The 121,896-nt window shown below is 34.4% G+C and overlaps 4 protein-coding genes across 10 annotated transcripts; all 4 read right to left on the bottom strand.

Moving 5' to 3' along the window:
- Positions 1-24,802: 24,802 nt before the first annotated feature.
- On the bottom strand, positions 24,803-42,695 carry LOC140743386 (uncharacterized). The gene is made up of 3 exons (XM_073074596.1): positions 42,501-42,695; positions 27,176-27,296; positions 24,803-25,503 (listed from the first exon to the last, which is right to left on the bottom strand). The coding sequence occupies exons 1-3, from the start codon at positions 42,592-42,594 to the stop codon at positions 25,386-25,388; spliced, it is 333 nt and encodes a 110-aa protein (XP_072930697.1). The 5' UTR covers positions 42,595-42,695; the 3' UTR covers positions 24,803-25,385.
- Positions 42,696-55,878: 13,183 nt separating this feature from the next.
- Positions 55,879-69,691, bottom strand: LOC140743323 (uncharacterized). Its single transcript, XM_073074494.1, has 8 exons — positions 69,372-69,691; positions 68,237-68,447; positions 66,056-66,409; positions 63,685-63,870; positions 62,033-62,157; positions 59,286-59,447; positions 56,831-57,001; positions 55,879-56,193 (listed from the first exon to the last, which is right to left on the bottom strand). The coding sequence occupies exons 1-8, from the start codon at positions 69,561-69,563 to the stop codon at positions 55,903-55,905; spliced, it is 1,692 nt and encodes a 563-aa protein (XP_072930595.1). The 5' UTR covers positions 69,564-69,691; the 3' UTR covers positions 55,879-55,902.
- Positions 69,692-73,508: 3,817 nt separating this feature from the next.
- On the bottom strand, positions 73,509-91,614 carry LOC140743248 (uncharacterized). 7 transcript variants are annotated; one of them, XM_073074381.1, is made up of 9 exons: positions 91,461-91,614; positions 82,079-82,320; positions 81,097-81,307; positions 79,384-79,746; positions 77,985-78,170; positions 77,511-77,632; positions 76,062-76,223; positions 75,378-75,548; positions 73,509-74,328 (listed from the first exon to the last, which is right to left on the bottom strand). In XM_073074381.1, the coding sequence occupies exons 2-9, from the start codon at positions 82,295-82,297 to the stop codon at positions 74,038-74,040; spliced, it is 1,725 nt and encodes a 574-aa protein (XP_072930482.1). In that variant the 5' UTR covers positions 82,298-82,320; positions 91,461-91,614; the 3' UTR covers positions 73,509-74,037. The 7 variants fall into 7 exon arrangements, with proteins under 7 accessions (XP_072930482.1, XP_072930521.1, XP_072930489.1 ...); XM_073074420.1 differs by having other exon boundaries at positions 82,079-82,310; positions 91,461-91,608; XM_073074388.1 differs by having other exon boundaries at positions 91,451-91,608.
- A 1,795-nt stretch (positions 91,615-93,409) lies between these two features.
- On the bottom strand, positions 93,410-121,245 carry LOC140743373 (uncharacterized). Its single transcript, XM_073074569.1, has 8 exons — positions 120,976-121,245; positions 101,674-101,884; positions 99,281-99,643; positions 97,977-98,162; positions 96,713-96,834; positions 95,814-95,984; positions 94,412-94,582; positions 93,410-94,173 (listed from the first exon to the last, which is right to left on the bottom strand). Exons 1-8 carry the CDS (start codon positions 121,165-121,167, stop codon positions 93,883-93,885), a joined length of 1,707 nt encoding a protein of 568 aa, XP_072930670.1. The 5' UTR covers positions 121,168-121,245; the 3' UTR covers positions 93,410-93,882.
- Positions 121,246-121,896: the final 651 nt, after the last annotated feature.

The following is a 121,896-nucleotide window of genomic DNA, read 5'->3' on the forward strand; positions in this document are numbered from 1 at the left end:
TGCAACCTCATTCATACCTAATGTTTACATCAATTGTGTGAGAATTTCAGTGAGAAGCAAACAAGAATTATCCATTGTTCAATAGAATTTGAAAATAACAAAAACTATTGAATTCCCTTAATCATAGCATTTGTTTTTTCTTCGAACAATCAAACTTTATGTCGGATATGATTATAAAGGGCATTTTTAAACTTCTCTCAGCATTTCTAAACAGTGATAGCTAGGGAAAGCCGCATAATGATTTGCAAAATTATATTTTTACATTTCGTTTTTTCGTTACTACTTAAAATTAACGGCAAAGAAATAAAGATTTCAGTTAATAGTATACAAAATGTCTCGGCTAAAAAAGAAATTCAAAAAAATCATCATACAAAAACAAATACAAGCAAGATAATGAACAGTAAGAGTATTCGGGACCCTCGTACATTTTGTCAGTCATTCCAGTCGTGCTTCGAATGTGTGAATAATGTTATGTATCCTTGTAACTGGTGCCATGATTACGGTTGTACTGATAAAGCTGAAAAGGTATGCCCGGAAGCATTAACCAAAATTAATAAGAACAACGTGAATTCAGAATCCTCATGTCCGTACATAAAACACGACGGTGCTATTTTGGTACCAGCCGGGATGAGAATAAATCTCAAAGTGACGCTACATGCTCCAGATCCAGTCATTTATGACAAGGAGATAGTTTGCCAAATACATTTCAAACAAAGCTTGACGCATCTTAAAGGGCTCATGATGAACGACATTATTTATTGCTATCCAGTGATACTACAAACCGACAATCACGGTGAAACTAACACGGGATATTTAAAAATCATATGGGGAGGCCTTGAACCAGTCTCAAATGGAATTCCTGTAGAAGTATACGACTGTGAAAATCTCGCAGATAATTGCAATGATTGTAAACTAATACCAGTTGAATACGCGTGTGGTTGGTGTGATAAAATAAAAAAATGTGTTATTGCGGACAAGTGTGGTAATAGCCTAATAAAATGGAGTCTTAACCGAATGGAGTGCGAAGCTTACGATCGGCAACTATTATTCGTTTAAATAAAATACAGCCAAAGAAAATGGACAAAATAAATATGAAGGAAAAAGGTAAGAAAAACGTAATGTTATTTTTAGTTGCCGTGAAATATCTAAGATTTAATTTGAAGATACGAAATATTATTGATAAAACAGGGCCCATTCAAAATCGTAATAATAGACCAAATATCAACAGTCTCGCTTCATTGTTCTGTTATACAAACAGGTGTTGATTCAATATGATATTTGCAAACAGAGATACAATCAAAAGTGATATAATTGCTTGCTGACTGTAATACATCTCAGTTTGATCTAGCGTGTGGTTATACTTGATACCAAGGTAATATTTGCATTTGGATAAGTGTCGAAACGATGAGAGTAAATCCCGTGTTATTGACAATGTGTTTCATAACCTTTCTGCAAATGAAACCTACAAAGCAACAGTTTCGATCTCTCATGCTTGAAAGACAAACGCTGCAGAGCTACTGTAGTTCTTTCAAGAGCTGCAACGATTGCAAAAACGGCGCTTTCCAGTGTGAATGGTGCCACGACGTTGGGTGCACCAACTTCCCTCGTTTACATTGCCCGAAGAAACTTTATCTAGACAATATCCTGAAAAAGAATTCCTTTGAAAGGTTTTGCACTGAAATAGTGACAAGCAGCCCTATCTTTGTTCCCGCCGATGTGAAACGGATTATCAAACTAAATTTAAAGGTAGATGACATGACTCTTTACGAGCGTAATATTGTATGTGAAGTACTAATTGAACAGAGCATATTACAAGTTAAAGGAACTCTGGAGAAAAATGTGGTTACTTGCGATGCTGTGAACCTGAACATTTCACAGAGCGTTGATTTGGGCTACTTGAGGCTGATCTGGGGAGGTGTGGAGCCCCACTCGAATATGGTGCTCATGATCGTGTACAAATGTCAGAACTTGGCGAAGAGTTGCTTGGGCTGCCAAGCTGTGAACAAGGAGTTTCAGTGCGGGTGGTGTAAGGAAACGTCCACTTGCAATTTGATGGAGGAGTGTCCAAGAGAATCTGGACCGTGGATTGACAGACATTTTAGTTGTGAAAGGTACGATAGTATGGCGTTTACTAAATTCCAAAGTCAACGAAGCCTTTGGCATTAAAAATGCTAACTGTTACATGCTAAACATTTCACATGTAGCATTTTGACAGAAACAACGCGCTATTGCGGTTGTGTCTATTCATTTATTTAAAAAATAAAATACCTAGTTAAACTAATAACGTATTTTATTTCCAACAATCATTTATTGTAAATAAACAGAGAAATCCTATCGCAGAATGTACGCAACTCATCAAGTAAAATAAACAATTGTGAAAGTAAGAAAGTAAGCAGTGCCTTGTATAGAGAAGAACAATCAAAACTTTCTTAGAACTTGCGCAGTGCATTTTAAACAACGAAGAAATGCAGCGCGGAATGCAATAAGGATGGTTTTGACTAACAAAAACTTAGAAAGAGGTGTCGTCATATGATAAAATAAATTAAACTCTACCAGTTGTTCACATTATAGCAACATCGGTAGGATATTATTTATTTACTAGCTGACCCGGCAAATGGTGTTGCCATATAAATAAAAAAAATTAAGGGTGAACAACCCTTATCACTTAGGGGTATAAAAAATAGATAGTAGCCGATTCAGACTTACTGAATATGCATATAAAATTTTATGAAAATCGGTAAAGCCGTTTCGGAAGAGTACGGTAACTAACATTGTGCAACGAGTATTTTATATATAAGATGAATCAGAAGTAGCAAACAAGTGGTCATTGCTGCCCTTAGATTTTGTAATCAACCCAGCATAGGAAGCCCTAACTAAAGTTGGCCTTCTGAGAAGCTGCTGATAAAACGTACGTTTCATGTATCCGGTTAAAAGCTCTCTGACTGCCTTCAAACTATCTCACTGCAGCAACACTACTATAATAAAATACAACACATAATCTTAGTGATACTTCGAGTTTCATCCTAATATCTACATATAAGTTCTGTCGGTGCTAGATTTCAGGTAGGACTTACAAAACCAGAGTAACACTTCTTGGGATTACAGATGTCCATATGAAGCACTATCCGTATATTGTCAAGTAGGTATCAGGATTTTTTTAGCTTTTGTTACATGAAAATCTATATTTAACAACTAAAACAATACAGCAATAGTAGATGCCTACTTAATTCACCAATTTTAAACGAAATTTCCATTCAAATAACCCAGTCTAGATATAAAAAATTCAATTTCTTTCAATGAAACCCATTTATTAAATTCTATTACCATTTAGAAACTTTCATTTAAGACAGACTATTAGATTCCCACAAATATATTTAATTTGTAACAGCTTTTCCATGTTCTGAATCTGAGAAAAATTATTCCGCCAGATGGAGCCATAAACCTGTTTTACTTTCAAATTTTCTAATGGTAATATAGCCGCTGAATAATTAATTTTTAAATCTTCTATTGCTAAACAATTGATTTAAATTGCAAATAGTATAAAATAAATGTGAGACTTTATAAGTATTTACAATTCGTAATTTTAAGTTTTGAGCAAGATGATTTATTGTTATAAAATTTTCAAACTTGGAAAAAATAATAAGTCAATAATGTTACCGTAAAGTAAAATAGCAATGACATTTTTTTATACTTGTAAGTGACAACTGACGTGCATTCACTTTTGGACAGTATTACCCCACATGGTTTTATTGGAAGAGTATGGTTGTCGGCTGAGTAGAATAATTTTGAGAACCCCCGTTCTATACGGAACTGGTAACAGATGACCATGAGCGGTCGTGATCATGTACTATCAGGACTGAGTCTTCATTTAGTGATCAAACCTCATTAAAAACATTCTTTAATTTTACAAAAAAAATGTATTTTTTATTTCCATTCTAAAAAGTTGTCAATAGAAAATGTACCTTTAAATTAAAATCTGTTCTGGCAACATTGCCATGTACCGGCTTTAGGAGTCTATTCCTTACGAACATAACTCTCGCTTCATGCACCTTTTAATCGACGGAACAGCAATAAAGGCGATTTAGAACTGCACTACAAATCGACATAGACTCTCCGAAGCAATAAATCGATTTGCTTCGATAAAACGATTGTAAATCGATTGAACCGGCTTAGCTGTACAGACGAGTGACGATGGTCATAGAAGTATCTGTCGAGCTATGCACATAAATCTAACAGAATCTGGTTCTGATGTCTTGGCATGTAAGAAGCATGTAGTTCACCTGATGGTAAGGGGTCTCGTCTATCTCGTCGGGGGGAAGTCGGCCACAGATGCCTTGTTATACTTGAGAAACAAGTTGAAATGTACCTTTATTTCACGAGTGAAACTTATACATTAATACGTGCATTGTATAAAAACATGGAAACTTACCTTGAAAGTTTCTTGTTTCAATTTTAAATTACTACTAGTTAAATAACTACTAGTGCAAACGCGAAAGCTTGTGAGTATATATCGATGTTTGTTACTCTTTCAAACGGTAGAATTTCGATGAAAAACAGAAATAATTTTTGACCTGGCTCAACATACGAGTATTACATAATGCTCTTTAACCTGATCCTCGCAGTTGGAGCTTCGAGCAAAATGTAGACAGTTATAATTTTTCTAAATACTTTTAATCGAATTTGTTTCTACTCTTTCAATCTATTCTACTTGTACAATACATTCCTTAATCATATAAAAATACCAGCAAATCCTCTAATTATACACTAATTACAAAGGAAAACTCAGTTAAACGCTAAACCAAAGTCAAGCGACCTAAATCATTCAACCCTTAAAATGTAATCCGGGATATCTTGGCGCGGTCTTCGGCCACACCGGTATTCGGCAATATTTTAAAATTTCAGACAAAGCTCCCCAGATTTACGATCGGATTGTGTAAATTGGAAAGTTTGGGAAGACATATTGCATCCAACGGCGAATTAATGCGGTCTCTGTTGGGATTTTTTCGTACAAACTTTTCCCGTCAGTGTAGCTTATGAATTGGTTTGATTAAATTACGGATGTTGTCAAAACAAGATTCGCTAATCTGACTTAAATCCTCGAATACTCTCCTATATTTGCTGTTGAGGAGAGCGGGACCAGTGCTCTAGTTATAGAACAGTAGAACAGACTTCTACATCCATGCAGGAGTATCTATTATGTTCGCATAAAATCCAGTTTAATCCAAAGTTTCGGACAAAATTACGGATGTGAGTTTGAGGAATGTACGCTTTGTTAACGATATTATGACTTCAAGCTCATCCAAAACGTTAAATTTGACATCATTCTAATCTCAATAGCAAAAAAGTCTTAACTCTGTGATTGAAACAATGCAAATAATTTAGATCGATCCAAACTTTTATGACAAGCTTCAAATACGCAATAGATAGATAGAAAACGAAATACAAACCTCTGCATTTAAGAGTAATAGCATCATGTTTAAAAAAATATTTCTCGCTCTCATATCTCTCTTCTGTAGTAGAACAAGAGCCTTACTAGCATCCAAAGCATTAAATAAACTAGTTACGTGCTTACCGAGAATCCCCGTACAATTTGTGTAATGTTTGAGAATTATGCAAAGTAGCGCATAACTATAGTTCCTAAACAACTAAGTACCTACTACTTAATATCACCTAGCTGGTTTAGTTTACGGCTAACTAGAATGACCAAAGTTTGATAATGGTAGTGTCACGTATATCCAGATGATGGTAAGTGGACACTGCTACTCATTTTACCTGGAAGCTAGTCTAAATTTGTTTGGTCCCAATACAAATCACTTACAGTTCCCAGTTCATTTAAAAGTGGTAGAACCCTTTGTGGTTCGACATTCCAGTTTATCCCTCAGGGATAGCATCTGTGACTGACCTCAGGTAGGAATATCTAATCCTGTATGGTGTTGATTGAATGTCCATGGGCGGCAGTAGCCACTTACCATCAAGTGGACTGCATACATTTGCTACCCCTATGTTATAAAAAAATCAATCACCAGTCAACGTTAGCGCTGAAGACTAAATTAGAATGCTTTGACAACATACTATAATCATTGTTTAACACTCAAAGCATTTAACACTGCTGTTATAAGTTACAAAATAGAATATTTTAATATCCCGTCAGATAAATAAAATTAAATGAATAATTATTAAAATTAATGAATTATTGTACTTAAATTAAACATGCAATAATTGAAAAAGTAGAAGCACATAATCATATATAATAATATAAAAGTAGATTTCACAAATCAAATTTGAATTAGAGATCATGTACATATACAATACAATAAATCAAGTCATCGTTAAAGTTAAAAAAAGTTATTTGATAAAATATGCACGTGTAGATTACAAGCTTGTTTTCTATATACAATACTAACTCTAAAACAAGATGTAACCCACAATCATCCCAAATTAGGGGCATTGACCCCGTAACGAACCGGATAAGGGGAAATTGAGATACTGCTGATCCAACCACCTTTATCCTGTTAGTGTTTCGGGAACAAGGAAATGGTCCCGTAGTTATTAAATTATACGGTAAATGTACCACTTAGAGTACACTGTTTGAACATGAGACAATTTTCCTTACAAAGAATATGCTCAACTTTAGTGTCGCTAAAACTAGTTATTTTGACGAAGCTTCGTATATTTCAATACAAATAATTTCAATTATTACTTAACAAAGTAATTTGGACTTTTATTTTACTGCACCATTTTATTTTGTGTCAATAAATCGATTTATTCTTATTGAATTCTTTTCAGTATTATTGTAATTTACTAAAACTACTACCATGATACATTTTTATATCTTAATGTATTAAATGCTTTGATATGATACACGAATAAAGAAGTTATATAATTAAGTGAAAAGTAAGAGTGATATAACAAGCAATACTTAGTGTTTTTTTTAATGTAGCGAAAAGACTTATCCGGCTACCCTTCTACAGATATTTACAAAACCACCGAACTTGCCATTGCATCGCCGGCTTTGAAGAACCTCAGATAATACCTCAGGAAGAAGTACACGCCACATAGTGCACATTTATAAGTATAAAATTTCATACAAAACCTTTATAATTCCAACGAAAGTATCTAGCCTCGCTAAATATTTGGAACTTGATTTCCGCAAATGGTTTCAAGTGGATTGGGTTATAAAACCCTTACACTAAGTGGATGAGCATGGAGTAACCAAAAAGTAATATTCGATCCAACCTTTGTTGGGCCCGGAAGTAAATCGGGCCTTTCGTTTCTACAAGTCGCTTATTTAAACGCTCAATAGAGATAGCCAAAATGGTTTCAATGCCCTTCATAGGGAAGGCGTTCAAAACATTTTAGGTTTCCGCACTTCCATGTAAAATACTGATCCATTGTAAGATAATTAATTCTATAATCTAGTGTTTGGTGGTCTGGATGCTATGCACAATGACGTATACACTAACACCGATGTCCTAAGCCAAGTAAGAAATCATTTTAAAAGGTATATCATCAATACATTACTGTCGCACTGCTGGGCACGGGTCTCTTCTCAGAATGAGAAGGATTAGGCTATTATAGTCCACCGCGGTGGCCAAGTGCGAATTGGTAGACTTCACATAATTGGAAAACTTTTTTTTTTAATTTCTCAAGCATGCAGGTTTCCTGCCTCGTTTAAGCAAGTGGTAATAAATTTCTAATACGCACATAACTTTGTAAAATCAGTGCGTGCTTGAAATTTGAACCACGGACCCCTCGATCAAGTTTCTTATCCACTAGGCTATCACTGCTTTTTAAACAGTATGCCCAGGATGAATTAGTGCTTGTCAAACTAACAATTAACTGTAGACAAAAATATATGTCTAAATAAAAAAATATATCTATGCTCAAATTTTATGTTTTGTAGAATTACGTATAGCCATATAGGCTATAACTCATTCAGCGATCCTCAATCGACCCGCGCGTATGCTTCAATTTCAAAACTCACAAGGAGCTTAAAATAAATAACGTTAAAGCAAAATAAGGCTGCTTTTCTGGGTTACGACTATACACTCGAAGTAGATACTGTAAGAGCTGCTAAAGTTATGAAGGATGGTATTTGCTAAGTTCCCAAACGGGATACCATCCTTCATCCTGTTTGAAAGTTAGGATACTTTGCAGACCTAAGGTATTCTTATACTGATACTAAGATCGAAGGCCTAACTTTGAATAAAGCGTTGATATTAGACCTTAACCTGTGTGACTCCTCTTTTTATGTACCATTACCGTACCAGTACCGTTACCAAATCACGAATCGCTCTCTACAATTCTTAGACGCTTAAAGCATATTCCACCACCCTGCTCCAATTCGTATGGGTAGAGTAAAGAAGACCGGTAGGTAACCCATATCAAAGGTTCTAAACCACCCACAAAACCACCGAGAGAATTGAATGGCCAGACAACAAAAAAATCGAAGGTCATCCTCGCTAAAACATGAAAACATCCAATCAACTTGGCCACTAACGGTCACCAATCCTTACCCCAACCACGCAGTATTAGCAACCTTTGTAGTTCAGTTACGATCCACACAAGCGAGCTACACGCTCAATGTACCACTAAATATAAATTCCGCAAATCCTGTAAGTACATCTGAACGAAACGCAAAGCAAGAACCATCCTTCCAAAAAAGATTAACATTTGAAACATTATTTGCTTGAAATACCACTTTGAAAATGCGATGTCATATTTTATCCTTACAAGATATACGACAAAAATTTAAGCCCCGAATCTTGAGCACCTTTGTCCTACTACAGTCGAGAAGCGAAAGATTGGGAAAGAGATATAAAATGAGAACATTTCTATATGCCAGAACTAATAGACATTTGTACCCTTAGTATGAGTTTTTACCTTTTGACAAAAATGACTGATTTGGTTTTTGTTCACGTATTTCCTATATACGAGTATTTCCAATCAGTTCTGATGCAATCCGCTAAGGGCGCTGATTGGAATACCTAAAAATGTAAGGGGAAATACCTAAAAAAATACAAAAAAAGTCATTGTTGTAAAAACATAAAAACTCATAGTAAGGGTACAGAACTAATAGAACTCTGTCCTCTTAGATAATTATAATCAATGACCATGAATCTATAATTAATAGATGTCATAGGACGTGATAGCGCTAAAAAAATCGTTGTTTCATTTAAAACACACACATCAATAAATACGAGCATCAAATGTAACTCGATCCAAATAGAAAAAGATGGTAGAACATTTAGTGATTTGACTCCGAAGGTTCCACTTCCACACACAAAGACACATTTGCACTCATAATAGCACGGTTAAGCGCTATTATATTTTGTTTTGAAATGTGTGGTAAGAACTTAGTCCTCCGGGGTCCATCCGCATCTTCTACTACAGGTAGGACTCCAATCCTAACTGGGGTTGATTACTACAGGCAACAATGGCCACTTACCTGTGAACTTTTTTTTTTATATTATATAGGAATAGCAGACGAGCATGCAGTCCACCTGATGGTAAGTGGCTACTGCCACCCATGAACACCTGTAATCAACCCCAGATATAATTAGATATTCCTACCTAAGTCCGGCACAGATGCGCCCCTACCCCTGAGGATTAAGCTGGAACGCCTCGGAAAAGTATGTCTCCCTTACCACACCCTTCAAACCAGAACACAGCAGCGCCTAACACTGCTGGTATTAGGCAGAAATAGGTGTGGCGGTGGAGCCGCCGAAGTCGAACCACATAGGGTTCTACCACCTTCGAAAAGTACTATATGAATGTTCACTACTTCAATACTATTAAAAACTTCTTATCACCAGTGTCGAATCACAATCAAAAACAGAAAAAATACTGGGAAGATTTGTATGGATCTGGAAATGATTGTTGATCCTCGCCTATCAGGATCCCCATTTGCCTAAAGGCGACTCGTTCATCTCGTCATGGTAGGACAATTCGGCAGGTGTACAAAGTAATCCTGATGGGTTAAGGAGACAGGGCGCTTCCATAATCCAGTATTCCGGATACCCGGGTACGTTACGAACGAATCTTTTACGGTATGGATAATAATCCGTAAGATTAACAGATAAAAACGGAAATGTTTACGGGATTTAAAAAAATGTTTTGATGACAAAATAATTTTATTGCTTGCTTGGTTTCGCTTAAATATGATTTCGATTGCTGTATATTATTTTGGTTAACGTAAAATACTAAGATGTAATGAAAATATATTTAAAGAGGGTTCTTTATAAAATGATTTTCTGTCAATGAATAAGAAAAAACAAAAAACACAAAGTAACACCATAAAACTTATTAATAAACTCTTTAAATCGCACTAAGTTTTTAATTAGTGTGATCGACTATTTTAAAAATGCTAAGTATCTTGAGCTACGAAAAACATATTAACAACGGACTTAAAAAATAAAAGATCCAATGACAAAGCAGTCTACATCGATAAAAATATTATAGTTATTTCTCGGCACACAAAGATAAAATAATTCTTGTTAACTAGGTTGAAAAGCTGATCTAGGAAAAGGAAGATAAAATAATTTTGTGGTCGATTTAGAAACGTTGATAGCGATTAACAAGATCCCCTAAATCAGTAAACTGCTGAAACCTTCATAAATAAAATTGTTTATTGCCCTTCTGTACGAGAGTGGGCGGGAAAATGGCGTACGATAGGCGATTAGCGTTACGTTAATGATAGGGATTTGTAGTAAAATAGATTCACATTTTGACAAGTAATGAAGATGTATGACCTCATGCCAACCTGTTAAGACGAGGGTTCAAGGTTCATGCTGTAACAGAACAAATATTAAATTAAATATTATGCCTACATCAAGAATCAAAGGCATAGGTATAAAGTGCTTCTTAAACTTAAGATGACATTGTTCCAGACACTAATGCGGCTCTGGATATTCGAATATGTATTTATTTGGTATCACATCTCATGAAAATTCGGTAGCAGTCTTTCTTACGTACCTACCTTGCGAATTGATCGACAATTTACAAGTTATTTACATATTAATTTGTTCTTACTGTTTCATTATTTCATTCAATCGTTTTCTAATAATTTCATCACTCGATCCCGATACAGCAAGCTTCAAATCCCGCCAAGTAAATCCAATCTTTAACAACCGTCGCGTTTTAGATAAGCGTATCAGGTTATGGGGTACCAATTTCTAAAATGAGTGATGCCTACCAAATCGCTAGTAATCTCTCGAGCAATAAAATTTTTGTTACGCCCGACCGGCACTCGGCTGCACCTGTCGCCTTCATTGCCAGTGAATCGGCAGGGCTTGCCAATCTGAGGCCCCGCTCATATTTTGTTATTCCCACCATTAAAATTTTACCGTACGGTCGGTATTAAAAATGTGGAACATATCATGCAGATTTTCTCATTTCGACGGGTCTACGTTATTTGTAAGCATTTTGGCTTTCTTTGATGGTTTATGTAATCATGTTGTTGTCAGAATTTGGTGAATGTTGTACCTACTTTACGATAAAATGATTTTTAACATTTAATTTTATTAAGAAGCAACAAATTGCATTTTTTTAATACGTGACCTTTTTCACATATCTATGGATAGTCATTATCAACTCTCCGATATCCAACATTTAGAAAGCAGTTGTTAAAATAATTACAAATTACCTTTTAACAGCAATAACAAACATATTATTGTATTAACTCAACAATTAACTACATTAAAGTTACCAAAACCTCCATCTAACACACCAATAATAAAAAAATGATGAAATGAAATTCTAAAATAAACACACCATAGATTTTCATAATTTTACATCGAGCAATATCAAAAATGAACGGTAAGTAAGAAGAGAGGGATAAAATGTTAATATGTAAGTACTCGAGCCCTGTTTACGATCCCTCGAACATCGCTACAAAAACGAAGAGGTTACAAAATGAAACCCTCAGTTTAATGAGTACCCATGTCAACAAAATTAAATCTTCAAGAGACAAATATTAGAAACTTCACACAAGTATCCGCAGGCATTTGTATACTTGGGTATCCGAAAAGTATGTCGATATGAATTTTAAAATACGGTAAAATTGGAATAATAAAGTATTTTCATTAAATAAACCCTGTAGAAATTGATTTCATTAGTACCGCGGTGATCAAATCATAAAAATATGTAAAATGTAAGATATGATTTATTTCTTATTATAAAATAATTAAAAAAATAGAGGGCCACATCTCTTAATAAAAAACTATATCCCCAGAGTGAAACTGCAAGTGGTTACTCGCGGTCGTGGACATCTGTAATCAACCCCGGATAAGACAATAAGAATAGATTCCTGCTACCCCTGAGGAGTAAGCTGGAAAGCCTCTAAAAGTATGCCTCCCTTACCTCACTCTTCAAACCAGAACACGGCAGTGCTTAACACTGCTATTCATTATCATCATCATCATCATCAACAACATATTATTGTCCCACTACTGGGCACGGGTCTCCTTTCAGACTGAGAATGATAAGGCCAAAGTCAAGTGCGTATTGGTAGACTTCACACATCTTTGAGGTATTTTTTTATAAGTCTCTGTGATATGCAGGTTTGTCTCACAATGTTTTCCTTCGACGTTTTGCAAATGATAATTAATTTCACTAGGTTATCACTGCAACTTCACATCAACAACACTGCTATTATCAGGCATGAATAGATGTGACAGTGGTGCCACTGGAGTTGAAACACAAAGCGTCGTACAGGCTTCAAATCAATATTTGTTAAATGTAGGTATATTTTTCTCGGCCTCAATTTCATACGGTAACTTTCGTAAAGCAGTTTTGCAATAAGCGAGCAATTATTTCATTATTGAATTTGCTAAAGTGTCATCACTTAACCGAGTGTTTTCAAACCGCCCTGTTTGAGGGCAGCCTCAAGTGTTCAACGGCGTTCGGTTACCAAAATGTGTTTATCTTTTTACTAAGCTCCTCTTGTGACTTTGCCTCCCTTATAGCTTTGCTTTAATTTAATAACGTAAAATTGCTTCTATGTTCAACAACTTTATACTATAATACAATTTATGTTAAGGGTGTCATTGATACACAGACACTGATAAATATCCAGATTGTCCAGACAAAAAAAATAAATTGACTTCCTTGAACTCAGACTCTAAGATTAGCTAGAGTTGACTCTAGAGTAGTAGAGTAACTCTACTAGTTGTACTATAGGCCGTCATAATGACTTATACACCACAAAATTTTACCAAAAAACTGAATAAGTCGTAAAGGTCGATATATAGAAATATAGGACGTCACCTAGTGACAAAAAATAGCGACCTAAAACCATAGATATCGCACCGCCTTGTAATTGAAGGAAGCCATTAAATAGCTTAAACGGCTGATAATCCTGACAGCCATTTAATGGCTGTCCTGATGTAATTTACACGGAACAATGCCGACATACGCAGTTAAGTGGTGCAAAAACACGAAATCGAAGAAAAAATGCGGAGAAATATCGTATAATTCGTGAATGGTCTAAAAACTACACTTGTTTAATATTTTTCAAACACGAAAATAGATGACAGTGGCAATTTCAATTGTCAAAACTACTTGCATTTTCTTGTTAGAAGTGAGTAATCTTTACTAATCTATGCCTAAAACACGTAGATGGCGCCACTAGTTAGACTATTTAAAATTTATTTAATAGTTAGTAGTAGTGGTAGTATAATATTTTTACGGGAGTGTAATTACACTACCAAATTGTATTAACTTTGGTACTTGCAAATAAATAGTAAAATAGTATGAAAGTTTATTTTCAAAAGTATTTTTGCAACATCGTTATTGAATTAACTAAATATAACTTGACTGAAAGTTTTGAAACCACTCTTTTTGAGAGCAATCTCGAGTTTTAACGGCGTTCGAAAATGTGTTTATCTCGTTTGCTTAGCTTCCCCTCGTAACTTTTTTTATGAATATTTGTTAGTAAAATGTCGATTTTGTAATTTTTACTGATGGCCAATGACACCTCGTGAACGTTTCCTGTCAAAGATATTTGTAGTATTACTTAGTTTTACGAATTATTCTGTGCATTTATCACAGAAAAAAAATAATATTTATTTTATATACCTCGAAAATATCGCCGTGACCACGATCCATGAAACTGGGTCGAAATATCAGCAATAAAGAAATTAAAAACCGCATATCGTGAGTACAATTAAAACAGACATAGTAAAATGTCTCAATTCCACGATAACTTTAGTCTAAAATCATATACCTCGAAAATAATTTTATTTTTTCTGTATAAAAACATACACTTCATAAAACGTTTTAAATAATCACCTAAATGTTATTATGCGTAACTAAATTGAGTTACAGATAATATTTAACTAAGTATACTTAATATAATCTATGTCGATTTAGTTGTGCCATTAATTTATTTAATTTAATTTAAGAACCACATAACAGTAGGAATGATGAAATTCCCTTGTTTGTACAAATGTCTCGACAAACACACATCGTGGAAGCTGTTTCATTAAGACAATGGGCTTAAATTGCACCAGCAGACAGACGGACGGAAATACGGCGCATGTCACGAACGTTACGCTACGATACACGTTAAATATATTTACCGAACTTGACTGGTACACTGCCGTGGTCCTAAATTGTTCTTTTTTTATTTAAAGAAATGTATAATAATTACACTGAAAAATAGGTAAAGAAAGAATTTTTGTGGTTCGGCCGTAGGGACACTTTTTTTTTGTTTTCGAAGGGGAAACCTTAGAAAGGTACCCGGTGCCGGGATCGACACAGAGTTATGTGGGATTCTTACCGCACTAAAGCTCTTCTTAGTGCGTTGCCCCGTCGGGCTCCGCTCAGGTGAGCATGCCGCTCGCCACACCGTCCGTTGTACATGACGATATGCGACCACACATACCGCCGTCCTTCCCGGGATCGCTGGCCGGGTGGTTTGTGCTCCTACTGTTGCCGTCCGCAACCCAGGAAGCTCCTTTTAGCCGCCATTTTTATTTCAACTTTATATCCGCAGTGTTTGTTCCGTTCTACTTTAATTATAGTTATAAAATACGTTATAAAATACAATAAAAAAAAAACCTTATGAGGCGTTATAAAATACTATAATGCTAATTAAATATTAGCATTATAGTATTTATTGTGGGTCCCACCAATAAATAAAGTTATTCAATTAGATATATTCTTAGTCGAGGAACAAGCCGCAGTGTAATTACTATCAAATCTTTTACTACCCATTTTTCATTCATTCTATGAATAACTAAAAACTTTGCAAAAGGTAAAAACAATTTACATGGACTTCCGAAAAATATAAAATACCGTTAAAATTTTCACCGTTACCGCTTATGACTTGTTCTACCGCAAGATACAGAGCGAAATAGGGGTATAGTTAATTCCTGACCGCGGAAATAATGCGCATTAGTCAACAGTAACAGAAGCTAGTTTAATGAAACCTCATATCTGTAACTCTAATTGGCTGTACAACTATTTGGTTGGACAACAAGTTTGGACTGGAAATTTATGGCTAAGTAAGTTATATGAGCGTGAACTCTGTAGTTTTAGTAGACCGCAACCGACAAAGTTTTGTTATTTTTTTTTTTATAAAGTAAAAGTAGGAATGGATTATAAGCGCACTCCACCAGAAGGTAAGTGGCTACTGCCGCCTATGAACATCTGTAATGTACCCCAAGATAAAATAAGAGGTACGAACCTGAGGTCGGCATGTGATGTTACTGAGGACTAAGTTCGAACGTCTCGGGTAAGTACCTATATCTCCTTTACGGTTTTACCACACCGTTCAAGCCGGAAAGAAGCAACAGCAGAGAACAGAAGAATTTCAGACATTGTTTTTCTAAAATGATGCCTAAAAATTGCGTACAGAAAAAACGAATACGGCTGCTTTAAGGCAATAAATATTCCTTCTACAACAATCCGGCCATCAGGCCATATTCCCACTCGTAATAAAAACAATCCACAATTTATTAATTTCTTTTAATATTTTCAAAAGATAAAAATTAAATGTAAACGGCGTACGCTTACGATTGCAAAGATTTTTGGCAGTTATAATTACTCTCTTCTGACTTCAGAGTACATTCAGAATGTAGGTCAAGCCTGAAACTCTCGAATGTATATCGAATAAGATAAAATAATTAACAAAGTCATTAATATGACATCATACAGTTATAACGAAGGAAACGAAATGACATTAAAGTCAGTCGTAATTATTATTATAACCGTGGCACCTCCGCGGTAAAACTATGTAAAAATTTACACATCTTTGTAAGCAGTATGCCGATTTCCTTGCGCTATTCTCGTATATTATTCGCGTAAGTAATACTAATTTCTGCTAATACTTACAGAAGCTCGCTTTCCTTTAAGCGCGTACGTGCAATATGTGAAATGAACCTCCTCCTGTAGTATTCCCGCAACGCTATTAGATGGGGTTCTTCAAAATAGGTGCAGAAAAACGTTTCAATAAAAACATAACATAACATAACTCTTTATTGCATAAATATGGTATTACATAGGATGTTGTACAATTTATAAAGTTCAATCATATTGCAAACGGTAAGGTATGCAATTTGAAGTTCTAGGTTAGATACTAATTTTGAATTTTAAATACAATTTTGAATAGCAAACCATTATTATAAAACTAATAAATATACAAATAATTCATGTTAGAAAATGGAATACAGTATAGCAGTTATGTCAATTATAAATATTTATGTCAAGATTACATATCATGTCAAATTATATACTCAATTAATTGTTATTCGAGATTATAATGATTATTATTAACGCTTCCTCCAAGTCAAAAATTCAGTTAAGGAGTAGAAATAATCTGTTAGTATATAACTCTCAAAGCCGTAATATATATTATAACACCTAGGTAATATTATCTATTACCTAGGTGTTATAATTATATGAACAGCGACGGTACCTTTTGTCGGTCAAGTCACTCGTACTTATCACTTATACTTTCTCACATGTCAATTGAAACCAAAAAAATGTGTAGGTTACGAAATTGAACCCCAGATTCATACTTCTATGTGTGTCTTCGATAATAATGCTACATTTACAAATATTATGTTGAAAATAAACAAACACAAAAACCTTACTTAAGATCGAATCTTCATAGACGAAGCGCTTACAAAGTTCCGTACATGTATATTCTCGATAACGTAATGATCGCTTCAAGATAACAGCTCAGTTCACTGGACCTATGAACTTAGTTTGCCAATATTGAAAGGCATTGAAATGATGAAAGCAATTGATGGAAATGGTGTTTTTTTTTATGCCTCCGGTGGAACTGGGAAGACTTTCCTCATGTCTATAATTTTAGCCACTGGTCGCGCGCGATCCAGTAGCAACGCAGTTGTAGGCACTGTAATAAATCGACATATCATAATAAAAGAAAGCAGCTCGATTCAAACTTACACTATTATTAGTCGAATGTCGCGCTTCACGGGTCAATTGTTTTTCCTTCTCGGAACCCCTCCACTGACATTTAAACTTTATGTTATGGTATTAAAGTTCAAATTGACTTTTAAGTTTTTGTCTTCTGTAATTTAATTAAAAATGAACTAAATAATTTGTTTTAATTTAAAAATCTTACATCTGCACATTCATTGTTAGGTGGACCGAAGTTCGACGGGTAAGCAAGTTTAGAATAAAGCAATGACACATAAAGCCAAAGTATAGACGTAGGGGCGCTTGCAAAATTCCCTACATATTTTCTCGATAACGTAACGATCGCTTCTAGATAATAGCTCAGCTCACTCTTACTATAATTACTGTGCAACCGCTGTGCTACTGCTGTGCGATAAAGCACTGGCCTTTGCAATATTATAGTGCTGCGGTCGGATTGTTAATGACCGCCGCTGTCTGTTTTTGGATGTCTAGTTCGCAGTAAATGATGTAAAATTTAAACTAGAAATTGAAAATGAAAATTTTAGGTTTCAGCGTATTCAGCATTTTGTCATTTATTATAATTTGTCTCAGGCAATTTTACTAGCAAATAGCAAATGTTATAAATTTAATTTTGATAATACTTAGGTTTTCGTGCTATTTGGTACATTTTATCTAGGTTATTTATTGTATATTATCCTTTGATCTGGTTTTGAAAGCTAATAATAAAAGAAGGTCCACTTTTCATCAACAATAATATGATTTATTAAAATCAGTAAATCTTTAACTGTAACTAGGTATATTTGTGTTCAACCGTTGGAAAACGAAGCCTTGGTCGTGCTTCCCTAGCAATAATATATTTTAATTAATAATTCCATCAAGCATTGATATCATATTAGGTACATACTTAGAACGGGAATCAAATACTCAAAAAACTCATAAAATATCACCCTTCATTTACCTAACACCTTGTATAATACAAAAATATTTTCAGACGAAATGTAGATAACTCCGCTACATAAACATTACTTGGCCATTCTGTAAATGGGTGTCTCGTGCGAAATCTTCACAATTTCTTAAATTAAAATAGCTGGGCTTTTATTACGAGCATAATAAAAATGAAGACCCAACTGGGAGGGGAGAATACGAAATAAAGAATAGTTTTTCATCCCGACGAAAACTGTATCAGGATAACAATGATTTAATGAACGCGGCAAGTTGGGACATTTTGAAAAACTGTAACAGCGCTTCCTATGGGACTAAATGAGGCTACTTTCTGTGACTTTTAAGCCTTGAAGTTCTCTCACTGCATTTTCAGCGTTCACTTTGTGTTAATGAGTTTGAATATTTGTAACGACGTGGATTATAATGACGTGTGTTTTCCATTTTCTTTTCATATGATAAATAAATATACTTATAAAATAAAGGTAGTATGATAAACAAATTTATATTTGTACATGTTATTTTAATTGTTTAAATGGATTTTGATGGCACTTTACATGCGAAAAGAACTTTAGTAACTGAGAATATTGATAATATGTTTTATTCTTTTGTCAAATAGAGATCATCTGTACAATAAATTGCACATAACATTTTTTTTAGATTCGTACATAATATATTTTACGTTATAAAATAATACTAAGTATATAAACGTGGTAAGCGGGCCTAATTGATCTAAATAATTAAGTAAAATTGAGCGTGGTCCGGAGCAGGATCGGTAACCGTTAGTAGTTGAACTTTCGTGCTTCGGTGGACACGTTAGGCCATCTCTTTGGATCAGTGTCAAAAGGTCGGTTCTCCAGACATTCCTTAGTTGATAAAGAACTGTGCCCAGCAATGGGATATAAAAAAGGGTAGCCACTGAAATTTGATACTTGAAACAGGAACAAAGCCACATCAAAATGACTAGTAGACCTAACCCTCAATAACAGTAACTCGTACGCTCTGCGTTCAACTGTATCCATTCGTCATTCGCCAAGCGGCTGTAAAAGCCTAAATCATAGCCACAAAGCCACTTCACCACTTATCAATCGTATAGCACGAGCCTGATACATAAAACCTAGAGTTACGGCAGTTGGGATCCAAATAGTGAAGAATGTGTTGAAAATAACCTTCGCGCGATTTACAATTCTCATAATTACATCGTCAAGTTGTAGTTGCAAATAATAACACAAAACATTAATTCTCTTTTTATAATATTGGTATAGCATATGAGCTTGCATTCCATTTGATGGCAAGTTGCCACTGCCCCCCCTTCATATTGATCAAGATTTGCCTGAAACTGATCACAAATGCATTACAACTACTAAAGACTGACTGAATAATCTCCCATTTAATAATACAACCAAGTAAAGCTATCCTTAAAAGTAATATATGTGAAAAAAATATTGTCAGAAGCGCGGTATCCTGTTAGATTGCTAAGTAAACACATTCTTGCTACATTGCTACTCTGCTCAACTAATTCTACTTAAGATCCGGCTCATAAGATACCCGGAAAAGAAAATCCATGATAAATAATTCGAGGCAAGGCAGACCAACGAATCCGGAACATGCTAGGCCGATCGTGAAATGATAAAACTGCAAGCATTAAATTACCGCAAAAACAGAGCAGAGCCGCGATATAAATTAAGAAAATAAAAAAGCAAAATTCGCCAAAACTCTCCCGGACGAAGGGTTCCGTAACATAAAAGTAAATGAAGAATTCCTGAACAACTCATCCAATATTTTCTTGCAATAAGCCTTTCTATATAGCCCTGGAGGTCAGGGCAACTTTGGGTAAAGTAGAATGTTTACTATGTTTTTATATCCAAAACTACCCGGCGAAAATAGCAAATGTACCGTGAACGGGTGATGTAAATCCAGTTTTTTAAACTTTTAATTAATTTGTGAAAGGATTGACTTATTAAGAAGTAAAAAATCACAAATAGGCCATCACACTGCTACTATAAAACGGAAATATGCAGAACCACAAAAGAATATTATGTTTAAGTAATTGTTGTATTGTATAAAAAGTATGGAATTATCCATTTTACTTCAAGATAGCTACGTTTAAAGTACGTTCGTTCGCGAATTAGGTTAAGTAATTTTGGTTGTTACAGACAAAGATATTTGATCTCTTGATGAGATAATATTTATCTAAGATTATATTCGACTATTGCTTGTCTTGTTCGTATCAGTACCTAAAAGTCTACTTTAAGACGTCGATTTCTTCAAGAAACATAAAATGTAGTGGACAACACATTTGCCTGTGCGTGTTAGTGACTGCACTAAATGTATACCTCCACATAAGATCCTCTTGTTTGTCTTTTTGATTTAATGCCATAGTCGCCTCATATGACATAAGCAAAGGGTGATACTATTTTAGGTCAAAGCGCATTCGAGCTACAGAACCTTAAAAAAGGCGAAAAGAATAAGATCGCTTGTAACACCGAACATTACTGCGAATAGGATAATTCCAGCGAGAAAGGCCACTTTCAAGCACATAATAATCATAAAAAACAGTCTCACAGTCCAAGAGTTTATTGGGCTTTCGCACCGAAACGCCTTTTATTGTTTCCAAGGAATATGGAAAGAGATAATTGAGGAAATTTTACCTTAAAAGTTTAATGGAAATTTGACACATCGCGCCACAGGTAAATTTGGGACAATGTTCATTCTTCCGTAGCTTTTTAACACAGCTAAAGTCGCATAATGTATAATAATGATACTGGTAGGCAGCTTATTTATAAATACACGAAGAAATAATTTGAAAAAAAAAAGTCAGTGCCATTTTCTTTGTTTTGTCTTTTGTTTGATGGCTTTTAGGAGATCTGAATTAACGACAAACTTCAACCATTACTTTAGTTGAGTCTGTGTCCTTGTAATGGACATTATCATAGTATAGCGTAATAATACATGATGTGTTTTTCGGGTTCCGTACCCAAAGGGTAAAAGTGCCACCCTACTACTAAGCTTCCTCTGTCGGTCCGTCTCATTGTTTATCACACGGCTCTGTCTGTTGAACCGTAATAAATAGACAATTGTTTTTTTTTTTTAATTGAACTAATTAAAAAAATACATCCTGCAATATTATGCTATTTGATACCCGACATTAATTTCATAATTTAAATGATATGCAAACACAGAAACTGACAAATATCAAAAAATATTGAGGGTTGTATAACCTCAGATACCAACTGACAGAAATAAAAGCGCTTTGCATGAAATTTTAACTTTCATACAATAACTGTCCACTATTTTATCTTACAATTAAAATAGCCTCGATGTAATAGGGTTGTCCGCAACATTTTTTAATATATTATCAAAATAAAAAAAAAAAAATGGTTGCCTGTAAAGTCGGTTTTACGGGCGAAGATTTTACGTGACAACGTCTTTTTCTCGGTAGAATATTTATTGATATGAATATAAATATTTTCACTACAGACACAGCTGACGATACTTTAACCACACGTGTGAACTTGTATTGTGACGCTTTCTTGTTTTTCCAACGCCAAGAACGTTCGAGAAAGACAAAGACAGAGACACAAGCATGCGCCGATTCAATGCGCCTAATTCTCTAGTGCTGCGCGCGCGGCAGACCGATCATAGTTGAGTGGGAGAGAGACGCAAGGCATTCGGCGGGCCTCTCTCTCGTTCGGTGACTCATCGTAACGTTACCGGGCGTTACACTTTTTCATAAGTGACTCCCAGCCGCAACCTAATTTAAGACGTTGTCACGTCAATAACACTAACCACCGATATTCGTCAAAGTCCCATTCTTTCCCACTACTGGGCAAGACCAAGTATATATTGAACCACTTCATAGATATGACTTCGAAAATTTAAATGTGCTTGGGGTTCAAGTCGGGACCTCCAGTTTTAAGTTCAGATTTCAGGCGTAATTAGACCAGAGCTGTAACTGAAATTTAAATTATGTTTCACGTTAACCATCATAGATATTTTTTTAAACTTTCTACTTTTTGTATTACCATAAATCTTTGACAGTAAATAATACTGGATTTTACAAATCACCAAAAAAGTTATGTTGATACTTTCCTTTCATTTCATCTTTCATTTTGTACCGTACAAAACATTTAGTCTCATTTTTATCAACAATAACATTTTTATAATAAAATCCATAAAATATGTTTATACGTACTTGGTACAACCCTATTCAAATTTTTGCGAGGCCGTGTACAATCGGTTCCCATAAAAATGGAATTTCATGGCGAATTCCGAGTGTGGATTTCTATTGTTCATTCTCTATTGATGTGTGAATTGTTTGCTTTAAACGTGAAGTGACTTTGAATCAAAGCTAGTATGCAGTTATATTTTTTTTTTACGAATTTAGGCGAATTAAGTCCGTTTTTTCCTATCTTTTTCCATTGTCCGTCCCTTATTTCAATTGAAAGTACCTGAGTGCTTTGTATTTCTCCTCATTCCTCGTAAAAAGTGCAATCGCAAATAAGTCCGCCTACTGTTAAATAGTCACTACTGTCCATAAACTTAATAAACCTTAAACAGATTGAAGTTATGCTTATTATAATCTTGTCAAATTTAGTCCACGCAAAATATGCAGAATGTATGTACCTATGTATTAAATTTGGATTAGTATTTGTCAAACTTGCTCAAAGTAAAATATGCAGACTTCTGTAGCTATAGCTTAAACTTTAATTAGGATTTTGTCAAACTTAGTCAAAACGAAATATGCAGGACTTGAGTGGTTTTGTATAAGATATGGACTAGGATTTTGTCAAGCTTAGTCAAACTAAAATATACCGGGCTTTTGTGACTATATTAAATATGAATTAATATTTTGCAGAACTTAGTCAAAACAAAATATACGGGACTTCTGTGGCCTTGTATTAAATTTGAAGTAGAAATTGGACGCTTTTTGGTGGTTTTATAAAACGTAACATAAATAAAGTTAGGACTGATAACAGCTTCGTAAAGACGAGATTCCCTTATCTCATACAAGAATAACGTTAGAGAATCTCATGTTGTTATGTTACCATGAACGTAAAATAAAGTGGAAGAATATTTTACAGCGAATTTATGCCCATTAAGAGATCTCCGTTGACTCATAAATTGAAATAATAAATTCCGGATCAGAATTTTTTATGCTCGAATACGCTTTACATTTTGAACGGAGGGCATTTTGGCAGCCAAACTACGGTTAATATTTTCGGAAAATATGGTTTAAGAGTGATTGGTTGTCTTTCTTAGTGGTAGCGAATGCATTTTATTACTGCATATTTGAGATTAAAACATATTCATGAACTTGTAATATGTCATTGTAAATAGTAAATCCAAAACAGGTAATCACTAGGTTTACAATAAAGTTTAAATAAAATAAATAAATACATTTATTTTTTCAGAATTATGAGTGCTATAAATGCGAGTGACAGATATAATCCAATTTGATCATTACACAAAAGGAATAGTTTTAAATAAAAATTAGTTAAAATAAAATGTAGCTAAGGAAGAGATAAAATAAAATAATATAACTTTAAATACTATTATTACATTTTTATGTTCAGTCTGTTTATTTAAACTTCAAATTGAGTACTTAAGAAAATGCCTACATACCTAGAAAACTGTGCGGAGAAAACATCGCTTTTAGACTTTAATTAAATAAAGATATTAAATGCCTAACCAATTAGCAACAAACACTATCTTATACATAATGAAAACTAGCCCAACTTTTTGTATATTAAATGGAAGCTAAGTAAAAACTTGGGCTTTCCACTTTCAGCTTCGTCGAGTGTTCTGGCAAAGTGTGTGGGCATATTAAAGCATTTGCATAAACAAACTCAACCGTTTTCAAAAGGCAAATGAAAAATCCTTGGAGCAAATTTTCAGAAAATATTTTCCAACTAACTCGTACAATACATTTACATATTCATTAAAATTTACATTTTCGTTTCTCCTTGAATTTTCTAGCAAATAAAGGTTTGATAACCGCATTTAGATAAATAATCTACAAGGCTTTAATCAGCAACGTCTTATTTCAAGCGTGCAGCAGATCTGCGTTTTAGTAAAAGGGTATAGGTGCTAACTAACTTACCTATAAGGTACCATCTTAGTCCCCAGCAGTGACAGCGCGTCTAAGATCGACTGCAAGTAAAACCCCTGTTCTATATGGAGTTGATTATGGACGGCAGTCACCAGTTACCATCAGATGCTCTGCATGCTCGTTTGCTAATTAAATGGTATAAAAAACAAGGATAGCTTATATAATAACGCTTTGTATATTAATATTTCTATACTAGAATTCCCTGTGTCATAGGTGTAATTAACGGACATAAAGATGAGTACAAAAACATCTAGACCTAATCTAAAATCACCATTTATATATCTCTCCGGTCTCGGATTGAAAGTGGCAAAACAAAACTCATCTAAGTTATATACTTGGGAGGAGATGAAATAAAATATATAATAAAGAAAAATCAATTTAATAAATTAAATAATATCAACGATTTGGCGGCAAGATAGCTTCTAGAGTCAGAGACTGCAAGCACTGCCACACCTCCAACTCTTGCAAAAGGAACTCTATCAATAAGTCTTATATAAGCATCACGAATGGTAACTACATGGCATTTACACATAACATTTACAATTACAATTTTACATTTACTTGTATATTTACATTTTCCTTACAATCAACTTCCTTTAAGTGGTTACAATTTAGTATGTTCCTTATCATAATATTTATCTTATTTTACTAAACATTTTTAATTTTACATTCCTTCTTTATTACATTTATCTCAAAATTATTATTATTATTAATATTGTCATAATTACATTTTCTATTATTAAATATATTATATTCAAAGTGTATTCTAATACAAATTTATTTCCAAAGTATTTACGTTCTAATCTATTTTCATTCAAACATTATTTCTTTCTTTTATTCTTCCTCACGCTTTTTCACTTCTATCATCCATTCCATCTTCTCTCTCAATCTTCGACAACTTCTTCCAAATGCCAGTACTACCAACAGATGCTGCTTAAGGTCTACACTAGGCGATATTGTTATCCACTTCACATTTGATGTTTGGACAGCATTGTGGATAAGGCTTGCTGGGATCCGTGTCTGTGACGTAACACTTGGGGTCGGATGTGCCAACTACTCCACATCTGGAAAGAGAAAAAAGTTTATTAGTATATCTTTTAATATTAAAGATACATTGCTATTAGTAGATACTAGCATTTACGTTACAACAGTAATCTTTGAGCTAAGTAGTATGGTCTAGCAGTCTAGCTTAAATATTGATATACTTTAAGCTTAATTTTATAATGTCTCTCTACGTGATTTATCTAATATTATTGACACAAAACGCCAAATCTTTGTTGGTAACAATAAGAATATGTATAGGAAATCTCGAATTCCCTTTCTACTATCTGTTCCAAAAGCAAAATGCAAATTTTCGTTTTCATTTTATGAATCATGGAAGAGGTAATTAAGGAAAATCAACTTTGTTATATTTATCTCTAAGTGTTTTTGTGTTTTATTTTATATTCCCTTTCTCTAATTCTAATGCGGCTCCCGTTTTACTCAGTAACGTTATTAGCTAAGGCACTTCTAATTACCGCTAATTTATTATAATTTTCTTTTTCAAAGCTTGCGGGTGAAAGGAGTTTCCTTTGTGTATTTTTACTGGATTTTTTATAAGTCTAAAATCTTTGTTGTTTATTATAAGCTCTTGCCCGCGATTTTGCCTGCGTGGTAAGTATATACAATATTATACATTTAATTGTTACTTTATATTTTTAGCACATTTCAACTTACGCTGATAATTTTGCAAATCTTTTCATATTTATTATACTCTTCCTACAAACAATAATTTCTCAATAAATACAGTTTTTCCATAGAATAAAACTACGTGCGTTCTGAAATTGTTCCGAAATTTTAATTTAGAATTTTCTGAATCCAATCAGTAGTTTCAGGAAATACTTATAAACTTTAATACAACTTACACATTTTAATCATTATAGTATATAATACACTAGCTGACCCGGCAAACTTTGTACCGCCTCAAAATCTATTTATCAAATATATTTCATATCAAATATAGCCTATGTTACTCGTGGATAATGTAGCTTTCGAATGGTGAAAGAATTTTTAAAATCGATCCAGTAGTTTTTGAGCCTATTCATTACAATCAAACAAACAAACAAACAAAGTTTTCCTCTTTATAATATTAGTATAGAAACGGAAAAATATCTTTCATAGCTACACAGAGACGTACAAAATACTTTAAAAGCAAATTGACTGCAGTTCGTAAGAAGCTTACTGATGTAGACGACGTTTAATTTCAAAATAAACTCCAAGCCGATGGCTCTGTAATGCTTCTCCGGTTATTTAGCTGTTTGCCGTTTTCTTTTCCATTTCTAGGAAAATATTTTTTGAAAAGGCTCCTATTTTTAAATTGAACAATACTGGAAATAATATAGTGGTAATAAAACAGTATTTCCATATTACGCAACAGTAGATCGTTTCTTTTTACCACGCTTTTATTAGCTTGGTTTTTTTTTGCGCCCAGACGATTCGATGTCAAACTGGGCTACCCTTTGCAGAGGGAGGAGTTTAACTGCATCCAAGCACTTACAGGCCGCGACGACGGTACCTGCGTCGAGTGGGGCTCGTGAAAGGACCTCCTGAAGGGAGGACCAACCAACTAAAACGTCTCCTTTAAAAGCTTCGTCCAAGGGGACCGCACAGCTGACATCGCATGGCGACCTCTCATTGTGGAATTTTTGGAATATCTTCTGAGCGTTACAAAAGTTACAAATATAATCAAATACTCACGAAGCGTAATACACCATATATTTGGAACACTCGATTCTGTAGCAAATGCCAATAGGTGCTATTTCCTCGCCATACTTAATGACGTCATTGATCTCCTCTATGTAGCAGCCTTCTTTGTGAGCTGGAAGTAAAGAAAGAGAAAGAATTACAAATAGAAGACTAAGAAAATAGCAGATGTAGCGTATGTTTTTATGATATATAGGGTGAAAAAATACATAGTAATATAGATAGCACTATAAAGCTTAACAAAACTACAAAAGAATTTTATTCAAATTAAATCCATTCGAAACAATAAATACTTATAATTGGATGATACCGGTAATTCACAGTAATTTTATTTCAAAATACATATAGATGATTAAGATGTAGTTTAAACTTCAATAAAGTAGTATCAGTTGTACTAATTCAAAATAACTATTAATTAATTCATCAAACGGGATTTCCGCTAATTTATTTACAGCATTGAATAAAAATATAATAAATGTAGTAGTCAACTTATTTGCATGAACTTAATTTGTAAGTAACATCTGGTTTTTTGTATGATATAGTATTATGGCCCTTATAACAAAAATGTATGAACTAAAATTGTTTGTTTCCTCTAAGGGCCACTTGTCAATGACGTCAGACGGGGAACTTTGATCAAATGGTTTCCTTATTAGTGTTTCTTTTATTACTCACGATATAAAACTGATATTAATTATTTTCAAATTGTGTCATAAATCTTAGGGAATACGAGTATACAAGAAAAACCAGTTACAGTACATAACGAGTTGTTATGAAAATATTAATATATTTTCATAGTGAAAAATTTTCCATGTTTGCTAGCAATAATTCATATTTAGATGTACGAAAATCGATTAATATTAATGCTCTTAATAGATCGATTATTATTTTAAATTATAATATCATCTTCATATTTTAATCTAAATACATATAGCCAGTGCTATTTATAAACGGCGAACAAAATTTTCCGAATATAGAAAAAATACGCAGAGTAAAACGCTGTCGTGTTAAGGTTTAAGATGTATGATTAGGCTTATACCTCACGTTCCAACTTTGTCCTTAATCCGTTATTGTCTCAATGCTGGGCATGGAGCTCCTGTCAGAGTGAGAGGGCTTTCGGTCTTCCCACAGCGCTAACCAAATTCAAATTGACTTCATATGTGATAATTAATTTCTAATACGCATATAAGTTTAACAATTCAGAAGTGCTTATTTGGGACGAAATCCTACTTATTCAGAAGCCGAATTTCAAACCACCACTCTATGACTCGTTGATTTGCTAACCAAAATTTAGATATAGTAACTCAAAGATTGCAAATTCATGGCAATGTCGATGAATATTATATTCGAAACACATCTTTATCATTTTAGAACAATATCGAAAGGGTTCGAAATTAATTATCTGTTGCTTTAACTGCAAAAGGAAATATCGTGAGAAAACAAGCGCACCCAAGAGATCTAAAAAAAGGTATGTAAAGTTAACCAATACGCACTTTGACAGCGCGGTAGAACATAATCCTTCTCATTCTTAGAGCCGACCCGTGCGGCGTACACACCAGTGGGATAGTAATGAGTTGACGACGATCCATGGATGTGAGATCCTTACAACAAAGAATCCGGACCTAAACAACAATGAACATAAATGATCCATATATTACAACTTCCGCAAATCGACCAATAAAAATAAAAACCAAACCAAGACTGAATTTTTATTACTCGGCATTCCTAAACCCACGCTGAACAAAGTGTGTTCAACCACGATAAATACGTATAAGTAAAATTCAACTGTTTGTCTGTTTGAAAATCCAATTTGAAACTTGTAATATTCTTATTTGAATACAAATCATTATTGGAATAATGCTGGAGTGTATTTGCGTAAATCAAATGTCATCTAGTTTACATTTTAATTTGCACAATAGCAAAACTTGAAATTGGTTCTACAAATCTCCAATTATCCTATTTAAAATAAAGTAGAGGTTGATAAAGAAAATCTTGGTAAAGGAAAGGCTCTACCATACTGAGCGTTCCAATTTAGTTTAAAGGTTATCAACGCATCTGTAGCCAATACTATGTAGGAGTCCAAATACGAGTATATATGAGGTCGGTCACAGATCACCACTTTATCAGTTCTCTACAAAGCTTGTATATAAATAATCATATTATATGTTAAGTACGTAATACTGTTTAACATTTTATCTTAATATATATAAACATGTCAATGTGTTTGTATACATCGTCTTGTGTATGTTTGCTCCCAGCTTAAAATATAAAATACTTTTAGACTCGATAAGCGTCTAAATCTACTTGTCTTTTTTGGGTAGAACAACAGTCGAGTCAACTAGAAAAATATAAAAGTAAAAAATCAATGAAACCATGACTTTGCAAAATGACTACATTAGACCCGTTACGTCCTTTGGAATATTCAACAAGGTCGTTGCATTCGAGTTCATCGTATTGAAAATAAAATAAAACAACGCTTCTTACTAAAATAAATTGCGAGAAACTAAAATAATATCAGACGCATTCCACGAATCGAGTTGTACATCATCTGTTTGTTTTTGGAATGCATTAAGTTCTTTTGATAACGATTAGAGGTCAAGAGAATATAATATTACTCCAAGTTTCTTTATTTTGTAAATTTTATGTTTTTCTAATAATTGTAATTCTAAATTTTTAGTTGCCGATTGATGTACTATAACACTACTGTGTACTATGTACTATATACGATGTACTATATCTTAATCCTCAAGCGTAGAGGGCATTTCTGATAAAATCCCTGTTATATATGGAGTTGTTTATCCATAAAGTGGATCCATAAAGTGGATTGCATATCCATTTGCTACTTTCCTTTATTAATAAAACTTTTGTGTCAAACTTACTACTTTTAAGTTTTCCACTGCGCTGGCCGTATACGAATTGATAGACTTACACTTTTGAGTATATTATGATACTGGCAGTCATGATTGTTTACCTTCCTACTGACTATGACAATAATAGACAACTAATTTGTAATAGTTATATTATTATAACTATTACATATTAGTTATGTTATTAACTGTACACATATGCTGGAAGAAAAGCCTAGGACAGCTAGAACTAAACCCTGGACCGCTAAGATAAGATCGAAAATTATACCACTTATTATCAATTTTGATATTTAGAACAAACAAATACAAAACAACTTAGTTAGTGTTATAGTCAAAAATAAAATTAATTTGAAATAATCACCTCAATGGACTGCATTCAATAATCAATTATCAGTAAAAATAATTTCAGTTCACGATAATTAAAATAATCAATAACATTATTCGTACCTAATTAAGTAACGCGAAAAGAATTCAATTTGTTTTACTAGTTGCTAAGAAACAATCGATTTGTTATACTACCTAGTACTACCTACCAAAATGACATGAAAAGAAGTCAATTTGTTTTACTCGCTACTTGACAATGACGCTAATGACATGAAAAGATGTAAATTTATTAACGATCTGCATTTAACTACGTGTGCCAAATTTTAAGGCTTCATATACACACCTTAAAAATTAAAAACACATCAAAACATGTGACAATAAATGTCTAATGTGCAATCACTTCAAATAATCCGGTATGCATGCCTGGAATTCGAACTCGGGACTTGAGGTGAGGCTGAAATTTAAACCTACCTACCGATCGATATGACCTTAGGCACAGATACGGCAAAACACGCCATAATTGTGTTTCATTTTTGGTTTTTAATTATTTTTAAATACTTTTTTATGAGATTCTAATTAAGGAGTTTGCCTTTGAGAGCAGAATGGGGCTCCGGGATCCAATAACTGTCTTAAATAACTTATTCAAATTAACTTATTTCACAGAATTATTATGTTCGTACAAAAATAACCAAATGTCGAATTCGTAGCGCGAATGCTATTTATAAGATTAAAACGGGCTTCTTTGCACGGTTCCACGTGTTTACAACTATTTTGAAATTTTGCTAAGAACCCTAGTATATTTTAAAAGAAAAGTATGACCCTCGATGAAAATCAGTCTTGTTAAAAATCATTATTTTTAAGCGACAAACTCGTTTCGTTTAGTTAATTTCAAGATTAGTTGGCAAGGGCAAATTTCAAGGAGGATCTAGACTTCTAAGAACGTTTTGAACGTTAAACCCTCTGCGGTTTGACTTCGAAGGCACCTAGGGTTAAACGCTGCTTTCTTTTGCTTTAAACGATAACGATAAGAACAACATATTTATCCGAGATTCCTATACCTTAGATTCCACCTCAGGAGTAGCAAGGCATGTATCGCCAACCCACGATAGGCATCAAATTTTATCTGCCAATTACCACTTACCATCAGGTTGACTAGATAATTGTTTACTATTTTAATATTAAAACCGATATTAAAGCATGAAATAAGTATACATTAACTTAGAAAATATTGTTATTATTAAATAACAGACGGATTTTGCAATTTTATTTATTGTGTATTTTAAGTAGGTACGGTCGTCGAATTATACGAATCATGACTACGAATCGAATTGGAAAACCATATAACCTTTTAATTCTGAAAGACGACCTCATGTGTTATCCGGAGGCTTTAGCGTGATTGGCTTAATAACCGGCTAAGTACGACTCTGGTCTTGAGAAATGGTGTTCCGTATAGTCATTTCTGAATGTTTATTTTCCCTAACGTTACGATTGACGACCCGTGGGGGAGAGCTCACCATACGAGTCTGTTACCACATCATATGCAGAAAGTTCTGAGTTGGACATGTATTTTACAACACAAAACTTTCAATCGCTATTTTAAAAAAAAAGGAGTCTAATTGTTGGGATTTTATATTACTGTATATTTTTCTAAAACGTTTGATTATGGTACTATTTTTCTGAAAATAGCTGAAATTAGGTAAACGGCTTTATTTTGATAAAATCTTATAAAAAATACTATATAAGTTATAAGTTTCGCACATTATTATTTCGTGGCAGAAAAACACAACCTATTGGACGTTTTTATTCAAGTAATGAGAAATCTATTTTGTAATCTCCTACTTAGCTACGGAACTCTAAAAATCGGTGACCTTGTGTGATGTTTACAAACGGGGACCCTGACCTCCGAAAGAAGGCTTCGTTATAAAAAACAGAAAGCATTAAAGTACATACATTCCTTGTATTTTTATCGCCAAGGCTAAAATTAGAGTTTCGACAAAGGAATGTTATATGAATACATAAATTTGAATAGACGTTTTTATTATTAAAACATACCCTTTACAATATAAAATGAGCTTTATTTTTATCTAATAATATGCAAATTACATTAGAATTGAAACAGTGCTTGTTAGTTAAAACTTCTAAAATAAAAGAAGCTTCGTATAAATTAACTATAAGGAAACAACTAAAAAGTTTTAATATAATCTAAAATATCCTTAAGTTTAGCTTATTTTACCAAGAAACAAATATTTTGTTACGAAATTTGGATCCTAAACCTTGTATCGTTAATTTCTTAGAACGTGGGATTAGGGATGATGTAATTAATTGTTAGGTTAATATTTACTAAATAACAAATTTAGAATACAAAGATTTTTACTTAAAATTGCGAATTTAGATAATTATCAAAATCAATACATGGGATGAGACCTCGCAAAATATTAAATGTTTTCATGGAGTTCTTCAACTCAAAAAAGGTGCAAAAATAGCTCTCAACCAGAGCCGGTGATGCATTGGCGACTCCTTTGGTGTTGCAAATGTCCATGTATGACAATGACTACTTTTATCAGGTAAGACTTTATCGTTAGATTCAACCATAAAATATGCAGTTATTTAGGAAATATGTAGTAGTACATTATCGTTAACAGTTTTTGTAAACAAACTCGCAGAAGTTATTGATTTCATCAAGTCTTTGGCTTTTGTTCCCACATCCGCTCGCTGTTTGCCCGAGCTTGTTAATTTACTTTTTGGGGGTGCTATCCTCAAATCCTTACCAATTATATCGAAAGACGTATTGAAAATAGTTTACACTTTTTTCGCACATATTATTTTTTTCCCGACTGCCAAGGAAGGGTTATGTTTTTCACGCGTATCTTGTATGTTTGTCTTTCTTTATTTGATCCGATCTTACAAACGGCTGGATAAATTTCGACAGTTAATGTGGCATTACATTCGTCTCAATGACCCGAGTGTCCTTAGATAGGTGTTAGAAAATAAAAATCAAAAGGGTGAATTTTTGGCGCGAAATAGTAACAAATTAAAAAAAAAAAGTTAACCGAACCTATCGAGTGGGATATGAAATGAAAGTAAATTAAACGTAGATTATAAAAATATATTTGTATATATGTTATAGTCAAAGTCCGATACACAGTCTCTTCGCGGAAGGACTGGTTTATCCTAGGTTTGGCCAAAGCCATCAGGCAATCCCCGAAATACATTTCAATTTCGCCCTTTGCCTGAAGTATTTTTAGTCAAACCCAGGAGCTCCTAACTTTTCAGTCAAACGTCGAAAGTAAATTATTCTGTTTCGGTTTTGGCCTAGTCAATCCTAGAAGCGACTGCAAAACTCAGTCAAACGTTGATCTGAACATGTTTAAACAGGTTCATAATGTCTCTCGCGGTGTTCCGACCGATTGTTTTGTCATTTCATGTTCGTTCATTGAGCGTGCGGGCGTGTAATTGTGTAAAATTGAAGACGAGTGAGGTTAGGTTAGGTTAGGTTTTTTTAAATGATTAAAACAATAAACATCAAAATTTTAAAAATGTTATTTTTTTATACCTAATCTTTCAAACTAACCTCCGTATATTCCAAAGCATTTATTTATTTATTTTATACTTTATTGCACATCGTACAAAAGGTGGGCCTAATGCCACACGGCATTCTCTCAAAGCATCTCAAATATAAAAGTGAAAATCACGTAAGCTGACCAATCAGGTGTCAGAACTGGCAGAGTTAAGCGGTTCTTAAGACTTGAAAGCTGCTTAAATGATAAAATGCTTCCAAATATACGAAGATAAGACACTTCATACCTATATCGGAGTTTGACTCGTCAAACCCCGATTTAATAAAATTGTGTTTTGACGTTTGCCTGACCAAATTAGTCTCTCCCAGGTTTGACGAAAATTGTTTAGTCAAAGGCCGAAAATTTACATTTGTTTGGGCTTTGACTAAGTCATTCAGTCTGACCTGAGGATTGACCAGTCCAACCTAGGAGCGCCGGAGCTTCGGAGTTTGCCTATAACATACGAGTATATATAAAACAGCAAGATGGCTGACTGACTGACTAATTAAATGACATTTTCATTCTTCAGAAATCAACGTACAGCCAAAATCGCTCAACTTAGAGTTCTGAAATTTTGCACTTGAGTTTGCTATATAGCGTAAATAAATACTACGAAAAGCTTTTTGGAAATTCCGCCCCGAAGAGGGTAAAATAGGGAAAAACAGTTTTTTTGAAATCCTTTAATTTTGAAGCAACTACTATAAAATTTAGTATTTGGCTTTCTGGGTAGGAACAAGAACACACCTCCCCATCCCCTCCCGAAAAATCAACCCCGTAGAGGGTAAAATAAGGGTTAAAAGTTCATTTGAACAACCGTCAATTTTGGAGCAAACACTATAAAATGTTGTATCAGGCTTGTTCGATAAAAATAATGAAATTCTACCCCAACGAGGTAATATAACCACCGGATAGATCTTTTATAGATCGTAAATGGTGGATATTTTTTTGCGAAATAGTAACACGTTTTAAAAACAATTCCAAACCTATCGAGTAGGGTATCAAAATAAAGGAACTTAAAAGACATTACACATACATTATATAATATATACATATATAAAACATATTGAGATGACTGTCTGACTAAATGAGTAGTGCTGCTGTGATAAAGATAAACGCAAAGGAAAACCGCTGTACTTTAGAGTGCTCGAAATTTACTCATAGGGTATTTATATAGCGTAAATGAGCTCTACGAGGATAAAATAGGATAATATTGTTTGAAGATCTTTTGATTTTTAAGCAGATACCTTCTATAAAACTATGTATTTGGCTTTCTGGATAAAAATAATAAAACGCCTATTTCACAGTTTTTGGAAATTCGACTTTAGCTTTATAGTGCAGTCGGGTTTTTTGATTTTTTAATTAATTACTTGTGTAACAATCTCTTCAAATGCAAATTCAGTTGACCGTATTAGAAAAACGAAAGTCAGCTGTATGATCAAAGGGTAAAAGAATTGAAGTTATTTTTTTCCTGTTTTTTTTTTCCACTTTCATAAATCGACCCAGTTAGATGAAAACAGACGGCTTGTTTTGAACAATTTTCCATTCGTTATGTCAAAAACACATCATAAAACATAATGGGCCATAACATAACTGTCGACACGGAAAGTTTCGATACCGATCGGCGCCGATACAAACGATAGAATATATATTGCCAAATCAAGTCCGAAAAATAGCTAGATTTTAAAGAGCTGGTGTTTTGCTTTATTAATCTCGATATCCACATATAGATGTTGTGGTTTTGCAATCAGATGAACGTAGCGAAGTAAATGATGAATAGAAGCATTGGTAAAAAAAAGGTATTTTTTCATAGTGTCTGGATGTGAAATATTTTCAAATGCTCAAAGTAACTAAGGCAAGGTACTGGTAATTGTCTTTAATCGGACATAAATATGCTTAGTGTGATAATAATAAGAGAAAGTCTTGTAACGTATCTCAATAAAAACCGTTAGTTTATTTATTAATTTATAACAATGCCTCCTGCCTGCACGCCTGTTACTAAGACAATACCTCTCCAAGAAACCGTTACTATAGATCAGATAGAATCAAATAAATCAGCACATAATAGAACGAGAAACAACTAAACAACTATTTATCAAGCTGCAGTGGCCTACTTCTGAACCTACGAGTGTGTATGATCAAATGCTAATGTAATCTATGTATTAAAGTGCTAAAAATAAAGGGTAGGTATATAAAAATGAGAATGAGTGAAAACATCGATAAAATAATCATTGTTTTTTTTAATAATTCGATTAATAAAAACGTCGTTACTAAATTTGTTTTAAAATTTGTAGGTGGCGGGCCGCGCTAGCCAACCGCTTATTTAAAATAATAGATAGATATGTAAAAATATTCGATTTGCTAAAATAGATTATCATTATTTCAAAAATCGATTATTACACTAAAATAATTAATACTATTGAACACAGTGATAGCCTAGTGGTTAAGTTTCAAATTCCAGGCGCGCAACTCTGATTTCTCAAAATTATGTGCGTATTAGACATTAATTATAACTTGGTTAAACGGTCTAAGAAGACATCGTGAGGAAACCTGCATACCGGAGAGATTTATAAAACAAATCTCAAACGTATGTGAAGTCTACCAATACGCACTTAGCCAGCGCGATGGCCTAATCCTACTCATTATAAGAGACCCCTGCCCAGCAGTGGGACAATAATGGATTGATGATAATGGTGATGAATTCATCATTAAAAAAATCAATCATTTTTTCACATCCCCATCTAGGCATTGTCCAAAAAACCATATCCGCCTACAACACGAGTAGATCACGCCGGCGCCGCGTCGACGCCATTGATACCCGTTTAGCGTATAATTGATTCGATGGAAATGCCAGCCGGCGCCGTCCCAATGAATGAGCTTGTAATTGTGAAGATAAAACCGAATGCCTCACGTGTCTAATTACTATGCATACTTTTTGAGCAATGAACCATTTTATTATGTATTTGCTTATCGCTTGCTTAACCGGGCCATGCTACGCTTTAGCTCAATGTATTCGTTAATACCGAAGTAACAAAAGTGTTCTAAGTAGTATACATTCATCGAGATTTCCAATTTTAGTATTAACTTTGCATTTATTTATGAATAAGTGAACAAATAAATTAACTTAATTAAAACTATTTTGACTAAAAATCACTTCGTTTTATCTTACAACAAGCATTATTTTTAATTTATTGTTTTATATCGTCTAATCTTTAACAAATTTAAAATTTTGATTAAATCTGACTTATTATTAACATCATATTTTATTACATTTACATAGTTATGTAACATCTAACGACCAATGTTAAACCAAACTATTAATATGTTTTAATAAAAAAACTGGATGATTTATTACCAAAACAAAAGACCTAATTTACATCTGACCTTCGGTTGAGTAATTAAAAATATTTTAATTAATTTGTGAACTGGAAAAAATATGGCATGAAATTAATTATAGGCCATTGAATTCTATGTCATAAAACACCATATTGAAGCAGGTGTACATTTTTATATTATATGTTATTTAAGGACCAAATAGTATTTTACCCGTACGAAATATCAGATCTGTGTTATGGAGTTTCTTTCGCCGCTTCTTCTCCATAACGAAACACCTTGTGAAGTGGTGGTAGTTGTATTGACATTAAAAAAATACTCTGTAAAAAACCTATTTTGAATAAAAAAATGATTTGATTTGATTTATACATATATTCAAAAATTTTAACATTTCATTTTGAAAAGCATACACGAGTTCTATACTAATATGTTCACACTTTTTTCTATTATTATTCCGAAATGACGATGTTATAAGAAAATGAAAAGCAGTTTTTGACTTGCGTCGTATTAAAGTAAAGGAAATGATACGTTATACGTTTTAATATTAGGTATTATACGCCTATTGCATACGACTCTACATTACCTTATATTAGTCTTTATAACTTTATCTACCTAATCTTTACATAACCTCCTAATTTAATTTTGACATAATTATATGGAATTAATAAAAAACATTTCAATATTAATATATTATCGAATGGTTACATAATAGGCACCGAGCAGAATCTTAGTATTTGCTTTACGAACTTTGCTTGTTACGTTCGTTTTGTTCCTCGATTATAAAGCGTCTTACGCACAGTCCGTTCACGTACATAAACCACGTACACAAACAACATAAATAAATTAGTAAAGTGTGAGTCGGGCACGCAAAATGAGGATTCCGTACCAAAACATACATTAAAATATATATTTTTGTAATTAGTTTGAGATCCTTAAAACGAACCCAACTCACCCTTGGCTTTAAACGTATAAAACACGCAAAGGCAATGCAACCAGATGCAAGTCAGATCCGACACTCAAGAAATCAAAAATTCTATGTATTATTTTTATTTATCTCTAGGTATGCTTATTTTCTATTATTTCGAAGCGAGATACATAATTTTAATTATATAAAAGTGACGATATTTATGATAACCTTTATTATAATAAGCTTTAATATAGTAGTAGTATAAGTAGCTGCTAAAATGTGCAGTGTGAACGTAACGTTATTTGAAACAAAGATAATTATGCATTTCATTGCTGAATAACATTTAGACGAAGCACTTCTCAGGTAAAATTATACCATTAATTAATTTGCTGGTAACATTGAAGCAGTATTAAGTAGTACTATAACGTTTAAAGAATATGTTTGTTAGAAATAAAGAAATAAGAATAAGGGCTTGTTTAACAAAATTAAATAAATGCTGTTTTATTGTATAGGGTACAAATTGAAATTAATTTAAATCGTAGCTGCTCTACATAATTTAGCAACATCGGACGCTCGGTAGTGGGATGGGTGACCGCTAGTGACTATACGCTTGTTATCATTGGAGAGCAGTCATTGAAATTGTTTTTTGCGTGATTTGATCGAATCCAACAGGGTGTGAATTAAGGGATTTAATAGCTAATAAGGACTTTAATAAGAGCGACAGCCCGGAGACTATCGCCCACGGTCGGGGGCAGTGACTTAGAGCAGGCGGCAACTAAGAACCGTTGGCGACAGCCGACCAAATACAGTCGACTACCACCACCTGCCATTAGCAACTGTTAGCGACAAACGACAACCGGCCGCGACAGTAGACCACATACAATCAACGACGATCAGCGACCAGTTGCCCATATATTATACGTATACAATACAATACAATACTCTTTATTGTACACCAAATTTATACTAAGAAATACAAAATAAACATTAATTAAAGGTACAACTGGCGGCCTTATCGCTAAACATGTATAATGCAGGTGTACATAAGTATAATGCAGCGAGAGTCATATTTTAAATATATCAGCAGCTAGAGTACTTAAGAAAGGAAGAAAAGGAGAGAAAAATGAGAATACATAAAGTAGGAAATAATAGAATAGTATAAAAATAACAGAGTAACTAGGAAGCAGATTATAGTGATAGATAAAATTCCTTTACTTGATTCTTAAAAGAATCCAGTGACTGCGCACGTCGGATAGTAATCGGTAAGGCATTCCATAGGCGCACAGCCACAGTATATAGGTTATAGTCGCTCGTATGTAATGTCCCTAACACGTATTGAAAATCTTCAGTAGTAATCAATAGTTATTCTATATTTTCTATTTATTTCTATAATATTATTTAGTTTACCACCTATTTATTTTTCAATGAATATTCATTATCACGTTTATGCTATTTATATCACGTCTAAGGCTAGATATTAACACTCTGTTCCAGTTAAGTAACAAATTGCAGAGTTTATCATGTACACGGGTTATCGATATATTTGAACTTTATATCGTGATCATTACTCATGCTATGTTATATTTAAAGAAGTATATGAAAAAAAATGAAACATAAATCTTGGTTTACTTGGTTTTGAAGTCGGCGCTACTATTGGACAATTTCTCTTCTATGTATTGGACAGTTTATGTTGTAATTCGTCGAAGTAAATGTTAATAAAGTCGATAAGTCAGTCATATTTTTTTGTTGCTAACTTTTGAGTTTTTTTAATAACAAATAATTACAATACAATTTTTAAAAACAATTAAACAATATTTAATGTAAAATTACTATAATTATTTTTTTGTTAAAACTTTTTTCATCACAATATTTTCCTTCAAAAATTTAAAAATAGCTTGATTTTGAACCCGGATCACTCTCGATTCGACGATTCATCACCGTTACCCACTAAACATATAGCAACATTTTCAACAAAAGCAATATAGCCTTCAAGCGTTGCGAACTGATAACGTAAATACGGTACTATTTCCTTATTTGATTTAAAAATACAATCAAATGCTAAACACGAGTACAAGAACAAGTAGTGACGTGGGTTCATAAAATTCTTTACGTGAATATGTGTGCATAAACTTTAATGAAGCGAATATGACGCGATTTTCACCGCTTTTATCGTCATCATATATGTAGGTGCATGTAATATTCGCAATCATACGTGAATGATGTTGTTTTTAATTATATATATATATATATATATATTTACTTACATACTTACATACCTATACATGTATATATACATTTATTACATACATACATTTACGCATTGACATCCAAAAGTACTAAAATTATAAAGGATATTAACTAAGGATGGTTTTAGGTAATTTATAATATAAATATTAAAATTAACAATCTGTACTAACGCACTCACTTTAAAACAATTTTATTATTAAATTAAAATGTATCGCATCCACTCTTAATCTCTTGACCTATTGGCATTTTGCAATCAAATAAACGTGATAACAAAATACACATCAAAAACTAAACGACGAGTTGATAATGAGGTTAAGTGCTTAATCACTTTGCTTAATATAATTGTATTTAAACATTCAGATATTGTATTCAACTAAAGGAAAAAGAAATGTCATAAGTGTACCTACATAATCAAGAGAATTTTCATGTCCTCTTTATATTTTCCTTATTTTATAGCAAACCAGCATGCAGTGCCTGATTAACCCTTAGGCTAATTAGGCTGCAGCCTAGGGCGCGAGGAACGCAGGGGGCGCGCTAAAATCGTGTCCTCGGCATTATTAATTTCATGCTAGTAAAGAAAGTCAAAACGAATATATTACTTTTGAGGTCTATCGTAACAGTGGGGGCGCGTCTTCATAATTAGCCTAGGGCGGTCAGAACTCTTGATCAGTTGCTGCCAGCATGCAGTACAGCTGATAGGAAGTAGCAGCGGTCGACAACAGATGCGTTACTACTCCTGAGCACGAAGTCAGAACGTTTTACATAAGTTTCTCCCTTCTACCAGACTTTAAACCACAACGCAGCAACACTTAACAGACTTGTTATAAAGCTGAAGTAGGTAGTGCGGTGGTGGTTCCGGAGTCGAACTACGAAGAGTTCTTGATAGAACTCTTGAAGTAGTCCTCTTACTTTTATATCCTACTGGCATTGGTATTAATCCACACTAGATATAGACCTGCGATCTACATTCCTCGAATGCGGATTGGTAGAGAAAGACACAGGGTAGGACCAACCACGTCTGATATTTTTAAACGTAAATCCTTCAAGGTCAAGGTGTACATGGTCAAATGACTGATGACTGAATGATGATAACAATTAGGACTAACAACTTAATACGCCCTGCGAAATCATCAAACTTTAGTCAAAGCTTATGTTTGCGTTACATTATTTATACGTACCATACTACGACAATAATATTGTAAGAATTAAGAACAGGTAGTAATTAACACGAGGCATTCCAGATTAGTCCTCGAAAGTAGCAAGAGATCTGTAATCACTTCTATTCCAATTCATAAGTTAATAATTACAAACAGATGAATCTACAGGATGCACAATTTCATAATACACCTTTCACTTATAAAGGAGAATTTCATATATCTTATCTTCCTTTTGATATACCTTATATACCTACTTCCAAACAATTCAAAGTGAGCGTTTGTATAAAAATTAAACTCTTTTACTATTTTCGCGGCGTTCGCTACGTAATGAAAATTTTTGCATCGCATGATAAAGTACTTGTTCTACTGTGCACGTTAAATTAAATTTTACCTCATTTATCACGAAATCCTTGCTAATATAACCGTATACTATTTACCAAAGTAAACAAGTAAATACAATAATGATAGAACAGTAGAATTTTAGGATTATTTTCTATATAAGACGTGTCTTCTATATAACAAAAAAAAACAAGCAAAAATAACCACCAAAAATAATATGTAACACATATAATGAAAACAGGTAACACTAAAATTGTACCAAAACAGTAGTTTTAATTAACTTATTGTGTAAATTTAATTTGAATTTAAATGTTGTTTTTGTATGTCTTCTTTGGTAAATAAATGGAAGTAGAGAAAGGTAAACACAGTCACAATTCGTTTATTTTTAAATTCGTACGATTTCCCACGTCAACACATTTTAGTTAAAAAATTACATTACTGAAACGCGTAAAAGAAGGTTTAGGCTGATTGATTAATATACCAATTATTTCGAATGGACTCTGAATAATTGAAATGCAAGAGAATTATTATTAATAAAATAAATACGTGTTTGTTTATTTATTTGTACTCAAATTAATAAAAAAATCTACTAACCAAATTCCTTAGGTTTCGCCGGCTGGTAACCTTGCCAAGTGGCGCCACTGGCGAGCCCTACGATGACCGCGAAACACAAAATTTTGGACACCATGTTACTATCTTTCGGTAACTGACTGTCTCAAACTATCCGTTACTGACTGTCTGTTACTGTCTATTGATGCGCGTCAATGCGAAGATATTCGACACTCGAGCCAGACTGACCGGTGGCTTATCGGACAGTTGCTTTTATTGACAATCGGCTGCCTATACACTTGCGATTTTCTTCCATTTTGTTGATTTTATTTTTCTTATCATAGAAAGATAGAAGGATGTTTTATAACTATTTTAATTTATTTAGTTGTGTCGCCAATAGATTTTCCTCTCACGATTGAATTAATTGGAACTGATTTAAGGTCAAGATCTTTTCATCTGTTGACAGTGTCAATTTTGATTATTGGTATGCCAAAGTTACGCGGATTGATTATTAACAACAAACGTAAGTCAGAATGTCTACGCAAGTGCCATCCAATATTACTAACTGGATACCGATTGTCTAACTTAACTTATTGGTGAAAATAAATTTAATTTTATTCATAATGATAAAATAAATGTTTACTATGTATGCTATAGCTAAAATAATTTCGAATAACGCTAATTAAGTAAATATTCTCTAGACATGCCTACGTTTCTTGACAACTTTTTACTTGTCTTTTCATTTTACTGTTGTAATTAATTATATTGTAATCATCTACTGTAATAAATATTCCTAGAGGCCAGAAGAGGAAATTATGACTGAATGTCACATAAATATACTAACCAGGAATTATGAAAGTTATAAAACAGGAAACAATTAAAATCACATCACAATGGCTATGAATGTAAATGTGTTAATATTCTACTATTTATATGTCACATAAATTATAGATGATATACTTAATTATGATATTCGCAAATCAGGAAATGTAAATCAGATGTTCATTGTTCCAATAAGAAACTGGAAATATTTATTGGAAGTCACATTTGATTTAAGGTTGATAATATTATCCGAATTTTCGATCGATAATATTTTTAAAGATAATCTTTATATATTTTATTACAAATAAATTGTTTCCAGTTTGAATAATTTTTTACTAAAATCTAACGTTACATTACTATTATTATTGCAAAATTTAAATTTAAAAATAATAATATACATATTGTATAACACAATACATATTTAAAGTGTCAACATAACAATAAACAAGTAACATTTTTATGTTTTGTTATCATTATTCAGATTGTTATCCGTGTGCAAGCAGCCTTATGAAGGCCGCGGCGCGACTTTGGAATGCTCATGGGAATTACTAGTGATTCATCATGCCCGATGTAAACAAACGTCACCTTTTTGTTACTGCTTTTTACAAGATCCGCATGTTAACATCCCAAGAATTTGTGTAGGATTAACATATTAGATGTTAACTTCGTTATCGACACGGCAGTGAGACATTAGTTATACTTCCGCCCACGATGTTAATTTAATTTATGTTAAGTTAAAGAATAAAATTGTAATTTCTAAACATTTACTTTTAAATTTATATATCAGTAATCCCATGCCAATATTACATTATTACATTTTTAAACAATACAAAGAAACAAAGGCTCACACAGAGCAAACACAAACACACATGAAGGTGGTAGAACCCTTTGTGGTTCGACTCCGGCGGCATCACCGCCACACCTATTTCTACCTAATAACAGCAGTATTAGGCGCTGCTGTGTTCCGGTTTGAAGGGTGTGGTAAGGGAGACATACTTTTCCGAGGCGTTCCAGTTTAGTCCTCAGAGGTAGCGGCGCATCTGTGGCCGACCTCAGGTAGGAATATCTAATCCTATCTGGGGTTGATTACAGATGTCCATGGGTGGCAGTAGCCACTTACCATCAGGTGGACGGCATGCTAGTCTGCTACTCTTATATTATATAATAAAAAAACATAATGATCAGTGTACGGGCGTGCACGCATGCGTGTATACGTGCGTGCTTGCGTGACTGTATTCACGTTATCTTAGGGACTAAGCAAAACTAATTTATTACTCAAAATAAAGTTCTTTTCTGATATTACACGCTTCATTACAGTACTTTAACATGGGTAATAACAAGAAAGTCTGACGAATCAAAGACGAAAAATATTTTACGTATATCTATTGTAGATCTATTCACATGTCTCCGTTTAAGGACAGACCCATATACGACATTTTAACGAGTCGAATAAATATGACAAAAATATTCATACCTGGTTAAAGTTTTATTGTAACTAATATTGTGGTTCTTTAGCATACAAATATGTAATAATATAAATACAATAGATAATATTTGAATAGCCAAATGGCAAATTGATTGAATTTCTATAAATAGTTGTATCGTAAATGGTTATAGGATTGTATCGTTTTAGGCGTATTTTTATGAAAAGCCTATTTTTTGCCTTTGATAATAAATATTTTTACCACATAAATTTCCGCCTTATAGCAAAAGTATTTTATGGACATGGTAACGTCTTTTATGAAATTGAATAGTAAAAGAGTAAATTCTGATGATAACTGGTACTGTAGTGGATTTAACAATAGGTTGAATAGGCTAAGGGCGGCAAATTTTAGGTGCGGCAAATTTTAGGAGCGGCAGTTTACGTTTTTCCACCAGCAACTATATGAAACTCTTAAATTGTTGACCGTATTTTGATAGGGTTGATAACACTTAGTTATTTGTCATATTAATAGAGGATTGATAGAGGTCGGTAGAGACGGCTAAATTAAAATATCTTCCTGACGAAATGTATAAATCTGCCACTGTATGTGTCAGTACAGTTCTTGGATCATCATCATCAACCCATTACTCTCCCACTGCTGGGCACGGGTCTCCTCTCAGAATGAGAAGGATGATAGAATGAGAGGAGATAGGCCATAGTCTACCGCGCTGGCCAAGTGCGTATTGGTAGGCTTCACATACCTTTAAGATTTTTATCTCTCAGGTATGCAGGTTTCCTCACGATGTTTTCCTCCACCGTTTAAGCAAGTGAATAATTAATTTCTAATACGCACATAAATTTGAAAATCAGAGGTGCGTGCCTGGGATTTGAACCTCGGACCCCTCGATCGAGAGGCCGCGTTTCTTAACCACTAGGCTATCACTACTTGGATATCAGTAACTATTACTCTAATATTGTTACAAAAAAGATACTGCGTAAAACTGAATATATTTAATGAAAATTATGAAACATCATTAACAAGTTTGTTCCTTAACATCCAATGTATGTCATAAGTAAAAGTTTGGAAAATACAACTTTCTTTGCAAACATTTTCAGTAAGTTTCGACAACGCGGTATTAATTTGGAACACACACGTTCATAAATTTTGCCCCGTAAATATAAATATATTCAGGAATTTCATATTACCTAACCTACAAAAAATACCCACACCCATAAAATGTCTTCAGTAAAGTTCTCAAGTGTGTGTCAAGTCTACTAATCCGCACTTGGGCAATACGATAAACTATACTAGAAATCCGTCTTGTTCTGGGAGGAATCATGCCCAGCAGTGGGATAGTAATCTGTTAAGGCCGACGATATAATGTAAGTAACTAGCACTACTGTTATGAAGTAGAAATAGGTGTAGCGGTGGTGCCGCCGTAGAAAAACCATAAAGAGTTCAAAATTAATGAGGTGATTTTTTTTATAATATAGGAGTAACAGACGAGCATGCAGTCCACCTGATGGTAAGTAGCTACTGCCGCCCACGGACATCTCTAATCAATCCCAGATAGGTTTAAATATTCCTACCTGAGGTCGGCCACAGATACGCCGCTACCCCTGAGGACTAAGCTGGAACACCTCGGAAAAGTCTGTCTCCCTTACCACACCCTTCTAACCGGAACAGAGCCTAACACTGCTGTTAATAGGTAAAAATAGGTGTGGCGGTGGTGCCGCCGGAGTCGAACCACAAAGGGTCCTACCACCTTTAGGTGATCTTTTAATAGTGAAGTGATAGTGGTGCGTCAAATGTACTATGGAAAATAAATATATCTGAATTAGATATATGCAATATCTATATTCAGTTAGGTATATTTGTGGAAAATCTTTACGACCCTTGCGAAACGACAAGAATTACCAGGAAACAAAATAATATAATATTCTTGTGATATTTCTAAAAGGTATGAGGAAAACGGTACAGTTTCCTCAAAATAGAGCCATAAGTTATTTTAGTAATGGTATTGTAGGCAGGAGAATTCAAAACAGTTTTAAGTCATTTCGCAGAACGGTAATCTATACCTTACAAATATATATTTATATATGATTGAACACAGCATGTGCACAATGCATATAAGAAATAGAACTAAATATAATTACCAAAAGTAATGCCTAAACCTTCAAAGTACGAAGGTTTACTCATATATAAAAGGGAATTTAGGTGGTAAGAACCTACCAGGGAACCTTAGCTTAGACCTCCAACCATTAAAATTAATTATCACTTACTTTAAAACTGAAGGGCAACATTGCGAGGAAACCTATACGCTCCGAAACTTAAAAAAAAAACGTTCATAAAGATATATGGTGGTTATAAATGTACACTTGACCGATGTTAACTAATTTCTAATACGCATATAACCGCGTACGTGTAAAATGTGGAATGAACTTCCTCCTGAGGTATTCCCTCAGGACTGTGACATGGGGCTCTTCAAGAGGGGTGTAAAAAGAGTTATCCTCCAAAGCCGGCGATGCATTGGCGACTCTTCTAGTGTTGCAAGTGTCCATAGGCGACGGTGACTGCTTAGGTTAAATAAAAAAAAAAACTTTGAGACTTTAAAAACCAGAAGTGTGTGACTGGGATTTGAACCTAGGGCGCCTGGTATGAGAGGCTGGTTTCTTAATAACTTACTGCTTAGCTCGTTAGTGCAGTCTGCTACAAACTATTCGTTAAAACATGATGCCATGCTATCAAAGTTCGAAGAGAGTTGGTTGCACGTATTTTTATGTATGAATAATCTATGATCAACGGATTAAGAAACATTGTTGCCTCCAAAGTACCCTTTCGGTAATGTGTGCGTCATTCTTCTAAATGTGACATGACAATTACAGTTGAGTACGTGCAATGACATCATAGCGTAGCGAATTAAATTTTGGTGACGCAATACCTACTTTGCTGAACACCAGATGGCCACATTTATTTTTTACTATCGTCATTATAAATCATGTATAATTTAGAACGAGAAAGGCTTAGATTATTTTCTCTTCTGATTAACCTTTTTTAGTATAACCCATGTCACTCTCAAAATTGAGACGAATCCAACAACACTTCATATTACAATCCGTCAAGCAGTTTGGGTTGCAGGGCGTAGCAAATAATTGCACATACATACGGTCGCATTACCACCCGTAGTCTGATAAACAATATTTATTGAAAATAATATTAGAAAGTTAAAAAAAATTAAAAAGTGGCAGAGCCTACATGCTTTGGACGAGAAAATCCACCACCAACTCACCCATTTCTAGTGTGAAGGAATTCTGCGTTTCGGTAGACGTATGATAGGCGGTATAATGACGGTAAGGGAGACATTCCATTTTCCAGCTTACCTAGTTCTTAGGTGTTGTGGCACATCTGTGGCCGAGCTCAGGTACGAATATCTAATCCTTTCTGAAGTTGGTTACGGATGTCCATGGGTAGCAGTAGCCATAATATGGCAGAAAACTCGTTCACTACTTTAAAAAATAACGATACAAATAAATAATGTTATACTGAAATACATATTTTAATGCTACAGAAAAGGGTTATTAAGTTCAGAAGAGATACTATTACTCATGTCGAAATTGCGAAGTTCGTTGTAACCTTCGAAGTAAATCAGCGAAGTTTGAAGCGGGCCGTGAAGTTTTACATTAAATCGATTTTCAAAATCTGATACATAATGAATATACTCGTACTTAATGAGTTGCTGAGTTATTTTAGTTTTAAGTGTAAAATATTTTGTGTAATGAAGATAGCATGCAGTTTAAAAGGAGTGTTACTTGATGTCGAATGCAGACGCATTGCTGCTTCTAAAGTCGGAACGGCTCATATTACCTTCGAAAGGTATCCGGTGCCGTGGGAGCGACGCAGAGAGTTATGTGGGATCTTACCGCACTAAACCCCCCCCCCCCCCGGTGCCGTCCTCGGCGCTGCGTAAAGGACTCCGGGATCTCCAGAGGAACGCAACCGGAGTCCTCTTAGCGCGTTCCCCCGTCGGGTTCCGCCCAGGTGATCATGCCGCTCGCCACACCATCTGTTGTACACGACGGTACGCGACCACACATACCGCCGTCCTTCCCAGGATCGCTGGCCGGGCGGTTTGAGCTCCCACTCTTGACGCCCGCAACCCCGGAATCCCCTTTTAGTCGTCGGACGATGGACAGGGGATACCGTAGCTCTATTCTGGTCTCGCAACTACAGGAACAACGGCTCATATTACCTGTCATTTGTTTTATTTTTACATTATGGAAGTAGCAAAATAGAATGCATTCCATCTGATAGTAAGGGGCTGCTGCCCATGGACATGTAATCAACCCCAGGTAAAATTAGAGTCGTACCTGAATTTATAATTTGACTACTCTGAGGATTGCGTTGAAACGCAATCCTCTGGGTAAGTCATCAGATAAGTAATGTCTGGCTTACCAGTACCAAATACTTCCAACCGGAACATGACAGTGTTGAAAATTATTGCTATTACGCAGAAATAGGAGTGACGGTGTGAAGTTATGAGTGCAAAACTCGATGCTCTAAAGGCTCCCAAAATAGTTTTCTATATAGTTCAAGAGCCAGATATATCCACTAATTTACGTTACATAATTTATAGAAAATAGGACTTTATAGTCGTTTCTAATTACTCGCTTACTATAAAGCAAGTCCATTGTTAAGGTAAGATGAAAGTCATGATAAATCAATGATAAATAAAAAGACCACACAAATGTCGTTCTTTTGCAAATTCCTTAAAACCTCCAAATCCTCATAAACACGTCTTGACGTCTGACATTCTTTATCTTTATTTGGCAGCCATTAAAAACAAGGACAGGAGATATTTTGTTTTATTGGTACGTATAGTGTATTTTGTTCTACTTATCAATCCTGGTTTATCTCAATGTACTCGTATTTAGAAACTGTTTTGTAAAACATCAACAAATTATTCACTTGTTTTACATTATGTTCGAATTGTTTTTTATGACCCGCATAAAATTTCTTTTTGGGTTACCTGTGGTTAGTGGTTGTTAAACTGCGTCGTATGAACCGGGCCTTCCCCACTGGGAAAGACCCGTGCCCAGTAATCATACATTAAATGTGTTACACGCATGTGTCTATAATTACTAATCCAAATTGAATAGAGAAATGACGATCCACGTTGCGGTAAGTGTGAATAATGTGTTCACATCATTCTAAAGATTGTCGAACCTTTCGTGGTTCGACTCCAGAGGCATCACTGCCACGTCTATTGCTGCCTTTTGTATTCTGGTTTGAAGGATGTGGTGGGAGAGACATACTTATTTGAGACGTTCCAACTTAGTCCTCAGGTTAACATCGCACTTGTGACCAACCAAAGTGGACTACATGTTCTTTTGCTACTTATTACAAACTAGCTGACCCGGCAAACTTTGTACCGCTAAAAAATCTATTTATCAAATATATTTCATATAAAATATAGCCTATGTTACTCGTAGATAATGTAGCTTTCGAATGGTGGAAGAATTTTTAAAATCGGTCCAGTAGTTTTTGAGCCTATTCATTACAATCTAACAAACAAACAAAGTTTTCCTCTTTATAATATTAGTATAGATAATAACGATTTCTGTTCTGGATCTGGGTGTTTATATATTCGTCTATGTATAGCCCTGGGACCCATGGCACCGGAAAAATCCTAGTGTGGGACTATGAGTTTAGAAAGCGTTCCTATTATTACTTTCTGTATCCGGTCTACAATACATAGAATGTAGACATGTCCGTGATTCCACACAAGACTTCACATGACTAATACATTTGTTCGTCTACAATAACAAATAAATCCATTTTTGAGTGCGAATATTCAAATTGTTGGGAAAATACTTCTAATTTGCATACGTTGAAATGTAGGCGCCACTTTTTATGCGTTTGCGGATTCCGCGAATATTTGTAGACGATTTATAGGAATTCTATCGTTAATATTCTGATCTTTGTTTTTTAGAGCCACAAGGATAGAAGTCAACATTGTCGTAAAATGAATAAATTGCATTTATTTGTCAAAGTGGCACGGATCCTTGTTGAGTTTGATAGCATCGTATTCTCATAAACAAATTGATAAGGAATTACGTTTAAACATTTAACCTACTTTTTTACTTACTGTTTTTACATTTACACATTTAACAATATGCCTAAAGTCAGCAACTTAATCTGATTACTAATTTGTATCTCAGATTACAAAGATACAAATTACACCTCTCTAGCGCACAACCAAGGGAACCTTTGATTTTTCAACGTTACATTCGTATTACACACAAGTTAGGCGAAGGAAAATATCGTAAAGAAACCTTAATGCCTGATCCCTAGAAAAAGTCATCAAAGACATCTTTGAATCCATAATTAGCAAGCGCAGTGGTCGTCAACCGTTACTGTCCCTCTGCTGGTCACGGTCGTCAGGAATCTCCTGTCGAAGCGAGAAAAGTTTGAACCATTCTGAACCTAAGAGGTAACACATTAGACTATACTATTACGTTTTACTCGCTACTCTTTACAAGGTATCGGTGAGACAAACACCTAACCAGTGTTTTCAACACCTTAATTTATCGTGAGGTGCTTCTGCAAGCCGGATTTGTTTTTATTCTCGTTATGCAATATATTTTTTACACATTTTGAATATTAAGTGTTAATAACATACATACTTTAAGTTTATTATTTGTACTGTCATTTTATTGTATTGTTCGAGTTTTTTAACACTCGCAAAAAGAGATATGAGGTCGATGCTTATGTATATCTGTTCTTGTGCGGCTCCATAGCTTATGAATCCGTGAGCGTATTTGTATGTAGCTTTTTTGTTTGAAAGTCTTTTAATAGTGATGGATTTTAGAGATGTTCTATGTCAACTGTTCGAGATGAACTATGACATGAAATTTTCCATTCCCTAAAATGGGCTGCGGATCGGATCCTAAGCTGAGATGGACCGCATTCGGCCCGCGGGCCAGTGGTGACCCGTAAACATCATAAAAATACTTGTGAGGCACATAATGGCGAAAAAATGCTGATGCACCATGCTCTATATTCATACATTAAAAAACTTTAAAAAAATAATAAGTTCATTTTTCTGCAATCTACACACAGTCAAATATATAAAAAGCTGTGGTATTCTGGTAAGAGCTACATACTAACAACGTCTCTCAGTGAGGTGAAAGTGTTAAATAAAAACGATGTACTAAACGCAACGGTTATTGTCCAGTATGGCCGCTTTCAAAATTCAAGCCTTTGCTGAATACCCAATGAGATATTTGGGCATTGTGTTTATGTGAATTTTGCCTCAAATTGCCGCACGTGGTCCAAAGAGTACATGCAAAGTACAGTTATTTTCCCATATTCAGGAACATCTATTTCACGTTCATTCATTAATTATGGAACTTTCGGATCCGTTTGAAATTTTGACATAACTATCCGATGAAACTGTCTCATTTAAGTTTTTGAACGGATTTAAAGTAACATAGGGTTCAGTTGTCAATTAGTACTCATTATTTTCGAGTTATTTATAGTGTTTCATCCATCAACGAATTTTCAGATCTGTTTTAATACTGCCATATTACAAGTGTGTTGTGACAAAACTATCCAATGAAACTGCCATATTACGAGTAAGTTTTCGGATGTGTTGAAAACCATGGAGAGTAGGGTTTAGTTGTAATATTCATTTTTTCGGCTGGTACTTCATAAATTTGAGTTCAGACGAAACTATACAAATTTGAGTTCATTTTAATATTTAATAGCGTTCATTTTTTATAAAGCTCCTCCAAAACAGATATACCTGAGTGCACACAGATATTTTATAGTACGAAGACTGTACATAGTGAATTGGCTGGTCTAATTAAGACCTTGTTTTAAATATGACTTGCTTTGATATGGTCAAGCACTAGTAGACTCCTATTCCAATAAATCCTACTGTATGTCCTACAGACTTAATGATGCGGTGAATGTGTTAAGTAAAAACGATGTACGCAACGATTATTGTCCAATATGACCGAATTGAAAATTCAACTCTCTAGAGAATACTAAATGAGATAGTTTGGGCATTGTGTTTATGTGAATTTCGCTTCAAATTGCGCCACGTGGCGCACCGAGAGTACATGCAAAGTAGGTAGTTATTTTCATATTATTATATTCAGAAACACCTATTTATGCGTTATAGCGCGTTTACGTTGTATATTCATTAACGAAGTTTCGGATCAATTTGAAGTTGTGACGTAATTATCCGAGGTGTCATATTAAATTTTTTAAACGGACTTAAATAGTCCTTTTAACCAAACTCGATTGAGTTTCTCGAAATTTAAGCTAAAGATTTTTTAAAGATAAGAACAAATTAGCCTTAAATTCCATTGATAAGTAGTCCACGCCACCCATAGGCAACCACAACTATCTCCATATAGATCCAATTGCAGATGCTTCTTGAGAGCTAAGACCGTCACTTCATATTATTATATAGGTAATTCACTCCTACGATCTACAAAACGAACACAACACAAAAGCAACACATAAGACTTCTAATATTTTAAGTAATAAATAGAGACCTCATTAATTAAGTTTAGTATATATAAACCTCTTTTGTTTTTACTCCTACGTCCTTGCCAAGTTTCAATGTTTATTTGCGTGAGGAATTTCGCGAAAACGGCTACTTGTAACTGGTTTGGGACTCACCATGACATTACGTTACACAATTATCTTCATAAATAATGGTATGTTAGATACAACTTGATAAGGATTTGATTTTCTATTTATTTTAAAGGTCATTATCATTAAAATTTTATTATAATTTGATTTTTTAATACGTATATTGTTTTGAACGCAAAACTGATTAAAACGCAAGTTTAATGATAAATGGGTATAAAAAATAAATGCTCACATTAAGCCGAAGCCCGACAGCTTTGAATACCTAAAACCAAGATCGCATCACATTATTCTTCACTCACAATTGCCTAACTCGCAACAGAATTTAAATTTTAAATTAATGAACCCTGAAGCCTCTGACAAGGAAGGCACCTCATCTATTTCTAGCGTAAGGCAGTGGATCTGGGTAGAACTGTATGGATGCCGACCGATATTTCAAGTGACAATTTTCGTCCACGAAAGCGGTATGCATCGTGATCGGATTCAGGTAGATATCTGTTCTATATGGAGTTGGTTACAGGTATAAATGCGCGGCATTTAGTATCAGGTCAACAGCGCATTCTTTTCCTGCAATTCCTGCAATTTGATATGTATCATAAAAAAATCCAACTGCTTACGAATAAAGCCTATGTCGATCCCACAATTTCGACAACTCAAACGACATGTTCTAATTATGTGAAAATTCATCAAGCCGTGTAAGCTGTAGGGCATGCCAAAGAATGAGGCATACAAACAAAAATACGCTCGAAAATATTTCCCCCTATAATCGGTAAAAAAACACCTTTGAGGTGCCACTTCTACTTGCTACCTGATCTATAGCGGTAATGCAACCGGTACATAAGTACCAATTAAATTACTCCTTCAATATTCACTAGACATAATGAACCCATTAAATATCGTTGACGTTAAGTGGAAAAGATATATTGATGTACATTTTTGCTGAGCGGCCAATTATATTAATTGATTTATTAACTTAAGTGGACGTGACATAATGCAGATTATTTTGTACGGAGAGTAACAGTTTTTGAGCTTTTATTGAAGCTGACATATGGTCATTGTAATTAAAGGTACGATGTTAACAGTGATTTTATTTTGCAAATAGTTTATTAATACATTTTGCATTTTGTTAAGAATATGAAATTTTAAAGCTGATAATCTTCATCGTTCGACTCTGCGAGTACCACCTGGGGATATCACATCTATTTGTGCATTATTACAACAAAGGCGCATTATTACAACATAGGTAGAAACACTTCCGAAAGATGGCAGTACGAGCATGGTTTAACCGGAGTTACTACCGCCACACCTATTTTTAGCGTGAAGCAACACTAGTTTTTCAGTGGAAACAAGGTTACCTTATACGACATATAAGGTCACAATATCAATCCTCAGAAATAGCAACGTATCTAGGGTCAACTTTAAGTGAATATTCTCATCTATACTAACATTATAAAGAGGAAAACTTTGTTTGTTTGTTTGGTTGTAATGAATAGGCTCAAAAACTACTGGACCGATTTTAAAAATTCTTTCACCATTCGAAAGTTACATTATCCACGAGTAACGTAGGCTATATTTTATATGAAATATATTTGTTAAATAGATTTTGAGGCGGTACAAAGTTTGCCGGGTCAGCTAGTCTTATATAAGGTTGATTACAGATGTCCACTGGCGACAATGACCATTTACTATCAGGTGGACTACATGCCGATCTCTACATTAGTTTAAAAATAAAAATAATGTGCGTATTATACTTCATTAATACATTTTTTGTTAAGGCTCTTAACAACATTTTTATTGAAATTTAAAAATATAATGTCTGTTTTCTTAGATTTATATATATTTCATTCCATGGCCATTATAATTGCCGGTTTATGGTAATACATTATGTAATATGTCGTTAAAATGTATTCTAGAATCTTTCTCGAGGTCAACACTTTCAAATCGAAAGTTGTTTTCGAATCTAGTATCCATAAATATGATTAATTGATCATAACAATGTAATTAATTTAATTTCTTCTATCCATTCAGTTAAATCTTAAATTTCACTCAATGCACCTTTCCCAAGTAGTATATTCATTATATTATATTTTTTTTTATTAATATTCAAATAGCAAACGAGCATCCAGTCAACCTCATTGTGGTAAAATTTAGTATCCTACCTAAGGTCAGTCTCAGATGCGTCACTGACCCTGAATACTAAGTTGAAATGCCTCAGATCTCCCACACTCTTAAAACTAGAACACTGCAGCGCTTACCACTGCTGTTATACGGAAGAAATAAATGTGATGTTGATGCCACCGGGGTTTAACTCTAAAGGTTTCTATATAGTTTCTATACTAGTTTTAATTGAGTAGTAACAATGTGTTAATATGTTCTGATTTGAGATCGAGAAGGTATTAAAACTTTACGCTCAGGATTAGTAAAGCATCTTTAAATAGAATTCCTGTTCTTTTCGAAGTACCTACTTCAAATATAAATTAATACATATTTATAAAAGAAAAAACAACCAAGTATTTACCACCTTAGTTATATTTCGAGACTTAAGTAAACTTTTGAACCAACATCCTCCTTAAGATCTTTCCAGACGCATTTTTCGGAATAGATTCCAAAAATACCAATTCCTTTATCTTCTTATACGGCGCCACTCTTTCATTGACAAACTTCATAATTTCTTCATCACTAGTTTTAAACCCTTCGTTCAATACAACGAATGCTTTCGGTCGCTCTCCACTCTTGGGATCCTTAACGCCTATGACCGCAGCATCGAAAACACCTGGATGCAACTTCAATTCAGATTCTAACTCCGCTGGTGGCACTTGGAATCCGCTTACCTGAAATGAAAAATCTTTGATAAAAAATTGAAAATCTTGAAATCTAAAAGAACTGAAGAACTTCAAAAAACAAGTTATTTTAATCGTAGCTCGTGATTCACTACTTGTCGTTATGATTTACGTAAGTACGGTTCCATACGACACATTTATAAACCAGGCTGCATGGCTCAAAGCTTTAGGCTTTCAGTATGTCAAGTATACATATGTACGTGTGACAAACACGCAAAAAGATACGCTTACCAACACCACCAACCCATACCTAAAAACACCTACCAACTTTCAACGGGCTGGCAGGACACTGTTTACCATCTAGCTACTGGGATAGTTGCGTAGGCTACCTTGTCATTTGAGCCGCTACCGCTCGGTAGTCCAATTTTTTGTTTGAGCTACCGACTCTTTGACTTTTTCGAAAATTGTAATAAAATTCTGTCAATTCGAAATGTCTAATCTAATCTCTATCTATATGTAATAATCTAAATCTACTATTAGTCGCTTATACACGTGTCATCTACAAATGCATAGACTACTAAATAGTCGCCGAGCAACTTTTGACAGTCGCGTTTACCACTATTTAATCGTCAAACCTACCATTTGCTCAAGCGATAGTGGCCAATGGGAGTAAAATACGTATACGTACCTTAATAAGTTCCTTCAATCTATCAAGTATATAAACACTGCCAGTTTCGTCGATGCTCCCCAAATCTCCCGACCGGAGCCAGCTGCCCTCCACAAACACGTCCTTATTTGCCTCGGGGTTGTTTTTGTATCCTTTCATAACGTTCGGCCCTTTTATTAAGAGCTCCCCGACCTATAAACATAGTTCAAATCAAAGCAAACATTACATTTTATTAAATACCAAGGCCCGGGCAAATATTGTGATGCTACAAAAAATGACGAAAACTGCGCCATCTATTGGGACTAATTACATATTTTGAGTTTGAACTATGGTCACAAAAATTTAAATTCTTTTATATGTATTATTATTGTCACAATGTTGATGTTGATGGAGAAATGTTGTGGTGGGTGTTACGTTAAAAAACAATGAAAAAAACAATGCAAAAAAAGGGAAATGAATATATATATACGAAAAATATATACAAATACTAGCAAAACTAATATTAATGTAACAAACAACCATGGAGTCCACCTCATGGAAAGTGGCCTGCCGCCCTTGGGTACTAATAATCAACCCCAGATAAGATTATGATTCCTACCAGATAGAAACAGACGCGTTGCTATCCTTGAGAACTAAGTTGGAATAAGTATGTCTACACACTTCAAAGCGAAATAGAGCTACGTTTCAAACTGCTGTTATTTGACAGAAATAAGTGTGACAGTAGTGCCTTTGGAGTCGAAAGAGTAGAAACGAAGATAAAATATATACAGGTAGCTACTACAAGAGATACACGAGTATTACTGACGTCGTTAATTAAAATAATGACTTGCATAGGAGTCCGTTAAACTATAACTAAAATATTATGTTCCTTAAAAACCATAAAAAACAGATGAACAAGTAATAAAAACACCTGCTAAGTATCATATTTCATATAACTAGTTTTACCTAATTGTCCATAAAAATATGGAATACGTCATTGACAAGTAGACATCAAAACAATGATGGCATAATGATTTGTCAAAAGTATCAATTACTTCCTTAAATAACTGGTTATTACGTAGACAATACTATTCTTAGCGGTGAATTTAATCAAACAACTCTTTCATCATTTGAAGTTAATTGATGATAATAATAATTGTCCTCTTTTTTAGGTTTCCGTACACAAAGGGTAAAACACTATCACTAAACCTCCGTCGGCTGTCCGTCTATACGTTTGAAGGTGGTAGAACCCTTTGTGGTTCGACTCCGGCGGCACCACCGCCACACGTATTTCTACCTAATAACCGCTGTGTTAGGCGCTGCTGTGTTCCGTTTTGTGTACAAAAGTGTACAAAAGTATGGGGTGCTTTTCGAACCTGATAAATGGAGCACCCCACACTTTTTCCACAATTATACTATTTACTGTTCCTTAATTGATTCTTAGATTGAAAATTATTTTCTACTTTTTAGTTGATTTTATCATAAAAGCGTGTTTTTTTAGTTTTTTGAACTATAATTATTTATTAATTTTTAGTATTTCTCGTTATAGCGACCACCATTATTCATCGTTTGTAAAAAAATCAAGTGTCTATCTAGTACGATTTAAAAGATAAAGCCCAACGACAGACGAACAGACCGCAGAGGGTTTCGTTTTAACCTTTGAGTACGGAATCCTAAAAATCATTCTACAAGAGCGCATTATAGATATGTTTCAGAACATTTGAGTTATAGGGAAATAACATTATTATTTTCTAAACTAAAAATCACGATATAAAAGTTACGCCTATTGAAACTAAATAGCAATAATTATTATTTGCAATCTAAAGTTGCGATGAACTTTGCTGAAGGTGTTTGAAAAATCTCGCCTCGAAAATCGTTAATCCAGAGGATGTTGATAAGGACAATGGTACAAAACTATTAATGTTTAAAATATTGAATTGTCATCGGTCCTTAATAAGTATGCCAAATTTCGAGTTAATCCGACGTTTTGAAGGGGGTTAAAATCATGTTCAAAGATTCCGTTACATACTAACATACCAACATACATACGTCTGAAGCTAATAAAAGCGTGTTAACATACGTCTGAAGCTAATAAAAGCGTATTAAAAAGAACTATTACTTACCATTGCTTACAAAACGAAATTGATTTGATCAAATGTCCGGTCTGATTTAGTATATTGTAAATTTATAGAGAATATGCGTTATACGTAAGTGATTTGGGGATTTCCGATAAATGTTATTTGGCAAGTTTATTTCAGTGTTACCTACCTACTAAAGAAGTTTACTTAGTATGGATTAAATCTATTGTTTTATCTGAAGTTTCAGGCATTTACTATTCTGCTACAATTATGGATGTTTATTCGGAGAGAATTAATAAAATAACAGTTAAATGTATCTGTGTTTTTTTATAGTGTGGGGCTGTAAATACACCCGAAAAAAATAACTCGGATCCCCGATTGAGAGGCCGAGTTTCTACCAGTACAATAAAAAAACTTACCTCATTAGGTCCTAAGTTATTTAAATTTCCATCCACTATCCTCAACTCTATATTGGGTAGAGCTAAACCAACGGACTTGTAATTCTTATAACCAATAGGGTTAAGGGTTGCTAGAGGTCCCACCTCCGTTAACCCATAACCTTGGCTAAAGTGGACGTCATTCTAGAAAGAAAATAAAATAATTATTTAGTAAATTAGTTTTTTTGTACTTACGAAGAAAATTGCAGTGCGGGTCATTTCTTGGAGATAAGGCTACTCGTAAGAAAGGTTTTAATAACTAGAGAATTATTATAAAATCAAAAAATACCCGGCTGCTTAAAATTAGACCATTGAAATGTTACATTTCGATGGTCAGAGGCCGCTTTTATTTTTTAGATGTGTAAAGCTTAATCCCACAAACAAATACAGGTATGTGCTTAATCCTAATTTGTGGAGTATCAACTTTTGTTCCTCGACCGTCATAGTCAAAATTATTTCTGGAAAATTTATCTATTAAAACGTTATGTTGTAATTTTTCTTTAAAATTACTAGAAAAGGTTCGAAAAAATTGTTTCGATGTATTTTAGGTCTTAACTTTGTTAATTTTGGTTCTACAAAAAAAGTTATAGAAGGAAAGTTGTAGATTGGCCAGTAACCCGTATTTCCCTCTCTCTGTTCGTTGGCCAGTAAGGGGAGATCCACAAATTACGTGAGGTGTTTTTTTGAATTTTCTGTCTCTCCCTCCCTCCCTGGTGAGATGTCGTGAGATTTTATTCAACCCCCTCCCCCATCCCCCAATCTCACGTGAGATTTTTCAAAATGTGCGTTTCTTAAATATGTAAACGTGTTGGAGTGTTATTGTAAAAAGAAAAAAAATTTGCTTCGTACTTTTATTTACGACTAGTTAAGACTTGTAATCAATATTGCTGAGTTATAAGTGTAATAAAAATTTAACAATAGAATACTTAAATCGTAACTAGTGCAATTAAAAAAAATATCTACTCTAATTCAGTCCATGGAGAATCATGCGTGGTCTCAAGAGAGACTATTGGAACCAACATGTCCATATGATTTTCAATAAAATCATCGGCTGACAGTGGCGCGAAAACAAAGGACGGGCTACACTGTATTGTAAACTCTGATTAAATTGAACTATTTGGTATAAAACAAATATGGTAGTTTGTCAGTCAGTAGTAATGTATAACGTCGAAGTATGAATGAAATTATTTTCTTTCGAACGAATTAGTGAATGATCTTAATCGTATTACAGTTATGCTTAAATCTTAAGCATGTAGAATCTGGATAATGGGTCAAAATAGTATAGTTTTTTTGTTTCAATAAGAAAAAAAATTGCGTGATATTTGCCGAGACCCCCCCTCTCTCCAACGTAAGATTAGATGAGATTTGACTCGACCCCCCCTCCCCCTTAAACATCTCACGTAATATGTGGATCTCCCCTAACCCGTATCTCCTTTATTTCGGTATGTAGAACTAGTCGAAATGCTGATTATAAAAAGCAAATTTAAAATTTGAAATGTTGACGTTTCGTTCATTACTCACATAAAATATTAAATACAGTCGGCATTCGAAATTCGTCACGGGACGTATATATGGTATTATATGTTATTACGGAGGTCCTGAGGTCCTATTCGGGAGTCGCGAGTGTGTGTGCATCAAGGAAGACCGGTCGCCGAAGGGAACAGCGCACCACTCATCGGTAATTATGTATTGTTTACACGTACACTATTTTCTGTAGATGCTTAGGATGCTTAGAATCTCATGGAAAGACTTCCGTACCAACGACTCTACTCCAGGAACTCGGCATCACACAGCGTCTATCGAACTTAGTACAACGTCGTATTCTGAAGTTCTTCGGACACGTCTCGCGGAGAAATAGCGATGCTATAGAGCATCTCGTCGTGCAAGGAACTGTAGAAGGCATCAGAGCACGCGGAAGGTCACCCACGCGATGGACTGACCAAATCAAATCGGCCGTGGGCGGCCCATTGCATGAGTGCACCAGAAAATCGGCCAGCCGCGAGAAATGGCGTGACATCGTGAGGCAACATACATCAGGCCCGTAGAAAAGACAGACATGATGACCACGACCGCTCTGCCAAGAGTGCAACGACAAAGAAGAAGACACTATGTTCAGTAGCGCACAAGGATCTAAAGGAGAATGCCCATTCTTGGTACTGATTTTTCTCATGCGTCAAAATGAAAGTAATATTAAAATTATTTTGTGATTTTTTTACATAATTTGTCGATCAGAATAGTTTCTTTGAACAGAGGATTTCATTTAAGATAAAATAAGACGAAATGTTCATTGTTGTTCTTAAAAATTAATATGGCGGTATTTTATACTCGGAATTCATTATTTTATGTTTTTAGGATTATTTTAGGTTTTTTTACCTACTACCTTTAAAAGTAAATGGAATATGTTAATCGAACTACATTATAGGTACCTACTATCAGTTAAAACCGACCATCAATCTATAGTCGGATATTTTCGATTTTAAGGTTATGTAACATTTCGGTAAATAACTTCAGAACCCGGGTGCTGATCTAAAAAATAATTATTGGTGGTAGTATTTGGTTAATTATATCTTATATTATCTTATAATTATATATCGTCCACAACATGTATCAATTTGATGCAACTCTGGACGGCGTTCCATACTTTCATGGGCATTGTCCTTTCATTTCGGTCTAGAACCAGCGATAAAACACATACACTACACTTCAGAATAATAATAGTAGTAATTTACCTTTACTGCTTTTCCCAAGAGTCTATCGAGATCTGCTTGGGGTAAGGGTGCGGCACCAGACACCACACATCTTAGTCGTTCAAAATGTTTTGAAGTGATTTGTGGGTAGGATCCAAGAAATAGTACTGAAAAATTTAAAATATTGGGTTATTGTACACTTTGGTTAATTATTAATTTATTCAGTACCTAACCATAGTCAGGGGTCGAACAACCTGCACTTTGACAGATGGCCCCCATACGTGGTATCCCAGCCTCTGATATCGTAAGAAACTATACGCCTGATTTGAAAAAGTTCTCAAAGGTACCAATTGAACTTAGGCAACGCAATTGCCTAAATCTTTCTCGATTTGAGACGAAAACCGTGCCCCACAGTGGGATCATAACGGTTTGACGACAATGAATAGGTACATTTTATAGTGTGGGAAATAAATTACGGTACCATAAGACTTTTATCTCTTCAAGAGGTCCTTTAGATAAGTAGCCATGCATAATTACCTATAATAAGTATAATTATAATTCGTGATTATTGTATTTTCAAATTTTAATAATAAATATTATGATATTGTAAGCATATGACGTGTAGGTACTCACTTATGAACCTAATTATACAATTAACTAAATAACGGAGCAATGAAAAATGAAATTTACAAATACGAGAAAATTAAAAATACTTTTAAAATCTTATTAACTTAATAATATATTTTTAAATGTCATTTTTACGAGCTGCTAATTATAGAAATATTATGATAATAAAATAATATAGATAAGGAATAGTGTTTTATTTAGTAATTAAAACTCGGGAAAAATAAATATTTGCCGAGCTCTCGGGTAAATGGGAGAAAACCAACGAAAAATAAAGGCAGTATTTTTTTAATTGTCACTGGCCATTTGCACGTCGCTGTGGCTACGTCTACATGACGAAATAAAAAAATCATACGTGGAACATGAGCGTGGAACGCTTCATTGTATTTTCTATTTTTAAAGGTTGTTCCTTTTTTAAACTGTTCCCATATTCAAAAGCATGTTAAATGTTTCTAGAAAATTTGAAAAGAAATATTTGAAAACATTGTCGTGGAGGTTAAAACACTTATCAATATAATCGTGCATCAAATATAATTATGATGCCTAAGCATTACGCCCTAATCTCGTTGATAAGATAACCGCCTTTAGTAAAATATTTTAAACGTTAATATAATATCATTTAATGACTTCTATGTGACAACACACAACAAAAGTTTCTATAGTTCAGTGAAAGGATCATAAGTCACGCTGAACTGATATACTTTGTGTGTTATGTCGTTCGGGATATTGTTGTTCTCACTAAATCCCACTCCACATTCTCGCGAGAACGCGAAAAAAGCAAGAGAAACGAGAATGTGGAGCGTATACGAATCAAATTTTTCTCGCGATGTTCTTGCGAGAATGTGGAGCAGGCTTAAGAGACACGACTGGGTTTTGTTCACATTAGGTAGAAACTAAAGTATGGTGATCATAATAATGTGAACACCAAGACTCTTCTTCAATTATTACTCTTTAGATCCCCTGACACGCATTTATGATCAAATACAGATATAATTATTTGTATTTCAGTTCTACCTATTATAGAATTCTCAAGTGCTACATAAAATATGAACATAGATAATAAAATTTACCTAAAGGTGGCGCCAGATATAACAGATCGAATTTATGATTAGTCATCACATTCACCATTGTTTCTGGTTCAAATCGCGGCAATGTTACCAGTTTCAAACCTACGGACAGCTTGTGGAACATTACGATGTTCAGTCCGTAAGAATGGAACATTGGCAGAATCGCCAACGCCACATCTTGATTGCTCTCTGAAAAAAAAACAAATTTTAAAATTAGAACTATCGGTTGGTTTTAAATATTGATATCTATTTTTTACACGAGTGCCAAGGAAGGGTTATGCTTTTCACGCGTAGGTACCTTGTATGTTTGTCTTTCTTATTTTGGTCGGATCTAACAAAAGGCTGGATGAATTTCGACAATTAAGGTGTCATTATATTCGTTTCAATGACCCGAGTGTCCTTAGATAAGTGTTAGAAAAAAAATCAAAATGGCGGATTTTTGGCGCGAAATAGGTACATTTAAAAAACATTTAAAAAATAAAGTTAACCGAACTTATCGAGTAGGGTATCAAATGAAAGGAAATTAAACGGAGATTGTAAAAACATATTTGTACATATATAAAACAGCAAGGTGACTGACTAACTAAATGACGTTTTCAATTTTCAGAAATCTTTTATTATAATGGTTATTAACATAGATTAGTAAAGATTACTCACTTCTAACAAGAAAATGTACCCAGTTTTGATAATTGAAATACATAGTTGCGTAAAAAAGTTTTGCCACGTCTCCGTGCTAAAATGTCCCTAAAATATTTGAAATAATTATTTATTTATTACGTAAATTACGTAATTATTACGTAAATTAGTTCTTTATTCGTAAATTTTCTCTAAAAATGTTTTTATTTGTCAGGGATTCAAAAAAAGAACTTACTAAAATAAGCCGTTTGTGGCTTCATTCAATTTCAAGGCGGCGAAGTATCTTTACTAATCTATGGTTATTAAACTGTCCTTATTATGTTAAATGATCACCATTTTTTCTTTCAGGGTTCCGTCCTCAAAGAGTACAAACGGGATTGTCATAAGGCTTTGTCTTTTAAAACTTATTAGGTAGACATCATTTTTACCGAGAGTATTTTAATCTAATCTCCATTACAAGGAATATTAAAAATAAAATTGTTCAAAGGGGCGTCCAATACAAGAAACAGGATACGGAACCCTTTGTTTGCGTTCTATAGGAGCTTAACCGTATGTTATTATAATTAACTCATGCTATTTAATGATGAACAATGTTTACGAAGATAACACATTTTTGATAGACAAAAACATTTATTTATGATGGCATTTGCTCCCCAGATATACTCGTAATTTAAGTTCAACGACATTTCAATTAGTTTGTTTTCGTCGGCGGTATGTGTGGTCGCATACCGTCGTGCCCACTAGACGGTGTGGCGAGCGTTAAGCTCACCTGGGCGGAGCCCGATGGGGCAACGCGAAGAGGACTCCGTTTGCGTTCCTTTGGAGATCCCGGAGTCCTCTACGCAGCGCCGAGGACGGCCACCGGGGGGGTTTTAGTGCGGTAAGAATCCTACATAACCCCGTGCCACTCCCACGGCATAGGGTACCTTTTGAAGGGTTCCCCCTCGTAAACAAAAAAAAAGCAGGCCAAGTTAGGCCCAACAGAACCGAGTTAGGCCAAATCCCGAAGACTGACTCCTATCCCATTTGGCTACTATCGGGCAACTGCTAGGTAAATTGCTTTAGCTACTGTGGTTGACGTGACTGTCAAATGTTATTCGACGCTTATTTTAGTAGTTTATGCATCCAAATACAGATTCGGAGGCAATCGACTGTTGACAAATCTTTCGTTTAAAAATAAACATCCTTCTATGCATTTTCTATGCATGATTCTATGCAAAGATTAAAGATCATTGAAGTTGGTAGAAGCCTCTGTGGTTCGACTTCCGCAGCACCAACGCCAAACCTATTTCTGCCTAATAACAGCAGTGTTCAGCGCTACTGTGTTCTGGTTTGAAGGGTGTGGTAAGTGAGACATACTTTCTCCGAGGCATTCCAGCTTATTCCTATTTAGATAGAAACTAATCCTTTTTGAGGTTGATTACATATGTCCATGGGCAGCAATAGGCACTTACCAGCAGGTGGGCTGCATGCTCGTCTGCTACACCTACGAGTATATTATAAAAAAAACATATTCGATAGCTAAATTGGACATCCAAGCGACAGTGCCTTAAGCAACTGTCCAATAGCTTAATCGACAGGATGGTAGACGAAACTATCACTAAGGCCTATAGGTGGTTATCCTAATATACCATAGGGGCTCCTAGTATAGTATAAGATAAAAAAGCGAATAGATAAGCTTATTACACCACACGAAACCCCAATATGACACAACGTAAGAAATAAGACATTATTTTACCTGTGGTGTCTTCAAACAATTTTAATTCTGTATTCTGTTGCTCGCTATTCGCTACAACGTTCCTGTGAGTCAACTCCACGCCTTTAGGAAGACCAGTGGTTCCGCTAGAGTAGTGCAAAAACGCCACTTCATTCACATCATATCTGACTTCTTTGAGGACACTCAGATCTATGTTAGTATCAACTAACTCGGTATAACGGATTGTATCTGCTGGTAGCTCATTGTTTAAGTTGATGGCGATTATTGGTATGTTTCTCTTGATGAGTTTCAATGCTTCTTTCACGACTCCGGCTGTTTCGTTGATCACGAAGATTGCTTTAGGATTCGATATCTGAAGCTGTCTTTGTAGTTCATCTGAAAAAAAAATTAATAGCATTGTGTAAATGGTAAGATTGTGTAGCCAGTCCACCGCTGCTGTGATCTGGTTTATGGAACTCTATTTTCATTCAGTTCAGTGAACAGTTAATAAACGTAAGACGTTCTAACTTAGTTTAGAGGAGGAGTTGACTTCCATATACGTAAAGCGGCGGCCTAAAACCTTTTTCAACTTGGGGGCCGTTCAAGTATTACGTAACGCAATTTTTTAAGATTTTTGACCCCCCCCTCCCCCCCTTGTAACGCACCGTAACGTTTTTCTATACCCCCCCCCCTAACGTTACGTAACACTCAAGTGTCAATTTTTACCCTAAACTCGCTAAAAAGTTATGTTATAGTTTTTATCCTTGGGATATTTTTACTTACATATTTACTTTATAATACTAAGAAATAAAACAAGAGATTTTTAATGCGAATAAGAGTAAAAACTATCAGTATGGAGTATGGGCAGGCAAAGATATACTTGTCCTTTTTAACTACACCTAGTCGCTGTCGGATCAAACAGATACTCGATGCGAATTAAGTATGAAATGTCAAATGTGTGAAAATTCGGAATTGTTCAGTCGTGCATCTATTCCGAATCTATACGAATGTCATTTAGGTGGACGCCGCGCCGGCTCACGAAACCTTTAATGATAAATCAAACTACTATTTCGATAAATCTAACGTCGATAGTCCTAAGCCTGTATAAAGTATGAAGGAAAGATTACAATTCATTATTACTAGTGAGTGCGCGTGCAAACCTTACCGCCCTTACGTATTGATGCAATGCATGAACGAACTCGCTTCTTAGTCCAAGAATAAGTACCTAGTCCACACCAAATTGTACTAACTAATGAGACTTTATGGGACAAGGTGGAACAGGTTTCTTAATCACGTATTTTTAAATACTAGGAACAGGCATACCTAGTCCCAAATTTACCTAGTACAACCATCTCTACTTGTCTATAAACACTACGAACGAATACTGACAATGGAAACAACATTAAATGACGTACAATACAATCTAGGGATTCCCCGTGAAATATGACCGAAAAGATTTGCCAACTTGCGAGAACAAATTAAAAATGACAACCAGACTATACAAAGAGCGTGTTCAGCCGAACACCTCTCCTGAGTATTCTAAGTTAGTTTAAGTATAGTCAAAGCATACATACTGCTATACTGTACTATACTAAGTATAGTACAGTCTAGACTAAGTCTTAGTCTAACTCAGAATACTCAGGACTTAGTTCGGCTGAACCAGCTCATTCAAGGGATTTCCCGTAAAACGTAAATGAAAAGGGTTGCCAATTTAGGAGGTTTAATTCCCTATTTTTTATTAAAAAATGTTACGTAACGTGTATTACGGAAGACCCCCTCCCGCCCCTGTAACGCATCGTAACGTTTCACAAGACCCCCCCTCCCCCCCAAATTGCGTTACGTAATACTTGAACGACCCCTTGCCCACTATGGCCCAGTTACTAATAATAACAATATATCGATGATAACGGCTGTATGACCGTTAATATACCGTTATATCTCAATAATTAACTTATACTTTTAAAAACTTAAAACACGGTAAAATTACAATAACAAAAATTCATTCCCAATCACAGTCAAACACATAATTTTAATAGCAAAATCACCTGTAAGCGATTTGCTATTCAAATTTTACAGGCGCATCATAGCAAAGTTTAGTGTACGCCTTGTGTTTTAGTTTTGTGTTCGAGCCCTTAAACCTGTAAGACACTTGCTATTGAAATGATGCAGGCGCTTCGTAGTAAACTTTATAAGTGTATGCTTTTAAACTATCTCAATACTCACGAGCGGTATAAACAGGGTTCAAAGTCGACACCACGCCGCCAGCAGCCTGTACTCCTAACACCGTAACAGGATATTCTGGTATGTTAGGTAACATAATGGCCACGGTGTCGCCGTCCTTAACTTGAAATGATTTCCGCAATCTCGCGCCTAATGCTTGTGACTGTCTATATATTTGTTCGTAAGTGTACTGTCTGTTTGTCAACCCGCATACCTGTACGAAAATAATAAAATCAAATTTATTTGTGAAATGCTTAATATACATATTTTATCAATACCATACTATGCATTTTGTCATGACTGATGTACAAAATTATTATAAAGTTAAAGTATTAATTATTATTATTTAAAAAAAATATTCCAAACAAATTTATTACTTTTTCAAGCCTTTTATCATTGTTATTTTGATGATGACAATACTTCGATGACTTCGATAACAATATACATAGTTATGATAATATATTGTGTACCGACAATTTACGCACATGCTAATAATAATTTATGTGCATTTATTAGATACGGAAACGAATTTAATGTTATTTGTTTTATTGCAAACGCTTTGTGCCCCAAGGTGCCACCCGCGTTTCAAAGTGTAAAGTCAAACCTTATTTCTGTTTCTAAACTGTGTCTACTGAGGATTCAGGTACTCCTTACAATATCAGTAACCGCTATTGAAAGTCCGTCAAAATCGGTTCAGCTCTTTTGAATATTAGCTGGATCAGACAGAAAAAAATTATAGGTACTTATTTATTTTCTTGTGTTAAAAGTTTATCAGTATTATTTTAAAACACAAAAATAAAAACTCATAATAAAAATATTTTTTTATAACACTGAAGCAGCAAACCGGTATTCAGTCCATTTAATGGTTAGTTGTAATTGCCGCCGATGGAAATCTGTAGTCAACCCCAGGTAATCTTAAAATCTTATAGCCTAAATAAAATCATATTGTAGCAGAATATTATTACTATAAATATTTATCTATTATAAATTACTTACATACAATATTATTTTCCCATGGTTGTATGAAAAATGTGCATATATGTGACATTTTTACTCAACCGCATAGTACCATGAAATTACGCGTGCGTTCATTCCTAAATAAGTAAATATTATTATAATCAATATTAAAAATAATTACCACAGCAGTTTTATTCGACCATTTAGCCAGATCCTTCCACATATATTCGTGGACAGATAAATTCGGTATATCAACATCTTCGAAGGACGACCTAACAACATTATCACTACTCCACAAATGTTTTTTCCTCGAAACACTTACACAAATATTCCTATAAATTAATTTTTCGACGCCCACAATAGACCTAATCATGTTTTACTACACTGTGCCTGATAAAATAGAGTTATCTCATTAAAAAATATATAATCTGCCACTATATTTATCTTTACATTTATGAACGTATGGTTACTTGCGCGGCCACCCAAACACTAACAAAACATATTACTTTGAAGTTCACAGCTTAATTTATCGGCAGAGTAACTTTCTTCAAGTTTCTTCATTCGTTTTCCATCCTCTCTTCACAATTTTACTTCATTTAGGTGGTGATCTAACGAACTTTCGGACCAATCTTAAATTATAAAGTATAAAAATGTCCGATGAAACAAATGTTTTTCGTATATGCCTAAAGCCACATTAGAGTAGTTGTTTAAATAGGTGCTAATATTAATTCTTTGTCAAACTCATTCAAAGTCGTCCACCGCGCAAGCCAAGTGTAGATTAGAATATATTTAACACCTTTGATTTTTTTTTAAGAATTCAGGAATATAGGTTTCTTCACAATGTTATCCTTCGTAGTTTAAAGCAAGTTATAATTTATTTTCTAACTTACAAAAAAATCAAGAAAGATTCTTATCTCCAGCCTACCACTTCCAAGGCCAAGTTTCAAACATTATCAGGTTTTTATTTTTATTTTATGTTGTTGTAATGACTTTCAAAAGATAGTGGGAATAAAGTACCGATAAGACCTTGCTTATAGGTTTAGGTCAAAGCTGTAATGAACTTCAATTACCGTTTATGTCTCTACATCTCAAAACTGTTAGATGGTGCTGTAATCGTTGAAAAACATGTACTTACCCGATAGGTACACAGTAGGTACGTAATAAGTGTGATACCTTTAATGAGTATATCTCGTTATAATTATGAAAGACTTTGATTTTTAAGTAATGTCATAGCAGCCCACCCTGATGTTAGCATCAGGGTGGGCTGCTATTGCTGCTTAACCACTAATGGTTGCCTCCAATGGACCTTTGACATCATCATTATGCACCCACTTTCCTACTACCTACTGGTAGGTCGAGTAGGTCTCCTTTCAATGTCCCTGTAGTTCCGGGACTAGAATAGGGCTACGGTATCCCCTGCCTGTCGTAAGAGGCGACTAAAAGGGGGCTTCCGGGGTTGCGGGCGGCAAGAGTGGGAGCTCGAACCGTCCAGTATGCTACCCCGGGAAGGACGGCGGTATGTGTGGTCGCATACCGTCGTAATCACCATAAAACCAGATGTTGCGGGAGGAGCGAACGCTCCCCTAGGGCAGAGCCCGATTCGGGCATCGCGCTTGGAGGACTCCGGTTGTGTTCCGTTGGAGATCCCGGAGTTCTCCAACAAGCGCCGAGGACGGCCACCGGGGGGGTTTTAGTGCGGTAAAAATCCCACATAACCCGACGTCTCTCCCACGTCGTCGGGTACCTTTTGAAGGTTTCCCCCTCGAAAAGAAAAAAAAAAAAAAAAAAGATCGAAATAATATATTCTTGTTAGTCTGTTATTAACACGGAAAAACAAAAACTATTTGGTTCCATGGTTTTTAAAATGTAAATTTTAAATATTTCTTGAATAATTTATTAACTTAATGTGTTTGTTATCTTATCTTATATATATAAAATTCTCGTAGACATCTTATAATTATATTTTCATCGTAGACGTCTATATCTTATATATAAAATTCTCGTGTCACAATGTTAGTTACCGTACTCCTCCGAAAAGGCTGTACCGATTTACAACCAAATTTTATATGCATGTTCAGTAGGTCTGAGAATCGGCTACTATCTATTCATACCCCTAAGTGATAATGGTTGTTCACCCTTAACATTTTTTTTTATTTATATGGCAACACAACGTTGTCCAGGGCAGCTAGTTTACCTATATATTTTAAAACGTGTTTAATTTCATTTCTTAATATTATTTGCTTACAAATGCTTGTACCTAAGTGTGACAAGGTATTATTGTTATCGTTGGTTGACCTGTGATAATAATTTAAATATTCAATCGTTTAAATTAGACTTTCATTATTACTTACATATATATATATATATACTTACATTGTTTAGTTACATTCTTTACTCGATACATCATTATTATTGAAGGTGGTAGAACCCTTTGTGGTTCGACTCCGGCGGCACCACCGCCACACCTATTTCTACCTAATAACAGCAGTGTTAAGCGCTGCTGTGTTCCGTTTTGAAGGGTGTGGTAAGGGAGACAGACTTTTTCGAGGCGTTCCAGCGTAGTCCTCAGGGATAGTGGCGCATCTGTGGCCGACCTCAGGTAGAAATATCTAATCCTATCTGGGGTTGATTACAGATGTCTATGGGCGGCCGAAGCCACTTACCATCAGGTGGACTGCATGCTCGTCTGCTACTCCTATAATTATAAAATATAAAAAACACTATATCGATTAACTGCTTGTGCAAATGAGCAAGCAGTTACCTGATGGTAAATGGTCAATGGCGCCCATGAATATCTTTCACCAATGACCAAGGGCATATGGAACCATTACATTCAGACGCCAACAGAAATGCCGCTTTTTTAACCGACTTCCCAAAGGAAGAGAGGTTATCTATTCGTCGCGTATATTTTCATGTATTTTCAGCGATTTTTTCGCGATGCCGCGACTGATCGACGTGATTCATACGCTAGTATGCGGCTAGTTTCACAGGGGTCCCATTTCGAGGAAATTTAAAAATTTTCGCCATTTTCCCCGAATTTGAAAAACCTGATTTCTTTTAAACTTGAATACAATAACTACAAAACTTGAATGCAACGAAGTAGGTATATTGAGCGCCGACTTCAGAACTATGTACTCAACCAACTTTTATTTAATTAATTTTTCCTTGTAGTGACATAGAAGTAGGTTTTATTTTTGTTATTTTTTTAATAAAACAGAAATTCCCCAATTCTGACATAAAATGTTTATTAAAACAAGTTAAAGATATATTTTTAATTTTATTTATACAAACGCTTATTAACTCATTTGATTACCATATAAGCTATTAGAGAAAATTACGAAGATACATCTTAAATAAACACCATAATTTGGTGAGATATTAATTTAAGCATTTTGTTTAATTGCGCATAAAATAAATACATCCTCGAATTAATTATGATATTATGTAGACATTTTCTACCCAAATAGTATGTCTGCATAATAACTTTTTAGTGTTCCATACCCAAAAGGCAAAAAGGCACCGTCTTACTAAGCCGTTGTGTGTCTGTCGCAGGACTCCACCTCTTGCACCGTAATAGGTATATGTAATGGTGGCAAACAGATTCTTAAGTAGGTACCACCGCCACATCTACTTCTCCCTTCTAACGGTAGTGTTAGGCGCTGCTGTCAGAAGTTTTTATGCCTTAATCTTATATATAAAATTCTCGTATCACAATGTTAGTTACCATACTCCTTCGAAACAACTTGACCGATTTACACCAAATTTTATATGCATATTCAGTAGGTCTGAGAATCGGCTAGTATGTATTTTTCATACCCCTAAGTGATAAGGGTTGTTCACCCTTAATTAGTCTAGTATAAATATGAATATTTATATAGATTGCTGCTCCTTAGGATTCTATTAATATGTCTTATATTGGTGTCTGTACTATTCAACGTGATTTAATTAGATAGCTGTTGTATTCTGAACGGCTTAATACCAGTATTACCATGAGATTTTACGTTTTGACAAATATGACTGTTGTATAGGCAAATACGTAAACAAATACCAAAACAGTCATATCTGTCAAAACGTAAAAACTCGTGGTAAGGGTACAGGCCGAGGGCGTCGCCAACCTACAGCCAACGTACGGAGCAGTGGTATTTGCATCCCTTTCAGCTGCCCCATTGACATCGCCGAACGGTAGAAATAGGTACATACCTAGAAATATAATACTGTTTTTCAATGTTGTTGAGGGCATCTGCCCTTTGTGTCCATTCGGACGCCCTTACACCAAACGGAAAAAGGGTATCAATAGTTGAATAAAGAAACGACAATAAAAGTATATTAACTTATTTTATTAGTTTATAATATATTGTTGGATTGTACTATATTTTAATTATAATATAATATCATATAATAATATCGGTCAGCTGCTGAAAAAAGCTTAAAATGTATAAAAAATTGAACATAATTACTTAATCTCTTTCTTATACATTATATTCGATCGTTTATATATATTGTATTGTATAAAATAGTACATTTTTTCCGAAATAATTTGTACAGAATGTACGAAAATATAGTGCAGGGTAAAGACAATACCATATTTATTAAAATTAAAATAGATATAGCAAACTTAACTTTACACAAATAATTCTTACACTTACCATTATTACAAATTATAAGTGACGTTTAACAATATTTTCGACTCGGTTCCCCTTTTTAATTAGTGCAATTACCTAATATTTCAAATTCAACAATGTCATTTTGAGTTTAGTTTTACCTGATTGCGTCTTTAATTTGATTTATCGAATCCTTTCCCCCTTTATCCTTTAACATTATTTTAAATTAATCTTAACCAAAAATTTTTAACAATATTTTTCTTTCAGTACTCTTCTCAATATCTTTCCCGCTGAGCTCTTAGGAATAGCATCTATTAAGACAATATCATCTACTCTTTTATATGCTGCAACCCTCGTGTCAATAAAATCCTGTATTTCTTTCGTAGAAACCTTGGATCCATTTTTGAGTACCACGAATGCCTTCGGTGATTCTCCTTTGGCGGGATGAGGAACTCCAATTACAGCTGCGTCGTTGATCGCTGGGTGCTCACGAAGAACTGCTTCTAATTCAGCTGGGGGCACTTGGAAACCCTTAACCTGAAATGCAATATGTAAAACATCTTGTATCAAAATATATCGAAGGTGGTAGAACCCACAACCTATTTCCGCCCATTAACAGTAGCGTTAAGGGCTGCCGTATTCTGGTTTGAAGCGTGTGGTAAGGAAGACATACTTTTCCGAGGCGTTCCAGGTTAGTCCTTAGGGGTAGCGGCGCATCTGTGGCCGACCGCACGAAGGAATCTAGCTTATCTGGGGTTGATATCAGATGTTTATGGGCGGCAGTAATCACTTACCATCAGGTGGACTGCATCCTTGTCTGCTACTCCTATATTATAAAATACACAAAGATATTCTATATCGGCAATAACCACTTGACGTCATGTGGGTTATAAAGTTTTTAATATAATTATGTTCTTCACAATTTTTTAACAAATCTTAGTTTTCGCATCATTCGAAATGTATTATGACAAAACAGCAAAAAAACTTGAAAATAATGAAAATGCTGTCCTCATCGTGTATGATGAAGGTGACTCTCGTTAAATATTTCCATGAGCATGTAGATGACTCGCGAAATTCAATCTACTTTTCGAAATTCGAAATTCTATGGATTCAGCACAAAAGAGCTGACCAGATTTAATACGTGTGGGTCTCTCTTGTGCAATCTTTATTGGTTTTTTTTTTATAAAGTTAAAAATAATAATTAGGCTATAAACCAGAAATATCATTAAATATTGTCGTTAAAGATACACACATTGGCAAAATACATCTAGAACCTAGGTGGCTTTTGACTGATATTGTGTGGTAGGTGGTAGAACCCTGTGTGGACACTGGCGGCACCACCGCCACACCTATTTCTGCTTCATAACAGCTGTGTTCTGGATTGAAGGGTGTGGTAAGGGATACTCTTCCGAGGCTTTCCAGCTTAGTCCTCAGGAGTAGCGGCGCATCTGTGGCCGACGTCAGATAGGAATATCTAATCCTTTCTGGGGTTGATTACAGATATACATGAGCGGTAGTAGCCACTTACCATCAAGTGGACTGCATGCTCGTCTGCTACTCGTATTTTATAAAAAAAATGTTAATACCTTTATAAGCTCCTTTAATCTATCTGTGATAGTAATTTCGCCAGTATGGTCAATCTCGGCCATATCCCCAGTCCTGAAGAAACCGTCATCAGTGAATACTTCGGTATTGGCTTCGGGGTTATTTTTGTACCCCTTCATTACTTGTGGACCTCTTACTATCAATTCACCTTTCTGAAAATACAAATATTCAACGATTGTAAACCATAATTACAAAAGTGTATTGAATTTCATGAATGAACATTTTGTGCATGAAACACTTTAAAAGTAAAATTTAATTTCAATAGAAACACTACTACAAGCATATACTCCGTACCAACGCGGGCAGCAGAGAGTGCCGGAGGGGGTATGTACTGTTGTCCCGCTAATATCTACAACTTGCTATTACGAACGCGACTCGTTTCTATATTTGGAGCGGACTAGCAATTTGGTGCGGAGTCTCACAAACCAACTTATAGGTAAATTATTATTAATTATTATTTTCGTCCTACTAATACTGTCCTACTGATGGAAATAGGTCTCCTCTCTGGGAAAGAGATATTTTCACCATTATAGGGTGTGGTGAATAATTTTTAACACCACATGCAGAAACGTCCGGAATCTGCGATTCGAACCTCAGTCATTCTAAAAACTCAAATCGTGACAAAATCTGTACCTGAAAACAAGGTATAAACAAACAGTACGTACCGTATTGGGTCCCAAAGCGTTAAACTCGCTGTCAATAACCTTCACCTCGGTATTTGCTACGATGCAGCCAACTGAACCATAGTTCTTTGAAGCCGCTGCAGTGATGGATACAACTGGAGATGTTTCAGTCAGCCCATAACCTTGACCAAAGCGCATTTTGTGCTGAAAAAGAACATGGACATTGTTATTTTTCATATCAGGTTGTAAAATGATTCATACTCAATCTTTATCATCAAATACTAACAACATAGAGTGAAATGTAATTTACCGGGTGAGAATTATTAAAATTGCAAGTATATATTAAACATAAGAAGCGTTAATAGAACTTATTGTTTACTTATTTCAAATTGAACTCTGTTCAGAAGGTCTTATCAACTATCATGATTCTTTTTTCGTAATATAAAAGGTTATTTTCTATCACTTTATTAAATGCCGTGTTCGCTTGCTAAACATTCACAAATTCAAACGTGTGGATAGAGAGTCTGACTTAGTTTGTGTGGGTGCAAGGACTTTTTTCAGAGTCATAGTTGTAAGAGTTTGCTGTAAAAACCAAGCGTTACAATATCGAACGCAGCTTTACAATATGGAATAATTCGCCAAGTACGAGTCGAACTCGCACATGGTATGGCATGGAGACTGCTGTACCACCAAATGTTCATTATTTTTTACTTATTTTTATTCATTTTATTATTTTCAACAATACTTAGTTATATGACACAACAATAGATGGCGTTGGATGATGATGAATGATAAGTAAATTTTCAATAATACCTAAGTATTATTTGCCCTAACGCCATCTATTTTTGTGTGAAATAAATAATTATATCACACAAAATTAGATGGCGTTGGGTGATGATGGATGATACGTAAACAACATATAATAAAATTAAAATAAGTAAATATGTTTTATGATTCTTATTTGTATTTATTATAATACCAGTAGTAAACGGACTGTAAAAAAATCAAGCGCCTTCCTAGTACGGTTTAAGGGTTCGTACACAAAACTGCGATGCGACGTCGCATCGCAAAAATCTGCGAGCTCCCTCGACGCATCGCAAGAACTTGCGAATTGATTCGCATCGCACAGTGGTTGTTGTTGTTGGTCACCCTGAGAGACGCTACGCCGCACGATATCGCATCGCAGCAATTCGCATCGCAATTTTCTGCGTTGCGAATTCGCATCGCGTCGCATCGCAGTTTTGTGTTCGAGCCCTAACAGTCAGATCGAAAAATGCCGAAAAAATCCGGTTTGTTGTATGCAGACCCCCTATTGATATTCAACTTTATTTATTTTTACAGCGGTCACCGTTATACATCCTTTGTAAAAAATCATCTGTCTATCTAGCCCTGTGACAGACGGACAGACGGACGGACAGCGAAGTCTTAGTAATAGGGTTCAGTTTTTAACCTTTGAGTACGGAACCTTAAAAATCAAGAATGTGAACTTACGCCAACTTTCGAAAAGAATCTGTCAGCATCCGATGCCGCTAGGGGCGCCGCACCATTGATCACTATTTCCAAATATTGCAAAGTTTTCGCAGATGACGCCGGATGCGTTGCCATCATTATAACTGAAGATGAAACAATAAAGAATTTCTAACTTAAGAGGTTGAGTATTGACATAAACAGCTTACATTACGCAAGTAGTTTAAAACTGCAGGTGAAACTATACAAGATGACTGGCGATAATAATGTTAACATTTAAGTCCAAAGTGAAATGTTCAACATCAGTATCCATTGCGTTCATTTGAAACTATTTTATCATTTGTAAGTATTAGTTGTTTTGAACTAAACTCCATTACGATAATAATAATTGAAATTCTCACTACATAACCGCGAGCTCTCCATAAAGTTCGAGAAACTCGCATATTGTAAACTACCTTATTTTTTCAATGCTATTTATATTACCACATAGATACTTACCTAAAGGCGGAGCAACAAATATCACATTAGTTTTGTATTTCACAAGCGCTTCTAAGAAAGCCTCTGGCTGGAATTTAGGAAGTGAGACTAGCTGGATGCCGTGCGCCATCTTATGGAACATTATCACTGTAGCCGCGTAGATATGGAAGTATGGTAGTATTGCCATCACTTTGTCCTGATGTGATGCTGGAATATATAAGAAATACATGAACTCATAGACCAGCGTTTCCCAGCCTTTTTCAGTCCACGGACTCAGGAAATCAAGCACAGTTTTCACGGACCCCCTTAGTAAAATAAACAGCAAAAAAAACGGATTAGGTATTTATTTTAGTTATTACAGGTACAAAAAAATACAGAAGGTAATAACTGTTTATTATGAAAAAAATAATGTGAAACTTGATGTTGCTTTTTTGCAACTAAATGAGGGATATTCCGGACGATTTTGCTACTAAGCTGTAATCTCAAATTAGATTCTACTTGTAATCCGTTTCTGTATTTGTTTTTTGTATAAACAAGAGTAGATAATGCTTTTTCACATAGGTATGTAGTTGAAAAGAGCAGTAAAGCGGCCCTTTTGCATTTAATGAGCGATTTATATATGGTCCAGAGATGACACCGCGGACCCCCATATACTGGTGGACCCCCAGGGGTCCGCGGACCACAGGTTGGGAAACGCGGTCATAGACTATCGTCATGATTAAAGGTGGTTGAGGCCTTCGTTGTTCGATCGTATGGCGTTGCCACCTCTCGTACATTTTGGCCCATATAAAAAGAAATTTAGTTTTTTTACATCTTTTCATAAGGTTTAGATATCAATGTTTTAACATTAATTTAACAATGTTTTAAATTAAATTTCAAGTTTATCTTTTATTATTATATTAATTAAATTTCAAGTTTATCTTTAGATAAACTTGAAATTTAATTTATTAGAATAAACTGAATATTCAGTAATGAAGAAGAAGACGAAGAAAATTAGCATGAAGGCGACTTGATGAAAAGTAACATAATATGTGGCCCACCACTTTATTTTGAAGTATACATCCTTTGTTATCAAATAAAAATAGAACCTAATTCTTTCTTAAGATTATCACTAACGTGGTCCCATCGGACGACCCTGGCGAATTAACAAACCAGAAATTATATTGATCTAATATTATTGATGATCAATAACATATTTATTATATTGACAAAATTTACAGATAATGCAGTAACTCAATTTAATCTATGCCATAGTCACCATCAATGGACTTTAAAACGGCAGGCTTAAGTGAAGTATTTTTATCTAATCTTATACGAATATTTATTTGTTCGTGATCTGTTTACGCTACTTTAAGCCTTATCTTATCAATACACTTATTTATTTTTACTACACAAAGTAAAATGTGAAAAAACGTCTTACCAGTTGTTTCTTGATGACATCTGACCAGAGGGTCATTAATCTGTTCACAGTTTGCGATAAGGTTGAAATGAGACAACTCTACGCCTTTCGGTAGTCCTGTGGTACCACTGGAATACGGCAGGAAGCATATATCATTTGAATTTCTTTTAACTTCCTTTAAACAACTCCTATCTACACTGACATCTTCACTGAGTTCGTTGAAAGAAATAGTGCCATCTGGTAGAGCACCTCGGTCAATCTTAACCACGATTATTTTAATATTCAGTTTGGCTATCTTCAGTGCCTCCTGCACAGTGTTCACGTTTTCAGCAAGTGTCACTATTAGCTTTGAATCTGACATTAGAAGCTGACGCTGGACTTCATCTGGAATTGTATTAAAAATCATGTTCAATCATGTGTCATCATGGAACAAGAAAGTGTTTTTCATCATTTACATAAGTATCACCTTATGCATCACATGCAAATAATAAAATGTAAAATAACGTTTTTGAAGGCGATGCATACATTAATTGAAAAGAAATAATGTTATACAAATACATACATTATATATCTTGGATTTCTGAAAATTAATTTGTAATGTTGATCATGTTTAATTTTAACCCTGAATTAGAATTAACTTACATATCTAACTTTTAAATTAAATTAACTTTATTAGTTTTTTTGCTGAATGTTTTATTGAGCACAAAGCGCAACTTATCTTACGAGGAAAAATGTTTAAAATTAAAAAGATAAGAATTGTACTTAATTTTGGAACGACATAATAACTCACAAAACTTTATTGTTCTAAAACAAACAAGTTTACATTGTATTACTGATTTAGAAGGTGGTAGAACCCTTTGTGGTTCGACTCCAGCGACACCACCGCCACACCTATTTCTGCCCCATAACAGCAGTGTTAACGCTGCTGGTTCTGGTTTGAAGGGAAGTAAGGGAAACATAGTTTTCTGAGGCGTTCCAGCTTAGTCCTTATGGGTAGCGGCGCATCTGTGGCCGACCTCAGGTATTTTATCTATTCCTATCTGAGGCTGATTACAGATGTCCATTGGCGACAGTAACCACTTAACATTAGGTGGACTCCATGCTCGTCTGCTACTCCTATATTATAAAAAAAAGTAACCGCCGCGGTTGCATACAGGTGCGTAAAAGCAAACTCGACGGAAAAACTCAAGTCGAGCAGAACGATCATATTGTCAGTCATGTGAATCGTGCCTTGTCCCATTTCCGTAGACGCAGGCAGACATCAGCAATGGTGTGCGAAATACCGCGGGAAAGCGATTATACAATTTGTGCAAGTGTAGCGGGAATTATAAACAACCACGCCAGGCGCGGAACCGTGGAATAGCTGGTCCCCATACCGGTCTGACGCGTATAAGCTTCCGGGTTCGAACCTCTGCTCAGACAGATATCTCAATGATGAATTTAGATATCTGTTCAGGGGCTGGATGTTTGTGTATTCGTCTCGACACAGGGAATCCTAATGTGTAAGTTTAGAACGCGCTTCTTTAAAGCGTGCCTTGGAAAGAACAAAACTCATTTATTTACCTCTATTTTTAAATGTGTACCATGCATATTGCAGTTCCACTTTGCGAGGGAACACGGTAGAAAAAACGCTCTTTGTTTTACAACGCTACGGTAGACATAGAAGTCCAACTCATTCCTATGTTTCCTATGATCATTAATCATATATCGATAGAACAAAGAAAATTGACTTACGTGCAGTGTAAATAGGGTTGATAGTGCTGACCACTCCACCGGCCTCTAGGATCCCCATCGCCACCATCGGGAACTCGGGAACGTTCGGCAGCATAACAGCGACAGTGTCGCCATCTCGTATCTTGAACTTTTTCCGAAGGTTGGCTGCGAAGGTCTTGCTTAGCATGTAGCCTCTCTCGTATGTGTAGCTTCTGCCTGTATTTGCGCATACCTGGAATTATTTTAGATTATGTTTAAATGTATGATGCAGCCAACAAGTATGCAGTACGCTTAATATTAAGTGATTACTATAGTCCATTAACATTTGTAACTTTACCCATATGGGATGTATGTATTTAATTAAGTCAATGATAGCCTAGTGGTTAAGAAACTCGGCCTCTCGATCGAGGGGTCCAAGGTTCAAATCCCAGGCACGCACCTCTGATTTTTGAAATTATGTGCGTATTAGAAATAAATTAGCACTTGCTAAAACGGTGAAGGAAAAGATCGTGAGGAAACCTGCATATCTGAGATTTATAAACAAAAAAATCTCAAAGGTATGTGAAGTCAACTAACGCACTTGGCCAGCGCGGTGGACTATGGCCTAATCCTTCTCATTCTGAGAGAAGACCCGTTCTCAGCAGTGGGACAGTAATGGGTTGATGATGATATTTAATTAAAGGTTATCGCAGTAATTATCTTTCAGTCTAAAGTCTATAGAAGCACTCAAAGCCCTGCTTGTATAAACAGTAACCAATATTTAAAGCAATGTTGGGCATGGTGAAGAGTGGAATGCCCGCTGTTTACGCTATCAATAGGTACCAGGTAGTACCATAGGATGGCAATCGTGAAGTTGATGGTCTTAAACAAGCAAGAAACTTGTACTTTACTCTCGATTCTTTATCGCTTTATGACGAGCCTCTTCGAGCCTTACATTGAGCACAGCTTGAGATAAAAAGATAGCGTCCAGAAACCGTTAACCATGTTAAAAGAAGTAGCTTACCGATAATGTTTTCTTCGGCCATTTATCCAGATTTTGCCACACATACTCGTATAATGAACAACTGGGAATTTCTACACTTTTGTACGGAGATTTCACTATATTATCCTGTGTCCATACACTGTGTTTCCTTACACTCACAATGCTATACTTAGCATAATTTGAACTATTGAATAATAGTTTTATGGTCCTTTGAGCCGTATTAATAGTACTTGTAGCCATTTCTTGAAGTTACCTAAAAGTTACTGTAAACAACATTTTCTACTATGAAATCGAAACAATAACAAACAAACGAACATACAGCCTATTGGTAAGTGATCATTCATGAACATTGATATTAAACCCCAAATAATGTGAGTCTTACTCGAGATCTATAGATGATCTACTACCCCTGAGCATTAAATTGAAATGGGGCTAATATGTGATCCCCTTACCACTTCCTTTAAACCAGAATTCAGCAATAGGACTATGTTTCAACACGCAACTATCTATAATGGAATGTTACTCAATATAATTCTAGATAATACGTATTTGTGGTTGTAAAAGATAAAAAGTTTAAGTAATATCTAATCAGATGATAATAGCACCAATAGCATTATTAAATAGTATAACATAAGAAACCGACTATGCTTAATTAAGTTTGATTGTGGCAACCTCTATTTCTGCTTCATAACAAATGATTTTTGCTTTGAATTTATTTTTCGAGTGTTATAATCGTAATCGTAATTAATCAAAAATATTATAATATTCTAGCTGGCCCGGCAAAGGTTGTGTTGCCATATTAATAAAAAAATGTTAAGGGTGATCACTTAAGGGGTAAGGAGGGTGAACACTTATCACTTAGAGGTATAAAAATAGATAGAAGCCGATTCTCAGACCTACTGAACATGCATATAAAATTTGATGAAAAACGGTAAAGCCGTTTCGGAGGAGTACGGTAACTAACATTGTGACACGAGAATTTTATATATAAGAAGATGACTTGCATGAATAGACATCATTCATGTTTTGTGTGGTTTTGTGTGGTTGCATATCGCTGTAATCACCAGGGGATGTCAGAGGAGAGTAAATTGCTCCCCCCAGGGCAGAGCCCGATAGAAGGGCATCGCGTTAGGAGGACTCCGGTTGTGTTCCGTTGGAGATCCCGGAGTTCTCCACCAAACGCTAAGGACGGCCACCGGGGGGGCTTTAGTGCGGTAAAAATCCCACATAACCCGGCGTCGGGTCATTCCCATGGCGTCGGGTACCTTTTTGAAGGTTTCCCCCTCGTCAGAAGAAAAAGGTTTTTGGATTTAAACCATAGTTTAGCATGGTGACCACGGTCTATAACTAGTCGGCATTTTTAAGAACTTAGGAAAAAATTCAAACCTGAAGAAAATTTATTAGTCTTATCTAAGATCGTTCACAGACGCGTTGCTACTGAGGACTATGTTGGAACGCCTCGAATAATTATTTATCTACCACACTTTTCACACCGGATCAAAAATACTTAGAACTGCTGTAACTAAGCAACAACAGGTATGCTAACTAGCATAATAGCATATAATGTCCTTCACACTTCATTAAATTCTTTAATTATTATTAAAAACTGAATATGTTAAAAATAACACAGTCATGAAGACAATAATATGATTATAGTATAAGGATACTTATACGTGATATAATCTTTTAGCGAAGATCACAATGGACCATTGTGACCTTCGGTAGAAGATATTGTATGCTTTACGACTTTCCATTACACACGCTTAATGTTTTTTTTTTATAATATAGGAGCAGCAGTAGCAGACGAGCATGCAGTCGACCTGATGGTAAGTGGCCATAACCGCCCATGGACATCCGTAATCAACCCCAGATAGGACAGGGTATTCCTACCTGAGATCTGTCACAGATGCGCTGCTACCCCTGAGGGAAAAACTGGAACGCCTCGGAAAAGAATGTCTCCCTTACCACACCTATCAAATCAGAACAAATCAACGCTTAACACTGCTGTTATGAGGCAGAAATAGGAGTGGCGGTGGTGCCGCCGGAATGGAACTACAAAGGGTTCTACCACCACATAGATGATGATGTACTTGTAACCTAACCATTAACTGTCGTAGAGGCAACTTACCCTGATAATGCATATATGCATATATGGTATGCATACCCGTTTTGAAGCCAAACACAGTGTGTCTGTATAGGCATGGTACTGATGGTATGTATGATGATTGGTGGTGTACATTTTTATTTCTTGTATCTTCATGCATCCTTTGTGGAAGGAAGGGTACATACTGCATGGTTTAAAATATATACCATCACACATCATGATAGCGGATTGTTGCGAAGTAGTTTTGGTCCTAACTTAATGGCATGCATTTCCGCAAAATAACGCCTTAAGTAACTATATAATTATGATAATTATTTTTAATTATCTTATCACCAGTTATCAAAAGTATAAAAAATATATGTTTTTAGCACCGGATTTATAATTATTGTATTTTTGCAAAATATATTTAATTATCCGTTTTTTGTGAAGCTGACGTTATTTATTATCGTTAATGACGTTATTATTTTCGTTTTTAACATTTTTTTTTAATTTCATTAAATTGAAAACACCAAAATTTTGTATTTATTATATATTTCTACATTACAACGAGCTGTGCCCTGCAGTTTCACCCGCGGTTAAAAGTGTAAATACTGTGGAGATTTCGTGTAGTTTATTTTTTTACGTGGAACTCTTATTCTTTTTCTGAAATGAAAGTAGCCTATTTTGCTTCTTATAACATCAGCTAACTACCAATGAAAGTCGCATCAAAATTGGTCCCAGCGTTTACAAGATTATCTAAAGCAAACAAACAGACAGGACAGACAGAAAAAAAATACAATGGATGTATTGTTATAGATACCGTTTGTAATTTCATATGCATTTAGTATCAATGGCATTACACACAGAATTTTCAAAATTGTAAAGTTCATCAATTTAGTTTTGTTAAGCTTTATAATTATTCTTACTCAATACAATATATTTAAGTAAAATCCTTTTCTTGTGAAGCTGGCATAATTTATGATCATGCTAATTCTTTTTTAATTCAAAGCAAAATTTTATATTCAAGTACCATTTTTTCTATTAACTAAAAACTAAAACCATAACTAAAAACCAGAGTTACGTATAATAGAGGAAATTATTAAGTTACTTTTAAAATTAATGAGATTTCTTATTATTAATTAAGTAGCCTGTAACAATAGACCGTGGTCACCATGGTAAACTATGGTTTAAAGCCAAAAACCTACATGAATGATGTCTATTCATACAAGTCATCTTCTTATATATAAAATTCTCGTGTGTTAGTTCACAATGTTCACAATGTTAGTTACCGTACTCCTCCGAAACGGCCGATTTTCACCAAATTTTATATGCATATTCAGTAGGTCTGAGAATGAGCTGCTATCTATTTTTCATACCCCTAAGTGATAAGGGTTGTTCCCCCTTAACATTTTTTTATTTATATGTCAACACAACGTTTGCCGGGTCAGCTAGTAAAAACATAATAATTCACTAAGGAAACTCTTCTTTACTTTTGTTATAATATTAATAAGAATACATATTCCAATTTTATTACTTATTGAAGGTAGGACCTTCTGTCGCTTGACTCCGGCGGCACCACTGCCACACGTATTTCTGCCAAATAACAGCAGCGTTAAGCGCTGCTGTGTTCTGATTAGCAGGATGTGGTAAATTACTGACTATGTGTATTTAATATGTATTATTTTTAATGACGTTTTTTTTTTCAAGCGATTAGTATTGTGAGGCATGACTTGCACTGTAACTTTGCGTAATTGCGTACATAATTCATGTAGGCAAACAGACAAAAACAATATAATAATATCAAATGCGTCAACATTATGTACCAGTTTTATATTCAAAGTTGTATTCATTTGGGTTTTCTGGAAAAATATGAAAGTGAATTTTTGTAAACACGCATAAAATTGGCGCCATAAATTGATTAGTAAATATTACATTTTTGAAAATTAACAAATATATTTTTATATGATATGATAAGATACGATACGATATATTCGTGTCGGCGTCCTATCGTGTCATATCATTTTGTAATATTTTTTGTAATAATTTCACTTTTAACGCACACATTAACATCCAATCATTTTATTTCTGCCCTTAAACATGCCCAAGTGCATATTATATGCCCAAACTACACCTTGACGAACAGGAATGATAAAATGAATTTGCAACTATTCTCATGAAACTAATGAATATTTATCTCAACTGCACAGTACGTAACAGTACCATCTAAATATAGCTCATTCGATATTTGCGTTTATGAGTCAATGTTGCTAAATTTTCTTTGTGTGCAGGGCTATGGTCGAAACGGGGAAATCCCTTCCAAGAGTCTCATAATGATTCCATATTTATAAAACAGCTGACATATATCTTGCAAGTATGTAGTAGCTATGTAAATTTATAGTTTTTTTTATATAATATAATACAGTCTACCTGATGGTAAGTGGCTACTGCCGCCCATGGACATCTGTAATCAACCCCAGATAGGAGTAGATATTCCTACCTGAGGTCGGCCACAGATGCGCCGCTACTCCTGAGGGCTAAGCTGGAACGCCTCGGAAAAGTATGTCTCCCTTACCACACCCTTCAAACCAGAATACAGCAGCGCTTAACACTAGGTACTGTTATAAGGCGGACATAGGTGTGGCGGTGGTGCCGCCGGAGTCGAACCACAAAGGGTTCTACCACCTTTTAAGTTAAGGCGAAATAACTAAGACTACGGTTATCTGAAATCTGTTACACACTTGAATAGAACAAAACGAAATAAGGATATTTCTACATACATTTTAGAGCTATTATCTGTTTTATTTATTATTTTTTCTCATCATATAGGTATTATTTATTATTAATTGAATAATTTATTACCGGTATGAACAAAACCTTTTTTAATTTGATTGTTCAAGCAATGTTGTTTCTTAAATCCATACCAAATTTGTTTGTGGATTTACCTCAAATCAAGTTTGATCTCGGTGACTCTACATGCAAAGGAAGTAGGTTTAGAATGGCAATAACTGCTAGTCAATAACCCATGAGTAGATCAAGGAGAATTATCATTAGAAGGCATTCGTGGAATTTACTTATTTATGAATCAATTTGTAGTCTGGCAATCTTAAATGATATTGATGGATTAAGATCAAAGAGACAATGCCGAAAAATGACTACAAGTAAACTGTTTTTTTTTGATGTGAAACATCTATAGCCGAACGTAAAACCGATTTCTGGCGTGGCGACGCATGCACGCTATACGATGGTATATATATACAGTCTATATGCAGTAGTTTGTACGGTGTGGCGACACGTCGCCTTGCACAATCGACTGTGCGATTCTCTCCCACTCGATCTGGCGTTAAGCCATCTTTCTCGCTACACATAGTCATCGTTATCTGGAAAAAAATCGTAATATTTTATTTTATCATTATGACATATTTAGTTCCTATCACAATATGTTCTTTTCTGCATATTACTTTTACAAAATAATGTCGATGTTTCACATCTGCCAGGCGTCCCGTGACGGCTCACATTTTTTTATATATTTACACCTAAACCTAAACGATGATACAATCGGGCTACGTGATGGAAAGCAGTCACCGCCGCCTATGGACATTTGCAACACCAGGGGAGTCACCAATGCATCGCCGGCTTTGAGGGAGAGCTCTTTATGCACCAAACAATACGTAACATTTAGTTTTGTCTATTATTCAGAAGATATTGAGCTTGTTTTCCGATAGCAGGTTTTATTGTATGCCTTTACCTTATGTATGTTTTCGTAGATAAGGAAACTTAAAAGTTATATAATATGTTGATAGGTATTAGAGTATGTGTGAAAATTTATAGATTTATTTTTCGTTTTGTGGTAATATATCATTTAAATCCATTTTATAACCGAAGTAACAATAAGCTATTTAAAAACACAATACAATAAAAATACACACTTGAATTTCTTGTTGCATCTCGTAAATTACAATAGCATTTCAATTTTAACAAAAACTGTTAACTGACAATTCGTAAATGCTACGAAAAATACCGCACAAAGTATGCATTTAATTCCAAAATTAATTAAACTGTAGTCACAGTATACGTATCTATATCCTTATACTGTGCAGTTCACTCGCTTATCTACAGTGCTAACACAGTGACGATGCTGATAAAAAATGAGTAAGACACCTACTGAATGCGGTAGTGTACTTATATCAGTTTGAACTCGTAAAATTGCCAGCCATTAGCACCTGTAAGGGTGGCCACCAACCTATCGATCGATTATCGATGTTATTGATGATGTGGATGACATCGGCTATACAACGAATTTCGTTAAACCATTACTATCCCACTGTGAGCCGCGGGTCTCAGCTCAAAGTGAGAGGGATTTAGGCCATGGTCCACCGCACTGACCGCGTGCGAATTGGTTAAATTCACAAACCTTTGAGATTTTTTAAGAAGTCTTAGGTGTATAGGTTTCTTCAAGACGGTACAGCAAGTGAAAATTAATTTTCAACAAGCAAGTAACTTTGAAAAGTCAAAGACGCGTGCCTGAGACTCGAACCTCGCACCATTGAGACGATGGATTTCAATCACTAAGCAATCACTGCGCTACCATGTCATAGATACCAGTCGATCGATGACGTAGATCGATGATCGACCAATTGGATTGGATATGGACAGTGAACACCATAGTCAACTCCAAATAGTATTTGACTCTACATGATCTCAGCAAAAATGCGATGGCACACTCTATGTAATATGACGTTCTTTCCTGCGCTCTACACTACACTTTACATTAGTAAATACCTAAAATATTGTATTGTATTTAATCTGAATAGAATATTAATTCTGAATCTGATCGCTCATAGGTGTGAGTAGGCGGTGGAATTCTATACTTCCGGAGTAGAATGCCAATTTTACACTATTGGATTACTATATTCATTTCTCGACTCTTTGATCATTACCTTTTAACAATGATGATTTTTGCACGAAATTTTATTTATAAGTCTTTTGTATTAATTTTCTATGTGTGCACAATTAAATAAATGATATATAGATGCCTTTTAACAACAGTGTTTAACTCTAATAATATAATGAAGAATACAATAAAATAAAAAACATTTAAGTAGGTGTAGGTAGGTGTAGGTAGGTAGGTAGGTTAAAGATAACGTACTTGAAACAACGCCATTATTTTGCTCATAGTGGTAAATTGTTTTTTTGCATCTGTGTATGCATAAATTTCATAGTCACTATCGTACGAGACATGTGGCGCATTTTAATGTTTTTTCCTTGTAACCAACGAGTATATAGTCCCCCTGATGCCAAGTGGTCACTTCCGCCATTGAACATCTGTAAACAACTCCGTACAGGACCAGGGATCTACCTGACACCGATCACGGGTGTATTAAGACCTTAGTATGAGTCTTTACCTTTTTACAAAAATGTCTGTTTTTGTATTTGTTTACGCATTTGCCCATACATTTCCAATCAGCGCTCCCAGCCGACTGTATCAGAATTGATTGGAAATGTATGAGAAATACGTAAACAAATACAAAAACAGTTATATTTGAAAAAACGTAAAAACTCATACTAAGGGCACTGCCCACTAAGATGGTCGGTACCGTAACGTTCTTAACGTAAGTAAAGATATGACGGTTCATATTTTTACAACGATGGTTCATATGTTTACCATATATTACCATTACATGTTTACCATATATTATGTATTACCATTACCGTGAAATCTATTCTTACCTAACCGCCAGGGGGCAGTTCATCAGTCATTTTTTGGGAGATTTATTTCATTTTTACTATACTCGTAGGTAGAAGGACTCTCAGGTTTGAAGGTGGTAGAACCATTTGTGGTTCGACTCCGGCGGCACCACCGCCACACCCATTTCTGCCTAATAACAACAGTGCTAGGCGCTGCTGAGTTCCGTTTTGAAGGGTGTGGTAAGGGGGTAAACATACTTTTCCGAGGCTACCCAGCTTAGTCCTTAAGGGTAGCGGCGCATCTGTGGCCGACCTCAGGTAGGAATATCTAATCATGGGCGGCAGTAGTCACTTACCATCAGGTGGACTGCATGCTCGTCTGCTACTTCTATATTATTAAAAAAAAACTTGTATTCTTAATTTCTTAATTGTTAGTAGCTGTTGCCTAAATATCTTTAATGGATTTTTAAGTAAAACTTGCTATGAGATTTGTTACGCCAGACATGCCCTGGGGTATATTTATAGACTAGCAGTGAAAGTTTGTCAACATATACATATATGGGTATCGCTATTACATGTGCGTTTTGTACATTCTGTTCTAGGTCCTAAATTGTGATTTAAACTAGACCATACATAATTCTAGTTTTAACGTACACGATACACATATTGTAGCAGTGCTATCGCAAACGAACCACTTGTTGCAATATTGTAAAACCTCGTAAAATGTGTGTTATAAGTGATAGAGCCAGTAAGGTCCGACGGTAAAGGTACCAACACAATAAACGCAGATATTGTGTTTTAATGGAAAAAGCGTGGATACCATGAAACCCTTGTCTATACTAATATTATAAAGAGGAAAACTTTGTTGGTTTGTTTGGTTGTAATGAATAGGCTCAAAAACTACTAGACCGATTTTAAAACATTCCTTCACCATTCAAAATCTACATTATCTAAGAGTAACATAGGCAATATTTTATATGAAATATATTTGATAATAAATTTTGAGGCGGTACAAAGTTTGCTGGGTCTGCTAGTTCTATATAAAATGTTTATTTTCAAAGACCCCTTTCTGGGTCCTAATGGAGCATTATCACGACAACAAGTATAAGCACTGCTGTATTCTACTTTAAAAGAAGATTGAAACAAGTTCTTGCACCTTAATCCTCAATGGTAGTAAAGCTTCTGTGGACGACTCTAACGTTTTAAAGATTTTTAAAGAAAATTAATTTTCAAAATTCATGTGCGGCAAATAACACTTTCCATTAGATAAATTGCTCAAAATTCATGTGCGGCAAATAACACTTTCCATTAGATAAATTGCGTGGGGATTACTATTTATTTTTTCTGAAATTAGTGAGTAATTGTCACATTGTCGACACATCTCTGAGAAAATTAGGGACAACTATTAGGCACTTTGATTTTTACAAACTTATATGAATATACTTACTGAATTAAAATACAAATTGAATAATAAATCCTATTTAACAAATAGCCAAGCTTAAATAATAGTTATGCGTAGATACGTTTACATTTGACCAATGATCCTTTACTATCAACCAGATTCATAGCTACCTATACTATGAGAGGAGTTTAAATTTCTAAAATGTCTTTAAAACAATCAAAACCAATACTAACGCGATCTGCGTGTAACACTGCACGAGCTGGTCCAAAACATTCACTTCTTTTGTTTACACGCACAAACAAAAACACTTGAATACCAAACAGATTTATAAATAGGGCACGTGCGCTCTCCCTAGCAATCAATTGCTCACTGACTCGCCTGCGTGTATTTTAACCAGCGTTTACAGTGTTAAATTCATATTCTTGGTATACTTTAAGTATATTATGTTTACAAATAAATGTACTAAGTCTGTCTGTCCAATAGGTCTAAGAAAATAAAAGTCAGCAAACGTATGTGTTTTTGTTGCTTTAACCGACACGTGCCGTTCATGTCTGTGTTATTTTTGCCCTTGTGTCTAAATGTGTATGTTAAGGTGACGTTTACTAACGGAACGTATGCCCCTCCAGAGAAAAAATATCGTCACTACACATAACCACCCGTGACCCATGGTGACCCGTGTCCGTGGTGCCCATTCCTTGGAATTGAATCCCATATTGGCCTTGCACAACGTTCACAACTATTGGCGAACATCATACAGACATTCAAGGTTATTACCATAAGTCTGTACAAGACAACGCTAATAATATACGAACGGCCTGGTTTTAAAAGAGCTCCCATAGTTCCATTCAATACGGTCTGACGCGCAGAGGGTCCCGGGTTCGATCCCCGGCCAGACAAATAAAAATAAATAATGATGAATTTAGGTTTGGTCTGATCTTTCGGTATTCTTCTATGTATGTGTCCATAGCACCCACGACACAGGGAATCCTAGTGTGGGATTGTGAGTGTAGTAAGGGTCATTTGGCATTGCGTCCAAATTGAGAAAAGGCGACGGGTTTTCATGCAAATAAAGTCAAGCACAAATGCTCGTTGCTCTCATCAAAGAGTATAAACAAGTAATCATTGGCGTCAGAGATAGTAGAGTTAAAGCGTAGTTTGTTTTTGCTAAAAACAAAAAATCGTGGATCTATAATGACTTAAGTTTTGTGAGCATATGACAGATATAATAATTATTTATTGTTCAACTTATCTCTTTAATTAATCTAACTATTTTTTTTACTTCTAATTATTTCAGTATTATCTTTTATATATTATTTACTAGAAGAATTAACAATTATGATAAATCCTAGATGGTTTGTATCATATTTGATATGATTTAAGATTGGACACCATGTATAAAGCTGAAAAAGCCTGTAGTATTTCTCCATGTGTATTCTAATATTGGCATATAATTTTGTTTTCTTTTCTTTAGTCGTCTATATTGTCCTTAAGTATTTGGATAGACAGAACTACAGATACTCTTTGATTAGTAGTGACACAGTATAAATATCTATAGGTACTTGCACTGTACTAGTGAGTGATACTCTTTAATATACTTCTATACCGTTCATAGGCTGCGATATTCTACTGCGATTTGGCCTGTCACTCTGGATATTCAACTATTGAATCCCAAGCATGCACTATTGATTCTTAAAGTAAATTACAGAAGTCTATTAAGCCTGAGTGTCCATCATAATATTGTCAGTCATGTGTGAAATCTACCAATTTGCATGGCCAGCATGCAGTGATCTGTCCTACTCATTCCGAGAAGCCAGTAAGATCACTACAGGTCTGTGAGTAAGACAATACAGTACGAGTGACATTACTCAAACTTAAGAGCCTGTTACCTTCAAAATTGTATAGTGCTAGAAATAGCACGACAGAAATTTCGCGCATTTTTGCCTTTCGTGTGACATTAATATTGACCAGAAATAAAATGAGTAACGATACGAATCTATATGGGCCGCCTACGTATATGTTACAAGCAAAAACCAATGACGTGTTTGTGCCCTTTGTGAATATTTTTGTGATGACGTTCCGAAAAATGCAAAAAAAAACTATGTTTTCGTGATTACCACCAATTTTAATGATATAAACCATAGGGAAGTGAACAATCAAATTAGTGATATAAATTGAAACAAAATTAATAACAAAGCAATATATTATATCTCGATATATTTCTAACAATGTAAACAATAATCAAATATTTTTGAACATACATCCCATGACTATTAAATTAAAAAATTAAAGGTACTAAATAGCTAGTTGTCAATTGTTTATATTACATACCTCAATAAATATACTAGAAACTCACTTAAGATTTACAATTAGCACCATAATTTCAAATATTAATATAAAAATACCACTCCAAGCTTATTTTATTAATATGCTAGCTAACTATCTTTATTACTAAATTATAACTTAAAAATATATTTTATACACCACATCTCCTTTATTTTTTTTTTCAATTGTAACCTTAAATTGCACATCTCCGCTTTTCTAAAATGGTAAACATAATTCCTTTTTGTTATTATCATTTTTTTTTAAATCGCTTCAAAAACCTCTATTTAGCATTTGCACTCAATCACAGATTCCAAACTACCAAAAATAAAGGTATTACGCATACATCTTCTTCAATTCCTTTCTCAAAATTTTCCCAGAGCTTGTTTTAGGAATATCGTTTACGAAAACGACCTCTTCAATTTTCTTAAAAGCCGCCACTTTATCCGCTACAAACGTCTGGAGTTCCTCAGGGGACGCACTTTGGCCGTTTTTCTTAATGATAAATGCTTTGGGCGCTTCGCCATAAAACTGATGTGGTATTCCAACCACAGCAGCCTCTTGCACTGCAGGATGTGATCGGAGAATACTTTCTAGTTCTGCTGGAGCTACTTGCATACCTTTAACCTGTAATAACAAAACATAATAAACGTTAAGTTCCATTTTAAGTCCAACATACAACACGCCTGAACCAAATGTGTTAGCAAAGATAGACTACCATACCAATTTACCATTTATTAAAATGTTTGACGAATAGATAGTTAGAAATAACAAGCAAAATAAAATTAAATCATTTAAAATGTTGCTATTAGAAATGTGATTGTCGTTCTACTACTCGTAAATGAAATGGTATATGTCAAATCACCTTTATTAATTCCTTTATTCTGTCAGTAATAAATAATCCAGATTCAGGCTTATAGTATCCTAAGTCGCCGGTTTTGAAGTACCCATCATCTGTTAAGGAATCCTTGGTTTCCTTCTCGTTCCTGTAATAACCTCTCATCACTGTTGGTGCCTTGACATACAGTTCGCCAGTCTGTAACAAAATTTACATAGATATTATTTATTAGATATTATGTCATCAGAACATTTTGAATTTCTAAAACTTTTAAATTCACTATTTGCTCTTTATAACACACACAATAATATCACGTTTGAAAGTTATTAATGTTATATCAGATGAATTTATTGGGGCTTTTCTATTTGTTTTAATTTAAATAGTTTCACCTTTAGATTCTATTAAATTTAAAATATGAGTTAATACAAATTATTATGGTTTATTTTATTATGGACTTATTAAGGATTATAAAATATTAAAACAATTACATTTAAGCTAAACAGACTATAAAGCGCTGCGAGAATAATGATGTCTTATTAAATAAAATATCGAACACATAAACTGAAGTTAAACAGAGTGTTGAGTGCTTCTAGAATAATGATGTCACATTATTCTGAGCGAGCGATCGTATAGGAAGTTCAACGACTGTTTTAGACTGGCTAAATATAAACTGTGATTCTGTTTATCGAACGCATAGGCTAGAGCTATAATCAGTGTCTTGGATACAATTGGTGTCAATAGCCTAATGATTTTGTGACAGCGGATAAAGTAATTCATTTTTAATAATATTTACAAGTTACATTAATTTTATTTCGAAAGCGTAAGCTTAACACAAGTACATTAATATATCTATGATCTCGTAAAAAATATCATTTATATAATTCCAGTATTAAAGCAATTAAAAAGTTAAGAAGCATAATCAAAAATATAGTTTCCTAGACTTTTTCTTTTCCCATTTTAACTTTGTCAACAAATGTAGTATTTTTTTAGAATAAAGCTGATTTACCTTCCATTCCATACAATAATGAATTACGAAGACTGTTTATCTATATTAAGTGATTATCCTCGTCATAATATTACACAGACCTCGACATTTTTTCTATGTAAAAAAACGGACATAAAAAGAATTGCACTTTAAAATAATTGGCTATTATGTGCATGGAACAGAAAAAAACAAGGTGCATATATTTTTTGCCATGGAACAAGAAAATGTTCTTAAAATTTAATTATTTCGTCTCCTATTTATCATCTTCTTATAAAAATCCTTTCTGTAATTTATGATCTTGTTTTGTAATTATGCCTTTAATTGATTTCCTGAACGTTAAAATTTAAATATGATTAATACCTACTTCAAATGTGTGTTTATATCGTCAGAAAAGAAAATTTTAAATACAAATACTATTAAAAGTAATATTTTTTTTGATTCTACCTCTCCAATAGGGACGGCTTTGCCAGTCAGGGGGTCCACAAACTTCATAGTAACACTGGCCATGGGTACACCACTTGCAGAGTAGTCCAGGTCCTTGGAGCCTTTCAGAGTTGAAGTGGTAAGAGCTGATGTTTCAGTCGTCCCGTAACCTTGGTTGAACTCAAGATTGCCCTGAAACATTAAATATAAACAATTATTTGAATTCCACACAGTATAACTGCGTTGGTATCACCGCTCTACCTATTTCCATTATGTTCTGGTTTTTTCATTTTCTTTCGCGTTTTTATTTCATTCCTCATACTTATGTTGTAGATGGATAACAGTTAGAAATGATATGTTTTAAACTAGACATTATTGAAAACAAGATAATTTTCCGTGATTCAGTAGACATGTTAAGTAAACGATCTTGGTTGTTATCATTAGATAGCAGTCATTATATCTTATCAGTTTAACAGCTCATTGACATCGTTTACTTACTTCAAATGGAAAATGAATATGTGTAAATGAATAACCTGATATATTCCAGGATTCTGTTATGAAGGATATCATATTCGGTGTATAGAGAAGTTCTTGCACGGCACTCGTCTGACCCTATGTTTCTAATCTAATCTTAGGTTCCCGTTCCAACTTTATCATAATAAAATGCTGTTTACATTGATGTTTTCTGAGAATAGTTATATTTTTTGCGCATTTTTGAGCAATCTGGCTTCATATGGTGCAGCCATTTTTTATACCATTGGATAAATAGGAAGGAATAAAGTAAGTACCACGGGCATTGTCTGTACCAATGGTTCTTCTGAATACAAACACAATATCTAGGAATGAATTGAGAAATAAACACCAGTGTGTACCACTGGTATTATTATTATTCATTGTCATCATTAAAATTACAAACTTACTTTGCATTTTTCCAAGATCGCCTGAACATCAGTCGCGGCTAATGGCGCGGCTCCGCAAATTATGTTCCTGACGTGACGGAAGTGCTCTTCTTTGACGTCAGGGTGCTTGCCCAACAAGATTGCTGGAAAATTAACATAATGATATTGAGTTCTTAGGTACTTCAGAACATAATTATATTGAGTTATCGTTCTTGGTCCTTCAGAAGACACTTTAAACAAACAAATATTTATAAGATGGAAACAACACGTGTGATGGTTGATATATATACAAAAGGTACCAAAACATAATAATACATAGTAACTACATAATATCGGAAGATAAAAAAATATATCTACATAATAAAATTTAACAAGCAAGTTGAACTCAAATCTTTATTACTACGATACCAAATAATTATGCCTACGAGTCGGGATTATGATAAGTCTACTTTTGCATGGTTAGGATGACTTTTAGAAAATATAATAAGACATTCCTTTGTAAACCTAAGAGAAACAATAATGTTATTTTGCATACTTAGGATGAGTTTCAGAAAACATGATAAGACTTAGCGAACCTAAGAAACAATAATATATGTACCTCATTTCTTCCAAATCTTTATATTGTTTAGTCCTAGAAGAGGTCAAATGCTTTACATTTCACTCTGTCTATGTTAATATCCAGATAAAAAATTAATCTTTAACTTTATTTGTTGAAGGCTTCCGCTAAACGGCGAATGCACTGTATTTAGTGTGCGCAAAAATTTTGTCCTAAATATTTTCTAGGATAGATTTCAGAGAAACATATTTTTGGTCTAATTTTACTACTTTGAGTGAAAGTATGTCAACACCGTCCTATTTAAGCAAATCAAAATGGGTAAGTTTATTTTCGTCTCTGTAATCTTATTTACATGCCAAAGTAATAAATTGTGTCTTTGCAGTATGCGTTCCTGCTGATGGCAAGTGAACTAGTGAAATAGTGAACGCACTACCGCTCATGGATTTCTTTAATAAACTCCAAATAGTAATTGTAGTCATAACTGAAGTAGGCCAAAATGGGTAGCAACGCTTGAGGAATCAGTTAGAATGACAAAATATCTGCCCTCTAGCCTCAAGTGCAACTAACATCGTTAACTGTGCAAATAGAAATAGATTTGACGACAATGTTTTTCTAGTTTAACTACAGCACGTACTTTAATCTTTAAATAATAAAATGTAATAAAACCTAAGTCCTAAATATTTTACCGCCAGAAAATATATTTTTATATTATCTTCCATAACAACTCACCGATTGGAGGTACGACGTACAGCAGCGTTGGCTTTTGATTCTTCAGTATGTCCAAATACATGGTAGCCGAGAATCGTGGAACAGTGACCAACTTGCAGCCTTTAGCCAGATGACCAATCAACGTGATGACCAACCCATAGATGTGGAAGAACGGGAGAATGCAAGGCACGATGTCTTGGAAATCGCCTGAAATTAAAAATTAAAAGCATTATGCTTAAAACGTAAATCATTAAAACATAAATTAATATTTTATTAACCTATATAATAAAATAATCAATAAGAGACGATTTTAGGTAGGTATAGGCTGTGAAGCGAAAGCCTTTAAATTTTTATATACACAATCTTGAAACACTCGAAATGAAATTTTTTATATCAACAAAATTTAAAACCTATCTTTTGCCCGTATCTAGCCATAACTTTTCTGTATCTAGAAACGTTTAAATGAGCACCTATCCTCTTCAAACGCTACTAGTTACGTAAGGAACTTTAATTAGAATTGTTTAGCAGCATTCTACATAGCCTACATTGTAAAAGTTCGTTAACACTAGTAAACCAAGGCGAAGACTAAATATAAAACGTTGATATTTTGAAACAATGCCATAAAATAAGTAAAAACAAGAAGAAACATTGTAAACAACTTCGACATTCTTCAATGAAAAGAAGGCTGTGATGTTTTTAACAAAAACTAATTTTGGTACTTTTCTAAGTAAATAGAATTTTCATTACGTTTGACACTATGGCCATTAAATTAAAATTTCATAATTATATGTTATCTAATAATTTGCGTAACATAATATTGTGATGTGATTAAAATGATCAACATATAACTGGCATACGTCAAACGTTTGCTCAAAATTAGATAGTAAAGATTAATTGTAAGAAATAAAATTCTTGGCAATTTTGATAAATGCTAACAAAGTTGCAGGACATATGAATGATCGTTGCAATGAAAATATAAAATCTATTCGGATTCTACGTAACTTATTTATAGTAACCATGTATATTGCAAACAACATTGTAAATCAATTGAGTAATTTTACAAATAATGAAGTCTAGACAATACTATAATTATAATCAATCACTTAAATTATAATCACTGGCTTCAAATATAATACAATCACGAAAACATCGTGATTAAAGTCTAAAAGTTTTCTACGAATTTATCGAGGGCATCTAAAGTCCATAACTGATAATGGTGAAAAAAACTAAGCATTTATGTATATTTTAAATCATCATTAAAAAGGTATAGACTTGGTATATTCCGTTCTTAGCATGCTTAGAAAATATGTATTTTATGTTTTTACCTTGTGTAAGTATTGGGAAACTATTCCTTTCATTCTGCATAATCTCGATTCCTGCTTTCAGATTTTTGTATGTAATTTCGACTCCCTTCGGCAATCCTGTAGTACCACTCGAAAATGGAATGAAGGCGATATCATCATTTTGTTTATCCACTTTGTCTAGCAAAGCGTAATCAGCTTCACCCGACTCTGCTATTTCTGAATACTTGATCACTCCTTTGGGCACAGGCTTATTTGGTTTATCGATCAGGACTATTTTGGCTTGACTCTTTGCATGTTCCAGTCCTTTTAAGACTACGTCGTAACATTCGGGTATAGTTACAAAAATTTTTGGATTTGTGGTGGAGACTTGGTGGCTTATTTCGACTGAAAAATAAATAAATTAAGATTAAGTACACATATGACATTGTTTCGGTGAGTATCTGAACAGGATACAGAGGGAGGAGACGGCCCAGTGCCATCATTGCGGGCACCACGAGGATTCCGCACAGCACACGCTGCAGTACTGCCCAGCGTGGGAGTCTCAGCGGCGAATCCTCGTGTCAAAAGTGGGACCGGACCTGTCTCCAGCGGCCATTGTTGGGGCGATGGTTCAGCGCAGCGAAGCCTGGGAAGGCATGATCACCTTCTGCGACATAGTCATGTCCGCGAAGGAAGACGCCGAGCGAGCTAGGGAGCGCGCTGAACCCGCTCGGAGGAGGAGTCGCCGCGGGCGTAGATAACGCCGACCGGCGCGGTGTCCCTGTAGTTCCGGGACCAGAATAGGGCTACGGTATCCCCTGCCTGTCGTAAGAGGCGACTAAAAGGGGCTTCCGGGGTTGCGGGCGGCAAGAGTGGGAGCTCGAACCGCCCGGCTAGTGACCCCGGGAAGGACGGCGGTATGTGTGGTCGCATACCGTCGTGCCCACCAGACGGTGTGGCGAGCATCAAGCTCACCTGGGCAGAGCCCGATGGGGCAACGCGCTAAGAGGACTCCGGTTGCGTTCCTTTGGAGATCCCGGATTCCTCTACGCAGCGCCGAGGACGGCCACCGGGGGGGTTTTAGTGCGGTAAGAATCCCACATAACTCCGTGCCGCTCCCACGGCATAGGGTACCTTTTGAAGGTTTCCCCCTCGTAAACAAAAAAAAAAAAAAAAAAGTACACATATGACATAATTATTATATTCGGTGGTACACACTGGAAATTAATAAGCAACCAAAATGAGAAGACTTAGATGTCTTTAGCTTTAAAAAAATAACAAATATGCGCAAAAATAACCTCTTTTCTTTTGAAATTTGGCTAAAAAGTATATCACCTATCGCGTATATCACTCCATATGTATAAAATTATCCTGTTCAATCAAACCTGTCAACATTTGTAAGACTTTGTATTTAACAAGATTATTTTGAATTACATGACTTTAGGAATTGATAATATAGATATTACTTAAGATAAATAACGTTACATGAAATTTTATTCTACTTAGGCCCTGTCTCTAGCCTTGTCTTAATTCGTAGTTCCTGTTCACATTGTGAAAGTGACTTGAACTATTCAGCAAGATTTGTAGTCTGACTTGGCCAGGCAGGATATACTCGTAGATACGATACTCGAGGCCAAATATTATTTCTGATAATCCCTGTTTAACACAAGTTTAACTGGTTTATTTAAATGTTAATGACTACTGCATTTTTAAAAAAACAGACGATGTAAATATTATTGATTGTGGAATCTTGTTTCTTTTGTGATTGTTATGGAAATAACTGTTTTATAGCAAATAATGATATTTACAATCAAAATAGGAGTAGTAGTAACATCAGTCCTTGCTTTATAAGCAATTAAATGGCTTCAACGGCTGACAATGTGTCAGCCATTTAATGGCTGCCATAGTGTAATTTAGGCGGAATAATGCCGACATGTGCATTTAAGTGGTGCAAAAACGCGAAATCGAAGAAAAAGTGCGGAGAAATATAATTTTATTCGTAAATGATCTAAAAACTACATATTTTAATATTTTACAAACACGAAAATAAAGTACAGTGACAATTTCAATTGTCAAAACTGGTTACATTTTCTTGTTAGGAGTGGTTAATCTTTACTAATCTATGATATTAGCAGTAATATTCTGGGTCCAAATCAAAACATGTTTAATGTCGCTAACATTTTTAAATCTGGCATTTCCATCTAACCTTCGAAGATGGCAATACGATCTGCTGTATACACAAAACCTGCTCTTTTTGGAATCTATATAATACATGTTAATAGCTACGGCAAATGGGTTGCATGCTTATTTGCTGCTTCAGTTAAAATGTATTCATATGATAATTTGCACAGTATACATATTATATTTAAGTCAAGTGGTGTTATATTTTTCAACAACTTGAAATATATAAAAGAAAATGCTTGTATCTAACTTACACTCTTTATATATAGGGTTGATAGGAGTCAGCACGCACCCAGCCTGGAGGGTCCCGAAGGCGACAACGGGGAACTCTGGGCAGTTCGGCAACATGGCGGCAACGACGTCATCTTCTTTTAACCCAAATTTCTTCCTTAAGGAAGTGGCGAATATTGCCATATTCTTCTGGAGTTGCTCGTAGGTGTATGTCTTCTTCGTTTCTGCACATTCCTGGAAAAGAAAGAGAAAGAAGAGAATTTAGAGTGATGTTAATTTATGAATCTATTGTGAAGGATAAAGATATAAAATCAGCAATGACAACCTAGCGACTCCGCTTATTCTGCATGTCGGGAGGTTTTTATGCAATCTTAATCAACATCAGCTGGACTGCATGTTTGCTTGTTGTTTTAATTATCGTTTATGGATATCTGTTAAGTAGCTAAGGTTGATTACAGATGCCTATGAAGACTAAGTTGAATATGTACGAGTAGGAGTAGGAGTAGTATATTTGCCTTAACGGATATGCAGAATATAGTAGTTGACGTTACTATAATTGTACAACATAGCTGCTTACAAATTATTTCTTTTAAATTGAATAAGTTTACATTGTCCGGTAGATTTAGATCTGTTTCCAGTAAATGTTGATTATGATTTAAAGCGAAAATTCATCACACTGACCTGACCTGTATTAAATCATGTAACTCAACATGAAAAAAAACCTTAAAGACAAACTGCCCAAATATAAAAGTACATTGACATTATAGGAATTATATTTGGCGCCAGTCTGATCAATGTTGAATTATAATTGATGGTAGTAATTTACGACTCCACCATATGGTCGAGAAACTAAAATGTAAGGTGTATCCGATCCGTATTGGGAAACGGCACAAGACACAACAAGCTTATAACCGGATTGGGGTGAGGCCAGGAATGCAAACAACATGTTGCTGTTGATAAGGATTGCCAATTCAGTTCGCGTGAAGTCTAGCGTGGTCAACTTCTACTGACAGAAATAGAAGTAGAAATATCAATATGAATAGAAATATGAATCGTCCTCCATTATAATGCTACCGCTATAGTGCTGGGTCTCTTCTCAGAATGAGAAGGATTAGACCATAGTTCACCGTCTAGAAAAATCAACGTATTCTTTGGATATAATAGACTCTGTAGTAGCTCATGTGTACCATTTACTTCCCTAGGCTGAAACGGCAGAGTAAAGGGCAAGATTTAAGTTGAAATATATAAAAACTATGATTTAATGCATAGTTAACTTATATTCTAAAATAAAATAATATTAATTAAATCCATGTATGGATTTGTTAACTGACAGAATTAAGTAAATTATATAAATATGAGCTGTTTAAATATGTATGTTAAACAAATCATAGATAATTATGATACTTAATACATTTAAATGGATTAGAAACCGTGAAGGTCGTCCTTAATGGAGAATCCAATTTTAATTCACATATAAAATATTTTGAAAATAAACTTCAGTTAAATGCTAAGAAGTACAACAATCTGTAAATATAATAATAATATTAAAATAATAATATATTATAAACATAATAATATAATATAAGTTGTTTTCTATTTATAGTTTAATTTATTAATTTTAATTTACTGTAAATGTAGTTATAATTGTAAACGAAAATACTTTTTAATAGCCGCTGCCGCTCTTCACAGAAACAAATCCACCACCATTGATGAGAAAAAAGAGATCACCTCTCAAAAACCTTCCACTTTTAGACCACAATATAACGAAATTGTTATTTTTACGGAATTAGAGTAGCAAACAAGCTTTGCAGCTTTGCAGCTTCTTGTGGTTAGTGGTCACTGTCATCCATGGACATGAATAACTCCATACCGAACAGGTTCTAACTGTAGCCGACACCCTGTAGCATTCCCACGAATCTGTAATCTCGCACGCACCTCTGAATTTTTAGTCATGTGCGTATTGGAAATTAATTATTCATTTCCATAACGGTGAAGGAACATTCTTAGAGCATCTGCACGCCTAAATTTAATAATTTAGGCGCACAGACGGCCAGATGGACAGACATCGGAGGCTTAGTAATAGAATTTCTTTACGCTTTCGGTACGGAACTCTAAAATGTCTATCAATTTGCACTTAGCCAGTCCTTACACCAGAGGAGACCATACTCAGTAATGGTACAAGTAATGGGCGACGACGCACACAAATGTAAACCGTTGATTTAAATTTAAAAATAGTATTAACAACCATCATCGAACAGACCCTAAGTGATATAAATTAAACATTAGCAACTTGCAAATCTCGAAGTCCAACAGCCAATTGACCTACAATTATAATTATTTGTATTTATTTTCAAATACGCACGTCAGGGCCCGTTCAATTAGTGTGAGTGCGCTGACCGCAGTGGGTGGGAGTGACGCCAAATGCCCGACGAGAATGCCCTAGTAGCTAAAGAAATTTCTAGTAACATTTTAATCGTACGTTGATACTTCGTACCACGACCTTGTTAAAGTAAGATTGTTTTTATAACATTACAATAAGCAGTTTTGTATTATGTCGGTCGAAATTATTAATTCTTTTTTTTGCATGAAATGTAATTTTAAGCAAAATATGACAATTTCATTTTTTTTTTACGATGGTTAAGCGAAAAATGAATAAGGGTTTAAGTTTGTTTAACTGTGTATCACGGAACACAATCCAGACGTGGTACGAAAGAGATGACACTAGGGGTTCGACGTGTATCCATGAGGGATAAGAATTGGACAAATTATTCATTCTTTTACATTACTCGGCAGGATTCAAACAAAACTGTTTTAAGGAGGTCGTGGTACGAAAAAAAAATGTTGATTCAATATTGAAATAAAACTTTCCTGAACTATGATGGTTTTTAAAAGATGGTGGTAGGCCCCCTGCAGTCTAATCGGCTTGATGGATTTTTACATATGATTCGACAATATTGTGGGAGTCACAATATTTTTAAGTGGTCGGCATTCAGTTTCTATAATAATTGCTAGTCTTAAATGTGACTTTCAGTTGGTACCTATGAGATGATTACCACGCGCAGATGTTTGAAATAAACATATATTGGTAGGTACCGATCTGTAATGTTTTATTCGCGGTATCAGGATATTAATGTCTATTTCTACGTTATACTAGCTGCAATGCTAATGTGTTCTGAAGGTCTTTTCGGCATATTTAATGTTTCGAACTGACATCCGTAACCTATCGAGGAAGTAACCGTAATCTCGGATATGAGATGAAACAGCTGATTATGTGTGATATAATAACGCTAGTCATTAATAATAAGTTTATAAATACTTTCCGTACCAAATTTGACGATGAACAAGTATGCATAAGTTGTACAAATTTAATCTTTGATTGACAAAACATTGGACAGATACATTATTAATAACGGATGTAAGACACTTAATATTTCCAACACCTAAACGTCCAACATTTCAACGTGGCTTCTTCGTCACATAAAAATATACTTATTCACTACAGGAAAATCTTGTCAATAATTAAACAGGCACATATACATAAGTATTTTTAAGTGCGTCCGCGCCTTGCACAAAAACGCCTTTTAAATATTACTGTAGGCAGTTTCTTTTATTGTTTGAGTGAATTAAATTATACTTAACACAATACATAGGTTAATGTAAAAGTTAACCTACGTTGTTTAAATTGTGTTAAATCAAGTAAATTCGCTATTGTTAAATAATATATTTTAATGTCATGAAACGTTTTATGTCAAATCCTGCTGTCAAATCAAAATACAAACCCTTCAGGGTTCGAATTCCTAGCACCCTAAACTATTTCTGCCACATATATAATAGCAGAATAAACATATTCATCATTCTTCTTTAGGGGTAGCAATGTATTTTTTTTATAATATAGGAGAAGCAGACGAGTATGCAGAACACCTGATCTTAAATAGTTACTGCCGCCCATGGACATTTCAATCCCAGATAGGATTAGATATTCATACCTGGAACGTCTCGGAGGAGTATGTCTCTTATCGTTCTGGTTTGAAGGATGTGGTAAGGACCACACTCTTCAAACCAGAACAGAGCAGCGCATAACACTGCTGTTACGAGGCAGTAATAGGTGTGGCGGTGGTGCCACCGGAGTTGAGCCACAAAGGGTTCAAATCTATGGCCAACCTTAGCTAAAGTTTAAATATGGGCTCGGTGGCTCCATTACAAATGACCAGTTATTATCCGTACGTTAGCGAGATAAATTAAATAAAAGTGCTTTTTTAACCACATAAACCACCAACTGTAAGACGTCATGTACACATGATTCGCTCGCATAAGCGTCCGTTATTTATCACCTGTTACATCACATATTATAACTAACCCGGCGACCTAGAAATTCAATGTCAGCCTCGCTAAGGTTATATCCGCAAAAATCGAATGCGTTAGAAATAACGTTATGCTGTAATCATACTGATTTTTATATAATATAGGAGTAGCAGACGAGCATGCAGTCATGCAGGCAGTAAGTGGCTACTGCTGCTACCCTAGAGGATTAAATTGAAAAGCCTGGAAAAAGTATGTCTCACATACCACACCCTTCAAACCAAAACACAGCAGCGCTTAACACTGCTGTTATGAGGAAGAAATAAGAGTGGCGGTGGTGCCGCCGAAGTTGAACAACAAACAACTTCCGATAACCACCTTTATAAAGCACAGTAACAATTTGACTGCAAACTTTTTATCGGTCCCCGTACCATTTCGATCGTTTATTATGTTGACCGTTTACTGTATGTAAATTAGTATAATTAATGAGTTTTCAATCGAACACTCGATCTCGCTTCGATGGTTTGATTGATGATGTAATAACCGTTGCGTAGTAGCGCAGTGCAAATAGTAGGAAGGCAGTAATTCGGTACCGAAAATGACAATTAAATTGTTTTTAACCGACTTCCCAAAGGATGAGAGGTTATTTGTTCGTTATTTTTTTGTTAAATTGTTAAATCTTAGTTCCTATACAATCCGCTAGAGGCGCTTTGTATATGTAGATGAGGCATAAAATTTTGCGCAGGAGTTCCTTGAACAAAATAGATAAAAAATAAGAAATTAATGAGGAAATTTATCCGGAAGGAAACTAAATAAGAAACATAGATATTTAAAAAAATACATGCATATTTAAAAAAAAGATATATACTTAATTTTTAAATTATTGAACTCGGTCAGTTTCTTAGTAAAGTGTTCCGTAATTTATTATAAAAAGTTTATTTAATCTTGATTACATAATTTTTCATTTAAAAAAATACCAAAATAGATATTACATGTGTGTACGCAGCTTTACCATAACATAAGTGATGTAGACGTTAAAACGCCTATTTAGTGGCCTTGTTCGTTTATTATGGATATGCATACGAAAACCATCTAGAACATTTTGAACGGATGCCTCATTCACAAATGGATCTGGTATAATAATAAGTTATGTAGTTTTGCTGCGTATCTTCCACCAATGCCACCAATACCATCTTAAGAATAATATTGAAAAACTATCGTTCTAACTTTTAACATCCTATAATGTATTTAACATTATGATTAATACAGACATTTGTTATATTAATTTTTACGCGAATGCAGAGGGTAAATACCACGCTTTTTTTATTTTTACCCCCTTCGAACGGTTCGATTTATTTAAAATTTTGAACAATTATTAAGAACCGATAACAATACACGATTTTAATAATTTTATCCCATTCTCCTCATCAGGATCTTCAGGAATCAGGATTAACGATTTCCTTTGTGATTTTAGCAAGGTTTTTAGTTTTTAAACTGTCATTATTTTTAAAGTGTTGTTGGATTCATCTAAATTGTGGGAGTGGCATAGTCTACATGACTTCACATTTCAGCTATTTTTAAAGTGGTTCTTTTTCATTATATTTACTAGTTATTTGTATGAATCATAGTATTATATGGATTATATATAATAAAACTAGTCTCGGAAATGCTTTTGATATACTGCCCTTATACTTGTAACAAACTTCTTGTTCTTATGTATACTTGCCTATCTCCTGCTTATAAAGGGCTTATAAATTTATCATGTTATATCTTGATAACCGTGGTCGGTAACCTCCTTTCTGATTCACGCGAAATGAGATATCTACGAAACATTACTAATACGAGTTATTTTCATTCTTTTTCCTGGTTTATACCTTATACTCTTACTAACGATACTTTAACGTCCGTCTAGTCATGGCATAAAAGTATTATTATCAGTAAAGTTCGGCTAATAGTCGAAATTATGAGGGCTAAGATTAAATTTTCAGTTTTTTGGTGATTACTCTAGGAGCTACTAATTCAATCTTGGTGTCTTGAAATAAGTTAGAAGCTTAGATTGTGTCGATTAGAAAGAAGAAGAAAGAAAGAAAGAAAGAAAGAAAGAAAGAAAGAAAGAAAGAAAGAAAGAAAGAAAGAAAGAAAGAAAGAAAGAAAGAAAATACTTTATTCAGGAATATTGCAACACACAGTACAATTGCAAATAGAGAAAATAATTGAAAAAAATAATGCACGGTTATAAAACTAGTTACTAATAAAACTACTAACTAACTAACTCCCCGCCCGCCGGGTGACGACCCGCGTAGCGGAGCGGTCACCGTGCCGGTCTGACGCGCAAAGGGTCCCGGGTTCGATCCCCGGCCAGACAGATTTCTAAATGATGATTTTAGATGTCTGATTCTGGGTCTGGGTGACTACTTAACTAGTTACTAATAATTACTTACATATAGATACAGACTTTTGCTATTTTTGGAGTTTACTCCTTAAGAAACGATTTGAGTTATAAGGCCCGGTACGGAAATTTTATGAGGAGTAAAATCAAGTGTAACACGAAAAGTTGAGGCGTAACGGTAACCAAAATATGAATCAAGAGTGCTTTTATTAATTTAAAATACAGTAAGTTCAAATCCCATATGAAAGTAATTATTACAATAAAAATAATTAGCAATATATAAAACATTAAAACGTCATTAACTAATTTGTTTACATTTTTGCATAAATTAAGTTATAGGTTTGATCATTTATAAACACTGTGAAAAATATGAACATTGGCGCCATAATATGATTAACAATCTTTTATGAACGTTTTTAAAGAAGAGTAACATATAAAATCAGTAAGCAATTGAATAAGATATAATATTAGCAAAATAAGTTTTTAACATAAAGAGGCTTTTGTAAGTTACTGATATATTAATTTAACTTATAAAAATGGATGCATTATTGATCAGCACCATCTATCAACGATAGACGGGCAAAATCAAAACAGTATTATTTAATATTTATTACAGAATTATTGCTAATGAATTATGTTCAAAATAAGTTATATAAAATTAGCAATACGTTTTAAATGAATTCTAGAATTATAAAACATTCAGAAACAATCCAAATTACATATAATAACATGTTTATTGAGTCTCATATAAATTTCATCCGTAAATTGCAACAAGGATATTTTATAGATGGCAAAGAAATTATAATTATTAAGTTTTAAGTTATAAAACGTTTAACATTGTTTTAAATATAAATAATTATATTATATTAAAATTTACTTTAATATAAACAATTATATTAAGTTACCATTATAATATTTGGAACCAAAATACATAGATTGATAAACTTGCAAACTTACAATTTATAAAACTTGCCACTAGATGGCGCTAATTTATATTATTTTGTAACATACTTTATGTAATACGCATTATTGAAGTAATATAAATAATCCGAATAATTACAGATATATGTTTGTTTCTCTTATCATTTTAGCAGATGCGTTCATTTACCTACCCTTTTTTCTATTCGATATATATCATAATTATCATTCGTAAGGAGTAAACTCCAATCGTGCGTCGTAGCTGACACACACACACTTTTTTTTTTTTTTTTTTGCCAATTTCAGTATTATTTAGAAACTCCAGTTATTTTAATGACTTCGATATTTTAATTTTTTTTTTATAATATGAGAGTAGCAGACGAGCATGCACCTGATGGTAAGTGGCTACTGCCGCCCATGGACATCTGTAATCAACCCCAGATAGGATTAGATATTCCTACCTGAGGTCGGCCACAGATGCGCCGCTACCCCTGAGGACTAAGCTGGAACGCCTCGGAAAAGTCTATCTCCCTTACCACACCCTTCAAACCGGAACACAGCAGCGCCTAACACTGCTGTTATTAGGTAGAAATAGGTGTGGCGGTGGTGCCGCCGGAGTCGAACCTCAAAGGGTTCTACCACCTTCAAATGTAAATATAATATCTAACTCCTTTCGACATAGAATATTTTTTTGTCATTTTACAATGTAGCTTTATTAATTTATTATCTATGCTATATTAATTTAAGCGGAAAGATTAATTTATTATAGGAACAATAAACTGATAAAAAGATACGTAATCTAATAATCTTTGGCAATAATTTAGAGGGCTATGTCCCCTATGGACATATATAATATGAATTGAAGCTTTTTTACAAATTCTTCGGGGTTCGATGCGGTGGCACCACCTAATTCCACATTATGTATAACAGCACTGTGAAACTTCTGTTTCTTGGTTTAAAGGTCTGAACTATGTGGAAGGTAGAAAAGTGGAAAGTAGGATGTTTTAAGATTCGAATATAACTATTAGGGGTAGCGACAAATATGTCACCAATCACAATTATATACTCTGATCCTGAAATTGTTGAAATGATTAAAGATTCCATGAGTGGCAACTATCACTTATATGAAATAGAGATATAATATAGCAGAATAACATAGTGTTAGATTGGCAATGTATAAACTCAATCTATATAATGTTTTTTTTCACAATGCTGTGTCACATTTAAAGTGATGTCAATTCGCTGCATTCGCTGTCGTACTAAAATTTTCACTGAATAAATATGCCAAAAACCCAACACATAGCATAGACAGGTATCATTTAGCCTCGAAGAAAAACATTTGAACAATTCAGGAACATTTGTTATACTTATTATATCAGGTAATCTTATGCTCTAGGGGACTTAGCCTAAATTCCTACGTTAGGCATTACAGTAATCTAATCTAGGAGATTAGTATAAGACGGATATTCTTGTTAGGTTTAGAATTTTATCACTTTTATGTGCAAACAAGGTAAGTACCATCATAAATACCAAATATACGATAGTTGCTATTTGAAAACTAAGGCATGCTTCATACAGATGTTAATTTAGAATTATTATTGAAATGATGGAAAGAAAATTCGTAGCAAAAGTAACTACCATCAGGCAAAAATAGACGTCTACCAACCAGCGGTTTCATGACTTCAAAACAAATACTTCATGGTATGGTATCAAGTATGGTACGAACAAAAATAATACGAGTATAATTGCATATGTTTCTTTTTTCTTTCTTTCTATATAAAAGCTTGTAAAATGTTTATATATTTGTATTTAAATGAACTAAGTTATTTATTATTTTAATTTAAGTAATATTTATGTTTAAGTTACGCCCTTGTATTATTTTTTAAGTATTATTTAAGTTTAAGTTACTTCCTTGTGCATAAAAGCATTGTCATTTAAAAAATTAATTACGCATGCAGTAACAATGTTTATTTTGTTCTGCACTTAGCATTGATTAACTTATATTGTATTAAAAATACCTACAAAGTATATTGCATTCGTTAGCAGAACAATAAAATACTTGTTAAAATTAATGATTTAATAATAAAATGATTTATTAATATATTGTAAAATGTAATAGATATTTTTAATATTATGATTTTTTGTGCTACAAGCTGTATTTTCCACGCGTTTTTCTCCGAATTTAATTGTTCTGTTAATAACTCTAATTTTATTATAATTTTATCCTGAGGCGATTCATTATGATTGATTGTTCGATCTTCTACTACTATAATATAAAAGCGCGTTTTTTTAGTTTTAGTTATATAGAAGTAGCAAAAGAGCACGCAGTCCACCTGATGGTAAGTGGCCGATACCGCTCATAGAGATCTGTAACCGACCAACATATAGGATTAAAGCGTTACTTGACGCGGTCAGAAATGCGTTGTTACCAACTAAAATGCTTTTTGAAATTATTTCCATTTCTATACCCTTCAATCCAAAATACTGCAAAGTATCATTAGGTACTGCTATCTTTAAATACGTGTCACTTATGCTGAATTATTTGACGTGCTATCAGTGAAGTGACTGTTAAGTATTAATGCATATATTATTGAATACTTTGAATACGCACGGTCCATTGCAGTGTGAACGTAACCTTTGTAGATAACTTGTCAAAACGTACTTTTATAATCACTTTGTGGTACCGACGAAACGTTATTATTTAATGCTTTAAGGGTAGGTATAATTGGGTTTGGTTAATTTCAAAAAATCTATAGCTTTTCGAAGTTAAGTATTATATTTTTCGAAAAGTATTTTTTTTCCGAAAAATGAGGTGAATGAAAGTTGTACATAATACTCACAAATAGTTTTTGCTAGAAATTTTAGCTAGAAATTAGACGTGAATGGTACTTGAAACTATGGTCTAACCCTAACAAAAACCCAGACCCAAAAGTGGGGCAGTAGGTAATATATCTATAGATTACTACATATAATCTGGGGAAGATTTAAGTCATACTACAGACCGGGATCCTATAATATTCTAAACGACTCTATGTAGAGAGCGATACTTAGTGAAAACCTATGCACCCAAATAAATGGCCAAATGCTTGTGACTTACCCCTCGAAAGAAAGTATAATTATTATGTATTTATATTTATTTAAATAAAATTAGTTTGTAATATTTCAAATGAATAATAACTATTTATTATTAATTCATTACATTTTGTAATAATTCTTAATTTTAATCTTATCTTAATCTTAATCTTAAATTTCCAAAAGTTTTAAAAACAAAACGTCATTATACCCTATTATTAAAGTGTATTTGGAAATACAACAAAAACTCGGACTTAACACAGACGCTAGCCAAACTTTCCAAATCATTGTTTAGTACCAAAGTGCATACTTTTTTCGAACGTGACAAGTTTTGAGTTTTAATGAGGCAATACGAAAACGTTCTAGAAATCTAGATTTAAGGTCTGTCTGGGTCACGCCACTCACGTCTTTAAATGCTACTCGTATTGTTCTAAACTAAAAGAAATAATTAGCATAGAGTGCGTATCTATGTACCTACACAGTATATGGCGCTAACACTTTAGTACGATATAATTCGTAGATGTCTACCGTATTGTCCCTGTAGTTCCGGGACTAGAATAAGGCTACGGTATCCCCTGCCTGTCGTAAGAGGCGACTAAAAGGGGGGCTTTCGAGGTTGCGGGCGGCAAGAGTGGGAGGTCGAACCGTCCAGCAAGCGACCCCGGGAAGGACGGCGGTTTGTGTGGTCGCAAACCGTCGTAAACACTACATGGTGTGGGACGAGCGAAAACTGCTCCCCCAGGGTAGAGCCCAATCAGGGCATCGCGCTTAGAGGGCTCCAGTTGTGTTCCGTCGGAGATCCCGCAGTTTTCCAACAAGCCGGCGGCCACCGAGGGGGTTTTAGTGCGGTGAAAATCCCACATAACCCAGCGACGCTCCCACGTCGTCGGGTACCTTTTGAAGGTTTCCCCCTCGAAAAAAAATGTGTGCCATATATTCGAAAATACTAGCTTGGTTTTTAAATAAAATAATACTTCATTTTTATAAGTACGATGTTACCTCCTCGGTCGAATCATACCAGCTCTACCACATTTCTAGGCCTCACTAACTGTAAAGGTTAGTTAGATTTGCTAGTAGCTCAATAACTAAATTGTAAACAGCATCTTAGAAATGGTTACTAGTTAGTGTAATTATAAAGCGCTACAACCAATTGAATCATTTGCAGTAGAGAATAACTCGAGGTGAATGTACTATCCTATTTGTAACGTTTGACCTAATTCATTACTACTAGGTATTTCGTGTAAATCTACATAACTGCATACATAAAACTAAATCAAAGTCATTTACATTGAAGTGAGTAGTTATAGTCACCCATGTAGAGTCATAGAGTAGAGTAATAAGGTCATGTGGGTATGATTTGCGGTAATATAAGAGATTGTAGGATCATGGGGGCCTACCACCAACTTTTAAGAATCATCATAGGTCAGGAAATTTTGGAGTTTACTCCTTAAGAAACGATTTGAGTTATAAGGCCCGGTACGGAAATTTTATGAGGAGTAAAATCAAGTGTAACACGAAAAGTTGAGGCGTAACGGTAACCAAAATATGAATCAAGAGTGCTTTTATTAATTTAAAATACAGTAAGTTCAAATCCCATATGAAAGTAATTATTACATTAAAAATAATTAGCAATATATAAAACATTAAAACGTCATTAACTAATTTGTTTACATTTTTGCATAAATTAAGTTATAGGTTTGATCATTTATAAACACTGTGAAAAATATATACATTGGCGCCATAATATGATTAACAATCTTTTATGAACGTTTTTAAAGAAGAGTAACATATAAAATCAGTAAGCAATTGAAAAAGATATAATATTAGCAAAATAAGTTTTTAACATAAAGAGGCTTTTGTAAGTTACTGATATATTAATTTAACTTATAAAAATGGATGCATTATTGATCAGCACCATCTATCAACGATAATCGGGCAAAATCAAAACAGTATTATTTAATATTTATTACAGAATTATTGCTAATGAATTATGTTCAAAATAAGTTATATAAAATTAGCAATACGTTTTAAATGAATTCTAGAATTATAAAACATTCAGAAACAATCCAAATTACATATAATAACATGTTTATTGAGTCTCATATAAATTTCATCCGTAAATTGCAACAAGGATATTTTATAGATGGCAAAGAAATTATAATTATTAAGTTTTAAGTTATAAAACGTTTAAATTTTTTTTAAATATAAATAATTATATTATATTAAAATTTACTTTAATATAAACAATTATATTAAGTTACCATTATAATATTTGGAACCAAAATACATAGATTGATAAACTTGCAAACTTACAATTTATAAAACTTGCCACTAGATGGCGCTATTTTATATTATTTTGTAACATACTTTATGTAATACGCATTATTGAAGTAATATAAATAATCCGAATAATTACAGATATATGTTTGTTTCTCTTATCATTTTAGCAGATGCGTTCATTTACCTACCCATTTTTCTATTCGTATTCATAATTATCATTCGTAAGGAGTAAACTCCAATCGTGCGTCGTAGCTGACACACACACACTTTTTTTTTTATTTCTATATCGCATCAACATTATTTTGTTTCGTACCACGACCTCCTTAAAACAGTAAAATATTCCGTCATACGCAGTTGAACAAAGTTAAACCCTGATTATTTTTTTGCGCTTATCAATTGTATAAATACAACTGAAATTGTCGTATTTTGCTTAAGAAGTTAAATTTCCTGCAAAAAATAATTTCGTCCGACATACTACAAAACTGATTATTGTAATATTATAAAAAACAATCTTACTTTAACGAGGTCGTGGTACGAAATTTCAAAGTATGATTAAAATAATATTGTTTTAAGAGATGGTAGTAACCCTCAGTATGGTAGTAAGGTTCGAATGGGGAAGTGCCATAGCCACCTATCACTACCGTAAAGTAGTTTTTGGAGTAAGTAAGGGTGTGGATGATTGCTGGCTGGCGGGTGTGAAGTTGCAATAGTAGGGGAGCCCACGATGCTAAATGTGTAGAAACTCGAGCGTCTTTGGGACCTTTACGCTTGTGTAGATTAGATATTAAAATGAAGAAGCGGTTATATGATATTTTTCGATTCAGCGGGGGGTTTTCTTATTATGACAATTTGAAAAAAAAAGTATGAGATTGTGTGAAGAATAATGTATTTTCCCAAAAATTAGCCTTTTCCTTTAGTTTGTGATGCATCATTACTTCCCAGGGGTTCATGCTAATAAGTGGCACTATCAGAAAGCATAATAATACAGGATGTTTTTTTTTTCAAAATGACTTTTTTTCACTACTTCGACGTGTGGTAATCGGCAGATTATGATGTTTCCCGTTTTCTAGCATTATTTTCTTTATATTAAAAAGAAAATTGACCACGCTCGAGCGTATCCAGTGATCGATTTTTTTGATTCTGCAAACCCCTCGACGTATAAAGCTCATTTAGGGTTTAGGATACTCTACAGGGTGTAAGGTATCTCCCATATCTTAGTCTGATGCGCTCGAGACACTCCCGAAATCCCCTCTTGGGCTCCCCAACTACAATGCATCTGTGATCGGTTTCAGATAGAATCCCTGTTTTGTATGACGTTGCACATTGTAGATACATTTTACATTTACACTATTAAATTGCATTATTTACCATTATAAAGCTGAAATAAATGTAGCGGTAGAACCAACACAGTTGAATTTCGTGAGTTTTTAGGGTTCCGTACCTAAAGGGTAAAAATGGAATTGTATTACTATGACTTCTTTTTCTGTCCATCTTTTCTCGCTTTATACTCGTACATAGAAACCGTAATAGATAGACAATTTATATTTTCACAATACTAAAAATAAAAATTAAATGAAAATATTATGGTACGGAACACTCCATTTGCGAGTTCGACTTGCACTTGGCCAATTATTAAATATACTTTAGGTACACTGTAGGTACTTTACAATGTAGGTACATTGTTTATCGCAATCAGTTAACTCATATTAAAGTGGTCGGAATTCGTTTTATAGGCCAAGGATATTTGCCTTTAAAATTACTTCCTAATAATACTGTTTGTGTGTTTAATCAAGTTGCGTCCCAAAATATTTTTAGTATGTAATTGACGTATTAAAATGTCACTGACCGTGCCATTTTAATTCACGGTCTAAAGTGCGAATTTATTGGTGATTTGATTATTAAGAGTAAAAGATACGTTCTATTAATTCTTTCTTCAATGCCTTTTAATATTTTGTCACAGGAAAAGCCATATTTTTCAGAATATAGAAGTAGCATAGCGTGCAGTCCGCCTGATGGTAAGTGGGTGCCACCCATTAACAACTGTAATCAACCCCAGAGAAGATTATATATTCCTACCTGAGGTCGGCCACGAGATGCGCCGCTACCCCTGAGAACTAAGCTGGAATGCCTCAGAAAAGTATGTATACCTTACCACATCCTTCAAACGAGAACACAGCCGCGCTTAACACTGTTGTTATTAGGCAGAAATAGTCTACCTTCTGTGATTTTTGCTCATAGTTACTATGTGTTTTCGTATCATTTTACATGTGTTACTGCACTTGAAGATTATTTTGACATTATTGTCACTTCGATTGAACTCATTCAACAAACCGTTGACCCGCTCGCATATAGAATGCCGCGAGTGCGAGACATGCCAAGTCCAAATATATTTCTATGCGTAAAGATATATCTATGACGGGTCACCTCAACTCGCTTATACTTCATATTTGTGAGAGAACATACAAAATCTTTTATGTTGCAATCCTTTCTTAAATTGCATCTTTTATTACCATAAATTATCCGCATTGGAGCACCATTGTGAAGTTTGTGTAAGGTGATTCCCCGTCGTAGGATAATAGTCTTAAAACCTAACGCAAGCGGTTGTATATACCTAAGTATAAAGAGTTTGTAACGTGGAATCTGCTGACTGACGGTTACGGTGACTTTTCCATCAGGTGGCCCGTCTGCCTTATCGCAAGATTTAATAAATAATTGACAAAACAAAGACAATACTACATTATCCATTCCTAAGACTAAATTCCCTTATCGGTTAATTCTCGGATATAATTAACAGATATGGTGCAGGTTATTTGTAGTACACGATGACTTTAAGAACCTTATAGTAATTATAAAGTACAGAGAATAAACATACGTTAGAGGCATATCATAATGTGAAGCGCGAGATATAAAACATCGTTGTCTATCCATTATTTTCCCACTGCTGGGCACTCTTCTCAGAGTAAAAGGGATTAGGCCATGGTCCACTAAGTGTGAGTTGGTAGACTTCACACACCTTTAAGAACTTTTGTTTAGAATTCAACGTTCAAGTGGAGTGAATGAGTTATAATTTTTAATTCTACTCATTTTAGTATTAACAGGAAATACCACACCTATGTCTATGAGGCAATTCTGTTTTAGTGGAAAAGTGTAGATACCGGCTGACTTACTCGTATATAAGGCGACCATTTAAGTCCCCGGGAGTGGGAGTGGAGTATATGAGATCGGTTTTATGTTTAACCTATCCTTTGAGGCGCCCTCAACGCGCTCTACATTACTTAATTTGTAGAGCAAAATGATGTATCTACTATTTACCTATTATATTAGCATACTTTTCTCCCATTTTGTTTTATGAATTCGTATAATATCTATTATATAGGTATAACAAGTAAATAGAAAATAAAACGATCTAAAGTAGATAAATAAAAACAATAAAGATTTAGTTTAAATCTTAGTACGGATTATCTAGATTCTATGGAATTCTACGGAATCTAGACGGATTATAAACAGACACAGACAGATTATAATTATAGTTTCAGGGAAAAAGAATAATCCAAAACAAACAACAAAAATAAGAATATAATATCTATTTTCCCAACAATTAAATATTAATAAGGTTTAAGATATCAACTTTTTTTATGTTAATAAGGAACTAATTAAAATATTTAACTATTTTGATACAATATTTAATAATGACTGCAACCGGCGTACCTACTGTTTAATCCATTTCATTAAAGTTTATAAGAATTAATAGAATAAAGGTTAAGGTTAATTAATTATCTACCTTGAACATGAGTTTTATATATCTTCAAGACTATTTTTAATAGTACCTAATTAAATAAATAATGATCTATGCATGTATCGACAATAGAAATATTTTAATTTATTAATGTAATATGAAAATTTACAATCCAACCCAACCCAACCTCATGCTCTGGCACTTTTATAGTACATACAGTAGGTATTGGCTAAAATAAAACCCATACACACGATACAGTGTCGCATAGTGGCAAATGTATGCCGTGTCGTGGTCGATATCGTGTCGTTAAATTTTAAGATGTGCATCGTAAAAAATCACGACTTCGCGAAAATTGTTTGAAAAAAACAATCCTGTGTCATTATTTCGCAATTTACTCGTTATTCTCAGTTAATGAAATAAAATCCTATAAAGTCATAAATATCCTCAATTAGGCATATTTAAAATTCTCAAGACCTACTAATAGCTAACGTTTTCATGGTAAATAATTTATAACAATAGTATCCGCCACATTAATTGTTAATAATTGTTCTTTTAAAATATAAAAGTTAATAAACCTTAAACGTAAACAATGCAAGGGTATATTTATCGTTACAGAACAATTATAAGACATTGTGTTTTTGTTATTATGATTAAGGTTAAAGCTTAATGCTTATCAATTATGTACATTTTAATTATCCATACTATCGTTTTAGTTAACCTGATGCAAATTGAACGTAGATAAATACATTTATAATCCTAAAATATAATAAAAATGGAATTGCATATGTGCAGGTAACTGGTCAAATTTAGAATGCCCAGCAACAAGGCAAGGACTATTTATTAACTGAAAAATATTTACAATTATAATTAAATTTACAGAAAATTACAAATAATAAATTTAACTATAAATATAAAATAACTTATTTACAAAATTTACATATATACAAAAATGAAAAACAAATATATATAAAAACAAAAACACTACCATAAAAAATTGTCACCATCACTGTCTTTGGGCAAGGTTCCCAAGACGCTGGCAGCATTTCCTCTCTGAATTGCTATACCAATTCTTTGAATGGTATAGCAAATGAGAAATGAATGAATGAATGCCCTATATCACAGTGCACGATGATCATAAGTACTGTTTTGACTGACAAACAGTATCGTAATCGTTATTACGATACTGCTTGTCAGTCTAAACAGCCTACACTGCCTATTGGCAGATAGCAGTTTAAAAAAACATTTTAGATTTGGATCCATCCTAGATCGCATTATTATCTAACCTTAGTAATCAAGGTCAAGGCTCCTATGAAAATAAACAAAAGTAGATGTTTTGACAACATGTGATTATTACCTACAAGTGACAATTATTTTTTAATCAGGACATAATTTCGGAAAAGTAAGGAAAGCTCAGCTTGGCGCAAATTTCCTTTAAATAAGCAGTTAATAATACATTAATATTAATAGTTCGAAATTTACGATATAAGTGCAATGCCACCAGTTACGATAAACATAAATAATTTTTATCGATATTAAATGTGGTAGACCTCTGTATGATTGAATACGAAGTAACCGCAGCCACACCCATTTCTGCCCTAACAGGGGCTTTAATCAGGATTAGAGCTTAATTACGATTAACGCTGACTGTGTTTTGGTGTGATATGACGGTGTTACTTTGTATCCTCGCTACTTAGTCCCCAAGAGTACCTATTGTCATGGGTACTTTAGTGTCATTTTAGACATCCATTTTAAGTTTCCACGCAGAGGAGTAAAGAATACTTAAATATGTTATATATTTTTTTGAAGTCGCCTAGCATCTCTCAGGTGATCAAAGTGGAATAGGTCAAAAATATGCAATAAACGCACATATAGTCAACTAAGACAAATGAACGACCCACCTTATTTAAAATTATTAGCACGATAATCATCAGATGGACTGCACTGTCACTTCAACTAAGAATTTCAAATAATAACAGAAAAGACGAAGTCTACATAAAATTCGCAATAGCTACATACACCTAGTATTTTTAAACTCGTCTTGAATTATTATCGGGCAATACAGGCAGAAGCAATTTCACTTTCCATTTATGTAAGTTTTATAGCACAACATTGATACCCGCTCTACATTGTAAGCGGTGGACAACTTGATAACAAGTAGCTCTCTAGAAAAATAAAGGAAATATGTTTTTTACAAGATGTTATAAATTAGTAAATATTTTATAATTGTTAACCAGGAAGTGAGTTAAATAAATAAAAGTCAGGACTTTAATTAAATAAAAGTCTCATTTGTTTGACTCATAGGTTTGACTACCAAATATAAGGAAAAATAACCAGAATTACCTTATTACTAGATTATTTCAATTAGATTATTTTAATTTTTTATACACGATGTACTTGGACATGTAGCACATTACGTATATTTGTGCAAGGGTAGGTACTGATTATTTCGTAACCTAAATTGTGAACCTACACCTGTTAGAATGTATTCGTAAACGTTAGGTACTATTATGTAGTAGGTACTTTTCATTAGATAAAGGCAAATATTTCAATTTCAAGTGTTCCTACTGATATTTTTTTAATTTATTAAAACGATTTATTTATAATAAGTATGAAGTATAAAATTAAACTCACAAGAGCCACATGTTTCTTAAAATGCGAGGATTCCACCCACAGTCTGTCCAAAAACCTTGCATTTGGCATAACGATATCTTGTAAGGGCGATTTTATTATAAAATCATCATTTTTGTTCAAAAATGCACTAGTCGAGAGCTGCCTCATTGATTTCAGCTCTTTGATTTGACGCAAGAGCAGTTTTCGCGCCATGTTTTGCGAAGTTTTCACCGGTTCGCGCGCGTTTTCACCGAAGACACAGAGTCTACTGAACGTTGACCGGCCCGTTCGCGAATTACAAACACTGGAACGTTTCGCACAACGATAAACCTGCTAAATTTAACAGACTTGTCACACCTCCAAGGAATTAACTGTAGCGAACGTTTTCTCTGTAAAAACGTGCGTCTTCCTGCGAACGCTAATCATTGAGTGTACAAGTGCCTACCTAACTCATTCTTCTGAAGAGCGAGATTTTTTAAAGTAAGGCCGTAATACACGATGAAGACATAATTATTTATGTTATCTTCTACTAATTCCATAATATTACTATCGTATTCCATAATAATAATATCGTTAATAAGTAAAATTTTCGCATTTTTGTAAGGTGGTAGAAGCAATATGGTCCGATCGGGGAAGTACCATCAGACCTATTTCTAGTGTAAAGCACTTTTAGGTTTTGGCGAAAGATTGTGGATGCCAAGTAAGTCGAACCACTGGTCTGTATGGAGCTAGCTACATGTCCATGGGCGGCAGTGGACACTTACCATCGGGTGCATGCATGTTTGCTATTTCAAAAATTATAATAAATCTCAATAATGACATAGTTTATGGCTAACCACTATTTACTAATCTATTTACCCTGAATATTTATCAAAAAATTACTGTTCTACTGAGTCCTGCCCCTTCTCAATCTTATAATTATATTAATTACAGCAGTTAAGG

The sequence above is a fragment of the Epargyreus clarus genome, unplaced genomic scaffold (assembly GCF_041222505.1).
Source record: "Epargyreus clarus isolate Ecla_fem2 unplaced genomic scaffold, WU_Ecla_fem_2.2 ptg000001l, whole genome shotgun sequence".
Taxonomy (NCBI): domain Eukaryota; kingdom Metazoa; phylum Arthropoda; class Insecta; order Lepidoptera; family Hesperiidae; genus Epargyreus; species Epargyreus clarus.

Bases quoted from the DNA above. Each gene is read 5' to 3' on its own strand.
- LOC140743386 (XM_073074596.1), bottom strand. From the start codon at position 42,594: ATGGTGTCCAAAATTTTGTGTTTCGCGGTCATCGTAGGGCTCGCCAGT. The intron at 27,297-42,500 runs GTTAGTAGATTT...CTTTACTTCCAG, and splicing joins GGCGAAACCTAAGGAATTTG to CTCACAAAGAAGGCTGCTAC. The intron at 25,504-27,175 runs GTGAGTATTTGA...TTCTCTTTCCAG, and splicing joins TATATGGTGTATTACGCTTC to ATGTGGAGTAGTTGGCACAT.
- LOC140743323 (XM_073074494.1), bottom strand. From the start codon at position 69,563: ATGATTAGGTCTATTGTGGGCGTCGAAAAATTAATTTATAGGAATATT. The intron at 63,871-66,055 runs GTAAAATAATGT...TTTTTTTTTCAG, and splicing joins ATTGTTTGAAGACACCACAG to AGAGCAATCAAGATGTGGCG. The intron at 59,448-62,032 runs GTAAATTACTAC...TTTTCTTTCTAG, and splicing joins TCTTGGGAAAAGCAGTAAAG to AATGACGTCCACTTTAGCCA.
- LOC140743248 (XM_073074381.1), bottom strand. From the start codon at position 82,297: ATGGCTACAAGTACTATTAATACGGCTCAAAGGACCATAAAACTATTA. The intron at 78,171-79,383 runs GTAAGACGTTTT...TATATATTCCAG, and splicing joins ATGTCATCAAGAAACAACTG to CATCACATCAGGACAAAGTG. The intron at 76,224-77,510 runs GTAAGTTCACAT...GTTCTTTTTCAG, and splicing joins GATTCTTTTCGAAAGTTGGC to CACAAAATGCGCTTTGGTCA.
- LOC140743373 (XM_073074569.1), bottom strand. From the start codon at position 121,167: ATGGCGCGAAAACTGCTCTTGCGTCAAATCAAAGAGCTGAAATCAATG. The intron at 98,163-99,280 runs GTAAAAACATAA...TTTTAATTTCAG, and splicing joins TTTCCCAATACTTACACAAG to GCGATTTCCAAGACATCGTG. The intron at 94,583-95,813 runs GTAGAATCAAAA...ATTTTGTTACAG, and splicing joins AAGCCGTCCCTATTGGAGAG to ACTGGCGAACTGTATGTCAA.